Here is a 144,179-nt window from a genome sequence, read left to right as displayed (position 1 = left end):
ATTCTTCTGCCGGATCGTAATTCCTTTTATCTGTCATAATTAGAAAAAAAGTAACTTGCATGACATGTTACAAACTATATAGCTGTGCCACCACCACCAATACTATTCATCTTCCTCCTCTTCCTACTACTAATACCAAGGGCGCCGGAAGCGGGGGGCAGGGGGGGCACTTGCCCCTCCAAATAAAATTTTTGGGGGGCAAAACGAGATTTTGCCCCCCCAATGTGCCCCCCTGAAAGTAGAAAAATGATAAATTATTTAAGGACAAAAGTAAACGAAGGCACTTTTCTGCCTGATAATTGTCATTTCCATTGTAAAAAATGAAAAAATTTGCCCCTGACGGGGCAAATACATTATCATAATAAGCCTCGCGTCTTTTGACGAACAGTGTTCCTCTGTGAAACATACCTTTGATAAGCCCCTTTTCCATCTTATTACAGTGTGATAACGTTCAACCTTTTAATGAATACATTTCAGACAAGAAGTGAATGGCAAATTGATAGTGGTCCACCAATGATTAGGTTTATAACTCTATGATGCTGGCTGTGTCGTCTAACAAACGCGCGGTCGCCCAGAAACGCTCAGACCGGACCCGATATCACTAACGCGCGTGAACACTAGTTACTCGAGCAACATAATGGAATCTATGTCCCGGGGGGGGGGGGGCAACGAATTTTCTGTGGGGGGGCACTTCATTGACGAGTGGATACCATGCGCGACCACAAAAAAACACGTAGAAAGGATGTCTTTTTCACGATATGGCACGTTACGTACGTAACGTGATAAGGGTGTCAAAAACACAAAAAATAATGAAAAAAGGGTATCTATTTCGCTGGAAAATTACGTGTTTTGGGTCGAATTTGGGGGGATGATAAAACAAAATTAAAATGTTTTATAAAGGATGTCTTTTTGCCCCAACACTTCGTGTTTAGAGTCCGATTTGCGCAAGGTTTAGAAGGTGGGGGTCGTACTAAACCAAATAAGGTAAAGCAGACGACCGAAGGACCCGTAACAATAAAACATTCCTGTACTTGTTTATGGGTTCATTCCAGGGAATATTTACTAAGAGTATCGTTTTGTTTCCAATACTTGTTAAGAGGAGGGTTTCACATGCCAATACTTGTTAAGGGGTGCATTTTCAGAATATGGAAATTACGTGTTAAGGGTGCTTTTCGAGACCCCATGGTCGCGCAAGGTATCCACTCGTGAATGGAAGTGCCCCCCCCCCGAGATCTATGTCATAGCTGTCAAGCCCAGAAACCATAACATCTCGAGAAACTTGTTTCAATTATTTCATTTTCAACTAAATATAAATTGATAACAAGACAGTGCCCTAAAGAAAATACCAAGGTCATTTCAACTCAATATAGACATGTTATCAGAAAATTATACACAGAATAATCATGTGTAGAGGATTATAATTCATATTGTGAAAATGGTGAATCCCACTCGAAAGCAACTTAGAGATAATGTTTAGACATGAAAAAAATAAAATCATCTGTGAAAGTGTCTTCTTAACCGGACTCATATTATCCGAGATATGAATAAAAATGTAAATAAAGAATATAAAAGAAAAAACATAAGCGTTACAGTACTGCTCAACTATGAAAAAAAATCTTAAGATATTTTCACAGCCCCGTATTTTCCTCTATTCCTTTTCATTGGCATGATTGAAAAGCGTTTTGTCTGATACTATTTCAGCTCATATGATATAGCACTTATGTATTTTAGATTCCAAAACTTCTTCCTATTACCTGTTAATAATCAGATCGAGATGGCAGCTAGCTCTGGTTCATCCCAGCTTTTGTTATTCATGGACGTTTGCAAAAAAAAACAATCCGGGAGTGGGTGGGGCTGCAAGACCTAAATTTTCGAAGAAACTTAAGAGCGAGGGGCTTGTGATGGGGGAGCTTTTTACATTTTCTAGAATAAAATTGAAGGATTTCGTGCACAATTTTGGTGAATTTTGCCCTCTCGATCGGCGGTCCCCGGCTGCGTACGGTCAAAGGCCTATATTACATTGGTTTGAAACAATTTCGTTTGCAATAAGGCTCGTAATTTGCTGGAACTGCGACCCTGATCATGAAGAAACACCAGTCTGGGTCAGAAGAGGGGGAAACAGAAGGAGCAAAAGGAACTCCAATACTGTTTAATTCTCAAGAAATTCATTTTTGAATGCTCTTAGAAACGCAACTTTTATACTCCATTTTTACACAAAGTCCTTACCGTGGGGGGGGTCCCACAGCCTCTCCCGCTCGATCGCTTCGGTATCTCACGCTGTCAAAAATATTGTGCCCCCTTCGGGATTTTGCCCCCCCAAATCTGAAAGTGTTCCGGCGCACCTGACTACTACTACTACTACTACTACTACTACTACTACTACTACTACTACTACTACTACTACTACTACTACTACTACTACTTCTACTACAACTACTACTACTACTACTATTACTACTATTACTACTTACTACTGCTACTACTACTACTTATGCTACTATATTTCTACTACTACTACTACTACTACTACTACTGCTACTACTACTACTACTACTATTACTACTGTTACTACTACTTCTATTACTACTTCTACCACCACCACCACTAGTACTACCACCATTACTATTGCTATCATTCTGTGTGATGGAAATAATGAATAAACAAAACTATACAAGGTGATGACCATTTTCAGCGAAGGTATTAAAAACTGTATTTCATTAGTGCCGAAATAACCAAACAACAAACATGACGAAAATTATGACGTAAACTACAGATAGAAAAGTAGTAGATGACGTTGATGAGAAGATAATGATGAATCGGAAGAAGTTCTGAGGGCGCTTCCGGTCGCTTTGCTCCGTCTACATACAGCATAGCGACTCAGACGCGCCTTCAGAATTTCACCTCGGCCGTCCATATCACACGAAATGCCAGTTTTATTTGATAAAATATACATGGAATAAATGTAATTCAGTTAAATAATCTAAACGTACATTTAGTTTGTTTAGTCAAACATTTAATTTCATTTCCCTTGATTGTAACTTTCATGCTGCCGAAGATACACTTCTCTACTTTCATGAGTATTTTTTTTATATCTTTATCGGGAATTCTGTATAATGCAATTTCGGGTGTACAAGAAACTAGAACCCCATAATAAACCGATAGTGCGAATTGTTTATGGACTACGCCATAGGGTATAATTACCTGAATCATGGTCATGATTGTGGCAGCAAGCTAAATCTAATAATCATCTTTGTGTCGGGATATGCCGGGATGAAAATTATTTGGATACTTCGGTATTGGAGTGCATCCTAATTATTATGTTCAGAATCGTTAAAAACCCAACCTATATTTATTCTTGATGTTCGAAGATTCCAAGGTGCATTCTTAATAGTAAAACTTTCAAAGATATGGGTATGACACTCTACGTGTATTCTTTTTTAATGGATTATATTCATTCTTCATCATAACACAATTCAAAACGTTTTAATTGCATTTTGGGTTACTCAAGAATATGGCTCTTGGTAGCGGGGTTGCTTGATATTTTTTCTGGGGGTGCTGTGTATGTTATACACTATAGACATCACCCCCTGGAAATCAGATTGGTATGCCTAATGTAGAAATTTGACTAAATTCAACTACATTTTTCAATAAAATCCTTGCAATTTGAAATTTCCCCTCAAATTTACAGAAATTTGAAATTATCTTCATTCCGGCCTATTCAGCTCGAATGTCACGAGATCAGTCCTCAATACAAACTTATAGACTAAAAAACATTATCTTGCTCATAATTTTGTTCATCATTCGAGAAACAATTGAGGATGAATAAACCACGATTTTTCGTGGTTTATTCAAAGCTATCAAAATTCTGCATACGACTGTTAAAACCACACCAATTTCATTATATTTAACTAACAAATAACTATCACTTTATAAAAAGTCACAAATTTGATTATTAAAAAAAAGAGCATTGTATTTATGGTCTGAATATTTTTAATAGACTTACAGCAGATTTATGGTTTCAATTTTTCAGTCACGATATCCCACATATATTTTCTAATTAATACCACTGTGCAGAACATAGATGATTATGTTGCTTATCCCTTACTTTGACCAGTGTAAGCTTGCTATTAAATGCGTTGGAATTCATGCGTTTCATTCTCAAACTTGACGCCCCCAATGGATCCTAATCGACTGATGAATGCTGTTATACGCCCTCAAGTGTCTTCATTATCATTGAGAATCCAAAGACGTTCTCCCTCCGGAATGTCTTAATTACAATGTCATTGGCAGAAAGAAGAATCCCACAGGGGTTTTCTAATCCTTCATTCTCTGTTAAAGCCATTCCCCCACTCATCTAACTTCTTATTGGAGACTGATACCCCAAATGGAATCGGGCAACTTTTAATCTCTTTAAGTGTAAATGCTTTCCGTTATCCATCAAAATGGTCACTCACAGTCAAAGGTAATTAGATTAGGCATGCATATACTCCGTTGAAAACAAATTGTACTTCTCAACAACTGATAGCAAAGCTTACTTAAACATTTCTTAACGATGCCAATTCCACCTTAAAATGTACCCTCCTTGACCATTCATTACAATACAAATCTTCTTTTCTTTTTGTTATTTTGTTACAAAACACTTTGGATGGTATTTAATTAATCAAACCCGGGTTTAACTCTTGACTATAACAGAATGCTAGACTTCGTCTTTCTTGATCAATATTCATAACAGAGAAAATCTACCAAAATGAAATATATTGTATCTTCATCAGTATTTATCAATATTTTGAGCAAATTTTGATAGAATTCTATTTTAGTGATCTTTATTCCCGATTCTTATTCCAGACTCGTTCATAAAGACGTCGAAGAGAAGAAAACCATACCGGCTTATTGTCAATGCTCAAGAAATCTCTACAGTGCGTATCAAAAAAAAGTTTACACTTTGAAAAAATCCTGTAAAATTATACATATGTAATTTCCTGAAGATTTTTCCACACTTTAACATTGGTACAGATCCATTTAAGCAAATGACGATATAACTGTCGAAAAATATTTCCGCTTGAGTGAGCACCACTCACTTTTGAAAAGTTAGTGAAAAATGATTTGCGCAGAACTTTAAAATAGTTATGCGGATAAAAATAGACCTTAATCATGAAGAACATGTGTAATTTAGATAGGAAAATTGATTTGAAGATATCTTTTACCTTTTTAAACTTGTTTCCTTGCCAAAAACACTTCGAAGAGTGCATTTCACCCCACCCCACTTCCCCACATACTGAGGCCATCGTGACGGTATTTGCTTTACACTGAGCTGTAATTTACATGAAATGGCTAAGGCATGATTTTCATTTTGATAATCATTGTCAAGCTTGGGAAAAGTGTGGAGAAACAAGTATTAAATGAAATATAAAAAGTAAACCCACTTTAAATGATAAAAACTTAGTGAAAATGTCTAAAGATGTCTGAAATAAACTTTTGTTTAGATTCAGTTATGTCCTAAGATCCAGCTGGCACAAAAAGGTTAAAGGTTATGCTTACTCAGTGTTAAAATGTCAATTTGGGCGGCAAAATTGTTACAAGATGCTTGAATGTATCCGTTTTATTTCAATTGACTAAAAGTGCAAGGGAAATGTATGAGAAATGTGTCGGAGAGTAAGTTTAATTTCGCCCTTTCCACTTGACACAGCGTGAAAACGAGCATTTCTGCGCAAACAGATTTCTGCGAGCTTTACAAAAATGGACAGTGCTCACTCAAGTGTAACATTCTGTCAAAACTTTTACTTTAATTGGATAGATGAGACCCAAATGTTGGCGGAGTACAGCAAGTCTGCATATGCCGACTTAACCCAAGACAAATCTAAGATAATATGTAAAAAAAAAACCCACATGTTGTATATTTTTTAATTCCCAGGTCTTTTTCAAAGTGTAAACTTTTTTTTGATACGCACTGTAGTATTTACGGATAACTCTTCATTACCCTCAGTCCATCAACTCATAGTTCATTCTTTGGAACAAGAATGACCTGATTATTTGAAATCATCAACATAATGATCCACTCGTAGTGTCAAATATCGATCAAATGAAATCTTCTCGTTGTCGGGTCATACCCGAACGCCCTTTCTAGCGATAATGTTAGCATTTACCCACTATACCAGTTGTGCTGATATCTTAATGATCTCAGTTAATTTGAACGATAAAAGCGAAAAGGTTAAAATGAAATCAATTTTTATTCATTTTATTCATTTATTTCGGCATAAAAAAACATTGCACATAGCAACCTTACGGCTGAATTCCGTACAATTTACAAATATACACATACGATAGTTGTTAAAAATGTAAGATATTGAAACAAGACATAAATAATTAAACTTTGATCTACAGTGCGTATCATAAAAAGGTTTACACTTTGAAAAAGACCTGGGAATTAAAAAATATACAACATATGGGTAAGTTTTTCACATGTATTCTTGGGTTTGGGTCTCATCTATCCATTGGAAGTAAAAGTTTTGACAGAATGTTACACTTGAGTGAGCACTGTCCATTTTTGTAAAGCTCGCATAAATCTGTTTGCGCAGAAATGCTCGTTTTCACGCTGTGTCAAGGGGAAAGGGCGAATCTCTTGCCCTTTTAGTCAATTGAAATAAAAACGAATACATTCAAGCATTTTATAACAATTTTGCCACCCAAAGTTTCAACACTTAGCACGCACAACCTTTACCCTTTTTGTGCCAGCTGGATCTGAGGACAACTGAATTTGAAGAAAAGTTTATATCAGACATCTCATGCATTTTTTACTAAGTTTTTGTCTCACCTGCATAGCAGAGTGAGACTATAGGCGCCGCTTTTCCGACGGCGGCGTCAACATCAAATCTTAACCTGAGGTTAAGTTTTTGAAATGACATCATAACTTAGAAAGTATATGGACCTAGTTCATGAAACTTGGCCATAAGGTTAATCAAGTATTACTGAACATCCTATTAGAGTTTCATGTCACATGACCAAGATCAAAGGTCATTTAGGGTCAATGAACTTAGACCATGTTGGAGGAATCAACATCAAAATCTTAACCTGAGGTTAAGTTTTTGAAATGTCATCATAACTTAAAAAATATATGGACCTAGTTCATGAAACTTGGACATGAGGTTAATCAAGTATCACTGAACATTCTGCATGAGTTTCACGTCACATGACCAAGGTCAAAGGTCATTTAGGGTCAATGAACTTTGGCCGAATTGGGGGTATCTGTTGAATTCCCATCATAACTTTGAAAGTTTATGGATCTGATTCATGAAACTTGGACATATTGTAATCAAGCATCACTGAACATTTTGTGCAAGTTTCAGGTCTCATGATTAAGGTCAAAGGTCATTTAGGGTCAATGAACTTTGGCCATGTTGGGGTTTTTTGTTGAATAACCATCATATCTCTGTAAGTTTATTGGTCTAGTTCATAAAAAGTGGACATAAGAGTAACCATGTATCACTGAACATCTTTTGCGAGTTTTCAAAGTCAGCACTGCTGCTATATTGAACCGCGTGATGCAGGTGAGACCGCCAGAGGCATTCCACTTGTTATCATTTAAAGTGGGTTTACATTTCATTTTTCATATAATACTTGTTTCTCTACACTTTTCCCAAGCTTGACAATGATTAACAAAATGAAAATCAAGCCTAAGCCACTTCATGTAAATCACAGCTCAGTGTAAAGCAAATATCGTCATGATGGCATTGGTGTGTAGGGGAGCGGGGTGGGGCGCAATGAACTCTTCGAAGTGTTTTGAGCAAGGAAAGAAGTTAAATAGGTAAAAGATATCTTCCAATCAATTGTACTAGATAAATCCCACGTGTTCTTTATGATTAAGGTTTACTTTTATTCGCATAACTATTTCAAAGTTCTGGGCAAATCATTTTTCACTAACTTATCAAAAGTAAGTGGTGCTCACTCTAGCGGATTTTTTTTCGACAGTTATGTCATCATTTGCTGAAATGGATCTCTACCATTCAATGTTAAAATATCGAGAAATAACCAGAATATTACCAATGTATAATTTTACGGGAATTTTTCTAAGTGTAAACTTTTTTATACGCACTGTAGAATCAATGAATCTTTGTAATAGGATTTAACAGATAAATTTACTAATGAATATTTTATGATATATTTCAAAACGGTTGGTTTGGGATGTATATATCAAATAAATATGTCATCTTTCATATAATTCATGTACCCAATGCAAACCAATCACCTCTGCTGCAATAATTATATACGATCATAGCTAACTTCGTTGATACTTACCCATACAGAGCATAACACAGTTAAAATTTCCGCAATTCAAACATCGATTGGAATTTCGTTTTTCAATCATATTGGGTGTCCTACCCTGTAGTAAGTTTTCTGGAAAAAGAAATTAAAAGAACAATGAAACAAAAAAAATGTAAAAAACAAATTAAGGTGTACTTTAAAAACTGTGCGAAAACGGACACCAGTTGGTGTTAATAGAGGACCACACCCTGAGGTGTTAAAATTACACCCTATAGATTTACCATAACACCAAAGGGTATAAATGTAACAACCCATGATGCTGTAATAACACTTATAGGTGTTAATCTAACACTGTTAATTTAACACCAGTGTAAAATACATGATGTGGTCCTCTATGTACTCCGGTTAACAACACATTTTTTGCTGAGTAGGTATCTCGCATCAAATTGATCAATCCATCAATTCATGTAATATATTTCAACTTATTCGTCAGTGTAGTTTTAAATGAAAAAAAAATGCAAGAGAAAATTATCTGTACTTGCTTAGACCTAAATGAGATCATTAATTGTTTGATAACAAATCACAGAATTTCACTAAAATTATCAGAAATATTATCAAATACCATCAACTTATTTAACTTAATAAACATAATTTTACAGAATTGTCTTGAATTTTTGACTTTTTTATGGTACTCATAGGGAGATATCAACATACGAAGCTAAAGTAAAGTATGGGATATTTCGATATAAATGAGAATTCTGCTCGACTATACAAACACATAGGAAAGATTACATTCATGATTCAGGTATAGGAAAAGTCTAATTATGATTGTAACAAAAAGTGATGTCTAATGTTATCAAAATAATTTCATTGTAATCATTATTGCCATTTCATAATGAAGATGATGATAAAGGTAATTATAATCGTTGTTATAATTATTGATATTATAATTTTTTTTAGTTTTAAATCATTGTTAGACTGTTTATTAATATGATGATTATTTATGTTATTATAATTAGTTTCATCATTATTATAACCGCGTTGATAAAATTCTTTGGCATTTCAAAATGCAAAAGAGGCATTTGAAAAATTACTGCTTTACAGGAAATTTACTTATAATGGAACATGATAAATTTTCTCATAGCTTATACGATACGAAATATAATTGCCTTTGAAGTTGCGGCATATCATGTACGGAACCACTGACATAATATCGATGAATTTTAATGACCCTTATTCTAGTGCCAGAATCCCTTTTATTAAGCCCCATGAAATCCAGTTAGAAAACCAATTACTCTTAGTAATCCAGGTCGATTCCTGAGTATCATCTAAATTATGATGTGAATTTTTAAGAAGTGAATTGTGCGGGTGTGTATTGTTTTACATTAATCTTAATTGATAGGATATACAAACATTGCTGTCAGTAACTATCCTCTAATGGAAGATATTGATATGTAATAAAAGCGGAAAATACAATCATCTTGATATTCATTGGGAAGATTATTCACCAGTAATCAGAAATCCGAACTGATGAATGATGGAATCATAGAAACATGATAGAATTTTGAACGCCTCAAAGTAATCTATACATTGGAATCATTAATGATGATAATAATAGCAATAACAATGATGATAATATCAATGATTATAGTAATCATAATAATAATACTGATAACAATGATAATGATTATAATAACAATAATGATACGAATGATGATAAAAATAGAATGAAAGATAAACTGCATACTTTCAAATTTTTTATCCAAGTGTATTTTGACCGAAAGATTAAAATTCTTTCGATAAATAGCAATAATACAGTGATTATAGACGTAATTATAATAATTATTATTATATTAATAGTAGCAAAGATAATGGTAATAACATTACTAACAGTGATAATAATAATAATGATAATACAAATTCTTATTTACCAATAGCTCTTATGAATAAATCTACCTTGGTTCCTGCCTACCATATTATGTTATCTTTACTCTTCTCCATTCTTATACTTTGAGTGCCTGACAATGGTGCCAGGTAAAAATGTCAGAGGTAATAATGGCAGAGGTAAACAGGGTAGAGGTAAAAAGGGCAGAGGTAAAAATGGCAGGGGCAAAAATGGCAGTGGTAAAAATGGCAGAGGAAATCCCCGGGAGATGGCCAGTCATGCGTGACCCCCAAAAATGCGTTTAAAGGGGTGGGGTTTGTTTTTAGTTTCAGACGCGCGGGCTGCGCAAGCACTCGTTAAGGGTATCAAAAACACCGATTTTATACAAAAAGGGTGGTTTGAAAGACTGGTCAATCACGGGGTCAAATAAGGTATCACGGGGTCAAATAAGGTATTTTTTAATTGATTTTCTTGATTATGACCAAACGTGTGTAGGATATGTTTTCTCCCCAAGCTTTTTCCTTGTCGTTTCTGACTGAGAAGTGTTCGGGTTCTTCCCGATGGTCAGCAACGGGCTAGAGAAACGGGAGAACAGATCGTCAATTTTTTTTAGGGGTCATATTCAGGCGAAAACTTGTTTAGAGGTTATCTTGCACACAGAAAAAAACTTTTGTAGGGAGTGTCTGGAAATAATTTGGTCACGCATGTGTACAGAGGTACATATGACTGCCCCTCGGGAAGGTAATAATGGTAGAGGTAAAAATGACGGAGTTAAAACGTGCAGAGGTAAAGATGGCAGAGGTAAAAATGACAGAGGTAAAGATCATGACATGCTACATCAACAAGAAAAGACAGAGCCTCTTCAGTTGATATCAGTCATTGTTGACCTTGAATGGACTCCGGACTCCTGTCGACGAAATGAGTATTATGAGCTAATTAGATATTATTTGGATTTCTTCATCATTTTAGGTCTATACTTTATAGTTGATATGATTTAACTAAATGCCAAAATGATTTCAATTGGTGAGTGATTTATCTTGGCCAGTTCGTAAAGTAGAACATCACTTCATCACATACCAAACGAATTTGAATGTAAACTCCAATGTGCGTTACCAATTACACACTTAAATAAACAATTTCGGGATTTTTCGAACCACTTGCATCACTTGGATAACAGAAAATCGTAAAACGTTCTGTATAATAAAAATAATATTTCATATTTCAACATCATAATGGATCCTTATAGACATTAATATGATACGTATATAGTTAACTGTATATGATATGATAATAGCGACTAGTGTTCAGATTTTCAGAGCAATACCTCATTGCAGCTAGTCCAAGTGGATGTCAGCTTCCTAAACTAGTTTCTATGGTAATGGTTACCGCATGAATTTGGAAATGTGTGGCTAATCGGGGATTTAAATTTATAGACGTTTCTTAGGTACCATTTATCGACGTGTTTAGAAGGGGAAGTTCACCCTGACAAATGGGTTATTGTAAAAATAGCAGAAAAATGAAGTTAAGGTGTCAGGAAAGAAATTTAATTACAGATGTGTCTCGGTTATAGTTTATAACATGTGTTAAACATTTCATCCAGGTTAGGGTTGTCTTGTAGACCATTAGGTACACGTGTTTGGAATACTTTAAAGCAAGCATTGGAAACGCTTGATACCCCCCCCTTAAGAGTACAAGTGTACCAGGTTTATGTCATATTTTATACAGGTGTTAGAAATATTTCGTATTATGTAAGCATTTTCATACAGGTGTCATACATAACCAAAAGTGATCTAGCATTGATGAGTGTATAGATGTATAGATACACAGGAAGTGTCTTTTATTAATAAGAATGTGTTGCTTTATGCACTCATCTGTTATTGAAATCCTTTGAATTACTTTATAGAAATTTTACAGTCAGACCTAGTAACGGTAGTGTATATTAGGAGGTTAATTTCGGTAATTCAGGGAGAACCACCTAAGCCAGAATAGACTACAGATGTTCGTGTAGGCAGTCTTAGTTAAAACTGTAGGACTACGTCGGTGACGAGATAACGACCCCAGCTGCCGCCGGTTCTCCACCGACATGACTGGTCAAAAATTCATGTCATCATTGGGGGCTCGATCTCGTCCACTAATTTGTTGAAGCCACATCTCTCTTATCTGGGGGCTACTCATCGAGGGGTAACACAGTCTGCGGAGGCCGAGTGGAAGAGACATCGCAACCTGCGGAGGCCAGGAACTGGACCGACCACCAGGGCCAAGTGGGGCGTGTCAGACCAGACCAGACAGGATGCTGGGGGCTCACATCAACGATTACCGTTAAGTTAAGTTATATTTTGTTATCCATAATCCACATCTATGTATATTTTTTTGTACAATCATTGTCAAAGAAATCAAAAGAAATATAGAAAAGGTTTGATTAAATCGTTCATAACTGTAATCCTCAGTTTTTACGTATTCCTTATTTGGTGTCAACAGCAGTAGATAAATAATTTAAAAAAGTCACTTCCCACGTGACAGAAGGTTTGCGGAAACCCCATCAAAGAAGAAAGAAATTTATTTTAAGTTTGAGTTTTTGATCTGTTACGTCATATACGAGTCAAAGGAGCAGCTACCCCGTATGTTTATACACCAAAATGTATACTTTTCATTTTTTTAATCAGTGCATTTGCTAAAAAAAATCATTCAGGAGCGGATTTTAAATGATTTGTATGTTGATACACTTATGGTAAAATAAACACCATTTTCCTTTTTTCTTTTAAGAAAATGACATTTCATTGATATTTTTTATTACACCATATAGCGGAAAAATTTCCTCGCAAATGACGTCATCACTAAAATATAAAATTCTAATAGCTTTTTGAATCTTTGATGGATTCCCTAAAACCATCACCAATATAATTTTAATTATTTTCTGCAATTTTACAATAAACTTTATGTCAGGGTGAATTTCCCCTTTAATGAATAAAGTACAATATTGGGATCCAAAGTGTGCTTCAAAATTGAATATTAGAAGAGCGATTTGGCATGAGAAGGCCGTTCATGTAAGTCCAGGGAAAAAAAGGAATACCAACTCAAGTATTATCAATTTGGTGCAGAAGATCTAAAGTATGATTTGAAGTGTTACCCTTTCCATACAGTCCGACATCAAAATTCTCATTTTCTACTCAGAACCTTTATTATCTAATCTACTATACATGGAGACATGGAGAGGCTTTTGGATTTTGGGGGCATAGCCGGGGTTTAAGACTAGCCATTTATTTACCTCTGTGTCATATTTACCTCTGCCATTCGCTCTGCCATTTTTTACCGCTGCCATTTATACCTTTGCCATTTGAACCTCTGAATCATGATATTCTGAATCATCTCTATCCCACACAGGTAAGCTTAACCAAAGCAGGTAAAAAAATCTGAATTCTTTCATCATCTAAACAAGAAACCAATTAGATTGGATTAGGTAAACAGCATATTGCCCAGAGTGAAGATTTGATGAGCGCTAAAATTATCTTCAAAAGTGGTAAATATCACGCTAATCACACAAGAAACGTGGTTAAAAACTAAAAATTACGTTTAAAGGTAGAGACGGACATTGCATTACTGATGAGTTGATAAAATTATTACAACGTGATACGAGATAAAAGTTTTGTCGGATTTGATTTTATTCAAATGAACATAGATGTGATTCCAAGGCCGTGATTTTAAAAAGGAGGTTATGTAATAAGAACAACACTATATTTTTTTAAGTTATGCAGTACCTCCCTAAATCTTCTTGTAAATCGTATTTGTTTAACATAAAACATACAAAAATTCCTAAAAACGAGCACAATATCATGTATTCAACAAAATTTTGTACCTTGAAAATAAATAATCACTGTATAAAAGGCCAGTAGAATAACAACAGCCACACATTTATTATTATTAATATACGATTCCAAACAAATTTTACAATACATGCAATAATGAAAGTAAAGAAGCAAATTCGAGAGAAACAGAAGGAGTTTTAAAAAGTAAAAGTAGATTGGTATTTTAGGATTGATAAGACTATATGATTTTCCTCCTTAGATTCTAATAAAAAAAATCACGAAAGAGGGGACAGGTTATACAATATTATTCTTGGAGCTAAGTAGTCGTAATGGCAACCTCCTGTAATTGCATTTTTTATGTTTTTTGTTTGTTTTATTGTACCCTCTAGGTCTACCGCCTACAATAATCATTCGGTTCTTTTCAGAAGCGTAGATTGTCGGTTATCACCTTGTTTCTTTAATTATGTGTAGCTTTCAAACAAGGGATGTCAGATGGGTAATTCCTGCTCGGATGGGATGTAATGTTAGGATATATACTACTTTTACAATCATCATCATTGGACTTTTTCTCGGTATAGTAATGTCATTTTTGTGTGTGGCTCATTATCCATTTCAATTTTTTAAGGATTTTCTTCATGTGGAAAATGCTACTCTAAAAATCCCAAATAATACCAAATCCGATTTGAAAAATTAACTGAATTCCTACAATAACCGTAATATAATGGAAATAGGAAGTCATACCATATAAACGTTATACTTTTCCTTTCTGTATAATGAGAATCGCCATGGCGTAGAGAAACTGAGCACAAGAATCAGCACTAAACAATAACATTGGCACTTCGCTGAAATGATAAGGTTTCTCAACATGTTTAATTTGAATTCAGTCATTTCAAACACATAAAAACACGGAACCCATGTCTTTTTTCTGTTTTTGTTATATAGAAGCTCGGACGGACAACTTTTTGCTGGTATAAATTAGCCAAGCTGGTACAGGAAACATTTTACGTTAATCAGGCATAGTGGATGACCTTATGGACGACGGAAATAACTCTCTAGTCTTTTTATCAGAGCGGAATTCGAACTCATAAGCTTACGATAACGAGACCACACGGCCAATGACATCGTTTCGATCTACATGCATAATTTTAGTAGGCGCGCACGCGCACACTCCCTCACCACCCCCACCCACACTTACCCACAAACGAAAAGGCTCGTACACCCACAAACACATACACGTCTCACCACCCTCTATAATACACACACCCATACACTGTAAAAACTGTGGTGTTAAAACTGACACCAATTGGTGTTAATAGAGGACCACACCCTGGGGTGTTAAAATAACACCTTAGAGATTGAACATAACACCAAAGAGTGTAAATAGGTGTAAAAATAACACCATCAATTTAACACCGGTGTAAAATAACTGGTGTGGTCCTCTATGTACACCGGTTAACACCACAGTTTTTGCTGTGTATCCACACACAATAAGGCACACCCATAAACATAACCACGTCTCACCACCCACACATACACGCACTTACCCACAACGATAAGGCACACCCACAAACACATACACGTCTCACCACCCCCAACACACACCCACACACACACTTACCCACAAACAACAATGCACACCCACAAACACATACACGTCTCACCACCCACACACACACTTACCCACAAACGACAAGGCACACCCACAAACACACACAGGTCTCACCACCCACACATACACACACCCACAAACGACAAGGCACACACACATACACATCTCACCACCCACACATACACACACACTTACCCACAAACGATAAGGCACACCCTGACATATATAAGATATGCCTTCTATGTAATGTGTTCATAGATGTATTACTCCTCTCTACATATTAAATGAGTGAGAATGACACTCAGAAACGAGTAAAATCTCATCAAGGTGTCAGGAATTTCAGGAAATGTCAGGAGTGAGAAAGACACTCCTGAATAATAAAATGCAAATAAAAATATAAAGAGTGGGTTTTTCCTACAGTTCCAAAATAAAATGCAAAAAAATTGAAATTGAAATCAATGAACGTCCATTAAAAATACAAATTGAATGATAGAATCATTTAATCATATAAAAATGAAATAATCTCATCTTTCATGAAAAGGAGGATGTCTATACCCCTAAATGAATGATCATAAATACCAAGAATAAATACATAATGAAAATACTATTGTAAACAAAGATTTTTCATGACTTGAATAATCGGGGGAAGAACATGAAAAAAAAGTACTGACAAATATTATAATTATAAAGGCAATGTATGCCATTTGAACAAGAAAGAGAGGAACAGGATAAAGTAGGATGGAATAGAAGTAGATCTAATATGGGGAGAAGACAAACGAAAATTAATTATACAAGCCACTAAAATGAAAATAGCAATAACGTGAACAACTGTGGTAATAGCAAAGACAACAGTCGATCATTTTAATGATTTGAATGAGAGGACAGCATGAAAATAATACTGATATTGACACGAAAAGTTTCCTTAAGTTATTATTTTTATTATGGTTTTGAATTAAAAAGAAGGTTAACCTGAATTCGTCATACGCACATGCAGGCAAATTAAAAGTGCGACAATTAAAGTTGTATGTTGTTGTAATATTAGCCTATTATCTAGGCGGAGGCTGCAGTTATATTGTCTTTGCTGCTATGGTGAACACAAACGATAGTCTGAAGTGGCAAAGACTACGAATTGTGGATGCCAAGCATCCACAATTCGTAGTCTTTGCCACGTCAGACGTATCGGATGTATGTGCATAATATATACATTTGAATTTTAATTTCATATTTCGTGTAGGGGGCAATTTATTCACATCGTCTCAGCGTTAGAAATAACAAACGACATTTCAGGCATGTGCTTCTATATAATTTTTTACAGAATTGTGTTGATTTATTGGCTTATACATTTTTTAATCAATTTCAGACAATATACAAAAAAGGAAGAGAATCAAGAATCTAGAAATTGAATGGAGTAAAGGTAACATAAAAAAGTAAAGAGAGAGGGAAAAGTAGGATTTTTCTTAATGACAGAAATACAACAAATTGAGTTGCATTTTGTGTATGATATATCTTTAAATTGCAACCTAATTATTAACTAAGACTCTGAGAGTGATTGAAATAGTTTAAGAGGGTAAAGGATTTCGTCTGTATAATTGAGATAAATTGGGTAGAGTAGAAAGGATGAGGTATTGATACTATCTTTGAATTGAACTCGTTTATTAAATGTACATGCAAGATGACTTGAGTATAAAAAAATCCTAACAAAGGAGTTAAGTAACAGCATCAATCTTATTTACATTTCTTTTAGTATGGGGACCCAAAGTGATGGGCCGATTCTGAACAAGCTTTTTGTAGAGTTACTCAGTTTTATTTTTTAATATGTTCATCATGTTCAGTATAGATTAATGATATCTATATCTCTCTTGCAGTGAACTCTCGCGATACTGCGATAAGAACACACAAATATATTTGATACCATCTCCACCAGCCTCAGAATATGAATAGTTAATTGATGTTTTCAGAAGCTATGTACAAGGATGAACTAAAATACTGTCCCATTGCATCGATGTCAACTCAGTGTTCGCCCAAATACTATATTCTTCATTGAAACTGTTGGATTAAGACAATGTCGTCAATATTTGTATCCGGTTTAAGTCATATTTTCACATACATAATCATAAAATACAAACAAAATATACCAAATTATCATGTTGTTTAATAATTTACCACACATAAGGGGATAGTGAAATAACAATCAACTTTTTAATTGAAAATTTGACACGTAGATATTCAAAGAAAGTCTGACCTTATACCTAACCCATAATGCAATATTCTGAAAAGTGTGTTAAGTCTTGTAATATAGGCCCCATTGAATGATAACACCCTTATTCGCTACTCACTACATTTTACCAATTAGATATTTTACTCCCAAAACATTAGTTTTTTTTCTATACAAATACACTTATGGGCTAATTAATTTTGTCGCATGGTTAGTTTTCTAAAAAAGAAAAATTTTTAAACTAGCCATTTATAACACACAGTTTGATGAACCATTGTTGATAAGTTCGCTCACCCTTTACAGGTATGAATAAGAACTTAAACTTAACAAACATCTAAGCAGCTTTAACACAGATTGTTAAAGAGCAATACAGTCCACAATTTGGATTTATACCTGTTGTAGAAGCTCTGGTACTTATTTATGTCTCTAAGAATTTCAAATAGTTATAATTCTAGCATTGTTATCCATGAAAGTGAAGCAAATTCTTTAATATTTTGAACGCAGGTCATGTTGCTGTAATTCTTTTTTTTTCAGCTTGTGTGATAGGTTCCATATAAGACACCGAATATCTACTATGTTATTGTTTTATGTGTGTTCACATCATTCAGATCAAGCATATGCAAAAAAAATAGAGTGATACATGATTGAGTAAATGTTACATGTGAAGACAAAATTGCCTAATAGAAGAACACACAAAGTTCTCGCACCATTTAAGCTTGAAGCACTAAAAAAGTCTTAAGCAAAGAAGAAATATGTCAGTCGTGTCAATTACACGTTTGCTGTCTCTCAAAATTAGTTAAAACTGAAAAAAAAACATACGCGAAACATTAATTTTTGCTTTTGCAAGTTGTTTTAACATTAGATGTTTTTGGTGGTAATTATTATGATAATGATAAAAGGCATTTATATAGGTCCATATCTAGAAATAATCTATTCCGAGGCACGTTGTTGTCATTATTTTCACCCTAGCTTTAGCTCCAGCTGCCTTTGAACGATCAGCGAATTCAAGGAATTCATTCTGCCGGGTACTCATTCACCTCACCTGTGTTGAGTGCAGCACAATGTGGATAAATTTCTTGCTGAAGGAAAACACGTCATGGCTGCGATTCTAACCCCAAAATACGCATGTGGAATATAATACGTATATCACTCCTAACGGACATCTAATAAAAGTATTTTGATAATTTTAATAATACTGCAATTGACTTCTTCCGCATGTACCTCATTGGTGCTGGCTGACATTATACTTAAAATCGTGACCTCGTTTATCAGCGAAATTGGCAGACTTTTAAGATGACAATCTCTTTGCTGCCGGTTATAACAGCATCCATTTTCTGTAAACGTTTTAATGTAGATGGTATTTAACGAAATTAGTTGATCTAAATTTGTCAAATTTGAGGCATAAGCTTTGATCACACCCATTTTAATTCCATCTATAGTATAACGAAAAAGCAGATCAGGCGGCACTAAATACTCTTATTATTGTAATGTCATTCTAGAAATTGATCTTTACTAAATGCACATCGGAACTCCCGTGAAAAGGCTGAAAACTGAATAGAAATACAATATATTTCATCGTCGCTGAAATATATTTTACTACAAGAGAAATCTTGGCTAAAAAGAGAGAAGAAAATAAATTAAAGCTTATACACACCTGCGTTCTATAAGGGTTTAACATCACAGGGTGGATGATGCTGCATAAAGAGACATCCGTACTATACCAATAATAGGCTCCAAAAGACATTGCCCAAAGGAAATCTAATCTATTTTATTTTGTCTGATGCAGCTACCACGTATTTCATTTATAAGAGGATGAAACTGAACTCCTGCATACGACATTACTTTAGACTTATTGAGATAGTCCGGAAAGGTTGAGCAGGCTGTTAAATATCATTGAACTTTGGGAATGTGTAAAACAAATAAGTTTATTACGCATTTTTTTTCTTTGTTATTGCTTTTCATTTCAGTTTTTCGTCATTCATTTACTGAGGATGCTTTGTTTATATCATAAACAGCGTGTTAATAATCTACTTTTCGAATAAGAGCCAAAATTTATAAACTTCAACTAAATTTGCATTGTAAAATATTATACAAAATCATTTTTCGACAAATTTTTCGTTATGAAATCATGCTTAAATATTGAAACAGTCTCCCCTGATTTTGATTTTGAGTTGAAAGCAAAGGGATATATTTCAAGAACTAAAATGCGAAAGTGAAAAATAGTCGATGAGGAAAAAAAGGACAAAACTAACACAACAAATCCCTGTGATCGCAACATAGAAACAAGAAAGCTGGAGTGTGTGTGGTAAAAGCTCAGACGCATGTTATAAGATGCTCCTGTTCCTGATGTCACCAATGCCATAATAATTTATATGGGACTGTAGCTGGTGAAATCTGATGCCTTTCGTAAAGTGATGAGAGGTTTGTTTCTCGGAAGATTCGTGAAAATTTTGTCACTTAAAAAAAAAGCTTCATCTTCGAATCACATGTGATTAAATCCAGCAATCCAAACGTTATAATTCTAGCATTGATATCCATGAAAGTGAAGCATTTTTTTAATATTTTGAACGCAAGCCATGTTGCTGTAATTCTCTTTTTCAGCTTGTGTGATAGGTTCCATAAGACACCGAACATCTACTCTTTTATTTATGCAATGTTACCAGGTCATTTTAGTGTCGATTGTAAGGTTTATATCCAATGCTAATTCGTTCATTTGCCAACTCGTCTACTATCATTTGGTCTACCATCAGTTCGTCCACCCACCACATAGTCTACTTTCATTTAGTCTAATGTCATTCCGTCTAATAACCAGTTGGCAAAATAGCCATTTAGTCCATATACCATTTGGTCTAATTGGACAAACTAGACCATAATGTTGATGGGCGGAATGGCAGAAGACTAAAAAGTAGACCATGTGGTGAGTGGACGAGTTTGAAATAGGCGAATTGGTAATTTACCAATTATAACTCTCTAGCTCACCCTCCTAGCTCTGCCAAATCTATGCTATCATACCGCGATGGTCAAGCCTGGTTGGATTCGTCTTCCTGGATATTGTCATCGCCTTGGTTTAAGAGTGAGGTTGGGGGTTGGCTGAGATATCAGTTATGTAATGAGTTCTGAACGCTATAAGTGGCAGTGTGTCCAAGGATGTTCTTGTGTTGTACACTAACTACCACTTTTTGCTGTGCTACGCGGACGGACTTTACAACTGTATACTGATTTTGGAAGAGACTTTGGGGCCCGTCGTAAAACACTGTCCTGCAATACAAGTTGTGTGACATGATATTTTTTTTACGTTTCGCATCCGCAACGGAAACATTCAATCTGCGTTTCGTGTGCAAAATTCTAGTTGCTACCATGGTAACAGCAATATATCCGGATTAAGGACGCGTTGAGGAGCAACCCGGGGGCCACTTCCATTGACGAGTGAATACCAGGTGCAGAAAATTGGATTTCCTTTTCAAGAGAGGGCATGTACCGTTATAAGGGTGTCAAAAACAATATTTAATATACTAATATATTAATATAATAAAAAAATGAAATATTTCCTCTTTTCTGTCAAATTTCCACTTTTTTGGGTAGGGTTTCACACGCCAAATGCATTTTCATACTCTGGAAAAGACTTACTTCCTTTGCTTTTCAAAATCCCATGGTCACGCCTGGTATCCACTGGTCAATGAAAGTGGTCCTCCTGGGAATTTGAATCTAATCACCCATTTCGGGGGAAAGTAAAACATAATGCCCATCATAGTAGACTTGTTAACTGCAAAAAAGGGTGAACGCTTCATTTTTTTAGTACAAATGTCCCACTTGGCACAAATGTTCCTTGAGTCAAAACAAAAAGATTCATCCAAAGAGACACGCTGTATCTCTGCAAATAAGCAAGTAATTTGCATAAATTTGCATATTATTTCGATATGTAAAAACAAGTAATTCAGAATATATATTTCACCAGGACTGCCCTAAAATTGGAAATAAAGACTTAGGGTAAGACAGGGAAGAAAATTGTCATAAAATAATTGGGATATCCTTTTTTATTATTACCTAATATACATAAATTATGCAAATTATAATTTAAAACAGAGTATTTTTTCAAGAATCCTGAACTGTTTTATAAATAACAGCAATTAATAATACAAAATGTCAACATTCTACATGAAAGAGACTATATTAGCGAAAACATCGATATGTTTCATGACAGTATTAGTGTCTTAATTTGCTTAGAAAGAGGGAAAATATGTCAAAATGTATGAAGTGATATTGCTCTAAAACGAGACCAAACAACCTCTATGTCACAGTCACACTCACGAATCGGACAATGAAGCGATCAATGGTATGTCATTCGAGATAACACAATCTCAACACAATAGCTTCCATCGGCTTCTCGTATCGCTTTTGTTGGTGTGTCTGCCACTCCGTAATCTGTGCTATATACGGGCAAAATGCATTTCGGTATCGGTAAAACACTATTAAGTTTGTTTTATTTGTTTCTAATCTGTTTCTCTTGGAAAATTTACAGGAGACATTGCTTTGCTGGTTACTGCTTAAATGAAGCTCTGGCACATGAAACATGACGAATGTACCCCAACTCAATCCATATTTTAACTTTGTTAAAATATGTGTCTTTTGGAGACCCCGAAGTGGCAAAACTGCATTCCCCCGCGGCATTCCCACTACTTTACAAAACCAGTTTGACTTGTATTATCGACTTGGAAAAGACAGATGTATGAGACATCACTTAACACGTTTCCTGAAGATAGTTTTTTGTTTATTTAAGCCTACGTCCACGGGAGCCCACCGATTTACTCCATCCCCTCTATGTATTTCGACACTAAATAAACAAATATCGTGTTTAAAAGCCACCGGTAACGCAAATTGCGTTTTTGGTATAATAAAGCAACTTTTATATCTATATTTCATATTTATCTTTATCTTTATTAATATCATTATTAATGTTATTATTATCATTATTATTATTATTATTGTTCTGCAGTTTGTAATAATGCTCTAGCACAGTAAAGGCTATAACCCAACAGGAGCATGCCTAGGATACCCTTTTCCCTTTTGGTTTTATGTATTCAAAAATAGTTTATTGTCTTTAGAACTCTTAAAAGATTACTTTTGTTTGTATTGATATCTTGGAATAGATTGAGAAGAAAATACTCTACAATTGACATGCAGAAGAGCTGTAGTACATTGAAAAAAGAAGCCACACTTAAGCTCTATAATACTCAAACCCCGTTATTGCTTCCACTCTATTTTAAATTTAAATATTTTCAGAGCCCATTCGGAAGAAAGATACATTTCTACTAACAGAGTAAAAGCCTCTTTACTTTTGTCCTCTTGAAAAAAACATAGAAGGCATTGTTTTATATCGCATAAAATAAGTTCGTGTACATGACGGTGGCCTGTCGAAGTTGCCCAACCCTTTATTTTGTTTTGACAATATCGTCTAAATGAAGCCCTCATCTGGAAAAGGGCACTTATTAAAGGCAGCATCTACATTATAGGCCCTGGTACTTGGAAGCGGGGGCTGAAGCACCCGCAAGATTTTCCGGAAGAGGGGGGGGGGGGGGGTGCTGCGTGTATTATTCTCGATAGACAGCACCCCCTGGAATTCTGGCAGATGTGACAAAAAAAAAGAAACGTTACCAAAAAAACTTCATTTTGTAGTGCAATCCTTTTTGTTTATTTGCCTGTAAAATTAATTGATGTAAATTTGAAAATCAAAAAAGGTTCAATGTAAAATTTTGGTCTCAAGAAATTAAACAAGCTTCAGCCCCCTCCTCCCAGTGCCAAGGCCTCCTCTATATAATGTAGATGCTGCCTTTAATAAGTGCCCTTTTCCAGATGAGGGCTTCATTTAGACGATATTCCAAATATATATTTTAAAAACAAAATAAACGGTTTTGGCAACTTCGACAGGCCACCGTCACGTACACGAACTTATTTTATAAGATATAAAACAATGCCTTCTATGTTTGTTTTTTCAAGAGGAAAACGTAAAGAGGCTTCAATGTGTGTAGTAGAAATGTATCTTTCTTCCGATTGGGCTCTCAAAATATCTAAATTCAACATAGAGTGGAATCAATAAAGGGCCGTGTGGCTGTTTTTCAATTTACCACAGCTCCTCTACATGTCAGTTGAAGAGTATTTTCTCCTCAATCTATTCCAAGGTATCAACACAAACAAAAATAATCTTTTAAGAGTTCTAAAGACAATAAACTATTTTTTAAATACGTAAAACCAAAAAGGGAAAGGGTATCCTAGGCATGCTCCTGTTGGGTTATAGCCTTTACTGTGCTAGAGCACTATTACAAACGGCAGAACAATAATAGTAATAATAATAGTAATAATAATAATATTAATGATAATTATAATAATATCAAAAATGATGAATGTAAATATAAAAATATAGATATAAAATTTGCTTTATTATACCAAAAACCGCAATTTGCCTTGCCGATGGCTTTAAAACGTGATATATTTTTTTAATCTAAAGTCGAAATACGGAGAGGGGATGGGGTAAATTCGGAGGGCTCCCGTGGGCTTAAATAAACAAAAATAAAAAACTTTTTTTCATGCCGGGGAGATGCAGTTTTGCCACTTTGTGGTCACCAAAAGATATATATTTTAACAAAGTTAATATATGGATTGAGGTGGGGTACATTCGTCATGATTCATGTGCCAGAGCTTCATTAAAGCAGTAACCAGCAAAGCAATGTCTCCTGTAAATTTTCCAAGAGAAACAAATTATAGACAAATAAAACAAAATTAATAGTGTTTTACCGATACCGAAATGCATTTTGCCCGTATGTATCATAGATTACGGTGTGGCAGACACACCAACAAAAGCGATACGAGAAGCCGATGGAAGCTATTGTGTTGAGATTGTGTTATGTCGAATGACATACCATTGATCGCTTTATTGTCCGATTCGTGAGTGTGACTGTGACATAGAGGTTGTTTGGTCTCGTTTTAGCGCAATATCACGTCATACATTTTGACATATTTCCCCTCTTTCAAAGCAAATTAAGACACTAATTTTCGCTAATATAGTCTCTTTCATGTAGAATGTTGACATTTTGTATTATTCTGAATTACTTGTTTTTACATATCGACATAATATGCAAATTTATGCAAATTACTTGCTTATTTGCAGAGATACAGCGTGTCTCTTTGGATGAATCTTTTTCTTTTGACTCAAGGAACATTTTGTGCCAAGTGGGATATTTGTACTCAAAAATGCAGCGTTCAACCTCTTAACAAGTCTACTATCACAATGTATGCTAGATGGCTTACCGTTTGTGTATGAGGAGCGGGCAAAAGAAAAAAAATAAAACCCTGTACATTCGGATGGTTTTCAGACGGATATGCATATTGCATATGCTGTGTACATATCAACGCATGCGGAATGGTTTAGCTTGAGAGGTGATCTGACCCATGGAATAAATTGCCAGGGATCCTCCAATAATCCACATTAGATGCAATATTGATTTAATGGACTGTAATGATTTATATCTAAGCCTGAATTCAGTAAGTTTTTCCTCACTAAATATGTAGTCGATTTGTTTGAAAAAAACAATTTCTTATCCATGTCATAATCTACCATGTACACCTAGCGTTTCGCATATCTTCAGCCAGCTGCCAGAGTACAGCCCCGCCGCTGGTTCAGGCTGGCATATGCTATGATGACCAGTCGTACATGCATGAAAGCGGGATTTAATCTCACAACTTGGAATGGCATGCATGGTGTCGCATGAAAGAATTTTGCACATGAACAGCAAATCTATATGGCCTATATAACACAAAGCTTAGCAATGAATGTAGAACACCTTTCTACGTTTGATTCTATTGACTATAATGTACAATCAATCTTAAAAATCAAGTGTATGATTAATCGTTAACTTTTGTTAAACTCTTTGAATGAACAGTTGTCGAGCGGTCATCGGTCGGGCGCTGGCCGATGTCCGGTCAGAGATCGGTCGATGAAAAAAAAATCTTTCTGTCACTATATAAAATTTTTGCTTGTGCTTCGCGCCAGAATTACCTGTTCGATGAGATTCATATCTTGCTCAATAGGCTGATATGGAGCAAGTTTTGAAGTCAATATACGTCGAGCTTTCATTATTTTTTTCATTTACAAATTTAAGTGTTCTGTAAAATGTCCGTTTAATGGTCTACATATCAACATTTTAAGCTCTCGCTGCGTGGTCACATTGTTTGATTTGCCAAGTTCCTATTGTCTTCCTTGTATTCCATAATGTTCCATTAAACAAATGTACTCAGAATGCCCAGGTTCCAGGTCTAAATCTAAAACATGCACGGTAGCCTACATGTTCTTTATTCAAAATGTACTTAAATCATCCAGTTTCAGATCAGAATATCAATAATTGTCTCCTCACGCTTCTGGATGGCATTATTAATGATACCCAATTAACTATATCTTATTCATGATTTACAAAATATGAATAGAGTGTCCGCTTTTAGGTCTAAAATATCAAGTTTCTTCCTCTCGCGCTTCGCGCTCGCATCAATTCTTTAGTTACATACCTATCACATTTTTTAATACAAAAAATGCTTAGAATGACAATTTTTTAGGTCGGAATGTCAAAAAAAAATATTGCTCGCGTATCACGCTCCTATTATTGAAATATCTCCCACAGATGCATCTAAAAAAGTTCCACAATGACAATAAAAAATGACCGAAGGCATAAGATGTTGTAGTGTTAAATATTGATGTTCACTAGGCCTATACCCAAGTGCGTTTCACGTAGCTGTCGCCCAGACGTTTTTCAAAGAGAAAATAAAACATTATCGTTTGCATTTGGATTTGAGGACATATTTCTTAAAGAAGTGAAAAAGTTAATTGTAAATCGTTTCAGTTTTCAATTTTCCACTCTGTTCGGACAGAGTGTGAGGCTCAGTGGTAGAGTGCCCGCCTCTTGACAGGAAGAACGTCGTCCGAGTAATACCAGACTTTAAAAATTGGACCATCTTGTCAGGCGCTCGACATTTAGAATGGAGAAGGGAAATACTGAAAATGTCATACATTATAAAGAGCCCGTTATAAGTGATTACCCTGGGTAGATAATAACAATAACAAAACATTATGATTATGTTTTTATCATTATTATTATTACTATTATTATTATCATTATTGTTATTACCATTATTAGTATCATTATTATTATTATTATTAGTAGTAGTAGTAGTAGTAGTAATAGTAGTAGTAGTAGTAGTTATAGTAGTAGTAGCAGTAGTAGTAATAGCAGTACTAGTAGTAGTATAGTAGTAGTAGTGATAGTAGTAGTAATAGTAGTAGTTGTAGTAGTAGTAGTAATAGTAGTAGTAGTAGTAGTAGTAGTAGTAGTAGTAGTAGTAATAGTAGTAGTAAAAGTAGTAGTACTAGTAGTAGTAGTAATAGCGGTAGTAGTAGTAGTATAGTAATAGTAATAGCAGTAGTAGTAGGAGGAGGAGAAGTAGAATTAGTATCATTAGTAATTGCATTAGCATTATCAGTATTATTTAATAGCATTACTCGAACGTCTGTAGGTGTGCTATACAAATAATTAATAAGAAGAGAGAGAGATAGAGAGAGCGAAAACCAACGCGTCAACATGTCAGCATGTAGTACTCACGTGGAGGTCGTGTAATACTCTTTATCATTATACACTTTTTTTAACACTAAATTCCAATAATAAAAAATACAAAATCGAACTCAAAATCAGACCGCTGGATATTTCCATCAACCTGTAATATAAGATTACAATAAAGATTCAATAATAGATACTGGATATTGTCTACAAAAAAAATAATTGAAAAAAACAAATAAAATAAAAAGCGGATCCGCAATCCGTTGAGCTGAAAGAGTTGATAGTGAATTTATCAAAATTAATGATACTCTCATATAAGTTCAAGCAAATGTTCCCTTAGCATGCATAATGTGGAATATCAATCGTGCTTAAAGGGAAATAAAAAAATAAACAGGTAGAATTGACCTTCACCCTGTCAACTTAACCGTCTCAAACTTTAGATTAGCAACTATTTCTGATGTGCCATTTCTCATCTACAATCAACTCTTTTATATCGCCTTGCTGTATAGATAATCAAAGGATGATATGATTCCACTTATTGTGTTATATATGTCAAAAGTGTTTTTCGATGTCTTTAGGGCGATTCTTTTGGAAATCTGAATAGGTACGATTCATTAGGATAATTCGAGCGCTCTTAAGGAACCTTGAGGGGTAAAAATAACGTGAATTGCATATTCACAAATAGTATCATGAGACAAACATTCATGAAAGGAGGTATACAACTCATCAATCGTTATATTTTGACAAACGACGTTTGAAATGTCATCACATTAAACAGACATAATATACGCATGACTATGAGAAAAGTGGGAATTCTACCTCTCTCGTTGGCCATTGATAAAGAAGAAACCAGAAAACACATAAATCTGAATAATTCATAAATATGTTAAAAGCGCATACGGTTAATGTTCGTTCTTCAATATCTTGAGGATATTGTACACAAGGGCTGATTTACTTTGATCAGTTTTTATAAAGAAATTAATTTAGAATCGCTTGGTACCAAAATTATGTGAATTTGTTTGCTGGAGAATATATATATATATATATATATATATATATATATATATATTGTTGGGGTAGCAAGAAAATTGCCGAGGCCAAATACTAAAATGATGATATTCATCTTACGTGTGCCACCCACATGTGCAACACCACTTGCTAATAGAACTGGGTAATCAGCTTTACATCAACATTGATTTTTATGGTGGGAAAGACTTCTGGGGACTTGGTAAATACATTAATTCCAATTTCAAAGTATAAATCCACCCCTACCCAAAGTTTATTTAAATAAAAAGATAAAAATCAAACAAGCATCACACTGAAAATTTCATCAAAAATGGGATGTAAAATAAAAAAATTATTTATGACATTTCAAAGTTTAGTTTAATTCCACGAAGTAGTTGTATGTACATCATGGTTGGTATGCAAATGAGGGGACTGATGACGTCATCCACTCAATATTTCCTTTATTTTATTAGTTTTATTCCTGCCTGAATATTTAGATGTACCATTATTTTGATATTTTATGTTTTAGTCAAGTTGGTCTTTATATGGTCAAATTTGTAAAAAAAATGAAATAATGTTTAAGTCGAACAATAAATAATAAAAGAAATAGTAAGTTAAGGACATAATCGAATCTCATTTGCATATCACTGAGTTGTGAATATAACTGTTTTGTGTGAAAAATGAGCGAAACTTTATAATGGCATAATTTTCTTATATTACATCCGATTCTGATGAAATTTCTTCAGAATTGCGAATGTATACGAGCAACGTTATGTATGTGTATGGTCAATGCATAGAGAGTTTTATAGGGTATGTCTGTGTAAAACAAAGGAAGATAAAGTGAAGGGTAAATGAAGAAGATAGATATTTAATCGTGAGAAGGAGAGAGGGAGACAGGGGAGAATAAAAAGGGGAAGAGACAGTGAGAGAGAGGGGGCGACAGAGAGGGGAGGAGAGAGAGGGGGGGGGGGGGTAGAGCTGGGGTGGAGGATTGATGGGGGGGTATGGAGATAGATAATGTCACTTGAACGCTATGACGAGTCAGACAAGTATAACCTGATTATCATATTGGTCAAATTACAATTACGTGTGGTAGAATAAAAGGGCAAAATTAAGAACCCATGAGATCAAAATGAAGTAATTTGAGCCATTTCGCTGGTGAGAGAAATGTAACCAAATTAATTCCAGCACTGTGCCATTTATATTTGTTGCAATAACATTCAAATGATGTGGCTTTCGCTTTGAATTGGATATGTAGTAATGCTTTCATAGTTGACCCCTTTCAGGTGCTCTTATTTTTAATCGCACTAATTATTGACTCGTGAATCAATGTTGGATTTCTTTTTAATCGGTAATAGCTTGATTTGAGAAATAGTTTTGAAATTGGAGCGTGGTAATGATACTTTTCTAACAGTTTGCCTCATATTGCATCGGAAGTATTTTTGTCGTAAAATTGTCATATTAACTGAGTGTTGTTCCACTCATATTGTTTGATGACTGTCGATAGTGGAAAATGAGTAAACAAGGATATTGTGATGATTTTTGGGAGGGGATATTTTGGAGGATGATAATGTTTTCATCAGAGTTACAGAGATGATTGTGAGTGGATGTGATGAAGTGTGTCAATCGTCTTCCCAACAGGAATGTGTGAGGACCCTTTCAATAATTCGACACTTTAAATCATATCAGTTCTCATAAAACATTAAGGCATTTGAACACACAAACTAATTTTTAGTATCAAAGTCAGTGATGTGTGACTCGATCGAGACCGGTCTCGGACTCGAGTCCGATTTTGCCGGACTCGGTCTCGAGGGCCGGTACGAGACCTGGGGCCGTTTCATAAAGCTGTTCGTAAGTTAAGAGCGACTTTAAAGAACGACTGTTGGACTCGAAAGGCATGACTCGGACTGACTGGACTCGGACACTTCACTGATATAATAAGGTGATGTTATTATATTTTAGTTTTCACATTAGAACAATATGCATTGTTTTTATAAAATGTAAACAAAATAAATGCAATATCAGTATGTCAATAAGGCCTCATATCAAATATTAATGATTTTTTTCTTTTGATGTTATATAGTTTTTCTTAGCATTACAGCTTAGAGTGTACTGTTTGAAATTAATTTTTATCAAAATATTTGTTACACATTTGGTATACGGTCACGTTCAATATCGGGAATTATTTCCCGTAGAGAATGGAGGGGGGGGGGGGTAGTAATAGATCGTAAGTGTCATTAGTTTTTAGGGATTTTTGTTTACAGTACATACCATTTCTGTAGAAGTTAAAATATTTCATACATTTGACATATTTTGCTTGACTTGATTATAAGATTTGTCATTTTCAATTGATTGATTGATTGAATGATTGATAACGAATTTATTCATTCCAAAAATTTTAACAAAGTTACAAAGTAAAGCAAAATATAATATAACATTATGAAATGAAATAGGAACCTTCTGGAAAGCAAAGCTTGTTTTCGAAGGTTTCCTTCAATAAATAAGACATATTAATGCAAAAAAACGCAATATATATCTATAATATACAAATCATATCGTTCTTGTTGAAGTTCAAAATATATATAATATACAAGTCATCATATCTTTCTTATAAAAATTATATGTAAATCCTCGTTAAATACGTATACTTTTTACATATTCTCCCAAGTAAAAGATAAACAAGGCTGGATTATATCACAAGATATGAAGAAAAGTGGAAAGGACACACAAGACAAAACGTTACGAAACAGGACGTGACAGAACGGTACAAGAACAAGACATGACAAAAAGTTATACCAAAACAAACAGACGAAATATTACAAGAACAGACAAATCAAAAAAAGAAAGACAACAACAACAACAACAAAACAAAGGACAAAAACGGGTAAAAAAAAAATCTGCACAGGTAGAGCGAATGAAAGGAGACGGGAAAAGAAGCAAAATAAAGGCAGGGGGTGGGGGAAGAACAGAAGATCCACAAGATATCCTAAGTATGATGAATAATGTGAGTGTTATAGTTATTGGTTAGATTTTTTTCTAAGTGCTCTATTGAAGCTATGAATAATTGGCTTATTTCGTAAAGTTTGCGGAAGTGAATTCCAAAGTTTGATTCCAGAAGATATGAACAGTTTGTTAGTTAATAATGTCCTCGCTCTAGGTAAATGGAAAAGTCCAGCAGATCTTGTAGGGTAGTGATGTACATTGATATTTCGTGTAAACATAGAATAAAATACGTCTGGTAGTTCATCTTTACTAAGGTTGAACATAAAAGAACCAAGATTATAATAGTAAAGATCGTGTATCTTAAGAATTCCATGAGTTTTGAAAAGAACATTCGTATGTGCCCGATAATGAGAATGGCAAATAACGCGCAAAGCTTTTTTCTGAAGTAGTAAAAGTCTATTCAAATGAAAATCAGCACAACTCCCCTATGCAATAACACAAAAGTTCAAATGCGGGAGTATCAGCGAAGAGTATAAGTTTAATAATATACGAGTCGGGAAATAGAATTTAACTTTATTTACAATTCCAATATTCCTTAAAATTATTTTGCATGTGTTATCTATATGTTCTTTCCATGACAGTCTGTCGTCGATAGTTACTCCTAGAAATTTCGTACTTAATACTCTTTGAATATTAATGTTATCAAAAGTAATTTTACCTGGGAGTTCATCGATGAGATTGCTGAAGAGCATGTAATTTGATTTAGTGAGATTAAACGATAATTTGTTGGCTTTGATCCACTCTGAGACTAGTTTTAATTCTTTACTGAGTGTGTCAAGTAAATGTTTTGGGTCCTTATGCATGGGAAAAATATATTTGAGTCGTCGGCAAAAAGAATGAATGATAAAGTACTTGATGATTTATAAAAATCATTAATGTAGACCAAAAAAGAAGCGGACCCAAGATAGAGCCTTGAGGGACTCCACATGAAATAGATTTGGGAGGGGAATTTACATTTGCTATGGAAACATATTGCTGCCTACTGCTGAGGTAGTAATTCTGAATGAGTTTGCTGTCTATTTTTCACCATTTGGCAATTAATACCTAATTGTTCTGAAACTAAAATAAGATTCAGTAAGAGCCTTCTCTACAACCTTCAAATTGACTCATTACCGAACATTCAAAATGCAGCCACATGCACTGTTTTTGTATTCTACAAATTTCTCCTGTACTTAATATATCAGTGCCCACCGACTTTCAAACACCCGTTTCCAACGTTCTAAAAGATAACGTGAAAGCATTAATTGGCGTAACTATATACGGGGAAGGATTAGGTGCACGAGGCTGAGGAGAAGAAGGTTGCTCGTCAGATGCGTAACATTTTTCCACAATGAAGTTGCATCACGTCCCTGCGAATACCTTCTTAGTTTTGGGATTATACTCTTTTTTTTTATTAGAAAAATTATCACCTATATACTTGGTGCCATGGAGCAGAAATAGGGTGCAGGTTGCCCCAACCTTCATTTTTGTTACAGAAACTTGTAAAAAGAAATTCACAAAAAAATGTGCACTTTTCATTTAGATTCATTTTTAATGAAAAGGCGCCCTTTTGACGAGCTTGGTCCATGCTTTTGCATTTCCCCCGCTTTTTTTTCCAATGCATTTGTATTTCCGAATTTCTCAGAAATGTACCAACTGCCCATCCCCACCTATGGGTAATTTCTACTTACATCCATGATGAGTGTGCCCCACTGGGACGATCCATTGTACCCCACTGCTTGGGAGAAAGTCTTTATGCATGCCGGACCAACCTCGTGGAGAATGACGCAATAATGGAAAATTGCTAAAATTGCGCCCTTTCTACACACTTTCTCTAAAAATGTCGGAAGATGTTTTCCTTGCCCCTTCCAACTTTTGAACTGATAGTTGCTTTGGTTGTTCTTGACATTTTTTCTTTATTTCCTTAAAAGTCATTTTCGCCCCTGAGCGAAAGGGCATGTGACCCCTATATAGTTTCCGTAGATGCACCCCTGTCTGTGGGACCTGCTTCCTCAACACCAAAAATAAGGGCAACGTTATAATCTCTGTTTATTCTAAAGGGTATTTTGAACGACATACATGTACATTTTTTCTTTACACTGTCGTATTCTCACGCACATACTTTCTCTCTCTTTATGTCTATTCATCTCTCAGTTTCCTATCTCCATTCCTTTCTAATAAAATCTTCATGACTCAGGAGCCGCGGAAGCTTTTTTCCAAAACTGTCTACAATAACGAAAAAAACATATGATAGTGAGTTTTTGCGTGGTTAGCCCCCCCCCCCCCCCACTTTGAAAAGTGTGACTCGTCACTCTCGTAAGAGCAACGAAACTTGTTGGAAACTTTCAGAGCAATAAAGATAATAATAAAATTTAAAAGTATGTTCATGAAATCAAAGTGGGAGAGGTTCTTTTAAAAAATACCTTAGTAATATTATTGTAACTGCTAATTGCATAATATTCGTCTGCATATGCAATTATAACACTTAACATATTATTAAAAAAATAATAATTTGAAAAGAAATTAAACACATATAATAAATAACCCTTTTTTTCAATTTAAATGCTCTTGTTGGCGAACTGAATTAATTCAACCGACTGAAGAAATTCCCAATAATACCAGTGTATCCATGTATTCCATTGGGCAGCTCTACAGCAGCAGGTGCATTTTGACAATGATAGGTGACTACTCTCTACGAAGTAGAATGATAAGTGAACATGTATAAGTCATAAGAAAGTAATTAGTTTAGTTGGTCTCAAACGTATCAGTATTTCAAAGTCACACTTTGTTGGTAAAGGGTGCATACACGTATGCGTATATGAAAATGGGGGTAAAATATAGCTATCCATACGATATTGATATCCACACGGTCTTCAAATAGAAAGGAAAGACTATTTTGGAATATAGATGAAAGAATGCAGCGGAGGATGACATCATTTTATCACTTACTATGCAGAATCTATGCAGGATCGGCTTTTTTTATACGTGTAAACAGAATCAGCAATTGGCGCGCATTTCATTTACTTTACCATTATATGACGAAGATGTAAAATGGTGCAAAATTTATACCATGGGTGATAAGTTTGCGTTCCGAAGAAAAACAATATTTTTGTCGCTTCGGTCGCTCGTATGATTTCGGTCGGAGAAAAGGTGACCAAAAAGATATGCAATGGATTAAAAAGTGAGGAAAATAATTATATACTTCGTTGGCTGCGCTCATTCGAATAACATGAAATACACTAAACATCCCATTTCAGAATGCAAGCAATTGAACTTGAAAGAAATTCCATTAAACAAATTCTGCGGTAGATCACAAAGCCTAAAAAACAAAAGATAACAATAATGTTAACTAATGCCATGATAGATAGATATGAATTTATCCCTAGCTTCCTCCTTCTTTTAGAGGAAGTAGATATAGGTAGACAAATAGAAATATGATAGTGATAACTTGACACGTATCAATTGCACAAATCAATCAGAAATTGGGCAACAGGATAGCAACTGAAACTAAAAGTTTATTAGGGACAGAGTTAAAACAAAATTGAAAGTACCTGTAATGTAAACTTTTCAGATATAAGTAAATAGTGCAAAAGAATTAGGGGCAAGAGAGAGAGAGAGAGAGAGAGAGAGACTGGGAGGGAAAGAAAAAACTGAAGCAGTTGGAATACTAATTTCATAATCAACTTCATGGTACAAGTTTAAGTCGCTTTTGTAGTAGTTTTGGGTATTAAAAGTAAAAACAGAGTGGCTTCAAAAGTTGGTCTGTAGGTTATTCCTATAAGTTTATAGTTACGAAAACTAGACAAATATAGAAAAACCAAACATAAAAAAGTGAGAAGAGACATATAAATTCAATTGAATAAAAATATGAAATAAAAACATATTATAATTTCAAATCGATCGATAGGCTTATATACTTACCTAAGACTGTGGCACTGGTTGTGATAAGGCACATTGATAATACGATGCACACCATCAATACCCAACACTGTTTTCTTGCCTCCATGGCGGGGAAAATAAGTTCGTTGAAAATTCAAACAAGAATAAAAATGCCTGTAGCCACTTGGAAGACTACGAATAAATTAGTTTATCTTCCAGCGCTGGTAAATACACAAAAGTAATAAAGGGAAACGATCCAAATAATGATGTACTTTTCCAACACAATATTGTCCCAAATACCTGATTATGTCCACCGATTATTGGTCAAATTGTATTACAACAATTATGAGAAAGCTGGAAGAATGGATTGTGAAGAAGTATTCAACAGGTGATGTTTATTAGAGGTTTATGCGCTGCTAGCTCGGCATTGATGGCAATTACAACGATGACTTCTGTCTCCTTATTAAAGTAACCGCAGGATATTACTGCGCATGGCGTTTTACATATTTGCTCAGAGTTAAAACAGTACGATGAGCGGGTCAGGACGTCTTCTTAATCAAGTAATTCACTGTATGATCATGGGAGTTGGGGGCGAGACTAGATGAAAGAAAGGCAAGTTTAGCTCTCATGAATAAGATCTCCCTGGTTGATATAAATGGCGTTTTGTGACACAATTCTGTGAACGATCCTTCACTCGGTTACTTGCGCTTTCTCATCCTATTAGTGAAAATATCTTGTTAATAAGTACTTCACTCTAATCATTCTCTTGCTCTTTTTCTAAATTCTCCTGGAGTGCATCTGATGTAAACACGTTGTTCTGTTTATCTGTATTGACAGCAGCAGCGTAAGCGACACGTCTTTCTTTAATGTGCGTAAAAATCGCAATTAAACGCGTGGTTGCCTTTCGTAATTTTTTGAAGTTTGACTTTTCTCAACCGCCCCAATGTGCTATTGGGTGATATGATAAACCAATTGGGTAATTATTTACTTCCGTTGCGATATATTGCCATTACTAATCATACGACAGCCGGATATATAGATACTATACAAAGACGACTGGTATACGTATCTTCCGGAAATTAAAAAGCACCACTCCCACTGAAAAAATGGGGGAAAAAGAGTGCCAATTTTTAGACTATGCAAGTAAACATTCTCCGAAGGAAGAAACAACCTGATGAATGTTTGACTGTGCGCAGATTATACTACATCCATCAGGTCCATTACCAGTATAGAAATAAATTGCACAACTAGCATCGAAACTTTAAATAAGTGACCTCACGATCACGAACTTTGACAGCATGACCCCCAAATGAGATCATCGTCATTCTCATATACGCATACACAATGCATACATGCAAATACCGAATAAAATCATTATTATCATGATATGCATAATTTCAAACCAAATTTTCAAATTCATCACCATGTCTTGATCACTTTTGTTTTACTTCACGCTATAAGATATTTCAATATATGCATTACCGTGTGACCTCTAAATTTGAATCGAATAAGATCATCGTCACTAATGCAATGAGTCAACTTTGAAGTTGAATCTTGAGAACGGTATTTGAAGACACAACCTGTTATAGTTAAAATCTACCACTTCTGTCATATCTCATTCTATCGCTTCAACCAGAAATTTCAGCTATTATACTGCAACAAATTTTAATGTAGAAAATTATTGTTAAACAAATTGACCTTCAAAACTGATGATTTGGACTATCAAAAATGAACACTTAATTGAATTATTTTTCCTCGTTCGCTTCATTTGCTTGTACCATCTGCACAACAGAAAAGAAATCTTGCGTACACTGAAATGCATGGACAAATTATTGCTAGTTGGATCCTGTGTGGTTGTAGGATGATTCTTTGTTCATATCTACTCAAGATAGCTCAGTCGGGCGAGTGGGAATTTCGGATTGGCACGGTAGTGCCCTTTGGTGAGGCATTTATCCTCAATACCAGGTCCCTCGGAGAGGACCTAAAGCCGTCGGTCCTCTGGTTGCTTGCTTGTATTCATGCTTTCTTAACAATCAGGTAAAAACAATCACCATCACCAATATTTATATATTATGAACAGAAACGTTACAACTACAATAGATAACTAACAAAAAATCTTTGATTACATTGAATTAATGTTACCTTTATTGTTTTTTTTTTATTGGCAAAATTTAATTACAAGACAAATAAACAAAGAAAACATAAAAATATAGACCAACGAATGTTGCAAATTGTCAATTTGATAAGTTGCAAGATGAGAAATGGAAGGTTGTGGCTATGAAGATGAGCCTCATGACAGAAAAAGAACAATGATATCATATAATAAATTTCTAATCAGTAACGATTTAAGGCTGGTTTAGTCTTTGAAAATATTCACGTAATACAATATTCAACCTCAAATAAATTCTCTTTTACTTGCTCAAACTTCATCATCGATGAAATAGCATTTTGTTCTAAAATCTGGTCGCAGTCAAATTGTGTATTAGGTTCTAGAATACCCTGGACGCTTTTTTTTCTTATACCGGAGGAGTAGCAAGTGTGAATGAGGTCGCATCTCCTTTCTGTTGTAAAATGATCACAGGTAATCTTTTACTCAAGTCAGATCAGAAGGCGTGTAGTAGGCCAAGTGTTGATGATTATGTTTAGTACATGTTTAATGCTTTCTCATCGCTGCTTAGATAATGATCCTATACAATTATTGCATTTCAATCTGTAGGATGAATCTTTTTCTTTTGACTCAAGGAACTTTCGTGCCAAGTGGGACATTTGTACTAAAAATGAAGGGTTCAACCTCTCAACAAGTCTACTATATAGCTGCTTTGCTGCAGAGCCAAGTAGCTAACTCCCATACAACAACCAGAGTGTAATGGCTGAGTGCTATTACACAAATAAACACAACAAATACAATGTACAATGCAATTCAGTTTCAATGGCAACAATCTGATATACCTAGGTCACATTTTGTTCTACGGCGGCCGTACGGCGAGTTGAAAACAGCCGTTTTATTAATTTTCATTCAAACCACCTATATTTAGCTGGTACAAAAAATGTTAAAATTGCTGTTTTCTACTCGCCGTACGGCCGCCGTAGAGCAAATGTGACCGAGGAATAAACTAGACACACACAGATTCTATACAACATGGCCCAGTACCTGAAAGGAAAAGAGTAGATGAACTGAAAATCACTTCACTTAAAAACACAAGAAAAGTACTTTGTAAAAATCCACAAAAATTTGTCCTGCAGGTGCTTGATGACAGACAATTACAGATAAGACATAAATCACAATCAAGGGAAAGTTGTAAACATGAAAAATATACCCCAAAGTAAGAGCTCTGTGGGGGGGGGGGCGACCATCAGGCGCGCAGCCACCCCCCCCCAAAAAAAAAAATATGCAAACACATCAGAATGTTCTTTGTCCTGAAGTGAAGAAAATCAAAATTGGGCGAAATCTTACAATTTAATTTGTAGAAAGAGTCATAACAGAAGGTCGTTATTTTAACGTTTAAAATTTTCCTTCACATAGAACAAATAAAAACATACTTTAAGCCTTATCTTCGTAAAGGACATTTACACACGTCACATTTTACAGTAACTTATCAACATACATAATCTGTTGTAGGCCTACATATTTTGTCTATTCTTGAATTACTTTACGATCTGCTGGAGATGTTATAATTTGAAAACATTAACAAGTTTTTATAAGCCTATGGACTAGATTCTTGATGGAACGGATTTGAATTTTAAACCAAAAATTAATTTTCATTGTATACGAACAAGTGGTAGTTAAAGTGCCACCCATCTTATATATTAAGTATATAAATCAAATTGCATTGTATTAAATATATAAACTGAACGGAGTATGTCAGATGATAGTATATTGTAAACTGCGCACGAGCAGAAAAAGGTCATTTGATATAAACATGAAAGGTGGCTTTCAAATTCACTGACATATAGGTATTTGTGATTTGATGATTATTCATGTATTCCTTTCAAAATATTCATTTTATCACATCAAAGCTGAAGAGTAATAAATAGAGCCTTCATAATCACTGGTATTTGACAGTAGCCTAAACAATAGTCAAATGTCCCAAAGGCATACAATAAAACAGATTTCCAAACTTAATCCCTGATGTACTATTCTAGTCCCGGTCTATACAATGCCTTTTGTTCTTAGAATTTGAATACTCTACCGGTAACGCTTACGCAACATCTACATTTGAAAATGATAGTGCTCATCCTATTGAAAAATCACAAAGGTCATTTGAGAAAAGTTGATCATGAGCTAACCGTGAACTAGCTTATTGCATTGATTGAGCTCAGTGGCGTACAGATGGGGGGTCTTTGGGCTCCCCCATTTTTCAAGACCAAGAAAAAAAATAGAAAAGGAAAGAGGAAAGGGTAAAATATGATATCTTTTTCTGAATATTAATAAAGATATCGAAATTTGTAGTCAGTCCCTTTGCTCGTTCGCAACCTCTTTCAAACGCGATACGCCTTTTTTACGCGATACGCCATAATGTAGCCCACTCAATATTTTATTGGCTTATTACCCCACTGGATCAGCTGATATCACGTGATGATCACAATTACACCAACAATGTTCTTTCTCGGGGAGCATTCTATCAACATTTTCCGTCCGACATGTTGTCAGATCTGAAAACTTTTCTTGACTTTGATTGACCAAGAAGCAATGTTACGATGGTAACTGTCTGATAAACCAGAACTTTTCGGATAAAACGACCGACAAGTCCTTTCATGAGACGCTCCTCCGGTCATCAATAAACTTCAAATTGATTGTAGATAATTTGAGTCAGTTTGTGAAGCCTTGTGTTAAAGATGCACAAGGAATAACGATCGAAGAATAAAAGAGCAATGCAAAAAGTTGTTGTTTATTCTTCGAAATTGAGCAAAATGGATAATACAATATTTGCGACATATTCCTCTAAAGATATTAGCAAGCAGATGGTACACATATTGTATCATAAAAACTATCGATAAATCAATCAAGTGCTATTTCAATCACCTGTCAAAGATATTTCATGGATTATACTGTTTTCTTTTTCGAATCTATATGAAAAGGAAATGTGCCCTTCTCTGTTTGGCTCCTGCCAAGAAATTAAACTTGTATTTCCACACTAGGTCAATAATAGAGAGATTTCGATTGTCTGCGACTGCAACGTATTCCTAGTTCACCGGAAGTGGTGACACCGCTCGTTCAGTATCACGTTCGTACATTGATGAAAACAGTTTCGATTTAAGTCGACGTACCCGTACCACGCCACAGCATATACCAGCGTGATAGCGAGCGGGCCGTGGGCCGATGCTTGGCCGGAGAATCAGGCGTAGCATCACGCTACGAACCAGTGGGGCGACTGTGGGTGCAACATTTGCACTCTTGCGCAAAAAGCCGAAAAACACGGTTGTTTGGAAATAAAACATCAATATACCTATCGGATATATGTAGTGTCTGAAAACAGGACACGCTAAATGTAATGGAAAAGCTGGTAACAAGCAGTAATTTGCAGTTTACCAGCCCTGCTGAATCAACGAAACTCGAGTGTTGATGCGGCTTCATTCATTTTTGCCAAGCTGGGATGACGTCATCATGTACGAACTAGCGCTCGTTCGAGCACTATGACACCGAACGTCAAAACCCTCAAATACGAGTCACAGATTTGGTCAGTGGACGAGAAGGCTCGTCACAGATTACTTCGCGCATGCGCATTCCTCCCAAAATTCCTTAATCTCGTACGTCCACATGGCACGTCACAGAAAACGAAAGGTCTCAATTACCCGCAAAGCCTGGCGTAGCATTTTTTTAATTCGTCCGATTTTTAGTGTAATACCCACATAATAATTCTCGTTTGGTTTTCATAATATATAAAAAAATGAAAACAGATATTCTTCCTGAATAATGTAATATAAGGTTATGAATATTTAAACAGTTCGTCGTGTACCAAGTTTCCCAAAAAAAAGAGATCACCATCATGATGAATAATGTAATAATTATTATTAATGATAGAAATCATAACATATGAAGTTTATTATAGGCCTACATTTCATATTATCGCAAATTAGAGCACAATAAAATAATGTATTAATATTTAATCGTATCATAATCGCAACGGATATGTATTAATTATTGTTTTATTCATTTTAGAATCAGCAGAACTCATCATTAGAAGTATTTGACATTACTCATTTACTCAGATTGCTCTACTCGAAACGACAAAATCACATTTTGATTATCCTTTCCTTAAATCAAATTCATTAATGCTTCTTTCACTATAAAACATAGGGTTATATACTTAAGATTATGTGAAAATCGATATTCATTTCGATATATATTTTGTATAAACTCTATATCATAGCAACTATGTCTTGTATCTGTTTAAAATTGTTGACTGAAAATGTCTTGCATCTGCATCTGTTTGTCTGTTTCATCATGTCTTTTTAAAGCCGTTGACTGAAACTGTCTTGCATCTGATTGTCTGTTTCAGCATGTCTTTTTTTATAGTCATTTACTGAAACTTCAGTCCTAAGCTTTGGATTCTGTTCAGAATTAATACTTCGGTTTTCTCTCTTGAGAGAATGTATTCGGAAAAGTGCAGATTTCACTCTTCAAATCACCTAAACCATTACAAGTTCACGTGAAAATAATCATACGTTATACTGCATGGTGTCAACAAGTGATTTCGTTAAGGATCAGATCAAAGAAGGAAGATCAAAGAAGTTTCATGATGTGCATCTCTCCCGGAAGGACCGGATGTAAGTGAATAGATACAGCTCCGTTGGATGCGCCCTTGACCCATTCCTAATGCATGCCGCATACCATCAAAGAATGCAAGAAAATGATGCCACAAAAACAACCACAGCGTCATCATAATCATTATAGCTTTGTAATATACCATTACTTACCCCCAGCGTTCTAAAATCGCTTTCACTTCAGTCGAGTCATGGTCTATTGAATTTTGATGGAATTTCGCTACATGGATTTATCAACCTAAAATTATGTTTACAATGTTATTGTTGGAATTATGATATTTACCATAGTCCCAAATTTGACTGTTGTCTACATATTGAAGATTTCTTTACAAACAGGAAATCTTGACAATTATTATGGACATGTAGGGTATGTCATAAAAAAATCAAACGCGTTAACAAATATTCACTCAATTCAAAATGACATCTTTTTTTTTGTTAGTAACGGATTTATACCTTATTATTTCGAGGTTCTTTAACAATCATGCGCTTCTTTGGCAGTTGTATTTACAAATTAATATTGTATGACCTGAAAACTATCCTGTTCCTCTGTGATATAACCTTCATCTTCATACTCGGGTTTCAAAGCTCTATTACATGATTAATTCTGACAAGTTTCAAAGGCGTTCCACAAGACGAAGCGTCGAAATTTCTTTTTAAGATACAGAAAATAAAATTCGAGTAACGGATTCCAAGGGAGGTGGAGGAGGCAGTCAGCTACTGCATCTTATCTAATCTTCTTTGTCATGTTCTTATTGTTGTTTTCTTCAATCTCTTTCTTGTTATTCGCAAGTTCTTCCCTTGCCTTCTTTTCTTCTTATTATTATTTATCTTAATTTCCTTTTCCTTCTTCTTTTTTTTAATTTTCTTTTCTTCTATTTACTTTTCATTTCCTTCTATCTTTCTTTCTTTCTCTTTTTCTTCATCTACTTCTTCTTTATTTGTTACTTTCTCCTGTCTTTTGAAAAGTTCTTGTAAATGTACAGATGGTATTGGGTTACTTGTCCTGTGATAATGGATTCAACTACCTAACCCGATTGATACTTCTTTATGACAGTGTTCAGTCACGAGTCCGTCTACTGCTCGGATTCTGATCCGGTAGAACCAGAGGGCGGCTCTTTAAAAAGTGGAATGACTGGATAAATTTATACCAATCATTTTGTCGGGTACAAAATCGATTATTATTGAATGTATCTGTGTTTGCTATTGATTAAATACTGTTTGTAATACGGTCGCCGAGACCGGTCTTAAAGAGGCCTTAAAAGTTAACAAGACATATCCCCTTTAGCTTGACTTGCTACCGAAAATCCTTGATCTGCCCGCTGGTTTCTGTGACAGAATTTGCATTCTCTGAGTAACTGATGCCAAGGAATATATCCTTCTCAACAAGGGAATAAAAACTCCCCGGGCCTTCTATTTTCTTTTTTCCATATTTGAATTTTGTTTTCATCAACCTACAAAAAGTTCTCACGGGATAATAAAGAAACAAGGTCAGAAACCTTTCAGCGTTCGTGTATTATAGTCGTATACCTTGGAAAAAACATATTCATAAAAGATAACCAAAATGCATCAACGAATAAAGAAGTTTATAGCCAACCCACGTACCCAAGTCTATGGAACCTCGAAATGTACGTGTTTCTTTTTCTATATAAGTTTTCTCATTCCAAGATCCCATCCTCTCAATTCGGAGCATACAAATGATTTAAGAAATTAATTCAGAAAAACAAATAAGCAATCAATGACTTTGAAATACGATTACTGTAAGCCTAGTTCATCGAGATATCTTTTATCCCATTACATGTTCATGTATATAGTGTTACTTTGGTTCAAATGATAAGATGTGTGATGGAAATGACGAGGGCGACTGTAAGGGATGAGATGATCTAACATTATATAAGAAAGCATTTAGCTAGATTTACTTCCTAGATAAAAAAACCCCTGATAAGTCAATATTCATTTAATCTGAAATATATCCCCACCACTTCTAGACATTTCAAAGTACTGCACAGGTCCGATGAAAGTCCGTGCCTTCTCTTTCAAATTAAAAAAATAGAGAGACCCAGAGAAAACAAATAGGGAAGAAAGGAGAAGGGCTATATAGAGGGAGAGACATAGAGGGGTAGCGGGAGAGAATTGGCAAAGAGGGAGAGGGGGCTTCGAAAAAGAGGGGGAGAGTGAGTGAGAGGAGGGGGGGGGGTGGAGACGGCGGGAGAGAAGGAGGAGATAATAATTTTTAAAAATACGATATATATATATATATATATATACATATATATATATATATTTCCAAAGGGTAGATAGCTCTGGGGAACCTTGATTTAAGCTACGCCTACCATTGTTCTCTTCATCCATTTCTTTACAATATTTAAATAAAAAGAGTTACCAAAAACTGTTGTACATGTATAACTTTACACATATATATATATATCGTATTTTTAAAAATTATTTTCAAAAATCGGCCTGACGAAGGCCGATGATGGCCGAAAGCTCGTAAATAAAAGGAAATAAGAGAGCTACGTCTCACTCGTCTATTTATTTGTCTTCGAAGTATATATATATATATATATATATATATATATATATATATATATATCACATTATCCTAAAACAATTTATTTTATTCCAGACTGCGCCCACTTTGTACTTTAGCGGACGTTCACGTCATGGCTCTGATAATTATTTAACCATCACTTTCCATGCTTGTGTCCGATGACTTCTATCGGGTTACAACGAAATGAGCTTATTTTTATGTTCATGGATCACGACAGACAGATAATCAACACCACTTAAATCACCATCTATATTCTATTAGTCGTTTCCATTGAAGTGTATGATTGTATAATTTTCTATTTGCCATAAAAACCACATTCATTAAAAAGGGGGAAAGTTTTTAAGTATATCGGTTTATCCATTGAAAGCAGTCCCATCGTTATAACTCAAAAACAATATACCGCAGGTGAATTAATCCTCTAATATACTGGTAATTCAAGACAGGTCCATGAACCTGAATAGCAGGAAAGTGAGATATATTGATTGCATTGTGGGAATTGATGTGACAGAGCAAAGGGAATTGGTGGTCTTGGAAAAGGGTGATCTTTTATCATGTTTATAGACACTTCATCACCTCATCTTCATCTGTGAATATCAACCCTTACACGGGTTTGAACATTATCCGATCATTATATTCGTTTCCATAAAAGAATATAGTCCACTCCATCAAAGAGATATAATTTGAATAATGTCAAATAAGCATAACACTGTCCAGAAAAATCATCTTAATCTGATGTAAAATAAGAAGGTTATGACATCTCAAAGTTTTTTTTTAGTCACAGATAGATAGATAGATAGATAAATTTTATTTTCACACGGTAAAAAACCCAAACAGATACAAAGTCTGATTTACATTGGGGCCGTGCCATTAATAAAATGTACAAAGTAAAAGGCACTTAAACTTACATGAATAAATACATAAAACATGATAATCCTAATTATTACCAGGTGATAATACAAAAAGTTAAGTTTATGAAAATAATAACGAATTGTAATCAAATGATAAGTTGATGATATACAGAAATATCTTCAATATGAATACATAATACAGAACAAAATTATTAAAGGGTGAAATATTACTCAGATACATGATTATAAATGGGTTAATTTGAATTATTGAGAAAAAAACTCTAACAACACTACACACTCACACATACTCACAAACAGATACACACCATACACCCTTCCAAACACCAGTCATCATTAAGTTTCATCCATATGATATAATGCATACAGGCAAAGTGGATAAACATCATGCAAAACATAAAAAAGATGACATACCCCACCCCCACCAACCCATCCCTTTGTGATTCATTTCCTTGAACTAGCTAAAGCCTTTTTGAAACTGGAAATGGTATTAGATTGTTGCATTTGAATTGGTAGTGAGTTCCAGCATTGAGCCCCCCTGAACGTAAATGTTTTCTTACCAGATTCGGTTTTTGCTTGGGGGATATTTAAAGTTAGTGGACCTGACCGTGTATTATATGTATGTGTATAAAATGAAAATCTTTCAATTAAATATGTCGGTGCCTGTCCTGTCATTATCTTAAACATCATTACAGCAATGTTGTCACTTCTGTTTTCTTGTAGCGTTACCCATTTTAATTTATTTAAATTTTCTTTGGAAGATGAATACCATGGAGATCGATTTATTATTCGGGCAGCCCTATTTTGTAGCTTTTGAAGAACTTTCTGATTAATCAACCCGCAGTTACCCCATACACCATCACAATAGTTAAAATGTGACATTATCAGGGAATTATAAACAATAATCAGTTCATTTTCGTCGACGAAGTTCTTTATAGACTTTAACATAAATAAACCACCATTTACTTTCTTCTGAATATAATTAATATAGTTTTGCCATGTTAAATTAGAATCAAGAATAACACCTAAATATTTACATTCATTTACCTTACGTAATGGAGTATTATCAATATGTATCTGTAACATAGCATTTTCAATTTTGCAAAGCCTTTGTTTGGTACCTAGTACAATGTACTCGGTTTTATCGATATTTAAATGTAGTTTATTTTTAATCAGCCATTTTCTTATGTTTTCTAGGTCTTCATTAATCTTACAACATATTTCAGTGGGGCTTTTGCCTGAGCAGTAAATCATCGTATCATCTGCATACAAGCTACCTCTACAATGTTTTAAAATGGATGGTAGATCATTAATAAATATGATGAAAAGTAGGGGTCCCAATATTGACCCTTGGGGAATGCCACCCAGGATAGGGCGATTTTGTGATATATGGCCACTGACCCTAGTAACCTGCCCTCTTCCTTTTAAATAACTCGTGAACCAGTTTATTGACACTCTATCCAAACCATACTGACATAATTTATCGATTAACAATTTGTGATTTACAGTGTCAAACGCTTTACGCAGATCAAGCATTACAGCACATACAATATTCCCGTTATCAAATTCATTAAACCAATCATCGGTGATTGAAAGCAGTGTTGTCATGGTTGAATGAAGGGGCCTAAAGCCTGATTGGGAAGCATTCAAGAGATGATTAGAATTAAAGTAATTGTACAATTGGTTAAAAACTATTCTTTCTAAGATCTTTGATAAGATCGGTAAAATAGAAATCGGTCTGAAATTATTAAGTTCATTAGAGCCTCCTTTGTGTAATGCAGTCACGATGGCATTTTTCCACTTTTCAGGAACTTCACCGAATATAAGAGACAAGTTTATTATGTGTGTTAAGGGCTGAGTGATATATTCGGCAACGAATTTGATCAATTTAGCGGGTAAAAAATCGCACCCCATAGCCTTATCATTTGGTAAATTCAGGATATGCCTATACACCTCACTTTCATTTACTAGTGTGAAATGAAACTGTGTATTTTGAGGCAAATAATCGAAAGAATACGTAAGATCGGAATTAACTGTGGGCTCTATAATTGAATTTGCTAACTGGGGTCCTATATTAACAAAATATTCGTTTAATTTTTCGGCAATCAGAATAGGATCATAAATATCAATATCATCACATTTTATAAACGGTATTTCATTTGATTTATTGTTTCTATTCAATATCATATTCAGATTTTGCCATGTTTCTTTTACATTGCCTTTCGAAGACTCGATTTTTGTTTGAAAGTAAATCTTTTTCTTGTACTTCAATTTTGTTGTTACAAAATTCCTCATTTTCTTATATGCTTTCCAATCTTCATCCTGATTATCTTTAACTGCTTTTCTTTTCATGATGTCTCTTTTACGAATCATTGCCAGAATATCTGCATCAATCCATGGAAGGCTGTCCTTTTTTATCTTCTTTTTTCTTAATGGGGCAAATTTATCACATGATAATGAAAAAGAATTTATAAAAGCATTGGCAGACTCATCAACCGTTGAAGAAGTGTACACATCGTTGTAATTAGTATTACCTACTTCTTCACGAAATGCGTCGCCATTGAATCTTTTATAATTTCTGTACACCTTGTACGCATGATGACATTTATCAAACCGCCTTTTACCAAATAAGGCAAAAACAAGTGAATGGTCACTAATCCCGGTGTGTATAACGCCACTCTCTTCTATTTTAGAAGTATTGGAAGTATAAATAACATCAATGAGAGTTTGAGACTTTTGATCAACCCTGGTTGGTGTATCAATTATTTGACGTAAGGAATAACAATTCGACAATTCAATTAGTCTCTTTGAATAGCAGCTGGGAGGGAGAGCTAATAGATCACAATTTAAGTCTCCTATTAAGATAATATCCTTAGATTCATCATCCAACTTGGATAACACATTTTCAATAACATCAAACAAATACATGCTGGAGCCAGGTGGGCGATACCAGGCTAGTATAATCATCGCAGCAGACTTTGGTTGTCTCACTTCAACAGCAACCATTTCAAGTTCTTCTGACATTAAATCAGATCTTAATGTATGTTCGAGGCGTTTTTCATTTATATATACAAGTACGCCTCCACCCTGCCTATTTCTGTCTTTTCTATATACCACATGATCATTAATATGTATTTGTCTGTTTTCAATCATGTCACACAACCGGGTCTCATTCAGTCCTAAGACATCGAAGTTATGTTCATTTACTAAAATTTTCACTTGATCTAAGTTTGGATATAGAGTCCTGACATTAAGATGACTTTGCGATTAGCAAACGGGGAGCTATGATTTAATTCAATTCAAGTTGCATTCATGTTTATTTCATCCTCGATTCAATTATAATCACTGTAACCCCTTTTCATCAATATAATAAGATGATTTATGGAAAAGAATACAAAATATATCAAAAATCTAACAAGCAAAAATACATTGATAGGAAAGGATAAGATAAAAAAAACAAGGCATATCAACTGAAAAAGGACAATTTCAATATTTTCAAGAAATAAATGACTTTACATATTTGAGATAAAGAAACTGATTCAATCCGTTCGAACGAATTCGCCAACTTACTTCTAGTTAAATATTTAGGAGTGGAATTTCAATAGAAATTGTGTCGTACAGAAAGAGACAGTGTAGAAAATGAACTGAAAAGCATCACTGTTACACAATAGTTTCTTTTCAAAACCGCCAAAGCGAGACCAATGAAATTTTTACAGGAATCAGAATGTGAAATGAGCTTTCTAGTTCCTCACATTTAATCGAGAATGATAATTCAGGAATGAGACCAGTCGTATGTTAGAGGGATATTTCGGGGACGCCGTACATCTGCCAACATAAAGGATTTCATGTATATTAAGAGAGCAGATATACATACAGGAAAACGATGATAATTATATGAGATAATGTGTGATTGATTTTGTTTTAATATTAAGACAATTCCACTGCATCTGTCAGAAATAAATGAAAAGAGTAGAAAATAAATGACTAGAATAATTATAGAAAACAAACAGTTCAGCTCCGTTGTTGTAAAGAATCAATATTGTTTACATATCAAATGGAGGTCAAATATATTTGATATACTTCAACACATGTTATTGATAAAGATAAACAAAAAAAAGATATGCATTATCATCATCATCATCATCACCATGAGAAGACAGAAATATCCACATGAAGATATAAATATAATACGTTATGAATAATGTAAAGTATTGTTTGTCCCCTATTCTGCACTTACATGAACATTATTACATTTTGTTTTTAATCGTAATTAATTGCCAGTATATATATTAAAGGGTTATGTAACAAATTGCATTACATTAGAAAGGCGTACGGTAAAAATATTAATGTAAGCAAATAATATAAGAAAGTATGATTATATAAGAGTGTAAAGAAATAATCACAGATTTCCTATCAATCTTATTTTTCTCACTCTTAATAATCTGCGAGATTATGAAATCAATTAAAGCAATGTAGTGTGAGAATGAAGTGCAAGCGGATCTTTATTTTGATACATTTTGTAAGAATTTGATAAATATTCCCTTCCCTTCTTCTTGTCTTACTCCTCTTATATTTCCTTTTTCATTTCTTTCTCCTCTCCTTCACTCTAAAAAATGTTGGGCAAAAGTGTTCCATGAGGATAATTATGTGTCTAACCAACATGGGGCATTTATTTTGGGCATTTTATTTAATCCAGTGTGATGAAAATGTTGCCCATTCTAAAGAAACTGCTGCTTATTTTTTAACCTTACAAAAAAGGGACAATATGCTTCCCGCATACTGGCCCAAATTGGTTGGACAATTATTACCCTCGTGGTGGTAAAAAAATTACCTAATAGTTTTTACAATGTTGTTCTAAGCTTCTTTCTCTTTATTCTTCTTCTAATCTATTCTCACACTTTTTTTTTCTTTCTGCACTGCCACCAAGACGGGGGGGGGGGGGGGCTGACCGCTTCGACGCCATAGGGCTTATACGCAAATATACACTGCAAAGCGCCGGTGTTGATTGAACATCATCCCGGTATCTGTAAAGGTCCACACAGGAGAAGCATTGAAACACGCGAGTTAAGAATCAAACCAATATTGGTTTAACACTAATTGGTGTTACATGCAGGCGCGGAACCAGGAGGGGGCCGAGCCGGCCCCGGCCCCCCTATTTTTTGACAACCTGCAGAAAAAAGTGTACTCTTTACCTTGATAGAAACTACAAAAAACAGAAAGAAAAGTAAGAAAGAGGTAATTTGCCCATGATGTGTAATTTACAGCCTCGTAACGACCGGCCCGACCCCGAAAGGATAAAAAAAGGTGAGGGGAAGAATTGGAAAATAGACTTTATATAAAATTTTTCGCTCGCGCTCGCATTGCCTGTGTAATGAATCCCATTCGAGAGGGTTAAATGACACTATATAACCAATATATATATAATATATCCAGTTCTGATATCAATTTGCACACAATTTTTTAGCTCGCACATCAAGCTTTCATTATTTTGTTTGATTACACACATTGTTAATGTGTATCAAAATGTCCAGCTCGCGCTGCGCGCTCGCATTGTTTGATTTGTGAGAAACCTATGCTCTTTGAAAATTCTTACCAAAATTTGTCAAAATGCTTCTTTATCATGTCAGTATATCAAAAAATTAAGCTCATGCTTCGCGCTCGCATTTAATTGTTTGAGACACACAGCTTGTTTATTTAAATAAAAACGCGCTTAGACTGTTCATTTTTTCAGGTCGGAATATCAGAAATTTTGAACTCGCGCTTCGCACTCTCAATATTTGATTGGTGATACTTGTATCCTCTTCATTAATCACTAAAAACAGTCCTAATTGAGTCACTTTTCACGTTACTATATGACAAAATTTCGGCTCGCGCCTCGCGCTCGTATTATTTAGTCGGATACTTATGTTTGTTCATGCATGATTATAAAAACTGCTCTGAATCTTCAGTTCTAAGGACATAAAATATCAAAGATTTTTAGCTCGCGCTTCGCGCTCGCATTATATATTAAGACCACATGAGATACCTTATATTGTTTATAGCAATAAAAATACTTAAATGGGAATGAAACCTTTGGAACAAATAGGCTTGTGTAGAAACAAAAAAAATCAAAGAATAAGAATAAAGAAAGTTTGAGAAAAATCGGACAAAATAATGAGAAAGTTATGAGCATTTGAATATTGCAATCACTAATCCTCCCATTGGCAATGCGACAAGGATGTGTGATGTCACTGATGAACAACTTTCCCTTTGGTGGACTATAAAATACCCTCAAAATGTCTCTTTTTGCTTTTTCTTACGATGATACAAACTCTTTATCCATTATGTATTCCTAAAAATATGTATTACATGCCCTCATGTAGAAAGAAAACATGATCTATGGATAGATGTGATAAAAGAGGCAATTCAAGTGAAATATATACTAAAGTAATGGGGAGAGTTGTTCATCAGTGACATCACACATCTTTGTAGCATTGCCAATTTGCTATCTCCATAGCAATAGTGATCGCAATATTCAAATGCCCATAACTTTCTCATTATTTGTCCGATTTTTCTCAAACTTTTGTTGATCTGTTTCTTTGATTTTTCTGTTTTCACACAAGCTATCTTGTTCCAATAGTTTCATTCTCCTTTAAAACTTCAGTCTTTAGTTAGGACTACCCCCTGAAACCCCCCCCCAAAAAAAAAAGCCAGATTGTAGCGGCCAATCGAGAAAAATGTTGATCAAAATATTTTTCGGCCCCCCCCCCCTATTGCCGAAAGCTGGATCCGCCCCTGACATGTACCTTAAATGCCAAATTGGTGTTATAGCCTATAACGCCATTGTTTCAACACCTCTCTGGTGTGGACCGACATAAATACCAGGCTGATGTTAAATTAACACCGGCGTCTTTGCTGTGTAATAGATGTATAGATTATTGAGATTATAAAGGCTGTATAGTCATTTATATAGAATTGTGAAAATTCGGAACATAATTAATGGACATCTAAAGCAGGGAGATTATTTTCGTGGACGGGTTGTAAAAAAAAACATGTTCTCAAATTCAATATCCTTATTTTCTGAAACTGTATGTCTTACGTGGTTGTATTTTTTTATATTAATAAATATGACATTTATTTTTTGTCAGCCATCGCATTTACTTTAGAATACATCAACAGATGATCAACAAGGTTTAGGCGATCAAAACATAAATGAAAAATGCAACAGCACGATTAAGCTTATTTTTATATTGAAACGGAAATTAGCTTTGCCCTCTTATTATTTCATTATTGAATATTTAATATACTTATTGAATATTTAACATACTTTACAAATCCAATTTTTGTTGAGAAGCAGGAACTTTAATTTGTATGATTGAAAAGATGGACATTTTTTTTTAATCGATTGCGACTTTCTAATATCAATTTCCGTATTTATGAGTTCAAGGACATCCAAACTCGCCGTCATAAAAAACTGCACTAAAAGTAACTAAAAAAAATCAACTCAAAAATTTGGATTGATTTTTACTTAAAGGACAAGACCACCACAACAAGAAGTTAATTTCAATAAAAAGAAAAAAAATCGAATAAGCATAACACTGAAAATTACATCAAAATCAAATCTAAAATAAGAAAGTAATGAGATTTTAAATTTTCGCTAATAATTTCACAGCTATGAGACTGATGGCATCATGCACTCATTATTTCTGTCGTATTTTCTTACACGAAATATTCTTAATTTTCTCCTCATTGTTCTGTGGTACAAAGTTTTTTATTCCTCCCTGGACATGTGCATTTACCATTTCTAAAAACATTTTAAGTTTCAGTCGAGTTGATCTTTCTAATTTAGATCCGATTTTGATGAAATTTTCAGCGTGATGCTGGTATGATTTTTCTCTGTTGATTCAAATCAACATTTTCCTGGGATGGACTTGACCTAATAACAAAATTACATATGGACATGCCTTTCGAATTCGCCCTATATAAAGGAAAAGGTGGTTTTGTAACTCTTTTATCAAATTCGGTTTAACAAACGACATCTCTGTCTAACTGAAAGGCAAGCATTGCCATGAAATTGTGTCATTTTTGTCTCGCCCAACCAGAGATGAAGGCGAGACTTTAAGATCAAAATGTCGTCCGTCACAAATCTTATGACACATAACTCCGCAACCACAAGTCACTTTCAACCAAACTTGGATGATAGACGTACTTTGGGGACCTGCATGTCATGCTGCAGTCGGAGGTCACATGGTAAGGTCAAAGGTCATTTTCGGGTCAACGTTAAAGTTTACCTGCAAGACTCTTAAGAACAATGTTGTTCCATCCCAGTCATGTCAAAGTGAAGTTTTGGTACACTTTCTGTAGCGTGCCCTCGCAAACCACGATATTTTTTGTTTATTTTCATAAGTGGGCGAGACACAAAATCGCTTCTTCTTTGTTAAGCTTAATATATAGGCCTACTATAATATTATGAGCGCATTGGCGCGTCAATTTACGACGCCACGAATGATGAAAAATGGCAGGCGGACGGGGGGGGGGGGGTAAACAAAAGTTTATTGGGGAGACACATTTCATACATGAATAATTTTGGTAAACAGGGGGCTAGAGATTTAATTTTGTTCTCATTTCAATGTTTCATGTGAATATTACTATATAATCCTAAAAAAGAAGAACATTCTTTTTGCAGTATTTGGAATCCTCGGGAAATTTCATTTGAGAAAAAGTATACTTTTGTTTGCATAGAGTAAATATATTTAACGTTAAGACAACTTTTATAATATAATAGGGGCACTATCATTAGGTTTACTATATTCATTTCACTGTTAAAAATAATTTAAAGAACGCTGTTTACCATTTGAATCGCACAGTAGTTTTTTTTTAATATTTTAAACAATGTTTAAAATCTTAAAGAACAAAATTTAAATTCAAGTATTTAATTATCAATAATTTAAGCATGGTTGTTTAAGATTTCAAGCAGTTGATTAAACTGTTTAAACAACTACTGTGCGATTCACATAGTAAACATAAATGTTTAAATTATTTTTAACAGTGTTCATTCAAGTATATCAGGAATCTAATGTGATTACTTATTGAAATCACTAAGGCATAATTTTACTTGACAATTCAACAAATGGTCAGCAATTAGCAAATTAGACATTATTTCCGCTCATGATTTCCGGTAAATATTCCTACGCATCATGATATTTCTGTTATATTTTCTTCCCGTTTAGTGTGCCTTGTTATAGGTCGTAGCAAATAATCCCAATCGTACGTCCGACAAAGATGCAATTTCAAACGGTCTTATGATGTTATTGGTTTATATATAATTATTATCTTCATTAACCTCTTTCCATAATCCGTACTCATAATTACCTCATCATATCAAACATCTTTATGATATCAATGAATAATTTAAAACAAATTCTGAATGATTTAGGTTGAACTGACATAATTCTGACATTTCAAAAGCAGGTTTCTGTAACGAAAAAGATTGCATGTCACGTCTCTTTTTATTTAATCTTTAACCGATATTCAATGAAGATACCAAATGTCGTATCTGGAAAAGATTAACCGAGCATAAATTTCATTATCCACTGAGATTATTTTATTACATTGTTACGATACTGCAACAAATAACAATTAAAAAAAATTCGATTTAAATTTGATTTCCTGTTGAAATGTCCGTCATGACGATGTTGATTAACAGTCATTTTCTGCAATCCATGGGTTGAAAAGCGTTCATTAAAACAGGTTGTTGATCTCAATGAGAACTGAGAATTCCTCTCTCAAAATAACTGCAAACATTTCATTGATGGCGTGCAAATTATTCCACAGAAGATAAATGTAGTATTCCAGTTGGAAATAATCTATGCTCTGACATACAGTCTGGCGTGAAACTCTGATTTCTGATCTGATATGATGATGTCCTTGAAGAAACTGCCAGCTTATAAATACAAATTTCAACTATTCTGGAAGTTTCTAGTATTATCATTTCATTATCTATTTTCATCAATATCACGAATAATTTCTTTATCACATCCATCCACTGCTAGTTCGGGCTGCTAGCATTCCTTTTTTTTTTAAATCAAAATCACGAATAATTTCTTTATCACATCCATCCACTGCTAGTTCGGGCTGCTAGCATTACAATTTTTTTATCAAAATCACGAATAATTTCTTTATCACATCCATCCACTGCTAGTTCGGGCTGCTAGCATTCTTTTTTTTTAAAATCAAAATCACGAATAATTTCTTTATCACATCCATCCACTGCTAGTTCGGGCTGCTAGCATTACAATTTTTCATCAAAATCACGAATAATTTCTTTATCACATCCATCCACTGCTAGTTCGGGCTGCTAGCATTCCTTTTTTTTTTTATCAAAATCACGAATAATTTCTTTATCACATCCATCCACTGCTAGTCCGGGCTACTGGCATTCCTTTTTTTTAAAAATCAAAATCACGAATAATTTCTTTATCACATCCATCCACTGCTAGCATTACGATTTCTTATCTGCCAACTGGAGAGCCATGAATAAAGAATAAATTTCTAAGTTTGGGAGAAAAAGAACACAAGAGAAATTCCAATACATGAATACACAAATAAAATCTGTGGAAGAAATTGGTTGATGACTCTTTTCCTCAAATAGGATAGTTGACAGATACAGATTCAGTTACTATTACCAATCACTCATCAGTAGCCATTACTTTCCCATTAATCACTACAACAAAATTAAACACATCTAATACAAAATATAATTAATTTTGAAAGTGTGATTATTCATACTGAATACATGTACATAGTGGAGAAATGCAATATAATATGAATAATAGGTAGACAAGTACCCTGAAACCTCAGTGGCATACTATTTACAAATATTTTTGTAAGGGTAACAATATTCAGAAAGTAACCCTACATTTTATCAATTATCAAAAAACAAAATATAACTTTCAGTTCAAGTGACAAAAATTGTCAAAGCATTATTAAAATCATAATACTGCTATTTTGGTCATTTGTGTGTTGTTATGGATTAACCACTCTCAATTGGCTTTGTACACTGATTTACATATTTCTTTTAAAAAATCCTTTCTAATCTTTCTCTGGAATAATAAGTTCACGAATAAGACATCCAACTCCTTCTAGGAAACATGCCAATAACCTTGTCAAAATTACAATTACAAATAAGACAGCATTTTGAGAAATCAACTTTTTTTTGGGTAGATTTTTGTTGATAAACGAACATTCCCACAGACATCATCGATTGTTTTCTACTCTTGAGAGGGCAGCATAATAATTCAATGAAATGAAAACATTGAAAATCATATCTCTTGAAATGACAAGTCAATTTTGTTCACATTATTACTGACTGGTATATTTCTAATACATTCTTTATGTAATAAACTTAGTGTCTATCAAGAAGTATTTTTACCACTTAAAACACGAAGGCCCAACATAACAATGGAGATTTGGATCCCTGTTGAAATATTAAGGCATATATAAACTTTCTGTAGGTGCTATCATGGGCAATGTACAATAATTTTCTGATTACTGTATATGACTGAACTTAAAACTCCCACTTTGTGAATTGGGTCACTGTGATATTACATATACTGATGAAAACTAGCAATGAACTAAGCTAAAGTATGTTTCAATAAATGTAGTTAATAACATAATATTAACCTGAGATATTATGTTCCGGTCATATTGTGTACTGGTACTAAAACAGCAGGACTACTTCACAAAACATATGAGAGCCATTCATAAAAAATAACCTAAGTTGTGGCGTGCGCCCGTAATCCAAGCTATGTGGGGAAGTTACAAATTGATGCAGAGGTTTGATTCCTGGTCACGTCTTTGGGATGTTGACGTTAAAGGTCGGTCCCAGACGTAAATAATCATAACTTATTGAAACATGTCTGACAAAACTCCAATACACACATAACATTTTTACATCATATATATTGACGTACCCGCTTCTCTTACCTAATAGGTTAATTGTACTTTATATTACATTGTACATTAAAATTTTAACCTTCTAATAACTTTTTGTTTGCTACCATCTCTTAGCTCCATAGTGTTATGTCACTTATGTGTAACTCTATGCCTTCTTTCGTTGATTTTGAGTTTAATCAAATGTTTTATTTAGTTATTTACTATTTACCTTTTTTACCAAATTGATTAGGCTATATATATATATATATATATATATATATATATATACAGTGTGTCCCACAAAAACAAAACCGAGGTTAAGTGACGATTTATATTAAGTTTTTCACAAATACAATAGCCAAATGATCTATCAATATAAAAGCTTAGAATCTCCTCTTTCAACTGGTATAACAAACAAGATTTCTTATCCATGCCTGGGTGAGTAAAAACAATATGAAGGATAAGAAAAGTCATTTGGCGGGGGGTATCAAAATTTCAAAAAGAAAATCACATGCCTAAAGAGTTCAATATCTTCACAGAACTAAACTAAAAAAAGGTTTGGAAATCTGAATTTGATCAATAATCCCTCTTCAGTTTTAGTAAATATCAATGTGTAATTAATATCAATGTATAGAGCATTTAATTTTCTTTAAAATGATAGCCTACATGATATGATTATGGTTCACATGGAGGTGCAGTGCATTGAAATGTGGGGCAAGGCCAAAATTCAAAAGTTGCAAAATGACACAATATTGAAAGTCACTGTTCTTTTTTTCAGGCATGATGAGTGGGTTTCTCAGCAGTTTCTTTTAATTATTTTCATGCATTATTTTCAACATTAACATGGAATCACACACACCTATGCACACGCACACACATAAACAAACAAAAATGCATGGGTATTTCAAACCACTACTCAAACCATGTTGTCTCACAGAACCATCTCTACAGAAGCAGGGCTTGATTTGAATTGATTTTCATCTCTATTGAGACAGACAAAGGAATCATGTTAGGTATTGACCCTTCATGAATATTTCTGCTCGTTTTGCAGCTTTTCAATTCAGACCTCATCCAACATTTTTTTAATCCTGCTCTTTTCGTGATGAATTGATCATAAAAAGCATATTATCATTTGAAAGAGAATTAAATGATCTTTTGAATGATGTAAAATATGCATTGTGTAAAATTGGGAGTTGGGAGAAATTAATGGCCATATACAGATTTCCAAACTTTTGTAAGGGGTTTATGTTATTTGTTGAACGTTTTCTGTAATTTAGGTATCAAATTAAAGAGCAGATATTGAACTATTCAAAATTGTGATTTTCTTTTTGAAACTCAGATACCGCCAGCAAAAAGACTTTGGTTTTCTTTCTTCAATTTTTTTTGCTCAATCATGCATGAATGAGGAATAATCCAAGTTATTTCAAATGAAAGAGGAGACTACGCTTTCCAATGATTGATAAATTATCTTGGTTTCGTTTTTTGTGGGACGCATTGTATATATATTCATATATAGATATAGATACATATGTATATAAAATTCAACATGACTTTTGTCCTCACATTCTCTAATTCATGACATGTGGCAATAGTGGATAAATTACACCAACCAAGATTCATTGTTTTTAAGAGTCCCTGTATTCAAGCCTCATGAAGTCATAAATATAGTTATTACAAAAATAAACATAACCCCTAACCAAAAATCTTATCTGATCAGTCACTTTCATACACCTACAAATCCAATCCTATGAATGCTACATAGTTCATAGAATATAAACAAGTGGAATGCCTCTGGCCGTCTCACCTGCATCACGCGGTTCAATATAGCAGCAGTGCTGACTTTGAATACTACTCTAACTCGCACAAGATGTTCAGTGATACATGGTTACTCTTATGTCCACTTTTTATGAACTAGACCAATAAACTTACAGAGATATGATGGTTATTCAACAAAAAACCCAACATGGCCAAAGTTCATTGACCTTACATGACCTTTGACCTTGTGACCTGAAACTCGCACAGGATGTTCAGTGATACTTGATTACTCTAATGTACAAGTTTCATGAACCAGATCCATAAACTTTCAAAGTTATGATGGTAATTCAACAGATACACCCAATTCGGCCAAAGTTCATTGACCTTTGACCTTGGTCATGTGACCTGAAACGCGCACAGGATGTTCAGTGATACTTAATTACTCTAATGTCCAAGTTTAATGAACTAGACCAATAAACTTTCAAAGTTATGATGGTAATTCAACAGATACCCCCGATTCGGCCAAAGTTCATTGACCCTAAATGACCTTTGACCTTAATCATGAGACCTGAAACTTGCACAAAATGTTCAGCGATGCTTGATTACTATTATGTCCAAGTTTAATGAATCAGATCCATAAACTTTTAAAGTTATGATGGGAATTCAACAGATATCCCAAATTCGGCCAAAGTTCATTGACCTAAATGACCTTTGACCTTGGTCATGTGACGTGAAACTCATGCAGGATGTTCAGTGATACTTTATTAACCTTATGTCCAAGTTTCATGAACTAGGTCCATATATTTTCTAAGTTATGATGACATTTCAAAAACTTAACCTCAGGTTAAGATTTCGATGTTGATTCCTCCAACATGGTCTAAGTTCATTGACCCTAAATGACCTTTGACCTTGGTCATGTGACATGAAACTCTAATAGGATGTTCAGTAATACTTGATTAACCTTATGGCCAAGTTTTATTAACTAGGTCCATATACTTTCTAAGTTATGACGTCATTTCAAAAACTTAACCTCAGGTTAAGATTTGATGTTGACGCCGCCGCCGCCGCCGTCGGAAAAGCGGCGCCTATAGTCTCACTTTGCTTCGCAGGTGAGACAAAAAACTGAGGACAAGTGATAACTGGGGTAAAATCAACAATGACTGAAGTTTAGTTTGGGTGGTAAATCCAGCATTCTCAAAGAGTTCAGTAGTAGGCTTTCTTAGAAGTACTTACGCATTAAAAACATTATATTGGCATCTACCTTCTAGTTTGATAGAGTAATTGTGAAAATATGAAACAGTGAAAAATATTTCATTATAGTAAAATTATGGTTTATAATCAAATGAGTTGAGTTTAGAAGGATTTTTCTTCCATAAAATGGACAAAGAAATTTTCTTTGCTTTATACATATCGAACAATTTTTTTTCCCTCAGTTTGATAAATTGTTGTCAATACAAATCTAAACTATCTACAATGTATGGAATTACTTAACTGAATTGGGCTGTGTTTTCTGCATATTTCAGATTTCATGATCTTAGAACATCAATTTAGAAGTTTTTTTACTATAAATTTGACACTTCAAGAGTGGAATCTCTTCAATATGAATATTGAGGCATATCAAAGACAATTTGTGCAGAAACTTGCACTTGAATCTAAAATCATTCTCATTATAGAGATGAGTGACTGAAACTATAAAAGAAATGCTAATGAGCCAACGGTTGAATAAACAGTCATCGCATCGTTAAACAATCATCGCATCGTTAAACAAATCTAGTCCAATTTTTCTGCTCTGCGCAACCTGATTTGACATTAAAATTACAAACTCTTGTTGTTCATTGATGTGTAAAGAGTTTGTCTCATATCAGCTATCAAAATATAGAGGAATAATTGAATTGTATGCTGATGTAAATGAAATACCATAATTCATTTGCCTTTGAAGAAAAAAAAAACATGGGAATCCCAGGTTTGTTTGTTTTTTCTTGGACACACTATAGGTAAGCTATTATTTCATAGGTTGCTTGCCCCTAATATCAGGACTGCAAGTTTTCTGGTAAAAAAGAAGTACCCATAGCATGATTCAACATTATGTGAAATCAGTAGCCCCCCCCCAAAAAAAAAAATGGGAAAAGCTTGTAAAATTCTACTTGTACAGCACTGTCCAATGTTACAGACCGCATTCTAGATTTCCTACTAGTTACTTTGTCCCTGTAGATCCAAAGCCCCCTTCTCCTCGTGAAGTCTCATCTAATGTCTGTAAAAAAATCAGAAGAAATAAGACAGTAATCAGATTGGAGAGATTAACTCTTAAACTACATGGAATATTTTCATTGTTTTGGCATTTGATTATTATATGTTCCTGGGATTCAAGGAAGGTAGTGCTTTTGGATGGATTTTTTTTTACATGCTATACTTGCCGCCATCTTCATTCAAAGAGTGATGTTATTTGCATTCAGTTGTCAGTTATCAGCCAGTTGGAAAGCACATACACACATGGACAGTACACACTTGCTGTGCTGCTTTTGGCTACATTGTCACTGGCTCAAACATCTGCTGATGTCACTTCACACAGCAGAAAGAGGCGGAGTCAGCTTGCCAAGATCTTTAAAAAGCAGCCAAACTAAGAATTGTCAAAGTTCAAGCAATCAGAACATAGCATCTGCATACACGTCTGGCATCGTCCATAGCACATACAGTCGTCCTCAAAATTATTCATACCCTTGTTGATATTTGTGATTTTTCATGTTTGTGATGAAATTAATTCATTTTATCAAGTTTCTCTAAGATTTATGTGTGACCTACTAGTGAAAGAATAACAACAATGCACAATTCAAGAAATTTCTCTTTTCAGGGGTATTTTATTCATAGATATTCAAACAATGTCATGTTCAAAATTATTCATACCCTAGGTTTTCTGAGTCCAATGTCTTTCATTAATAGTCAATAGCATAGCCTTTGTTCTTTACAACTGCTTCTAGGCGATTCCTGTAAGTGTCCACAAGCTTCCTGCACGTCTCCTGCGGGATGTTGGCCCATTCTTCCTTGGCGTAGGCCTCAAGCTGGGTCAGGTTGGTCGGGTTCCTAGCCATCACTCTGACTTTCAGGTCTCGCCACAAGTTCTCGATCGGATTCAGGTCAGGACTCTGACTTGGCCATTCTAGGACGTTGACATCATGGTCCTTGAACCATTTCTTCACCAGCTTGGCGGTATGCTTTGGGTCATTGTCTTGTTGGTACTTCCAGTTGGGGCCAAGCTGGAGTTTTTTGGCAGATTCCTTCAAGTTCTCATCAAGGATCTGGATGTAATCCTCCTTTTTCATGATTCCTTTGACTCTAACGAGGTTCCCTGTGCCACTGGAAGAGAAACATCCCCATAGCATTATGTGCCCACCACCATGCTTGACGGTTGGCACAGTGTTCTTTGGATTGTATGCTTCCCCTTTCTTCCTCCAGACGTATTCAACATCCATATGGCCAAATAACTCCAACTTTGTCTCATCAGACCACAGGATGGTTGACCAAAAGCTTGGATTTTGCTTCAGATGACCTCTAGCAAAGGCCAGTCGAGCCTTCAGGTGTTTCTTCCTGAGCAACGGTGTCTTCCGAGGCCTGCGTCCATGGAGACCTCCTTTGTGCAAGACTCACTCGATGGTGGACCGGACACCTTTGTCCCTGACCGGTCAAGCGTTTCAAGTAGGGTCTGGTTGTGGTCCGGGGGTTGTTGTTGACCTCTCTGGAGATTTTCCTGGCAAGTTTAGGGGACACCTTGCACTTCCTGCCACGCCCACTAAGGTTCTTCACAGTGTTGTACCTCTTGTGCTTCTTGATTATGCTCTGGACTGTTGCCACAGGGACGTCATACTGCTTTGAAATGGCCTTGTAACCTTTTCCCTCAATGTGGGCATTCACAAGACGTTGCCGTAGGTCCTCACTGAGCTCCTTCTTCTTGGCCATGATTATCAGAGACTGAGAATAACCAGAATGCTTTCCTCTATTTATACCCTTTTAGAAAGATGCTATTTTCCATCATTGTTTAATGGTTTGTTTAACAAAGAGGGTATTTAATTCATTGGAACATTGGAACATCTTGAAATAATAATAATAATAATAATAATAATATAGGATATTTATATTGCGCACATTTCCACCTTGTTAGGTGCTCAAGGCGCTCCTATATTACCCTATAACTATAGAACAAAGAATAGCACATTCCCAGACAGTGAAAATAATGCGCATTGTCATAAAAGGACATTTTTGTTGAGGTATTGGCAAGGGTATGAATAATTCTGAACAAGTGCAAAAAATAACTTTTGACCCTATCTATTATTATGCTAATGAAGACTTGCCAGCTCATATGTCAAATCATGCATAGCAACAAGTAGACAAAAGATACAAAGAAAGTTACATCATAATAGCTTTTACAAGAAAAGAATCTACCAAAGAATGTTTTTCCACAAGGGGTATGAATAATTTTGAGGACAACTGTATATATGTCCAACAGCATTTTCTTGATTCCCAGGAACATATTCCTTCAATACTCCTGAATATCACTAAGAATATCATAAAAGATTTATCAGAAAAATTCGAGTTCAACTAAAAATAAGAGAAATAAAACATAAGTGGAGGTAAAGAAGAATAATTATTCAAGTTACCAAGGCATCAATGTAAACTGCATCATTAAAAGAATCAAATTTGTTCAGATAAACATAGACTTGGATGGATCATCCAATGTGCGAGTATCTGGGAAATCTGTCTTAACCCTAGAAGAGTTGGGTTATTTGGACCCCTCTCACAGGGGGAGGGGGGCACCCCCACTGAGACCTCGGCCTTTGATCACATGAGCGCCACAAAAATTTGCACACTGGCAGTGTGTGATAAAATCTACAAGGCTGTATGGTTAATTTTTTTAATGAGATTTTTTAAAATTGATTATGGTACATTATGCATGAAATAAGACAATTGCTCTAATCAACTATCAAACAATTTTTTATTCACTAAGTCTTTGTAGGATCCTGATCAAATGTGCTTAAAAAAATTTGGTTTTGCAATTTTTCTTACGTATTTTATTGCTTTTTAATTTCTTATGTACTTCTTTGTTTTTTACTTTTGTTTTTTTTGTATTCTTTTTTTCCATGGAAATTGTTGCAGACTTAATTTTGATCATTAAAAAAAACAAAATTAAGTTTAATCAGTAAAAGTAGAAATCATGATACATTTATGAATTTTTGCTAAATACACAATTAGCGTTGGATTTGTACATGAAGTTTTTGAGCAGTTTTGGGTCTGACATACATTTTCATGTGTTATTGCATAACCGCGTACCTGGGCATCGCAAATTTGGTCTAAAAAGTTGTGCGAGATTTAGGCTGCGTTTATGCGACCTCAACCCAGAATCATGATTGGAATCACGATTTGAATCATGATTCAAAACAGCAACATGAATCACGATCCGACAGAATCAGCGTTTATACGACCATCTTTCTAACGCTGTTTCTCCCTGAATTCGGGCCGATCCAGTGCGCATCACAGTGCGCAGTTTGACCCAGGAAGTATAGGTCAACATTTTCGCGCGTGTTTCTAACTTCACGTCGGCTGCTAGATTTTAGCTGCCACCGGAGCTAACGCGCGATCGTTTGTGCAAGTGCAACTCGGCTTCCGAAAAATAAATCTTTTACTTCCAGAATTCCGTGTATTGTACCTCGTATTGTTTTTGTTTACTTGTATTCAGTCTTGTCGGTTCATCAAAAATGGTGTTCGGTAGCCGTAGTACTGGGCACGAATTCTGTTAATTTTGTCTCGACAGGCGGTGCCACATCTCCGTTGAAATCCCTCCCTTGCAAGCGCCGCTGAAAGGGACTCGTAGATCGTCTTATATTTCTGTGAATCCCGGTAAGGGATGCTTGTGCTTCAGGCTGAGCTCAAAGCACAAGCAGAGCCCTGAGTTCGTCGTCAGTCCAATTTGTGCCTTTGGAACTTGAAGACATGATTGATGAAAACAGTGAAATCAGGGTGACCAGACGTCCCATATTTCCCGGGATTGTCCCGTATTTCAGAATATTGAACAAAATGTAGTTAATACATTTGAAAGTGACGAATTTTCATTAAATAACCAACAGCTGACGAAGCAGGGACAACAAATCGATAACTGTAAACTTTTGCAAGTTCTGCGATGATTTCTTGCTAATACATTGCAAACGAACTGGCCTCCTGCCTGTGTGTGGCAGGCTACTAGCTTGGCATGGAGGATCGAAGCAAATTCTCAATGGTGCAAACACCTCACATGATAAACAGTTTTTCTACCAAAATAATCACAAAATCGGCGGGAAATTCTTATAATTATACTATGGATTCTCAGTTTAATGATTTGGAGATGTAATCGGAGGAAAATGTTATTGACTTTTCATAGATCTAGTTTCAGCTTTCGTTTTGAGTCTTGGTGTGCACGATGCCGCGATGTTTCATCTAATTTTTAAGTTTGACAATATGTTTCACTTTGAAATTTTATTCATTTCTAAAACATTTTATGTTTAAAATTTTAAAAATACATTTAATAAATAAAAATTATTTTTATTAGATGATTGGATTTTTTTGTTTACTTGAAGTTTGAACTTTTCCCTTTTCTTTATTTTATATATACCCTATCCTTTCTGCTTGCCCTTTTTTGTTCCATCTATCTTTATTTCCTATCTTTCTTTCCTCGACATTTTCTTTTCTCTCTCTCTCTTTCTCTGTTCATTTTTCTTTCTTTCCTTTATCCAATATACTTTTTTATTTCCTTCATTCTTTCTTTCCTTATAATTACCTTGGCTTCCTTCTCTCTTCGTCTCCTGTTTCTTTTCGTTCTTTCTCTCCTTCCATTATTTTCTATTTTTCGTTCTCTTCCCCTTCATTCTTCCCTTCCATTCTTTATTCCTTTCTTCATTTTTCCCTTCTCATTCTTTTCCCTTATTTTTACTTCCTTTCTTTTGTTTCTTTCTTTCAAAGAATGAAGGAAACATGTTTATTTCCTTCATTCTTTCTTTCCTCCTACTTTTTCTCACCTTTCCCCCTTTAATTGTCTCCTTTATTTTGCGAGACATTTATTAATCTTCCCTTCCTTCCTTTCTTTCTTTCTATATTCATTTCAAAGAATGACGGAAACCTTTTTTATCTCTTATTATTTCTTTCATCCTTTTATTCTAACTTTCTGTTATTTTTTCTGTTTTCTTTCCTTCCCAATCATCTCTTTTCTTTCTCTCCTTCATTCTTTCGTTCACCTTCCCTTCTAATTCTTTATATTTTTTTCAAAAGTCTTATTATTATACTATGGATTCTCAGAAGCCCACACTTTGTTGATCTTCGTTTGTCAATTGTCCCGTATTTCATTTTGTGAAATCTGGTCACCCTGAGTGAAATATACAAATGACGCTACAGTACAACCCCGGGGTACAATACACAGAATGATAATTCCTAAATGCACATGACAATTGGCATATACTGGTACTAGTACACTGGCAATCTGCTACACGAAAATTAACCTGCACGAAACACAGCGCGCGCCTTTGAGTCGAACCCGGAAGAAGCACGACACAATGACGTCATAGAATCATGATTCAAATCACGATATCGTTTATACGACCCTTTTCGTTCGTGATTCTACAGAAACGTCTTTCCAAACGCCCCTTTTTCCGTGTTTCATGTTTGTGATTTGAAAGACGTTTATTTCCAATTTCGACTAAACGCAATCGTGATTCTGCAGAATCGTGATTTGAATCATGATTCTAATCATGATTCTAGGGTAAAAAAGTGTCGAATAAACGCACCCCTAAAAGTAATGTCAGTGAGCGGTGCAGTTGAAAAATTTTGCACGGCAGATTTATCATGAAAAAAAATGTGAGGGGGTGGGAATCCTCCTCCCCCCCCCCCGAGCCTTTTTATTTCTTACATTAAACAAGTGGAGCGCCTCTGGTAGTCTCACCTGCATTACGCGATTCAATAATGCAGCAGTGCTGACTTTGAAAACTAATGTAAAATATTTATTTAAAAAAAACATTCATATGATACAATACTACATACATTGACCCTTAATTCAGTGGCACTAAATGACCTTTGACCTTGGTCATATGCCTTGAAACTCAGGCACGATGTTCATTAATATTTTATTACCATTACAGTCAGGTTTCATGAACTCCACATACTTTCAAAGTTATGACATTAAAAAAAAATTAACCTTAGGCTAAGATTTTGATGTTGATTCCCCCAATGTGGTCTAAGTTCATCGACCCTAAATGACCTTTGACCTTGGTCATGTTAACTGAAACTCAGACAGGACATTTTAATAAAAATACTTGATTAACCTTATGTCCAAGTTTCATGAACTAAGTCTACATAGTTATGTTGTCATTTAAAAAACTCAATCTTCGGTTAAGATTTGGTGTTGACGCTGTCGCTGCTGCCGCCTTCGCCAAAGCGGCGCCTGTAGTCTTACTCTGCTATGCAGGTGAGACAAAAACACTTTGCATTGAATTTAATTGCAAATAATGGGGGCTATTAATCAACTCTACAAAGGCTAGTTTTTTATTGTACAGGTAAAATTGCCATTTCCCCTAATGGTTGTTGTGTATAACATATTTCTTTCTGTGGAATAAGTCCTGTAGCTGCTATTGAACAGTTATTTTATGATAAATGGCTCATGCACTCACAGCATATCACTGTCAAATTAAAAGGTGTCAGCATCAAATACTAAAAAGACCCCAAAACTAATCATAATATATTAGATCTCAAAATCCTTTCTTTCATTATAAAAGATGAGGTATGAGATATTGATAAATACTAGGTGATTAAAACACCTGTTAATAAAATCAAGTGTTTAAACTTACTTGCGTTTCAACTAATGTCGGCATGAGAATACGCTCACAAATCAACTGTGCTATCCTTACTCCTTTCTTCACTGTAGAAATAATAAATTGTGATAAATTACTGCATGGCAATATCTTATAAAGGAATTCAATATTTAGAGTTAGAGGGCTAGCATTTGAAATTAATGAATATACACAAATTTATTTACTCTGCTATGCAGGCGAGACAGACGTATTACTTGCATTATATTTTTCTTTTATGTTGCTGTAACATATCAAACATACTCTCACAAAGAAATCTATCAATGAGTGTATTAACGCTCCCCCCAAATAATATTACGCAAAAATTATTTCGTAAAATGTTTGGTTACTTTATGATACAAGTAATTTCTCTTGTTTATGTTTATTATTAACAAAATAATATAAACACTATTAAGTAGATACCTTGATCTCCAAGCAGCAAGTAGGATTTTTCTTTGTATTCAAATTAGCATTGGTCCTACAAAAGACAAATCTTTGAAACTATACTGTAAAAATATGAACTCAATCCTTAAGACACACCTTCAAAGTCAGCATTGGAGAAATTGAATAGAAGTACATAGACATCCCCTCTGTAGTCTCTGTCAATTACACCAGCTGTAAAAGACAAGCAAAGAATTGATGATGTCATTAACAAAACTGCTATAATTCTTAAAACACATTCATTCAGTTTTTCACAAAACTTATAATATATTTTTACCCCCCCCTTCCCTCCTACCCCAAAATAACTCAAAATGTATTCTTTTTGCTTTGTTTTTCTTCAAACAGCAAGACCATTATTTTGTTCATTTAATGCCTCAAATAAAGTACCGGTAATGTGGTACAAATAGTAAAATACCAGTGGCGGATCCAGATTTTTGTTATGGGGTCTACAATGGGACCCAGAAAAACACCTATCAACAATGACGGGCAGGTAGAATAGGTTGAAACTCTCCTCTAAAAATAATCTGACAGATAAAAATACGAGATGTCATATCACAGTTCTAGGAGAAAGGTCCAGTCTCTACACATGAACAGTTATCAATTGGCAGTGTCACTTTGAATTATTAAAACTGGCACTGTGAATCATTTTGTTTCTATCACATTTTCCATTACTGTGAAAAGTATTATGTCTGGTTCTTTGGAACATGAAACAAATATTCAATATAAATTCTACTTAAAACTTTTGAATATCACGCAATGGGTAAAATTTTAACCCCCCCCCAAAAAAAAAAATAAATATGAGCACGGATCATTACATTAGCATAAAAATATGCACAGATCCCCAAAGATCCATTTAGTGATTCAAGTAAAACATTTAAAAGACAAAGTGAAAAGAATGTGCTTGAAAATATGTATTACCTCCAACATCAATGAAATGCTTTGATGCCAATCCTGATCTTGGAGCAATCCTTCCATAGCAGCCTTCAGGCAGAGCAATTTGGAGACCAGTTGGAATTAAAGCTTTATCCTTGGCTTTTACAACCTTACTCTCACAACTACCAAGGATACAAAGAGATTAACAATTACAAAATAACTTTTTTGTGAAAGAAACAATAAAAAAAGCATGTCACTTCATGGAGGGAGAGGGAGAAAGGAAGAAAAACATAGTGGGGAAAGAAGAAATTACCAGGTATGTTCATTATAAATGTTATATTATATCATAATTAATTCAAAATCACATAAAAAGCACTTTTTCATAACTTTTTATCAAACATTATTTGCTCAGGGCCTATGTCTTTATTGTTCCTGGTGCTCGCATAGACTGTTTAACAAGACATTTAATCCTGTTGTACTAAAACCTCCTGTTTTCAAATCAATATACTGTACACCAAATATATTTCCTCACAATTCAAGTTATTATTTCATGTAGTGACATTTGCTTCTTTTTAATGACTAAAGTGATTGCCCTATTTAAGGTCTTAATATAAAACATTTCCTGTCCATGCTAACGTTCGCATTAGGTGATTGGTGAGATGTCTGCTCTTCATGAATACCTAAAACCAGTCCTTAAAATGTCAATTTTTCTGATCTCAATATAAAAAATTTTCAATTTGGTTAGTGAAATACGTACGGTCTTAGTGAATTCCTGCAAACAAGCCTTAGAATAACCCCTCTTCAGATCTGAATATCCTAAATTTTCAGCTCGTGCTTCGCGCTCGCAGTAGTTGATTAGTGAGAAGTGTACGATAATCATGATTACCATGTCTACAAAAAAGTCCTTAATGTAATTTTAACAAAATCAGCAAAGATGGTACTAGCATTAGATGACTATGCTGAGATATATATACTCCTAAAGGATTCCTAAAATATATTCCGTTTGGGGTCAATATATACAAAAAATATATACGCTCGCATTGTTTGTTAAGCAAGGCAGGTAAGGTATGTATCATGATTACAAAAAATGTGCTTATAATGTTCCTTCTTAGGTGTGACTTTTTCAGCTCGCGCTTTGCGCTTGCATTATTTAATCAGTGAGATACATATCCGTTTAATGGCACTGCATGTCCTTAAAATTCTCTATTAGGTCAGAATACCTGGCAACTGAGCGCGCTTTGCGCGGTCCCTAAGTGACTCAAAATTTTTGCTGGTGCCCCCCCCAATGCCGTGACCCACGGAACGCCACTGATTGGTACTCTCTCCCAGCTGAGGTAGTTGGAAGTTCCCACATGCACAGTAGACACCTTCAAAATCAGGCTAGACTGACACTGGAAAGATAGGCATTATGATTCCCACTAATCTTACTTGGATATAAGTAAATTTTCACCAATTGCCCCACTGCCTTCTCAAACTTATTACAGCATGAAGGAAGCTAACAAGAAGATACATGTACACCTGGAAGCTCGACTGCTGATTCAGCATCATTCCAGTATTTGCGATAAGGTAAGGTATGGTAATTATTAGGAAAAATCTAAACGATTTAATCCAGGTGTTTTGATCTGGATTCGTCAAAGTTTAAAGCATGACGACAACTTATTTCAACACACTATTGGCATTGCTGATGTTACTAACTGCAACTTTGTTGCATATATTAAATATAACATTGATAGAGACAAACATCCCGACACTTCTTGACAAAAGAAAATGATCTGAGAAAATGTGACTTGTGTTTGTAAAAAGACCTCAATTTATACAAAAAATAACACAATTTTATAGTTTGGGGCCTTGTGCTTAATTTTTTAAACTTTCCATGGAACTTTTCTAAAATTTCGGTGAAGTTTCATGTCCTATTGCAACACCACAGTAACACTAACTCTCGTAACAGTAACACTAAACAGACACAAAGGCCAAATCGTGGTTTTTGAACTTTTGGGAACCACTCGTAGATTTAAGTGCACTTGTGTACAAAGTGAATGGAGGTGGAAATAGGGAACCATGCGTGTGACTGAATAAAGCGCTGCTGTATGAAGTGAACGGTGGTTCCCAATATCACGATAATGCCCACAATAAATAGGTAAACGTTAGCCTAGCCCTAGGGCTAGGCCAAGCCCGAGTGCTCTTTTAATTTTTATCCCACAAAATTGAAATGCAAATTGCAATAGCATAGGATCTAACTTTACATTTTGTATATCTAAGTGTAGATCTAACATTAGTAGAGGGTAGGCCAGTAGCTACTAGGCCTCAGTTAAAGATTACCTATACAGATCGAAACCAGCAGCATGCTCGGAACCTCGAACGGGAGCGATTGCATCTGGAGATACTCTCTTGAATCGCAAAACAGAAACGTCCATTGGCATGGGGTCCTCAGCACTATCTACCTCCATTTTCTGCTTCTTAGCAGGTGACTCAACACCAGGAGACATATCACAAAAAGAATTACAAACAGAAAGGTGTGAAAGTAAGCTGTGTCGTCTGAATATGGACGTTGTAATTCTTAGCATAGCAAACTTTCGCTCCAGTGTACCCGTATACACCATACACCCACGTACGTTGGCTCTTAATTTTTTGTTTGCAGTCGAGTCGTCGAATCGGCTATAATTGTCAACGATTTCAACCAAGCGCGCGTAAAACATCGATGAAGCCCGGAGACGCGGGAAAATGTATATCCGGTGTGCTGCATTCTCGGGGATTTCCCTCAGCACTATCCGTGTTTAAGCCCCGCCCCTATCTGTATACCTTCCCTCCTCCCTCTCTCTCTCCTCCGATATCACAGGCCAGCCTATAATAGACAGGAGGGGGGGGGGGGGGATGCGGAACGTCGCCCTTCTTCGCCAACAGCACCAAAAAGAGGAAGAGGGAAAAAATAGAAGGGAAGGAGAGGGGGAAAGGAAGAGATAGGATAGGAAGAAGAAAAGGTGAATAAAACAAAATGGGGGGGGGGGGGATCAGCTCATTATATAAAACGACAACATAAATCACTCGAGCTCACGTTTCTTTGAGTGATATTTCCATTTATTTGATTTTCAACAAGATATAAACCAAGTACAATATCATGACAAGTCGATGTCGATCCTAAACAATGTACTTAAAACGTAATTTTATCAAAAATTACAGATTAAAAATGTGCCAGGATTATGGTTAATAATGCGTGAAAATGGAAGATCCCACTCGAAAACAAAGCTTGAAGGCCTATAATTTGGCTCTTCATTGGCTTGCTCAATATAATATGGGACTTAAAATATTCTGTTTTTAAGTCAATGTATACAAATCACTCTACTCACAATGCGAGTTTTATTATTTTGTTTCTTTGAGATACATGGCAGATATCCTATTAAATATAACATAAAAGTGCTGAATACAAAAAAAAATTGGCATGCTACATTGTTTGATTAATGTCATGAGATATCTATATCATCTTTAGAATTTAATCCCAACAATCTTTGAAATTCCCCCTTTTCACTTCAGTATAGGCCAGTATCCTACTTTCAGCACTTTTCTTTCGCATTGATCATGCTCGTATTTTATTTATGCATTCTGAGATACCTATTATACCTTTTTGTTCGTATATAAGAAAAATGTTAATATGTATTTCAGACTTCAGCATTTAGTTAGCTTTTAGCAGCTGATCAGTAAATATGTGGTTTAAAATATTTCATTTCATTTATTTCCATTTCCAACATTTTTCTTCATACAGTAATCATCATATTAAATGCAAACATAAGCAATGAAACAGCATGCATTTTTACATACTAAATTATAATTACAATTATTATATTATCAGGTTGGAAATAAAGGAGGCTGCTAAAAAGTGAAGCTTGTAGGGTGCAGCCTTCTACTAAAAATGTTCTTGTAAATAGCAGTGTTGTAGTCAAGGCTCAAACCTCCAAGGCTAAGGCCAAGGCCAAGGCTTTAATACCCAAGGCCAAGGCTTCAATAACCAAGGCTGAGGCCAAGGCATGGAAACCCAAGGCCAAGGCCAAGGCCTGAAAACCTCAAGGCCAAGGCCAAGGCCAAGGCATTTCAATTGTACAATATATGGAAAAAAAAGACAACAATGCTTAGGCGGCATACATGACACACAGGACCAAATGTATAAAAGGTGTGAGCGAGCAAAAATTTTTACCCTTGTACATTTAAAACGAAAATAATTTTATGATAGATCATGTAGATTTAGACATCAAATTAAAATAAACATATCAGCATATAGTTACATTTGTACAATTCATTATTGTTCTAGGCGATTCACATTGCAATAATTATTATTACCAAGGTGATCTGATCATGGCATGCCCATTCTCAACATGTCTTTCTCCTCTACCTGGGACAGGGGAGGCAGAATGTATTTTTTTTGGGGGGAGGTCAAAGCCAAAAATGCACTTACAGTATAAGTCAAAATGAGAATTTTGGTGCAGTTCAGCAAAGCTTTTTTAAGTGATTTCTAATTGATAAGACAGATATTTTGATTTAGGCTTTAATTTCCCGCTATAGAAAGCATAGCGAGCAAGTGGTTTTGAAAAAAAAATCAATTTTGAAGTTGTAAAACTCGATTTTGGGTCAATTTAATGGTGCCAATCACTGTTAAAAGGGCATCCTTGCGAGATGTTGTAATAAGAAATGAAATTTAAATATTTTGAGCTGTTTTTGTAATCATGAAAAAGGTGTGCATCTTACTAAACAAATTAACGCGAGCACAAAACACAAGCAGAAATTTTTAGTGACCAGAAAAGGAAGCTGTTCTGGACTGCATTTAGTGACTCATAAATAGGATACATAACTCATCAATCAAAAAAATGCGAGCGCAAAGCGCGAGCTCAAAAATTTGTAATATTCCGATCTAAAAACTAGACATTCTAAGCATTTTTTTGTGTAAATTGAATGCGAACCTTACTTAATAATAATTTATGCAAGCACAATCCAAAATTTGTTGATTTTGAAACCTAAAATTTTGCTCTGTATGCCATGCTTGGCCCCTCAAAATTTTTGGCTCATCTTGCCATTGATGCCATAGCCCATTTGGAAATGACGAAATTGAAGTTTGTGTTCAAGTTTACCGAATCTTTTCAGAATATCATTAAGACTTAAAACATTCTTGTTGGTCAAAGAAAATAATAGAAGGAAAACCTAATGGAATAGAAATCAACCTTGTTATCATTCTTTAGAGTAAGCTATTTTTAGAGTATGAAAATTGTTGTCAAAATTGTAGTCAGATCTGTCAGAATTATTCCTGTCATAAAATCACTATAATCAGTGGCGTACCGTGGGTCACGGCATTGGGGGGCACCAGCAAAAACTTGGAATTGCCTAGTGAGCGCGCAAAGCGCTCCCAGTTGCCAGGTATTCTGAACTAATATAGATATTTTTATAAGGACAGTGCCAATAAACGGACATGTATCTCACTAGTCAAATAATGCGAGCGCGAAGCGCGAGCTTAAAATTTTTGATATTCAAACCTAAAAAGGGACATTACAATCAATCTTTTGTAATCATGATACGTACCTGTCTCGTTAAATAATGCGAGCGCGAAGCGCGAACTGAAATTTTTGTAGATATTGACCCCAAACAGGAAGATTTTAAGGACTATATTTTAGGAATCTTTTATCTATTAAGATTATACACATCTCACCATAGTCATCTAATGGGAGTGCCAATAAGCGCTTGCTGATTTTGTTAGAATTACATCTAAACATGCACATAAAGCACTTTTAATCATGATTAACAATTAACATACCCATCTCACTAATCAAATCTTGCGAGCGTGAAGCGCGAGCTGAAAATTTAGGAAATTCAGACCTGAAGAGGGGCATTTTAAGGCTTGTTTGTAGGAATTCAAGAAGGACTTACATAGTTCACTAACCAAATGATGTGAGCGCGAAGCGCGAGCTGAAAATTTTTGATATTCAGATCAGAAAACAGAAAAAGGAAGATTTTAAGGACTCATTCTAGGAATTGATGGAGAGCAGACATCTTTCACCAATCCACTACTGCGAACGTAAGCACGGACAGGAAATGTTTTATATTAAGACCTTAAAATGGGACAATCACTTACAGTATTCATGAAAAAGAAGCATACTTTTGTACATGTAAAAGAATAACTCGAAGTGCGAGGAAATATATTTGGTAGTTTGGTGTATATTGACTTGAAAACGGGAGGTTTTAGTATAACAGGATTATATATCTCGGTAAACAGACAATGGGAGCACCAGGAACAATGAAGACATATGCCCTGAGCAAATTATGTTTCATTTATATGAAAAAAATGTTTCTTATGTAATGTAACATAACATAATTATAACATTATAATGAACATTGTCTTCTTTCCCACTACGTTTCTCTTCCTTTCTCCCTCTTTTCCTCCTATTTTTAGTCAGCCGATGGGGGGGGGGCACGTGCCCCCATGCCCCCCTGTAGTTACGCCATTGACTATAATCCTAATCGTAATTATTATCATTATTATTGATATTGTCATTATCCTTATTAGTCATGATTACGTCATATTACCAATAAATAATATTAATTTTCATCACTTCTCTTTGTTACATAATTATGTGATGATAATTGCAATTGATGGCACTGCTAGGTACACATACTGCTTCTGCTGCTGCTGACGGGTAGTATTTAGTGTCATTAGATGTACAGAACAATTGAAACATTTATAATTACTTGTATAAAACAAATGAAAAGTACAAAATACAAAATGCCTTGAAAAAGCCTTGAAAATGCCTTGAAATTTCAAGGCTCAAAATCCTCAAGGCCAAGGCCAAGGCCCTCTCAAGGCCAAGGCCTGAATGTTCAAGGCCAAGGCTTTGAAAAAATAGGCCTTAAGGCGCCTTAAGGCCAAGGCCGAGCATCAAGGCACTACAACACTGGTAAATAGTATAACCCCCCCCCCCAAAAAAAAAAAAAAAACATACAAAATGATAACTTGAGCATATACCAGTAAGAAATAGGAGCCGGGGAGATTGAAATAGAAAATGGTAAATAAATTTCGTTGTTCTGCTCTGAAGTGCAAGCGCCTTAAGTAGGTATGTTATCAAGATAGAAAGTGTGCTATACAAATCTCATATATTATTATTATGGTAGCTGCTCGCATATGATGTCACGAAGTTCGACTTTGTCTTGGACCATGCATGAAGTACGTACCTTATAAACTGGGGAATTTCCCTGACAGGGTACGCACGCGCACATGAAATAAGCCGGCCCGAGATAATTATTAGATTTAATTGGCGTGAGTAGTGCTATGTCCAGCTAATGCAGCTATGCCGTTGGTAATTATGTGTGGATATCCGAGTAGCGGCAAAAGTGATCGAACTGTTCAGTTAGAGTCATTTTTTCAATCTTCCACCGATAAAAAGTGTCTTGTGATTGGCGAAAGCAGTGCTGGAATAGACAAGAACGATGTTTATGCTGGTAAGTGCATTTGTTAACTATGTCAGTATGTGACGTCCCACGCACTGACATTTATGTAGAGTCAATGAGTGTGTAGAGTATACTGTAGACAGTGCAGTGTTGACTGTAGTGTTAATAAAGATCACTCATTCAATGAACAAGGTTATGATATAACCTTGTTCTCAGTTACGTCTCCATGTGTGGCAAAATAAGGGTGGTCAATGTTTGGCTTATTTTCTCTTTTTCTTTTGGAAAAGTGCTTGATTTTTTTACACTGTTAGTTTCCATTATTTACAGCTTTTCATAACTTTGCTCTTTTTAGTTTTAAGTAAATTTGATTCTTTAAAATATTTTTTCTTTATCAAAAAAAATAGAGCTTGAAAAATGAAAATTTTCGTGCCTTATATATACAAAAATATGCCCAAAATTCAAGTTTTTGAGCGCTCTTGTCAATACAAAAATTATTCTAAGTTACCTAATGAAAATTGAATTGCAACTTTATGGAAATTAATAATAATGAATCACATGTCATTAGTTCCCACTCAAGGGTTCATTCACTCATTCAATGAACAAGGTTATGGGTTCATTAGCATCCTGCCTGTGGGGAATCTACAGGTAGGACCATGGTATGACAATGCTAAGCACAGCACACACTTTAAAAAATGATTAAAATATCATTTTTGTGACCCAAAATAGTGATTTCCATTAGTCTTGAGGACTCTATGATGATGTTTTTTTATATTTTGACATATATTTCTTCTTCATGGAGTCTTGACCCCAGGCCACATATGTATAAGAGACACATGTACACAAACATAGATTTCCCTAGGAAATCCTTAGTCTTAGACTAGAGGGTGAAATAAGTTAGGATCGAATTTTATATATGTATGAACCTTCAGGCGCCTAATGCGCAGGGGCGTCGATCCATTTTTCAGATGGGGGGGGGGCAAAATCATGATTCAAGGTTTCAAAGGTGCTCGATCACACAAAACAAACACACACACACCCTTACACACACACTCAAATAACAATAGATGCGAGCGCGAAGTGCGAGCTGATTTTGATATTTCGATCTCAAACAAATTGACATTTTACTTTAATGGACGTTTTAATAAAGAACAAGATATATAATATATCCAAGAGAAGATTATTGCAAATCGAAGCGGGAGTTCTTTTGAGGTTTAGAACTGAAAATGGGACATTCTATTTACCTATTTAATCATGAAAAGTATAGGTTTCTGCTTCAGAAATGATGCAAACACAAACGAGCTGAAAATTTTTATATTCCAATCTGAAAAGAGGACATTTTGAGCATTATTTAAAATAAAGATCGAGTTGTGTATGTATATCAATCACACTTGCTGATTTCTGTGTAACATTACAATCTTATTTTATTTTTGCACACATTTGGAATTATTTTGGGGGCAAAACGACATGTTTGCCCCCCCCAATATTTGCATTGGTGGGGCAATCGCCCCCCCTGCCCCCCAGGATCAATGCCTCTGCTAATGCGTATAAAGGGATAAAAATAAATGGTAAAAATGAGACGTTCCTTACCACACCCGATCTCCTGTAGATCTAACCCAGGAACTCACCGTGCATTTACTCAAACTCATGGGACTAGGGTAGATTGTGGTCACAATAACTTGGAAATAAAATTGTGAAAACAGAAATTATGCACTTACCACGATTATATGGATGAAGGTCTATCGTGTGGCAGTATCCTGACATCGAGGCACAGACTGGACCCTCAAAAAAACAAAAAGTTCTCTCGCGATACCTAATTCTTTCAAAATTCATAACAAAATGGCCGATCGAGACTGGGGTAGAAGGATAGAACTTTTCATTTTTTTTTGAGGTTCCATTCTGTGCCTCAATATCAGGATACTGCCTCATGATAGACCTTCATCCATATAATTGTGGTAAGTTCATAATTTCTGTTTTCACTATTTTATTAATTGTGACCACAATCTAGTGAATCTACCCTAGTCCTGCCTGCCCGTGAGCATGAGTAAATGTACAAATAATAAGCTTCTGGGCTCCCGCCGCTTCGCGGGTGGGAGCTCCCTGGGTTACCGTAGATAGATCCCTCGATCCGTTTGTCAACAAAGCAAAGACAATAGGCCTGACCCTTGAACCGCTTCGTGATGACGTACATCCGACTAGCGATGCCGTTTTGAAGAACAATTTATATATAAAAATTATTATTTCACAAATACTAAAATTTAATATGTGATTTTAAATAATTAGTAGTATATACTGATGATTTATAATCATGTATTAAATTTTAGTATTTCACAAATATAATAATTGGCATTTATATATAGCGCTTTATCAATCTATGACTGTTCAAAGCGCTTCACTCGGTCACTGGATTCATAGCAGTTCATGCAGCCTGTTAAGCGCTTACTTGCTAGACCAACCACAATGACAATTGTTTCCTACCGGTACCCAATTAGCACCTGGGTGAGAGTGGCAACGTGTGAATTAACGCCTTGCCAAAGGGGGATAGGCCATGGTGGGATTCAAACACACGACCCTCTGATTACAAGGCGAGAGTCAGAACCGCTACACCACAGCGCTTCCACACAAATTGAACTGGAATTGAACCGGAAACACATAGTTTTCCTTGCAAAATGTATACCCTTTTTTCATCCATTATTGCGTAACATATGTAACCTGCCCTATCTTGAAAAAGATATCCTTTTTACATATTTTTTTTGGTCACGCATGGTATCCACTTGTCAATGGAAGTGGCTCCCCTGGGACTTGTTCACTGCAACCACCCAACCTGTGGGGAATCTACTACATGCAACATGCAGTATAAAACACACATTAACAAAAATCATTAAAATATCACTGTTGTAACCAAAATATTTTCCATACAGTTGCAATTTAAAATTGATAGTAGTATAAATTATAATCTTAGACTGATATATCTGTTGTTTCGGAAGAGTTTTCTTTTAACATTTTCAGATTTTTTTCGTCTTCCTTCTACACAGACGGATGTCTGCCATTGGGCTTGTATTGGTGGAGCTTTGGCCGATGCTCAACTACAGAGTCTACAGAGGAAAGGGTGCGCTAGCTCACCCCTCCTTGATTTCTGCTTAATTCCCCCAGTCGATGGGCAAAAAGAGGCGCAATATTAAAGAGCAAATAATATTGAATATCAGCTTACCACCTTTCAAAATATATGATGGAAAATACTGATTTTTATGACAAACATGCAGGATCAGCCAGGTTTTCCTTAGGTCATTCGCTATCATTTGTGTTTGTATACAGCTGAGCGTACAAACGTGATTGGCTGGCGCTTCTGTATGCTTAGCTGCATTACAAACATGACAGCGAAAGATCAAAGGTGAACCAGATTCTGAATGTTTGTCATAAGAATTTTGTATTTTCCAGCTTATATTTTGTAAAGATGGTAAGCTTATTTATATTCACTATTATTTTCTCTTTATTATTGTGCTCTTGCCGCCCATCATAAATTGGAATTACACAGTAATCGAGGAGGGTGTGCTAGCGCATCCTTTCCCCATAGACGCTGCAATTACATGCAAGTGTCAGTCAAACCTCTACCATTTAGAGCCCAATGGCCGTCATCGGTCTATTGACAGAGGGGATACTAAATGGAGCCAGACAAAGTCTCGGCGGAGCATATCCTTGACTGAGAATTGAATTTATACTTACCTTCGCAAGAAGTAAAAATTAGTCAGACTGATAAACCTTGGATAACACCTTTTATCAAATCACTTATACGTGACTGACAAAAGGCTTTCAAAAAACAAAATGACACTCTTTGGAGACATTTAAGAAATAAAATTGCTCAAGCTATCTCCGTTGCAAAAACTAATTATTACAATACTCGTATAAAAAAAGAAAAATTAAATAATCCTTCAGCCTGGTATAGACATATTAAAATACTTACGAATGGTAATCAAGACATTATACCAATCACGATTCCTAATGTTGACATTGAAGATGATCTATATTGTAAACAAGCAGCTAACGCAATCAACAATTTTTTTGTGTCAATCGCTTCTGATCTTTCTCCTCTAAATAGAGGATCACTACCAGCTTTTTTACCTTCTCAGTTTGAAAGTCCTGAGATCAGTTGTTGGCAAGTCTACTGCAAACTGCGTAAATTACAATTACATAAATCATCAATCAGAGATGATCTCCCCATTCGTGTTATTAGAGAATTTGCATGTGAATTGAGTGTACCGGTTACTAGGATACTCAATATATCTTTTAGACAAGGAATAGTACCTTCACAGTGGAAATTCGGTCAAGTAACTCCCATTCCAAAATCTCATCCACCGTGCATTAATAATTTACGTCCTATATCTTTAACTTCACATTTTGCTAAGCTCGCCGAATCTTTTATGGCTCAATGGTTATTGAAAGACATTGAGAAACAAATTGATATGCATCAGTTCGGTAACAGACCAGGATTGTCTACATCACATTATCTTGTTGGTCTATTACATCATCTCTATGACAATGCAGAAAACAAAAAATCTGTGTCCACTGTTGTATGTACAGATTTTAAAAAGTCGTTTGATCGCCTGGATCACAATATTCTAATTAAAAAAATGATTAATATGCACATAAAACCATGGATCATAAATTGGATTGTAAGTTTTTTGGAACACCGTAAGCAATGTACGTTATATCATGGAATCTTTTCTGATATCAAAGTTAATCATGCCGGTGTGCCCCAAGGGACATGACTTGGCCCGATCCTTTTTTTAATTATGGTAAATGATTTATGTGAAAATATTCCTATACGTAATTTTAAATATGTTGATGATTTGTCTTTAGTACAATGTCGTAAATCAACCGACAATTCGCAATTACAGTCAGTACTCAATTCAGTGCAATCCTGGTCACAATCAAATAATATGTCACTCAATCCCTCAGTGTTTTACTTTACATATTACTTTTATGAAAAACCCCATCACTCCTGAGGTTCTTGCCATTAATAACTCTGCCTTATGTAATGTAGAAAGTATCAAAATTCTTGGAGTTATTATACAATCTGATTTGAAATGGAATTTACATGTCGATGACTTTGTTAAGAGGTGCAATAGAAAATTATATATGTTAAGGAAACTGAAAAAGTTCAATTTACCTTTGAAGGATTTAGTGACAATATATATGGGTTATATACGACCAATTTTAGAATATTGTGCTCCAGTTTTCCACAGCAGTCTTACAGCAAAACAAAATAATACTATTGAAAGAATACAACGGAGAGTATGTAAAATTATCTTAGGACATAATTACATTACATACTCAAATGCATGTCAGGTATGTAATTTACCAACACTTGAGGAGAGAAGACTGACACTAAGTAAAAAATTTGCAAAATCTCTTTCAACTCATCCATTGTGTAAGACATGGCTACCTCAAAAAAAACATACAAACATATCTCTTCGTCGTAAAAACAACTATCAACAGTTTCCAAGAAGAACAACAAGATTTAAAAACAGTCCATTGCCTTTTTTGGTAGACATACTCAACAAAAGATGAGTGTGTAGACTAAGAAAGGCAATGCAAATGGTCATCCTCACCCCATTATAAAATTATTTTTGTCATTTAAATAAGTGTCAGTCTCCTCTCCTTCAAGTCTGCCATTATCATATTACATTCACTCGTTCATCATGTTCATTGTCTTTTATGCCTTATTTAAAATGTATTTACTTTTAAATGTATAACCGTTTTTAATGCATTTTATTATGTATTCAATAATGTGCCAAAACCAACTTGTAAGCATGATCTTTCCAGCTTTTGCTGTTTTTTCATGTATGATTGTTAACATGTTTGATTATCAATAAAGACCATTTTTGAATTGAATTGAATTGAATTGAAGGTTTTATTATTTCATTGCATACAGTGGCTGATTTGAGAAAGATTCAGAGAGTAAAAGACATAATATATTAAACATTAAACAATGAAATATGTAATGAAAGTAACTACAACAGATATTTTTATATAGAACTGTCCAATAACAAATTAATATTCTAGTAAACTATGAAAACATAAAATTATTAAACCAGATTCATCATAAAAAATGCTACCAATGAGTATATCATGCACCGCAGAAAAGGTAGATTACTATTTATATAGGGATAATTAATTACTTCAAATTTAAAAATCAGTACAGAAAAGGAGATTAGGCCCTCTATTAGTGGAAAGTAAAGTTGCAAGAAAATTGTCATTCAACAATCTTTATTTTTTATTTAGGAAAATAAAAGAATTTACTTAAGAGCCAAGTTACATCAAAAATAGTTGTAGTGAAAATCGATAATATAAATAAAATAAACATTTGTTTCCAAGAACAGGAGAAAATAAGTCAAACATTTCCAACCTTATTTCATCACAGAGGGCGGAGTAACAGAGAACAAGGTTATATCATATTCTTGTTCACTGAATGAGTGCCTGCAGACAGTCACAGTGAAGTCATTTACAACACTTTCCGTCCACTTCTCACTGAAATTCCTTATGACACTCCTTCTCTGACTGACCACTATATTATATTCCTGCATAACCTTTGTGTTAATTTCAGAAGCAAGTGGAGAAAGAACAAGTTAGTCTTGTCTGATCTTTCCCTCTCATTAAATGAAGGTTATGATATTACTCTCATCTTCTGTTGGGACCCCCTGTGTGATGAAATAAAGATGGCAATGTTCGGCTTATTTTCTCTTGTTCTTGGCCTGGGGATACATGCTTTTTTAAGCTGTCATTTTGTAACGTAGTTCTAGTCTATTGAATTATTTTATTTTTCATACGCCCGTCTCGACGGGACGTATTATGGTATCATGCTCGGTGTCCGTCGGCCCTTCTGTTAACTTTTCCTTGTAAACGCAATAACTTCAATTTAACCGAGGCTCATATAATTTGGTATGTATGATACTAGCATGGATCCCAGAATATCTATTGATTTTGAGGTAAAAGGTCAAGGTCACAGTGACATATTTTCATCGTACCCTTCTGCAGTCCTTGTACATGTAAATGCGATAACTTCAGTTTAACTCAACCTTTAGGCTCATATAATTTGGTTTGTATGATACTAGCATAGATCTCAAAAATTCTATAGATATTGAGGTCAAAAGGTCAAGGTCACAGTGACATATTTTCATTGTACCCTCCTGCAGTCTTTGTAAACACAATAACTTCAGTTTAACTTAATCTACATGTAGGCTCATATAATTTGGTGTGTATTATTATTATTATTACTTATTATTTGTACTGCGCTTTTCCCATTAGGCCCAAAGCGTTTACAATGAATTAATAAGATGTAATATTTAAAAAACTACAAAGTATGAAAGAGATAAGTTTTTGATGACTTTTTGAAGATTGCTAATGATGGAAACTGTCTAATTATTAGTGGCAGGTGCATGATACTTCATGCAGCATGGATCCCAGGAAGCCTATCTATTTTGAGGTCAAAAGGTCAAAAGTCAAGGTCACAGTGACATATTTTCAGCGTTTACCTTCTGCAGTCCTTGTAAACATGATAACTTTAGTTTATTAAACTTAACCTAGGCTCACATAATTTTGTGTGTATGATACTACATGTACATGTAGCATAGATTCCAGGAAGCCTATTGATTTTGAGATCCAAAGGTCAAGGTCACAGTGACGTATTTTCATTGTAACCTTCTGCAGTCCTTGTAAACGCAATAACTTCAGTTTAACTTAACCTACATGTAGGCTCATATAATTTGGTGTGTATGATACTAGCATGGATCCCAGGGGCCGATTGCACGAAAGGGTCTTTCCAAGGACCGTCCTTCGTGTCGCCCATCTTTTATGATACGCTATAAGCGGGGTGTTTCTGAAATTTATATTAAAGAATAAGATTCGTTAGCTTGCTCTCAAATCAAATTTTATACAATTTCATGATATATCATATCATTTTATAAACAAATATTTTGTTAATTTTAACGGACGAATGAAATATATTTGCAGATGATTTATTTAAAATGCGTTTCACATGGCGCATCATAAAAGATGGGCGACATGAAAGACCGTCCTTGCAAAGACCCTTTCGTGCAATCAGCCCCAGGAAGCCTATTGATTTTGAGGTAAAAAGTCAAGGTCACAGTGACATGTTTCCACCTTACCCTGCTGCAGTCCTTGTAAACGCGATAACTTCAGTTTAACTTAACCTTTAGGCTCATATAATTTGGTTTTTATGATAAGAGATTGTTTTGTGACAATTCAGACCAACTTTTCTTTCCACCATTACAGTAGAGGGCCCACAAAAATATGTTCAAAATCATATTTAATTTTGTTCTCAGGTGAATAAAAAAAATGATCTCCAAGTTGATATTGAAAAATTAGATATATGAAACCCATTTTTGGGGGGGCTACAAAAGTGATATTTTAAAGAATTTTAAAACTGTGTGTTGTAATTGCATCTAGATTCATCACAGAAAGGGTGTTTGTAGTGAGCAGGTGATCTTTCCATAGACAAAAAAATCAGTCTATTTTGATCAGGATATATGCTCTGCTAAGATTTTGTCTGGCTTCGCGGCATCCTCTCCCTCGAATACCCTTTTCATAAACCTATCCTCCAATTAGCCGCCTAAGAGTAATGCGGATAATTCAATTAAAATTGCGTTCACAAACTCCGAAAATAAGCCGCATTATTTTTACGAGCGCCCGTCCTGAAAAAGGCGGATAATCATCATGACAACTGGACACGCCCCCTCCGATGCGGTTTTGTTGGAAAAGGGTGACCTTGTGACCGCACCATGGCAATTATCCGCATTATTTGGAAATGCGTTCATAAACTCAAAATCTTGTCCCGATGCTGCTATTATGCGGATAATAGCAGCATCAAAATAATGCGGATAACTCTGGTCCTCCTCCAATTTTACGACCAAATTATGCTGCTATTAGCCGCATAATTGGGTTTATGAAAGGGATATAAGTGTAGGAATAGGACTGAAAAAATCATAAAACATTTCTCCAAAACAACAGATTTTTCAGTCTACATGTAGTTTTATGTATTAATGTCAACAACCACTATAGTTTTTTCCCAGGGGGGGGGGGCACTCGACCAAAAAAGTGGTGGGGGTGTGCCGCGGGCGTGACAAAAAACGGGGGCCTTGGAGGTGGCTTATTGTAAAAAGGAGGGTCCTCGGAACGGGCTTCGGAACTACAAATGTTTGTGAAAACGGGGTCCTTGGAACGGATCGCCAGCGTGTGAGTGGGTATGCATCCCTATGGAACGGGTATGCGTGTATGATGCAGAGGCGATGGTTGGACAGTGCTCTGCGGACGCTTTTCACCAAAATTGCAGCTCACTGTAGCAGATCAATACGATCGGAACGGCGTAACAAAAATATGCGATGCTTTGGAGCGAATTTCTTTCTTCTCTTTTCTCGATAAGAGGAAAATGCTATGCCTTGGAGCAGCTTTCTTTGTTCTTTTTCTCAATAAGACAAAAATGCTATGCCTTGGAACGGAAATTTGAGTGTAAAAATGGGGGTCCCCTCCGCGGGAGCCCAGGACCTTACGTGTAATTGACCATACTCACCTGACTAGCGTGAAGTATGGTCAAAATAATTCTCCGAATAAATAGTTAAAACAGAAATCAAGCACTTACCACGATTATATGGATGAAGGTCTAACGAGTGGCGCGCAGTTTCCTGACATCTGGGCACAAACTGGAACCTCAAAAAAACGAAAAGTTCTCTCCTTCTACCCCGTCTCGATCGGCCATTTTTGTTATGAATCGTAACAAAATGGCCAATCGAGACTGGGGTAGGAGACAACTTTTCTTTTTTTTCTCTCTGTACCGGCAGGTGCAGTACATGGTATGAATACGCTACTCTTTGATGAATAGTTTATTGGTTTTAACAGGTTGTGACTCTCCTACAAGAGACTAACATTTGTGCCCTTTCCGATTGACAGAGTGTTTTCCAAAGTTTTGCATTCATATAATATACAGTCATGAGGCACGCTTCTGCACCCGATAACAAAGAAGGCCTTTTGCATCATCTTGATCATAAAGTATTTACGCACTTTGAATTGTAAATATATAGTAAAGCCTGAAGATTTTTTTCTGTCCCTGTCCCTGTCTGTGTATGTTTTGCCCCTCTGAAGTTATTGGTTAAGTTGAGATATATCATGGAAATTAGAATTAACAGTGTGGTGAATGTAAGAATGTAATGAAGTTTTTCATAATGTTCATTATGATCCATTCTTGTCATAAATTTTTGTTTTTGTTTTTCATTCATAGATTCCAAGAAAGAAAAGGAAGCCAGAGGAAAGCTTAAATCAGCAGCTCAAAGGTAATGCTCCTCATTGTTAGGTTCGAAGTCTAAGGTGATATGAGCAGTAGTCTAATCTACTGGTCTGTATTCTAATAAATGTGATTATTTACTAGTTGGTAAGAAAGCCATTAGAACTAAAAGCCCCCCCCCCCATTATCAATGACCAGATGTAGTACGGTAATAAAGTAGTAAGTAGGAGTGATGATAGTAGAGCCTAGTAGGTAATATTTTTGGTAGTGGTGGTGATTATGATGGTAGTGGTAGTAGTGCAATAGCAGCAGTAATAGGTTGTGGTGATTGTGGGGAAGGTCAAGTACAGTAGTAGTGGTGGTGGTGGTGGTACATGTAGTAGTAGTTGTTGTTGTATACAGTGCGTATCAAAAAAAAGTTTACACTTAGAATAATAACTGTAAAATTATACATTTGCAATATCCTGAAGATTTTTGCACATTTTAACATTGGATCATATCCATTTAAGCAAATGAGGATATAACTGACAAAAAATATTTCCGCTTGAGTGAGCACCACTTACTTTTGAAAAGTTAGTGAAAAATGATTTGCGCAGAACTTTGAAATTCATTCAGCTAGTAAAATTGATTTGAAGATATCTTTTATCTTTTTGACTTGTTTCCTTGCCCAAAACACTTTGAAGAGTGCATTGCACCCGACCCTATTCCCCCACATAATGAGGCCAGCAATAGTCACAGGGCAACAATTGCATATGTGTACATTGTTATCAAGTTTTGTTTCTGAAAATATTTCCATGCTGGAGGCAAGATATAACTTAAATCTTATAACCCTTTTTTATACTGTAGAGTATATTTGTACATATATGTGTACATATATGTGCATGGTGTTACATACATTTCACAATATTTATTTCTTTCAGACTCCTTTCTAAAGATGATGTTATTATTTTAGACTCACTGAATTACATCAAAGGTAAGTTTATGATGATAAACCATGCATACATGTATTGGTCAACATCACTGCTTTTACAATCTTATTGTGGCTCTATGCATTTTGAATTCTCATTGTTTTTACACGCCCACCCTTAGGACGGGACGTATTATGGTATCACGTTCGGTGTCCGTCCATCTGTTAACTTTTCTTTGTAAATGCGATAACTTCAGTTTAACTTAATCTAGGCTCATATTATTTGGTGTGTATAATACTAGCATAGATCCCAGAAAGCCTAATGATTTTGAGGTCAAAAGGTCAAAGGTCACAGTGACATGTTTTCAACTTATCCTTCTGGAGTCCTTGTTAACAAGATAACTAGTTTAACGTAACCTAGGCTCATACGATTTGGTGTGTATGATACCATGGACCTATAGGTCCATGATGATACTAGCATTGATCCCAGGAATTATATTGATTTTGAGTTCAAAAGGACAAAGGTCAAGATCACAGTGACATGTTTTCATCTTACCCTTCTGAATTTGATAACTCTAGTTTAACTTAACCTAGATTCATATAATGTGGTGTGTATGATACTAGCATAGATCCCAGGAATTCTATTGATTTTGAGGTCAAAAGGTCAAAGGTGAATTTGCCACCTTCTACTTTTCTTGCTTGACCAATAACTCCGTTTTCCACATTGCAGGCGGACGTAGTACGTGCTTGCCTTAGCAACACTCTTGTTAGAGTAATTGGTTGGTATGATTTTACATGGAATGTATTTTATAAGATAGAATTTTAGTTATTCAAATTTTATGTTTTGTATCAATGTAAAAAAATATTTTTGAAGTTGAATATCTTCCTGTTCCATAATTATTTGATAAAATTTAATGTGACATGTATTAGATCATCTATTGGGTCATGGGTTTCAAGGACATATCTGTATGGAAACAATCACAGAATTGTAGTACTGTATCCCAAAAAATTTGAGGGGGCACAACTGGGCATTTTTATGAAAATATTCTTTAAAAGTCCCAAGCGAGTGAGTAATAGTGTTGTTGTTGTTAAGATAAAAATCTATTGTTTGGGGGTAGATTTTAGCAATATTTAGAAGATAACATTGTACTTGGCCTCTTTCTTTCTTGTTAGTCATCATATTTTTTTTTTTTGGGGGGGAGGGAGGGAGCATGGCCTCCAGCCCCCCCCCCACTTTTGTACACAAGTTGCAGAGACAGTAAAGTTGTCTGGAAAATAATTGGTTTCAATCTAAAGATGTCATTGCAAGAGATCCGATTTGAATGTTGAGCTAGCTCTCAATAGTATTATGCATTTTGTAGAATCTTTGATTATTCACAATAGTACATACCTTCAGAGTTCATGAACTTATTTTTAAGCTCTCATAATTAGGCTGATTGCTTGAAGGTTGAATCAAATAGGGGGAGGGGAGCAAAATCCTCAATTTCTTTTCAGTTGTACGCTCACGTAGGCAAGAAATATGAAAAGTCCATCATGAAGCAGTGGTACAAATAGAAATGGTTTAATGAAGTCTCATGCCTCAGATAGCAAGACCACTGTAAGTCCTCTGAAAGCCTATTGAAATCTTTTCAAATGGCTTCATGAGCTCCATAACTTGTTTGAAATGGTTCACAATAGTCATTCAGTGGTTTCTCAATGAACTTTCAACTTTCCGCGGTCTTCAAGGCAAGCAGTGGTCTTTGTTTTGTGGATTGGGGCATTATACCAAGGTTCCCTTTTTTCTGTCAGAAAATATTTGTATAGGTAAACTTGCTGTTGTATCATTTTCAGACCTTGGCTCGAGAATTATGATTGAAAATAAATAGAATTTGACTGGATGCAAACCTAATGGGACTCATGGCACTTTGTGATATCACATAATCAGTGATTGTGTGTTTGTGGAAATGTTATTTATGTTGTTCCTCCATTTGAAATGATTTTATTTTAAATTGGTTCCAGTAATATATTTTCTCTTATTTTTCCCAAGGTTTTAGATATGAGCTGTATTGTGCAGTTAAATCATCTCAAACTCCACATTGTGTTGTGAGTATTACTCTAGATAGATTCATTGCATAAGAAATTTTGATATGGGGGGGAGGGGAATATGTAATAACACCCCAAAATGCAAGACTTTGATGAACCAATGAAACTAAAGTACAATGATCGATTTGAGAATTTAGGAATAATTATATAATTGTTTAGATTCACTGTTTTGATGTGTTGTGTATTTTTAAAACGATACTGCACATTTATAAGCTGGAGACTAACTTCATACAAGTCTGCACTTGTTCAGTTAGCATTAACAACCATGTTGATTTTAAAGCACTTTTTATTCTAAAAGAAAGGATGATTGTTTTGTGATTATGGGGGGCTGGGAGGTTTAAATATAATAATCACATATATTTGGACAATTTGATTTTGATTAACTACATGTACATATCATATGCTGTTATTGAAGTTGTCTTGTTCAATATATTCGTGTATATTATTTTCATTTCAAATTTTTTTTTATTTTACTGTCACTTCCACACTCGTTCTCTCTTTCCTATTTCTTTCTTGAAACAAACAAAAAAGATTTTCTGTGATACTCCTGTTAATTTGGCAGAAACATGGAATTCAGGAAGGGAGGAACATGACAGATATACAAAGGAAATGTAAGATTTTCAATTTCATGATTCATATAATTTTTATATAAGAATAATTAATTTGTTCCAGCTCATAATATATTATTTTTTTCAGTTAAATAGAGATTGGTAACAAATTTCTTTTAAAAATACTTCGAATCATCATGTATTTAGCTTGTAGCTTTTAAGCTTTTAGCTTGACTAAAGTTGATATTGAAAATAAATTCATACCCATTTAGTATATGGCATCATTAACAACTGAATTTCCAATTCTCATTTATATTATTTACAGATTCATAATGCATGTATAATTTATATATTTGTATTCTTAACATCTACATTATTGGTTAAATTTATGATGGAACACAAAGCATAACAATGCATTTTGCTTTTCATGTAAACAAGAAATAAGATCAATTTTGATATTACTGTGGTAACAATGCAAACAAGGATATTGTAGCAGTCTTTGATCTTTTTTTTAGTGTAGCAATGTTTGAGGTCAGTGTGACGGGTACAATTGAAATATGATATCCCATATCAACCATCACTTTCTATGCAACTCTAAGACATCCTACATAAGCAGTTGATCGATGTCTTTAATAGAATAGAACATGCTCATGGGGAATTTTTTATTATCAATTTAGGTTGGCAGAAATTTGCAAGCAGTTCTGGTAATTTTTGTAAAGACAGATTAAAGGGGAAAAACCCTTGTACTCCTGATGTATTTTTGTTGTTTGGATTAAGTTGTTTTATAAATCTCTTTTTGTATTTAGATTTGATGGTTTGGTGATGAGATTTGAAGCTCCAATTTCCAAAAACAGATGGGATTCTCCTTTGTTTTCAGTTGGTCCAGATGATGACCTGCCATGTCAGGAAATATATGATGCTCTGTTCCTCAGGAAAGCTCCTCCACCTAATCTGTCAACAGTGTCTGTAAGTAATGTCACAGTACCAGGGAGTAGAATGAAGAATGCATGGAATAATATTGTCATATCTGACTAAAAGAACCAAATGACATGCTAGATAAAATTGATTTTTAATTTGCTCATATATTTACAAATTGGTTTCTTCTGCCAAATTTTGTGGATAAACACTGATCCTGCTAGGAGAGATTGTCAATTAACCACCATTCACTGCCATATTTAAAATGACAGACATATTTTGCGCTTTTACACATTTATTTGCTTCCTTTTATAGCAATAAAGAATATGTATCATAGTTCAGGTCCTTTGCAGCAATGTGGTTTGCTGGACTGTTATACTTTTAGGTCTTGTGGACTGCATCTTAAATTTGTGGTTTGGATGAATGTGATCTATTAATCTGAATGATTCAAACAAATAAATGCATCAAATGTGTTCATGGACAGTATCCGAAGTATGAAGACAGTTATTGTAGCTTGTTATTGTTTGTAATACAACTTAATATTTTAATAACATTCCTGTCTTACATTCAGTTTGAATAATTTTGTTTTAATGTGTTAGTTAAATTTTTCACTTTTTATTTAAATCATATGGGGGAGCTTGGTTTGACCTCTAATCTTTTACTTGTTATTAAACAATCTTTACATTTTTTCTAAATCTTTTGCAGCAACCACTTTCAGCTACTAACTTTCTGTACGAGCTAGACAAGAGAACGCAAGAAGCAGTAACGGTAATTGTTCCTACCACTTAATAATACTAAACATGAAATTCAAATTAGATTGCTTGCATTTTTTGTCCTGCTAATATATTTATGATTTGTGTATCAAGCATACAAAGTTTAAGTGCAGTGAAATTAAAGGCTTGATGAAAGTGAAAGAATAAATATATAACTGTAGTTTAGATTTAATAAATATGAAGAAATCTCATTTCCAGAGTTTAAATGCATTGTTACATTGACAAAGCTGATCATTCTGAGGTGTTAAATGAGGCCTATTGTTTGTGGCTCAAACATGTAGTAGTGTGTGTGCACCACTTTGTAATCGACAGGACAAGGCTCATTGTCAAATGACTATTGGATTGGATTGGAAGATTAGATAATGGGTTGTGAGATACACAGTAACAACATCTAAAACCTGATATAACTGGGTATATTTGATTTTTGAACTGTAGTGAACAAAATAAGCATTTTCTTGATAATTTTTATTTCTTTTTGGAATAAAACTACATTGCAAGTATGGGATGGGTTGAACATTTTAGAATGCAATCTTTATAACTACAAAGTCAGATTAGCTCAGATAGAGTACTTGTCTTCATTTCATTCTCAGCCAAGTCACATGAAAGATATTGAGCTAGGAACACAGCATTTAGAGCAGAGGGATTATATTATGCATGTATTATATTTTATGCATGGTCCTGCCAGATCAGTTCCATAATTGAAGTGGTTACCTATGTATATACTAGTACCACATCATTACTATTATTATATATATAGCTACAGTGGTGCTAGGAAGTTAATGAACCCCACCATAAAATGCACTCCTTCATGCTGAGTGTTGAATGGAAACAACAACAATGTTCGGTGAGCCCAGAAAAACAAACTTTATTGAATGTGATATTTTATCACCTGACTTCACAAATTAATATCTAAAACATGGCAGAACTTGAAATATGTTCATTTTCTGGTGGGGTTCACTAACTTCTTAGCTCCACTTTATCTGACTTACACAACTTAGTGTTGATACAAACTTATATAAAAAGTATCATTACTCTCTGAATTAACTGACAACTCTTCTTATTTTGGCAACGATATATGAATATATTGCCTTCTGTTAACGGGGCCTTCCTTAAGTGATTCATCTCTGTTTTGTGCTTTATTTCCGTTTTATGCTTCTTATGAAAAGGTATATTTCATTTTATTTATTCAGGCTTGAGTAGTTCCATGAAGTGAAGTATAAATGGGGTCAGACATAGGGATTGTGATTATTTTTTGGAATTGCTAGTTTGTCATTTCCTGGGACAATAAAGTGGTATTTCTTCCAAAGCATACCTATCTTGATTCAGTTGTGATTGTGAATAGACAGTATGTTAGAAGGTAGTGTTATGGTTCCATGACATTTGCTCTGGGGACAATTGCTCTACTCTCAATTCCAGACACTAATCGAATGACCAACTTCCACTCTGGGTTATAACATTATACCCGATCCTAAACCTAACATAAACCCTATTGCAACATTAACCCTGTATCTCAGACTGTGTATAAATATGTATTTCATTATATTCTCTGACAGACTCTTATTAATGCACAGAAGACCAGTATACCAGGAGATGACATTTCAATACCAGGAGCCAAGGACAAAATATCCTTTCCAAATTGAAGTGGATTGATAAATATATTGAACTAGACTTTTGAGTGTATGTAATGTCACAGATATTCAGTCTTAAAATATTTCACTTGAGTCTTATTATATTGTACTATCATGGTATAAAAATCAAATTCAGTCATTGTATTAGCCCTTAAAAATAGACATAAAACAAAAGTTAAGCTTTAAACTTGATAAGATGATATTTTGTTCTGTCCGTTGAAGACCTCTTGGGACAGTTTGTGAATATGTTGACAATTTCTAGGGTGGAGTATTTATTATTAATTTAATTCTCTTGCAAGATTCATGCATTTCATAATGCATGCGCCCGAGTTGCACCCTTACTGATGTCACTCATTCAAGTTAAACAAGAGATTGGTCAACTAGTGTAAGACACTGTGCATTAATTTTTTTTTCTATCTAAGTGATTTCAACCTAATTTAAACACTAAGGCCTGAATTCACAAAGTTGGTTTCGAAAACCCACGGTTGAGTCCATGGTTTATGCAGATTTCCTATATAAAATACGCTTAATTTTCTGCGTATACTGAAGTGTCCAATGCTGCGCGCTTATGTCAAAGTGTGTCAAATTGACACCTGTTGCCGTGGTTGTCCACACTGTTTTATTCACGAGTCCACTGTTTTTATTCATGAGTCCACTCTTCAAACAGTGGACTCGTGAATAAAATAGCGTATCTAACCATGGTAACAGGCATTGATTTGGTGCTCTGTGACAAAAGCACGCATCAGCATTGAAAATTTTTATACACGCGCCCAATATGTGCAAAATTAAGTGTAATTTATACAAGAAATCTGCATAAACCATGGATTCAACCGTGGGTTTTCAAAACCACCCTTGTGAATTCTGGCCTAAGATTTTCTCAGATCTCACATTCTGCTGATTACTCCTCTTTCATCCTAGATTAATTTATCTTTAATTTATCAATTCCGACTTGCAATGCATGCTTGACACTAATAGGGAAAAGTGTTATTGTCATACAAGGCCTCTCATTTGAATGTTAGTGGCGCATGTAATATGAAATGCACAAATTATAGAACTGAATCAATGATACAGTGATCTTATATAGAGATAGCAGCCCCACTTACTATGTTATTATCCTTAACCACCGTATACGTTCATCTTGCAAGATCTATCAACAATGCTGAATTACAGAGGATAAGAAGGCAATTTATTACCTACACCAAGCTACATCCTATAGAAGATATCTCAATGCTCGCAAACATGTTTGTCCAGTATATTAATAACAGTATTAAATGATGATGGTGCATGTGGACTGAACTCTGAACTAAACTCATATTTGCAATGTTTTCTTGAGCGAGAAATGTAATGGATTCTTCAGTCTGCCTCTACGAGCTTCTCCCGTCTTCATGTGCTAATAATCAGGATAATTGATTCCTTCACAAATAACTTTATTTAGAAATTTTTCTCGGCTTAAAGCCCTTTGCTAATGGAGGGTATTTGTAATGATTAAATGCTCAGGGGATCTTTAGAATAGTTCTAATACACCAAGGGCATTTGGACTGTTTCAAATGTAACCAGTTTGTATACTTACTCTAATGCCTGAGCATTTTGATGTGTATTATATAAAATGTGGATACTTGATATATCATCCTCTCATAACCATGCCAAGTCAAGAGTCATTAGTACCTGTCAGACAAATTTTCTGAACTGTCACTTGATGGTTCTTGGCCAATTATTTAATTAGGATCCATCACTATGTTATAATATATGTTTTGTTCCTTATACTCAGAATCTTTTATACTATTGGTCAAAAGCAAATCATGATTCTTTAATTGTATCCTAAGATGATGATATGGCTCTCAATCAGCAGTTCAAGTGTTACAAGTTCTATTGACCACACAAGGCAAAGGTGCAAACCGTAACCAGGGAAACTGGCTTGTCCTTTTCAAATATGCATTCATAGCACTTGTTTGTACTAATGAGAGTTTACTAATGAGAGTTAATTTCACTCATTTGTAGTCTCTTGGATTTTTGAAGACCAATAGGTCAAGTTTTATTTCTTCAACAATTTCCCCTAATACAAGTGGAGTTTCCTGAATCAGTATACATGTATAAATATGTTTTAAAATAGATGGGAATAGAGAACAGCAGGAGATGTAGCTTTAATCAAGGTTCCCCAGACCTATACTCCTTTTTGAAAAGCCAAAAAACTCTGAAGGGAATTGAATCCCGGCCCCTAGCTTTGAAAAGTGTAAGTATATAACAATATACAGTTTGTTCCAGAAAAAAACGAAACTGACAACTGTGATTTATTATAATTAACAAACAGATAAATGACCTATCATTGTAAAGCTTATTCTCTTTCATCTGGTATAACTTGGATGATTCCTAATTGACACATTTGTGAGCAATAACAATTTAAATAAAGGTTCCAAAAAAGTCGCATGGCAGGCGGGTATCTGAATTTTAAGAAGAATATCACGTTTGAAAAGTTCATTATGCTCTTTGATTTGATACCTCAATCACAGATAATGGTCAAGAATTAACAAAGATCTGTTTATATAAAATAAGGCATGAATTCCTATAATTTTATAAAATGAAGAGGTTTTATAGGCCATAAGTCAGACTTACTCGACACTGTTTTGTTGACAATCATCTATGTAACAAAAAAATTGTTAACCGTTTGATAGCTAGTGGAAATCTGTGAAAAATTATGAAAACAAAAATCCATTTATTTCAAAGAGAGGCACACTTTGTTACTTATTGACCATTTTCTTTGATTTACGACTTTGAGGTATCTAATGAAAGAGCAGATATTGGACGTTTTAGACATGTAATTTTCTCTTTGAAACTCGATACCGCCCACCAAGTGACTTTTTGATATGCTTTTATCAAATTGTTCTTACTAATGCGTGAATGAGGAATCATCTAAATTATACCACATTAAAGCTTATAATGTTACTTGTATCTAAAATGTTATAATTTTTTTATAAATACATGTAGTTTTAAAATATAGTTGTTTTATTTTTTTTTTCTTTTTCATAAATGCATGCACATGAGATATGTCGATAGAGGGAGAGAAAGCAAAAAAGATAAACAGATAAAGGGACAGACAGATCTTTTGCAACACAAGTAAAATGTATTCAGATTACTAAAATGAGAGCATTACAAAAAAAAATCCCACAATTTGATGTTATTTACAAGATTTAATTATCTGTTTGCATTTCATACATGTACCTTTACAAAGTATACATAATACAGTATATACATGTACCAATACAAAAAAAAATATGCAACAATTGCTGCGGAATTACTCTTATAAATATTTGAGCTTCATTATCAATGACAAGGCAGATAAGCAATGTGTCTCGCCCATTTGTGAAAATGACCAGAAACATCGCGATTTGCAAGGACACGCAACAGAATTGTATCAAAAGTTCATTGTGAAATAACTTGAATGGAATAACATTTGTCTTGCATGCAAACTTTAATGTTGACCTTACCATGTGACCTCTGAACACAATGCAAGTTTCATAAGTACAGCAACAACCCAAGTTTGATTTTAAAATGACTTATGGACCGGGGGGGGGGGCACTTCCATTCACAAGTGGATAGCATGCGCGACCATGGGGTCTCGAAAAGCACCCTAAACACGTAATTTCCATATTCTGAAAATGCACCCCTTAACAAGTATTGGCGTGTGAAACCCTACCCTTAACAAGTATAGGAAACAAATCGATACTCTTGGCAAATATTCCTGAAATGAACCCCTTAACAAGTACAGGAATGTTTTATTGTTACGGGTGTTTTGGTCGTCGGCTTTACCTTATTTGGTTTAGTACGACCCCACCTTCTACACCTCGCACAAATCGGACTCTAAACATGAAGTGTTGGGGCAAAAAGGACATCCTTTATGAAATATTTTAATATTTATTTATCATCCCCGCAAATTCGACCCTAAACACGTAATTTTCCTAGCGAAATAGATACCCTTTTTTCATAATTTTCGTGTTTTTGACACCCTAATCGAGTTACGTACGTAACGTGCCCTATCGTGAAAAAGACATCCTTTTTAAGTGTTTTTTGATCGCGCATGGTATCCACTCGTCAATGTAAGTGGCCCCCCCGGGCTTATGGATATGGAGTTATGTGTCATAAGAGTCTTGCATGTACACTTTACATTGATCTCGAAATGACCTTTGACCTTACCATGTGACCTCCGACTGCAGCATAACATGCAGGTCCCCTCAGTACATCAACAACCCAAGTTTGGGTGAAAAGTGACTTTTGGTTGCAGAGTTGTAGGTCATAAAAGAGTCTTGCATGTAAACTTTAATGTTACCTGAAAATGACCTTTGACCTTACCATGTGACCTCCAACTGCGGCATAACATGCAGGTCCCCTAATTACATCTACCATCTAAGTTTGGTTGAAAAGTCATAAGAGAGTCTTGCATGTAAACTTTGTTGATCTGAAAATGACCTTGACGTGACCTCGGACTGCAGTATAACATGCAGGACCCCTAAGTAACTCTACAATCAAAGGTTGGTTGAAAAGTGACTTACGGTTGAGTTATGTGTCATAATGTTTGTGACGGATGGACAAACGACATTTGGATCCCTAAGTCTTGCCTTCACCTCTGGTGGGCGAGACAAATAGGATATTTATAACTGAACTAAACTTCAAATCTAAACTATAAGATGTAATAATCAACAGCTTCGAAGTGCTTTGTATCATCAGATAAAAATGCATGTAAGCTAGATGAAATTGGATGTTTTCATTCTTTTTAACTTCAAAATAGATCTGTAAACATGTCCTAAAAATATCAATATGTTTCCTGCAATATTTTTCATATTCAACTGTTCCTCTGCAATTATTACATCATAAAGAATGTCTGAGAAATAACCAGTTCCTTTTCTAGAATAGTCAAATTACAAACTACACTTGCTATTCCAATACAGTATAGAAACAGTCTCTGAAGACAAACCCTGACAAACTGACCATTGCTCTGCATATCAAGCATATAAAAAAGACAACAACTGATATTAGGCATGTTTGTGAACTCATTAAAGATAATGCTTCCTTTTAAAAATCAGAATATCTGCTGAAATAAGAGGTATTCACTGCAATTAGAAGGAAGTACATGTATATCACAATAAAAAGTCTATTTAATTAATAAGATCAATGAAAGTAACAAATAAAAATTATTTTGCAAAATAAAATAATTGTCAGTTTCTTGGTAATAAATGCATATTGGATAGAGGAGGTAAGCTTCATACATTCATTAACTATTTCTTTAAAACACAATTTGTGGAAAATAAGTTCATGCCTCTTAATTTGAATTTTCTTAAATTCAAAGCTTTTTTGTACTTCCAGTCAACTATCTATAAATGTGTTTTCACAGGTCCATTGACATTTGATTTTGAGAACAATACAAGTTTCAAAACATGGTAAAATCCTGCATTATAATTTTGGATGCCTTTAAACTTCATCTGAGGTTTGATAATGGTATTTTACAAACCACATAGCTGGTGTTCTTAGTTATAGCTCTCTTGGATTTTGTTTATAACAACATCCCCTGTGCTGAATACACTTAGGAAGAGTTGACTCCGGGGGGGGGGGGGGGGGGGGCACTCAGTATATAATGCATAGTGGGTATGTGCCGCGGAGGGGACCCCCATTTTCACACTCAAATTTTCCATTCCAAGGCATAGCATTTTTGCCTTGTTGAGAAAAAGAACAAAGAAAGCCGCTCCAAGGCATACCATTTTCTTATCAAGAAAAAAGAAGAGGGAAAAAGCTTCCCATATTTTTTGTTACGCCGCTCCGATCGCATTGAATGAGCTGCAATTTTGGTGAAAAGCGGCCGCAGAGTTCCCACGGCGGAGGCCGCGCTAGCTGCATCTTGCACGTAAATGCATGACCGTTCCATAGGGATGCATACGCACTCACACGCTGGCGATCCGTTCCAAGGACCCCCGTTTTCACAAACATTTGTCGTTCCGAGGACCCTCCTTTTTACAATAAGCCCGCTCCAAGGCCCCCGTTTTCTGTCTCGCCCGCGGCACACCCCCACCACTTTTTTGGTCGAGTGCCCCCCCCCCCCCCGGGAGTTGACTTTACCAATCAAATTATGTCAAATAGTGCTACATGTAAATACAACAGTATGCATACATGGTACAAGAATACATCCAACATCCTCATTATTTTTTCACTATCAACACATCTTTTTTTTATTCAATGTGATAATGATGATACCTACCTTTAATATGTTTGATGTATTGATGGGTTGAGTTAGGATGAGAACATTTGATTCCAACTGGAGAATAAAAATCAAACAAAAAAAATCAAAGCATACCTGATATCTATTATGTCATGTACATTGCTGTAAAAATCATGGCAAGAACCAAGTTTACTAACAAATTTCATCGACAATGTAGTCCATTCAGTTTTGTGATGTTAGCTAGCTTTGTTTTGTCTAGACCACCTGCATGAGCAGGGGCAAGTTTACAAAATCATTGTGAAGTGTTACACTTTGTGACAGAATTATGCTCTTTGCTTTTAATAATTCATTTGTTGATGTATGATTCCAAGCTTGAATTGGTTTAGGATAACATTATTCAAAAAAGCTAAAAATTCAATGAAAGTTTTGAGTGATATACAATCTCGTTACATATTTTCATTATATGTAGGAGCTCCTTTTTACGTTATCTTGCCACAATTCAAAAGCAATATACAATCTTACCTTGCCCTACATTTTTATGATCTTAAGTGAAATAGATACTTATATTTATACCCCCACTCTCAAATGCTGGGGCATAACTGAAATGTTTTTTATCATTCCTGCTCAAATAAATAAAAGAACTGAATATTGACAACCAAAAAAACAAATTTTAGATCAAAATAGAGATAAAGATATATTATACAAATGCTAGTTATAGTCCTACAAGGAATATTTAAAAAAAAAAAGAGACATAAAGATATTTCAAAATTGAAGAATAAAAGATTCACTGTGCATATCTTATAGCTTTCATCAATAAAGGTGTAATAGAAATGAAATAAGGTAGGATTTACTGGAGTACTCAATCATGATATCAGGCTCTTCCCTCAAATACTGGCGGTGTAACTTTCATTTTTCAAAAGTATATGCAAATACAAAATCTTTACTTCAGAACCATGCACTTGGGCATCATTAAAATTGTCTCAATAGATGCACCAGACAAAAGAAATAAGTCATGAAACATTGTGGCAAGAGCTTTTCACCTCACAAAAAATGTCCAGGTGAATCAACCATACCCTTTTCTTTATATGGGTAACTGCAAGAAGAAAGCAAGGTTATAACCTACAGGACACTTCCGAGGTCTTGTTTCAATTGATTGGTTTCATTCACGATTTGCTTTCAAAAGAGCAAAATAATACTTTGGGTGGTCAATCCAGGCCCTAAGTCAAGATAAAACTTTTTTGGAATGCTGGGATTCATCAATAACCTCCCAATATTCATTAACAATATATTACCTAGCAAAAACTTTACTGTATATTCAGTTTATACATATTTTTTTACTTATGCAAAATTAATTTCAATTAACACTTTTCACTGCAGAGTTTACCAATCTGTATAGGGTAAATGAGTTTGCAATCACAGATGCTCAAGAAAACTGGACTGAATTATTAAAGCTATACTGAACTTGGTATCAAAATACTATACCCTTGATATCAAATGAACACATGCATACTATACAACAGCATCTCCATTGACAGAGTAATAATGTTCAAACAGAGAAATAGATAACATACTTAGATGTGACTTAAAAGACTCGTTACCAGAACAGTGTTGATATTATCCTGTGGCCAGTCTCAACTGCTGTATCTCCATTAGCTTGAGAGATAGAAACAGAAAGAGCAATAAAGCATAAAAGTACCTTTGCTTTTCATTACACACAATCTCAAAATGGGATCACATCATCTTCAATGAATCACTCATTCTTTCACAAAAGAAACCAAAATACTTTTATACCTATATGCTTAAAAAGAATTTGACTCGAGTTCAATATAAGAAGCTTTATCGATTATGATTAATACTGAAAAAGTATTTACAAGTTGGCATGAAAATTGATGAGGTTTTGGTAGGCTTTCACCAAAAAGTCATTCAGCCTTGCTATACATTAGAGACTGATAAAGTTCATGTGATCTGACATTTTGAAAAAGTGTACTCCTTCTAAAGTCTATCTTTTTTATTTTTATAAACTTTTGGTGTATTCTTTTGTTTAAGGTAAAACCTATTTCAAAGATATGAGTATATTTACCAAGGATCACAATAACCTTGGGGGAATGAAATTAAGCAATACCAGTGTCAACAAATATTTTTGTTTTGTTTCAATAAGAAATATCTTTTTAATCTGATTTGCTGTTATCCTGTCTGAGCCTCATAAGAGTGATAACCCCTCCCCCCCAAAAAAAAAAACCAGCCCACCTTCAGAAACAGATCTAGAACATCAGAAGATGGAAGGCAAGACAAAAAAGCAATCCCTTTAGATCAAGCCCAAATAACACAAATTTGCATCAATAACTCGCATTCAATTGTGCAAATCAACTTTAATATCACATTTTAAGTTCTGTGTTACAGGGACCATGTTGTAAAAAAAGAGTTGCAAACAAACGCATATCATAAAATCAAACACAACTTGATTTTCAACCAATCAAACATGTGTATTAAGGAGTTGCTTTTGAATGCAACTCTTACTGAAAAGTGCCTCAGATCTCTTTTGGCCATGACTTCACTGTGCATGTTAAGTAATAAATGTCAAGTTTCTTTTTGGTTTATTGGGAGATTCTTCAAAATGTCCTAAATGAAACATGCTTTAAGAAAAAAAAAATTAAAATAATATTCACTTCTGAAAAAGACAAAGATACCGACATTTTGCTTTGATGATTGATTTGTACAAACTGTTTATCCATCATGAATCTGTAGATTCCAGAACACTTTGACTGTGAACAAGGTCCCAATACTGCTCCACATTGTGCTTCTTAAATTGTTCTCTAGCCATAGCTTCTGTTGGACACATCTTGAAATGAAGCTCACTGAAATTACGTTGTTTGATCATTCCAGTCCACATCAGCTGACAATGATTGGATTTATCGGATTCATCTCCAGAGTCATCATCTGAAATAAAAATTTTCATGTATTTTACATTATCAAAACACTAGTTAATACATTAAAAATTACTCTGAAACTATAATCATTTGAACCAGATTGAATAGTGATGAAAAACTGATTAACATTTCATGAATTGAATTTTACATTCATAAATGCTAATATTTGTCTTTAAGTATATGGAAAAATTACATCATAAAATGTGAGACAAGGAAAAGAATAGTTATAGCCATTTTTTTTAAAATCAGAATGGACTACTTATATTCTGAATTGTCCTTAGATTTAATTTTATTGCTAAATATTCAAAACATAGAGAATTGGCCTCCACTAGCAGTACACAAATGAATAGAATGTAGTTCAAGAAAGAACATTGTAGTAAGAAGATTGTGACAGATGGTTCTCCCATTCATCATCTTTTACTAGGAATAGATATTTTTCTCCCCTATATGTTTACCCTCCGGGTGGTAAACTAAACATGAAAAATATAAAATATTGCTATTTCCTCATAAAATGAAATCAAAATTTTAGTTGTCAATGATTTGTGCATTGGAGGTTAACCCTAAAAGAGCCGGGTTATTTGGACCTCTCTCCCGAGATCTCGGCCTTCAAGCTGCGAAAATTTGCACAGTGGTAGTGTGCGATAAAATCTACAAGGCTGTATGGTTAATTTTTGTGAAATAAGATTTTTTCATGAATCCTATCTTAACTGGGCTATTTCAGACCAAAATAATTGGGGGGGGGGTCAATTTGAAACCCCCTCAAACCTTAATCTTTGATTGCATGATCGGCTTGAAACTTTACACGCCCGTAGAGCCAGATGTGAACTACAAGACTGTATAATAAAATTTTCAAAAAATTAATTGCTTATATATTTTGCGATCATGAATAACATAAAATAAATCCATCTAAGCCAACAAAAGTAAAAATAATCATACATTTATGATTTTTGGTTGAAAAATGCAATTTGCTTTGACTTTGTACACGCAATCATGTTTTTGAGCAATATCGGGACCGACATACGCTTACAAAATATTGCATAATTTCGTAACCGCATACCCGGGTGTTGCAAAAGATGCACAAGACTGGAAAGTAAAAAGTCAGCGAGCGGCGCGGTAATAAAATTTTGCACGGCGGCATAGTGGCGAAATTTTTTGAGGGAAGGGTTAAAATTGCCCCCCCCCCCCGTTTAATAAGGGTTAATGAATTAATTATGCTAATTTATGCATGAAATAAAACATTTGCTCTGATCAACTATCATACAGCCCCAAAACTGCTAAATTTTTCATTCACAGACTCTTCGTAGGATCTGATCAATTGTACTCACTGTTTATTTTTTTATTTCTTATGTATTTCTGTTTTTGAACTTTTTGTTTTTTATTGTTTTTTGATGAAAATTGTTGCAGACTTAATTCTGATCATAAACAAGACAAAATTATCTAAGTCTAATCAGTAAAAGTAGAAATAATGATACCTTTATGAATTTTGGCTAAATACACAATTTGCATTTGATTTATCCATGAATTCACGTTTTTGAGCAGTTTTGGGTCTGACATGCACTTCAATAATTTCGTGACCGCGTACCCGGGCTTCGCAATTTTGGTCTCATGCCCCTCTGATTTTTTTTCTTCAAATTTCCATTTTACTTTAGACTTCCCTTCAGGCTGTACTCCTTTCTTTACAGTCTTATTAACTTTCAAAATATGTCCCATGCCCACATAAACAATCTCAAAAAATTGAAAAAAATACTAAAAGAGCTCAATATTTATTACTTCAATGACTAAAGGAAGATATTTTCAATTGTTTATAAAGCAATGGTCAAGAGGTAAACCCTGGAACATGCTTCTGAAACTTACCATTGTGTTTGCTCCTTTTATCCTCACCCCATTTGATCCTATGTAACATCAATTGCTGGAATTTTTTCTGTTGCTTTGGTCCTGAAAAAATAAAAAATAACAATAAGAATTTAACAAGTGGAACACCTCTGGCAGTCTCGCCTGGCATTATGCGATTCAATATAGCAGCAGTGCTGACTTTGACAACTACTATAAAATAATTATTCACAAAAAACACTATTCATATAATGATATACTACTACATTAATTGACCCTAAATGATATTTGACCTTGATCACATGACCTAAGACTTTGTCAGTGATACTTCATGGTTTATGAACTAAATCCATAAAATTTCAAAGTTATGATGGTAATTCAACAAATAACATACCCCTAACTTGGCCAAAGTTCATTGACCCTAAATGACCTTTGACCTTGGTCAAGTGACCATAAACTCAGGCAAGATATTAAGTAATACTTCATTACTCTTATGTCCAAATTTCATGAACTAGGTTCATATACTTTCTAAGTTATGATGTCATTTCACAAAAACTTAACCAACCATTGGTTAAGATTTCAATGTTGATGCCATCACCGTCAGGAGGTTCAGTGAAAGTCTCGCTCTGCTATGAAGGCCAGACAAAAATTCAGTTCTTTTTAAATCATGACATCAGAAGCATGTTTTAGAAAGAGAGATGCATTTTAATGCAACTTTAACAAATGAATTGCAAGTCACATATTGAACTTGTATTTGATTGTTTTGTAATGAGTCTTCAAAGTAAATTGTTTGGGCTTAAATAGAAGCACCAAAACATTTTCAAATGAAACCAATCCTCTAAAACACCTTTAACAAGTACCTGTGAGCAATATAAGAATAATTTTGATCTTTAATTTTTATTAGCCAACAAGCCCTCCTTTACCATTCAAATACAATTAAAAGTCAAGTCCACCCCAGAAAAATGTTGATTGGAATAAATGGAGAAAAATCAGACTAGCAGAATGCTGAACATTTCATCAAACTTGGATATAAAATAACGAAGTAATGATATTTTAAAATTTTGCTTATTTTTCACAAAAGAGTGATGTGCATAACTCAGTGACATGCATATGAAGGTCGATGATGTCACTCACTCGCTATTTCTTTTGTTTGCTATTGTTTGAATTATATAATATTTCATTTCTTACAGATTTGACAATAAGGACCAACTTGACTGAACCATTTAGTATTAAACGAATGCTAATTTCACATATTCAGGGAGGAATTGATTGTTGTTTCACTTGACAATGAGGAGAAAATGAGAATGAGTGGATGACGTCACCAGTCTCCTCGTTTGCATACTAACCAGGATGTGCATATAACTGTTTTGTGATATCAAGCAAAACTTTTAAATGTCATAACTTTCTTATTTTCCATCCAATTCTGATAAAATTTTCAGTGTTTTGCTTGAACTTTTCTCTTTTTAGTCAAATCAACTTTCTGTTGGGGTGGACTTGTCCTTTAAAGATCTAGATATGAAAGTGTCATTCTTATATCACTGCATAGATTGGTTATAACTTCTTTGCAAGAAATTGGTGACTTACCCCCTTCTACCACTACACAGTTCATATCTTTATGTACCACTGCTATCCCTGTCATCTGAAGCTGCTGGGCATTAGCTTCAACCTTGAAACGTTTAGCTGGATTATTCAAGTTCAACACCCGGTACACACTAACATTGACACCTGATGAAGTGTCTTCTCTTATCTTGCGTTCCTTCTTCTCTTTCCGTTGTTCTGCAGTGAGCTTCCTTGCTGCATTGGTTTCCTCATGTGTCCTAGCAAAGAAAATTTGGGTTAATAAAAGATAGCTCCTAACATATTTATTAAAGAGTATTGCAAGATGATATCAAACAAAGGTCTTGTCACATTATCCAATCTTTGTATTTCAAGATGGATATTTTATTTCCTGGAATAAATGATTTCATATAGATGATTGCTTCACTAGGATTATCAATTTTAGTAGTGTATTAGTAGCTTAATTTAGCTGATTGCTTTATGCTTGAAAGAAGTTAACAGAGAACTGATGACTTTAAGATCTCTCCGAGGGTCCTTGTAATAGCGATTCATGTAAATGTCTGATCAATAGATGTAGGACATCAGAAGAACTCTACCAATTCAGCTATTATACCTTCTATAATAGTCATATTGGATGGCTCAAAATGATTAGACAATTATATTTCTGGTATCCCATAAAGAAAGTCCATTTAATATCATTATCATATTTTGTAATGGTCATTAAAATTCATTAGATCGTGCAATACAGCATGATATTGTGCAGCTAGGTTTGTACATAAGAGTATATGGAATTCATCAGCTTTTCACACATTTGCAATATGCTCTGATAATGCACAGGTAAATAATTGGTGATATACCTTTGTCTCTTCTCCATCTGAGCTCTGACATGTGCTTCTACTTTAGTAGGATCCTGTACAGCTTCTGTACCCAAAACTCTCATTAGGTTTGCCATCCGTACTATGAGTAGTTAAAAGAGTAAATATTATCAAAAAATTATTAACAGAAAAGAATGAGAGGACTGAATGAAATCATAGTAAATAGAAAATTGATATCGGTAATTTTACAATCAGGGTAACCCAACTGTCTCATTTGATAAAAAAGGTGCTTTGCTTTGCTTCAATTTGTGTATGTGTTGTAAACAAGTGAAATGATACAATATTTGAGGCATAAGGTGGACCACTTTTGACAGTTTCAGGGTTTCAATCTTGCCATTACATTTGCTGTCAATTGCTTGATTTCCCAGATAGGACACTTATGGACAGAAATGGATTCAACAAAATGGAACGTGTACTTTCTGAGAAACAAGTGGATGCTGGCAAGTGTACATTCTGAGTTGTTGTATAAATACCAGTGTTCTTATAGATGAAAAATATTTATCAAGTAAAACATCATATTTGTTAGTACAGAAAACTACATACCATCAGCCAGGGCCAGGCCGGGTACCAGCAGAGTAAGGTGCAGCTAGCATGGCTGGGCTCGAATCATGAGAACAGGAGATCATTTATTTCAAATGTTACATATTTCTTCATTTTGCCGATAAGCTTTATATCTGCAAATAATTTAGGGTGAGGGTCACAACCGTCCCAAAGAATTCAGGGATCAAAGGATTAAAGTAAAAAAAAAGAGTGATAATATTGAGTTTTACCTTTTGGTTCTGGTGGTGGTTCAAGTCCCATTCTGATCTTTTCTTGCATTTCTTTTAATCCTTCTCTCCTCCTCTGTCTCCTCAGCTTCTTCATCTCTTTCTTTGTCAGATAAATAGGAAGCTCAACATCTTTCTTCTCAGCTGCATATCATGAAAACAAACAGAATTTAATGTCAATAAGTCATATTTTTAAAAATGTTATGACTTAATTTTTACCATTCTGTATTTCGATTATATCTTTTCCTTCATATATAAATATACAGATCTGAATTCTTTCATTTTTAAAGAACATGTCTTCAAATTAGACTAATTGATTATTGAATATATCAGCAATGAGTGTGAAATCATAAGTGATAACTCACCTGGTGGTTCAATCTGGATAGGATGTTCTACCAAATTAGTAATGCCTACAAACTTTCCACTCCCTTGAGATGTGTCTGTAATCACATCTGAATATGACTCTGTGGGGAGGATGAAACTATCCCACCATTCAACAATTGGTACTTCATTCTCTTTCTAAATGAGGAAGAACATAAATAAAGACAACATGATAATAAAGGCATCATTGTAAGTTAGTAATACAGCATGCTTAGCATTGAAAAAAAATGATTTGCACTACAAACCTCCTATATATCAACAAACATAAGCTTCTATGGCCATTCTACAAAGCTGAAGCTACCCCTGAGTGCACTTACAGAGGAATTAAAGTAAAAAGGCTCACATCTACTCAACCCTTAGGGACTCCAGCGACCAGTTTGTTAAGGGGACAGTGACAGACATTCGCACAAGACACAAATGGAATACCAAGCAAGAGGTTGAGGAAATGGAATCTCAGCTGAGGCACAAGGATATGGTTGGGCCTGCACAAACCAATAGAGCAGGGCTAGGCATGAATCCAACCCAATAGTTCTTTAAGGCAAGCACGAAAATAAAGCGGAAGATGGAGTTTCTGACTCCATCACTTCTGACTTTGTCACAAAGAAGAGGAACAACATATAGCTTAAGCAGTTGGCATCATGCAGCAGGGTGCTTGGTGTCGATGGGAGTGTGTAAAACCAAGGTCCCTATCCTAGAGAGACATATGGAAAATGGAAACAGGCACACTTAAATACTTGCTATGAGCAACCTGCGATGTTCTTCCTTCTCACAACCTGAAGAAATGGGCCAGGACCGAGAACCAAAATTGCCATAGATGTGGAAGGAAGGGTTCACCCAGGCACATTCTATCAAATTGTCAGTTATCTCTGATAAAGGGATCACTATTGAGAAAGCAAACTAGACAAAAGCACTAAATGCTCCAGCGATGATTTCATTTGTGAAGGCTGGAACAAGTACTGGAGCCTTCAAGGATAGCTAGACTACACACAAGTAGGCGTAAATATTCATATCTGAATGACACGCACCTTAAAACCCAAGATAACAACAACAGGCTCCTTTGTCTAGCAAGAGACTGGCAGTTGGTCTCAGATGAGCAAATGACCTTTCCCAGTGAGATTGCCACTACCAACATGCAACCAGCTATGGTAGTCTGGTCGAAGCAGTCCAAGTCGGTCATCGTCTGTGAACTGACTGTGTCATTGGAGGAAAACACTGAGACAGCCAATGAGTACAAGACGTTAAAATATGCTGGATTTATCTCAGAATGTAAGGGAAAAGATGGAAGGTAGACTACTACCCAGTGGAGATCGGCTGCAGAGGATATGCGACAAAGTCTCTCCATTTCTTCCTCTCAAGGATGGGAATAACCAACAGAAGGAAGCCGATATTGCTACAAGGTCCTCAGCCTGGATTTGGAACAGATATAAAGCCAACTTACCAAATGAGCAGATGGGAGGTGGCAACTCATCTTGATGCTGCTGGCCCACCTCCTGCCACATAGCCATATCGAGGATAATGGGCCGAAATGGCTGGCAGGTGGAAGTCGACTGAGGAACAAGCTGTTCTAGAGGACGTTTCTCTGCACAAGGTGAGTTTTGATTATCCTAGAGTAATGACATTTTGTTACAATGGAACTTCATGTGTTGGATATCTACAAGTACAAGAACTATTGCAGTATTTTATGTGTTCTTACCACTTCTCTCTTCGGTGTAATCAATGCTAGTTTGGTTGCTGATGTAATTCCAGTCTTTTTAGCTGCCTGAGAAATCTCATTCTGAAGCTTCTCTAGTTGTGACTGAAAAAGATTCAAATGGGATAAATGATACACAAGAAGCATAAATCAATATTAAACAGGACACATTTAAGAGTGACTTATAGTGATAAAAGTAATAAACTTTAATGATGAGAGGACCTAAAGCTATCCATTTTGTTTACACAATAAAAACTATTTTTACTGTATGAACAAATTGTCTTTAGTACTATAATTTTATTTTCTTAAACTCTATTGTTGCTCTATTTCAAAATAGTTTCAACCAAATTCAATTCATTTGTTCATATAATCAAATTTGGGGATTTGTTCCTAATACTAATTCTTATTCATACAATGTTTGATATACCGGTATCTTTAGTGACCTTGATGCCAAACAAAACAAACTCACCTTGGCCCTTATCCTCTGTGCAACCTGTTCAAACTTGCCCTTTTCATGAAACTTGAATGTCTTTCTGCTTGCTCTACCAACTGCTGGTGCTACCCTTGGATCAAAGAATTGGTTGGAGTCAGAAGAGAAGTCCTGTGGTTTTTCCTGCTGATTGGCCTTAAATTCTTCTCTCCGTTTGGCTCTGATGTTAGCCTTCACATAAACAGTATAAATGGTACATGAAAAGTAATATAATCTTATTTTAAGAATGCACAAAAAAACTTCTATTCACATTCACAATTTCACAGTCTAAAACATTTTAATCCTTTAAAACATGCAACTGTCTGTTTGAATGATATTTAGAGGTATAGAGACAGTGATTTTCCGTTTAAAAAAAATGGTCTTTTCCGTTTCTGAAAATCTGTATTTCTGTTTGAACTTGATCTAAAAATGGAAATTCTGTTTTGTCACTGAAAATGTACACAGCAAAAACCTGAATTCCGTTTTGCAAAGGTGAATACCATGAATTTTTACATGAAGGGTGTAAGAACCAAACAGAATTTCCTTTTTATTTACCGGTAAAATGGAAAATGACTGTCCTTGCAGGTACCCAAACTCTAAAGTAATATTTATCCTATGTTGAAAGTGGAAAAATACAAAAATCATTTACCTCTTCTTCTGATTATGAGTAGTAAAATCATCATTGTTCTAAACATGATTTCCTTCAGAAGAAAATCAAAATAATCAAGCATACATGTATTACATTCCCCCTTTTCAATTACACTTATTAGATTAAATTTCATTCAATTGAATAGACTGAAATATATATGACATATCTTCACATATCTTCAAAACACTCTCTGCACGATGATTCATTTCACTTGACAAGCCCGCCACATACATGTACATAAAATAAAAACAACATTACCCTTCTCATCAAGTTATACATTCTATGTATCAAAGACAAAATGTAAACTGTGTAAGCTTTACCTTAATTGTTGGTCTGTGTTGCGGTAGTATGATGACACGTCCTGATTTATCAATTGTCCTACCTTGATCATCAAGAATCAATGGTGCTGGTCTAAGCACAAAAAAAGAAGTTTAATATGAATAACCAGAATCTCTTTGAGAACATAAGAAAATGTTTTATCACTTTGTGCTTATCATCATTCAAGGGGGGAGGGGCATGGCCCTGAGAAACAGGTTTGCTGAAGCACCCCAAAAAATTTCCTTGGGGGTGCTGTGTGTATTATTCTCCATAGGCAGTACCCCCCAGGTATTCTGAGAGATGTGTAAAAATTTAATAACCCAAGTTAACTTCATTTTTTGTGACTTCCATTTTGTAGAAAAACTTTTTGTTTTGCATTTTGGTTTTTCTTAAACAGATTATTTTCTGCTAAATATCATTAAAGGACATATCAATTTGAGGATATTACAACGTTATTATACTGGTTCACAATATCTCATGGTATATATATTCTTCCACTAACAGGAAATATTCTGTAATTCCAGTTGTTTTTTGCGAATAGGTCCTTTCCATTTTTCACATAAAAAGAACTCTCATAACCTTAGCATATTGATTTATATGAATATCCTTACTTGAGTTTTTTAATTCTTGGTCATTCACATATATTTGAAATGAAGAAGAAAAAAATATTTCATGCTGAGTTTGTGGTGTTTATTTGCATTTCAAATATATATCATAATGAGTGCTACTTTTCACACTGATGTTTTTGCCCTCATGTGTTTTCTTTTCCTTAAAAGCATTTGAGGATCAGATTTGACTATTATATTTAAGACCATGAAACTGCATTTAATCAATCAATTCATTTTATATCACTAAAAATCAACCTCAAGGAGAAACTCGGTTTTCCTTTCAGTCTTCAATTTTCTGTTATATGACATTCAAAGAAGTTTTTTAACTGGAGATGCACGACAGCTTGATATTTCATTTTTTGTCAGCCTTGCTCGGCCAATTTTCACTGTTGAATCCAAAACTAAGCCAAGATAGAAGTATCATTATTTATAACATAATGATGGTTTCGATTTACAATGACTGGGTTTCCTTGGAAATTGTATGTAATTTGCTTGGAATTATTGCTCTATGGTTTTCACAGTATTTTTCTGCATTTCATACTCCTTTACCATTTTGCTCACATGCATTCTCAGGTTAAATTGAAGGTACTGTTGCCATAGTATGCAAAAGTAGTTATCTCATTTTGTTGACCTGAATATTTCCAATGATTGTTATGCAATTCTTTTAATTACCTCATCGTAATGACTTATCTCTTTATACTTTGGTGGTTGCAAATAGCCAATGATTATAGAAGCAAATCGTTTATGTTTGCTTGGTTACTTTTTGTGATATTCGAATATCACCTTACTTTAATTAATTCTGTAATTGACTCGTTTTACATTCTTGTACATCATTTGCCACCCTATAATTTGCTCAGCCAGTGCGTTTTATCAATAGTAAGCAATGCATCCTTTTCTACTTTTATACATAACAGGAATCCTCGCTCTATTTTCTACAGTTATCTCGTAATTCCTTATGGATGAACATAATATTGATTTAAATGATAATGGCCACTTCCAGCGTTACTTAAACCTGGAAATGCCAGAACTCCAATTTGATTTCCATCCTGAAGATCGTTCTATGCACTCCATATGTACCAAATACTTCTCTGAGTACGATACTGTTGTAAATTCCCGCAATTCAAAAAATAAACTCTTTCTCCTCCATCATAATATAAGAAGCATTAATAAAAACATCGACCAATTTCAGACATTCATTGATTAACTTTGTTATGGATATTACGTTATCGGATTTTCTGAAACGTGGTTGAATGACCAACAACGATCCTTCGTAACCATTGACGGCTTTACTTTTTATACAAACAATCGGGAACACAAAAGAGGAGGCGGGGTTGGGTTTTATGTATCAAATAACTTGAAAGTCAATGAACTTACCGAGCTTTATGTGATGTCTGAGGTTATTGAATGCATATTTATCCAAATAGAATTACCTGATAATAAACAAATAGTTGTTGGAGAAATATACAGACCCCCTAAAGGTAGTGTCCATGATTTTTTACATCGTGCTCAAAGTCTTTTGTCAATGCATGTTTTGAATAATAAAAAGGTTTTTATAATGGGAGATTTTAATTTGAACTTGTTAGATCGTAATACCCCCTGTAATCAAGAATTTATAGATATGATGTTATCCAACTTTTTCATTCCATTAGTAACAAAACCCACACGGATTACAGATACGTCGTCAACCTTAATTGATAATATTTTTGTTAACGATTTTTCCCATATATCATCTGGCATCTTGGTATCGGATATATCTGACCATTTCCCAATATTTGTTGAAATTGTATTTGATAGAGTCTCTAAAGATAACAATATTAAACATACATTTCGTGACTTATCGGATAACAATATTATTAGATTTCGGGAGAGACTAGCATTGGTTGACTGGAGTGAAATATACAATATTCACGACGTTAATGTTTGTTTTGACAAGTTTATGGACATATTTATGTCGATTTATCAAGAAACTATACCACTAAGAAAATTTTCCCGATCTAATTATAAAAAATACCCAGACTTCCGTGGGTTTCTAAATCGCTCCTGAAGTCAATAAATCGTAAAAACAATTTATATTGTAAATACAAAAAGAATCCTGAAAATAGTCATTTAAAACGAAAATATATTCGTTATCGGAACGTTCTTACATCCCTGTTACGTTTAGCTAAAAAACAGTATTTTGCTAATCAATTTAATAAGTATAAAAATGATGCATCGAGTACATGGAAGGTGATAAATAATGTTTTACAAACAAAGAAATCGAAGGAATTCACTAAAGAAATTATAAATAATAATGTAACGGTTGTAAATCCTGCAGATATGGCTGACGTGTTTAACAACTATTTTGTCGATATTGGTGCGACTCTTTGCCATAATATTCCTGAACCTGACAAAAGATTCCAATACTTTCTAAAAAATCCCAACCCTAAAACCATTTTCCTTACTCCGATCACTGAATTTGAAATTAAAGATATTGTAAATAATTTAAAACCTAAAAAAAGTCCTGGATGCGACGAACTTACAAATTGTGTCATAAAACGTGTCATTAATGAAATTTTAACTCCCTTGACTTTTATATTCAACCAATCTTTGGTAACTGGTCTGGTTCCTCAAAATATGAAAGTAGCCAAGGTTGTTCCAGTGTTTAAAAAAGGCGATAAACGGATTGTCAGCAACTATCGTCCAATTTCACTCCTTACTTCCCTGTCTAAAATTCTTGAAAGATTAATATATTCTCGTTTGATAAATTTCTTATCTGATAATCATATATTATGCGATTCCCAATTCGGTTTTAGAAAAAAACATTCCACTGTACACGCCTTACTTTCTTTTATTCACAAAGTGGCAAATGCTATTGATAATTCTCTGCACACAGTTGGTGTATTCCTGGACCTTTCCAAGGCCTTTGACACGATTAATCATGATATTTTGCTTTACAAGTTATCACATTATGGTGTGCGTGGAAAGGCCTTGGAATGGTTCACGAGTTACCTAACTAACAGAAAACAATTTGTTTCAATAGAAGGCCATAAATCTCAAATGAAAACTATTTCTTGCGGTGTACCGCAAGGATCACTCCTAGGCCCACTGCTTTTCTTGTTGTATATTAATGATTTTAATAATTCATCAAATGACCTATCATTTATTCTTTTCGCGGATGACTCGAACCTTTTTTTGTCACACCGTAACCCTAATTTACTACTTACCATTTTGAATAGGGAATTGCGGTCTGTTCAGACATGGATTCAAGCAAATAAGTTGTCACTCAATGTAAACAAAACAAATTTTATGCTTTTCAGTAACTCTTTGAATTCTTTGCCGGACCATGTAATTATAAACAATGTTAATTTGCAACAAGTTAATTCCACCAAATTTCTCGGTCTTTACATTGATCATGAATTATCATGGAAATGTCAAATTGATTATATATGTAAGTTATCTTCTCGTAACACTGGCATTTTGAATAAACTAAAATATTTTTTCCTGATCACATTTTAAAAACATTATATTCTACACTTGTTCTATCCCATATGAATTATGGAATATTGGCCTGGGGTAATTGCAATACAACCTTAATTGATAAAATATTCACGATACAAAAACGAGCAATTAGAGTGGTTAATCAAGTTGGTTTTTATTCCCATACAAACCCATTATTTTTCCAAAATAAAGTACTCAAAATTTCTGATATATATGCATTTCAAGTTGGTATATTTATGTTTCAGCTTTCAAGAGGTGAATTGCCTGATACATTTGTTTCTATGTTTCAAAGGAACAACCTAATCCACACATATCCCACCCGGCTAAGTGACTCCTATCACCTTCCGCGTACTCGCACTCTCCTCGCTCAAAGAACAATCGCATTTGAAGGGCCCAGGTTTTGGAACGATCTTCCCCATGATATGGTACAGAGTACCTCACTTAATATATTCAAACGTAAATTGAAAGCGATGCTTATCAATTCTTATAATTTCCCTTTGTAAACTTTTGTATTCATGTACTTTGTTAATATGCTCTGGCTGAGTAATGAGTAATAAATAATAGTGATAGAGTGGCGGACTCTTTTTTACTTATTTATTTTATTACTTTTTTGTATTCCTTACACAATCGTCACATTTTGGCATTACTTTGTTATAATCAATTTCTTACCTGTCCTCTCCTCATTAAGACCGAATTTTTTTCTGGATCCTGCAGACTTAACATGCCTTGCTTTTTTATGCAGGTTCCCTCATATTTCACTCCTTTTATTTGTCTTTAATTCCAAATCGCTATTCTCTTTAATTTGAATTCATTGTTATGCCTTGTCTGATTTGTATTCTCATGAGTTTTCTGATATTGTTTTCAAATTTTGTTTGTACTTGTGAAATATGTAAAATAAAGTCAAATCAAATCAAATTTACATCAGCACCTCCACTTACAAAATCGTTAATAGGGCCCTGGGAGGAGGTGTAAAGACAGGTTCGTTTGAGATATTCGGAAATGTTTTATTTTGAATCTACAACATAAAAATACAGAATCATTCAATATGAGAGAAAGTTGAAAGTATTGAGAATTATTGTTTGCTCACTTAGTAAGAACAGCTGGTGGTGGTTTACTCTGACTGGTATCTTCTTTAGGAGCTGGTACTTTAGGTATTGCAGGTGCTTGTGGTATTCCAGGCATAGGTGGTAGTTTCAAACCACCTAACCCAGCACTCATCATAGTTGCCTGTATGCGTGCTTGTATCTCAGCAGCTTTCTTGGCTTTCTCTAGAGCATCATTTCTCAGAGCCTCGGGCTGACTCTTTGAAAACTGTGTAAGGGGAAATACATTCATTCAATTAGTTCCAAGTACTTTCCTTACTTTAGTAATAAAGCAGGACTTAAGTCTATTAGTCCCAGGTTATTTTGAGTCCTTATTATGCCCCCTAAGATCTTGGTCTCATATCATGTGACCATGACAAAAAAAATTGCACAATGGTAAAATATGATGTGATCTTATGTTGCATAGCTAAGCTGTATTTATTGCTAAAAATGGTACAAAATGGCTTGAGTATTGATGTGAAGTGAAGACTCCTGAAGATGGATAGTCAACCTGCCCGAAACATCGAGTAACCTCTCTTCACTTCAACCTGCTACTACTCAAACTATCGCTACTCAAGCCATATTCCGTTCATCTCATCTGGTTTACAGTCCTATTCAGGACTTCACTCACTTTCAATAAAAAATACCTCTAATTTTCTCATTTTATCCTTTCTCGTCTTTCCATTTCAATTTTCTGCCTGTATTTCCTCTCCCTTCTTCATGTTACACATAATGAACCGTATATCTTCTCCACATTATAAGTAGGTAGTGATTGAATACAAAAATCTGCAATATTGTGCATCCTAATAAAAGACTTGAAATAGGATTTTGAATAGAATGTTAAAAAGTCCCCCAGTAACATACATGTAAAATATGGTAATCACATACCGGTAACAAAAATTATAAGGCAAATTTAAGTATGTATTGTTTCCCCACAGCTTATTGTTACCTTGACTCCATTCTCGTCTTCACCGGGAAAGTGAGAGAATTTAGAACGCTTCTTGTGTCCCTCATATCCATCATCATCTTTACTGGTTCTCTTTGAAGCTTTACTTCCACCTTGAAAACCTGCTACATCTGCAAATAGGGTCTCCACAAACCTCTCAGCAGAGTCTTCTAGCAAGGGCTTTAACATATCTGAATAAAAAAAGGGATAGATTTTTTTTTCTAATCAGACACGTAATGACCAAAGACTTTACATCTGCAATAGGTTAAAATAGTGAAAAACTTAAAAAAGGCATAATTTCAGAAACATGTAAACTTGTAAAGGCATCCATTACAGACTCCCTCATCAAATCCTCTGATTCAGTGGCATACCTAGGATTTTCCACGGGGGGGGGGGGGCAAAAACGTCCCGCCAATAAATTTGACAAGCAAAAAAAAAAGGTCTTCAATCACAAATAAAGGATTTCGTACCAAAAAAGGTACGCTAGTGCTCTGAATTGTATATAAAATGAATGGTTGAGCAGATATGGGGCTTCAATGTTTTTCGATTTAAAAATATGAGAGACTTCAATTTCAGATTTTCAAAAGAAATTTATTTATTTTATTTGAGCTATAGACTTCATCTTTGACAATTTTTTTGCCACACTTACATGTACTCTTGAGCTGTTGAAATCATAAGGAATGTCAGAATATTAGCCATAAAGGCTGCTTGATGATGAAAGACCAAATTGCAACAAAAAAGGCATTCCCAGATTGTCTGGGAAAATCAAGTTGTGTTTCACAAAGATTTTAAAACTCGAATGATGAAAAATAGGAAGACATTTCACAAATATTTTATATAGACTCTAGACTAGAGCTCATAATGTATAAAAATAATAAAAGGATGACATTGCTGGGTGCTTCATTGCATGATGACTAGTATATGCATCACTCAAGGGTTAATTGCATTACATGCCGCCGCGCAGAGAAAAATCAAGCCATAGAAGTTGTGTGTAGTGCACGCCAGAAGTGACGTCGCAGCATGCATGACCAACTAGTTAGAAATCCATTGCCAAACATGGTTCTTTGTGCAAGGTTAGACTAGTAACTAATCTCGCACTAGTGTGAGTGGATATGCTTAGACTTTACTGTAGTACAACTGTTTCGTGATATTGAAGTGAAACTTCAAGTGAAATCTAAAATCATCAAAACATTCTTATTGTACATTCGATTTTGATGAAATATACAGGGGTTTTACTTTTGCAAACAGAAGTTGTTGATCTAACTTTTAGATCTAGTCACATATCCACACAAAGCAATACTGCCATTATACTCTTGATCCCCCACCCCCAGCCAGGAGGCTCCTGGAGATTGAAGTCATACCACTGACATGCTTAATCTCCATGAAGCCATGGACGGGATGCCATTGCACTACACGCACCGAGTATTTTTCAACCAATAATGCTAAAATATTCTGCACACTAGACCAGCTGAAGTGGGATCTAGGACTGAGGTAAGATTTATGATATTTATCGGCTGATGCAAGTATTTTACTCGGTGTGTGTAGTGCAATGGTATCCTAGCCCAAGAGCTTCTGACTCTGTTTTATTGGTTGTTCTGCTGAACTTTGTTGGCTCCACTCACCAATTACAGAGACTACTTAACTTGATCTGTACAGGAACTCAATGGCCATATGTTTATGTATAAAGTTCGGATAAACCAGGGAAGGGGGAGTTGCGCGACAGCTGAAGTAGGTCACTGTTTTTTCCTTTTACGTTTATTTTTTTCCGTTTTGGTGCATTTAAGGCCAAAATGGAATATTAATCTTTATTTTGGTCCAGTTCGCATGCCAGCTGGCTCCGTGGAGATTAAAGGAGACACTCGAAGAATCCAAAGTATTTTATAATGCCTTTTTGTGGTCATCATTGTAAAGGGGAAGTATTACTAATCAGATATATAACTTCACTTTTCAAAATAGTCATTAGAGTTTGCAGAAATCAGCTCTCAAAAATGATTTATTTTCATGCCATATTTCTGCCTTCCATCGGTCCTCTTGCGAGCTCCAGCTGAGTGACGTCACACAATGAGCGTGAGCAGCTGAGCTGACAGCAGCCCATTGAAGACGATCTTTCCAATCAGCGTTTTTTTGCTCTTAGAATTGTTTATTCCTCACAAGATTGGTCTTGTTATATAGATAAAAGTTTGAATTTACTGAACAGTGAAATAAAGTGCACATTTAACGTATTTTGGTAACCGATATTTAGCTTAGAAAAAATGATTTTTTTTCAAGAAATATATTTGAATAAACAAAGCATATTTTCACTTAGAAATCACACTTGCGACAAATTGATATTATAATCAATATAAAGCATAGACATTCTTCGTCACGACTGAAAAAAAATTATGAAATTTCATTACGTAACAAAGTCAGGAACCACAAAATAACATGGCAATATCCATCGCGAAATGATTGAAATTGCAGTTGAATTGCCGAAACATGATGATTAGCCCACAGCGGCGAGCGGACTTTGTTTGATATATCTTAAAAGCACACCACAATGTAGGGAGTGGTCTGTGGCCAAACGTGTTGGCCATCGTTTTGTCGTGTGCGAGGACCCTGGTTCAAAACTCGGATTAACTTGGTTATTTTTTTTTATTCCTTCTCGTCCCTACCCAGCTTTTTTTTCTTGTGAAATCCCATTCAGACCTGTATTTATCAAATCTTATTTAATTGCTGCTTTTGATTTTCAAGTTCTTGATTAGATTCTACTCTTATTTGGGATGGGAGGGGTACAGGATGAGTTAAAAGTCAAGTCCACATCAACTAAAAATTATTTGAATAGAGTAATTTCCCTTGCTGTTTTTACTCAAAACAGTCACAAAACAATGATATGCAAATTAGTGTTGTCACATCACATTCGTTTCTAATTTTTTTGTGGCATTTTGTTTTTTAATTCTTTGCAGATTTGAGTATAGGAATTTCTTCATCCGAACACAATAGGTTACATTTACGGAACTGTAACTCTAAATGTTATTTGGAGGAATTAAAATCCCTCTGAAAATTTTTCAGAAAATAAATAGAAAATTAAATATCAAATCTACATGTCATGTAAATATATCAAACAACAAAATACAAAAGAACTTAGTGCGTGTGACATAACGGTTAGTGTAATTTGCACATCGACACAGATGAGCATATCGTTTTATAAATTAGGCAAAATTTCTCAATGTTAGAGTAGTAATTATATTAATTTGAATCAAAGTTTTTATGAAATTTCCTGCAATATCTTATTTTTCTTTAAATTCAAATGAATTTTTGATTGTGTGGACTTCTCCTTTACTCTTAATGTAGGGAATGCATAGCAATATTTATCCAGAAACAAAATTGTCTTAGAATATGCAAATCTGTAATTGGGCACATGTTCACTTTTCTTTCATCCAGGCCACTTCCTCACACCCACCAGGCTTACAGTCTTAGAACAAAAAAAAATGATGAACCATCACACAACAGCACACAACATTCAGTGCTTCACAATAAATATTTCACTTCTGTTCATACATGTACATGCAATAAATATTGTGGAAAACAAATAAAAGGCGTACCCATATTCAAATACCGTTTAAAAGGACAAATATATTATACCTTTCGAGAAAAATCAGCACGTTAGATATCTGATAACAAAACACAAATATGGGGCACTGCAAGAAACTTATGTTCCATTGCAAATCAAGCGTAAGTCTTAAATTCAAATTCAAGCGTAATAAGGTTGAGTTGCAATAGCAGTTCAACTACATGTACATGTTTGTCTTTAATCAAAGGACTTACCCTTGATTTGGGACGTGTGATTGATTAGAAAATTTCTTGCAAAATGCCCTAATAACATTAAAATTGTTTTTTCGTTTTAAGTTGTGTGTTCTTATTTTCGACAAGCTGTATTCCTGTCCAAGTCAATTTTTTTAGTTCTCTCCAAAACTGTGCTCAAAATCGTTTCCAAGATCGATAAAGATAAATTTTCTGTTGCATCATTATCAGTCCAAAACTTGCATCGTAGCTCCTGGAAAGAGTGAAAAAAAAATGGCTATATCCAAATCAGTAAGAAGACATGATGGAATCTCCCAGATTGAAGTAGCGAGCAGAGACCAGAAGTCACCAGAGTCAGCAAGTGTGCAGATCTGTGTGTAGAAGAGAGAAAAAATAAAGAAATAATTTAAATAATCAAATCAAAGTATGAATTTCATTATCTTGATGATTGACGACGTGCGGTGGCATGTAATTCCCGGTCAACAACAAATAATAGTAGGTTTAGACACCTGAAAAATTCCACTCAGAACACTGGTGCTCTACCTCAACGCTCAAGTGATGTTTGTGTAGGCCCCACTCTACTTACCACTTAGCGGTAGTGAATCACTTGAGGTACGGTACTCTGTGTCATTACAAAGAGTGCATTTATCTTCATTGTTTTATGTTGAAGGCACTACGCATTCATATGTAGAAGCACTCTAATCAGAAAGAAACACCAGACTCTAGTTTTGGCCAGGAATCAGCATGATCAGGGTAACCACTGCTGAAAATTTGTCTTGCTTCATGACATCGGCATTATGGTGATATAATTCTGTGTATCTGGATGTATACGATACAGGGCCCTCCTGAGCATAAACGCATTGGGTACTAGACCTGTGTATAATAAAAACTTAAACATTTGGCCTTATCGTGAAAACATTCGGCCTTATCGTGAAATTTGGTGTTTGTGCGCTCGTTGTGTACAAAGTCAATGGGAGTGGATCACCGCCGTTGACGAAATAAACGGCAGTGAATGGACTGGGGACAAAAACTACGATAATGCCAAACATTCCTCTGAAACAGCATATTTTCAGCCATGGTCCATGCCAGTGCTCCTAAATAATTTAATCGCCTGAGTCCTGACCAGTTTATTTAGAAATCTGACTGAAGTCTTTGTGAAGAAAAATCTGCTGGAATTGTGCAAAAACATTATTTCTAAAATAAAGACTTTTTAATTTTAATAGTAGTCATGCCAAAATGCATGATTCTAAAATTATATCAGATCTGTATCTGTCATCTGACCTGAATGCATCGTCAGAACAAGTACAGACTACAGTTTCCAAACATGCTTACCTTGACTTTTGACTGGATCAAACAGCGTAACCTGCATCGGCAGCAAGTGAATGGGACCGTACAGCTTGGAATCAGAGCAACACAACGAAGACTGTCGAGTGGACAAAATCGGTCTTTCCAGTTCATAATTCAATAAAAATGGACAAAGTAACACAGTTCTGGTTCTCTTATAGTCTGAAGATGTCGAAATCGGATATCACAACACATGAAGAAAACGGTAAATTCGAAGAAAAATAGAGACCAGGAAGGTGTATCAGTGTATTATGCACAGAGAGATAGTGTGTAGTCGATCATGTGACGTCATTATTCTCGACTGTTTTCGATCGCGTGAATGTCTGCCTGGGGGCGGCTGGGGGGCTGAGAAGGGTCTCTATTAATGTCATTTCTTGCATTTCCACAACATCTGTAAGACTTTTTAGTGACATATTTGTGTATAAAAAGACAAGACCTTTCCATTCATATATAATTTGTCTATAATCATCACTTTCGTGAATTTTCTTTGTGTGTATCCTTTAAGCACATCAGTGGTGAGACAGGAATAAGCGTCGTTTCTGGGGATTTATTTCACAATTTCTGACATTTTACTATCATCCCCATTCACCGACGGTAGTACGTTAGTGTGAGCCCTCATGTGTAATCCTGAGCTTCAAAGTCTCCAGGATCCTGCGGGAGAATACTGGATTGCCATCCAATCTCCCATTCTCCCGACCCAATGCCAAAATCTCTGGGATAATCAGGATGTTTATCTGTCGATCTATAAGGACTTTTAGCTGTTAAATTGTAAAATTCATACAAACAACTGTTTTACGAGTCTAGCATGTTCAACTCCTTACACCCACGTGGAACCTCCTTATCACATTTTCATTTTACCCAGTAACTTTTACCAGTTTTTGTATAATCGTACATTGATTTCGATTGGTGAATTAGTCTAACAAGCCATTTTTTTTCTGGTTCTGCAATATGTGTGATGAAAACACTTCAGCAGCACTCCATGCACATGCCCCCGATGCGCCCCAGTGTGGCCCTGCTTGGTCTCCAGCCGGCCGTGCTGCGCCAGGAGGCTATGAGAAGGGAAGTCCACGAGCACTGTAGGCATTTTTCGTAAGCATATGTGCGCTTAATTCGAGCTGAAACTGGATCAACGATGGGATTTACAAGTGGATTACTATTATAATTACACCCTGACTTTCAGGAATAACTTTATTGACAATCCTGAAGAACAGAAGCAAAGTGGAGAATTTTTCCCCTACTTTTACTTGGGTTGATCGGATTCGATCATTTTCTCTTTCGCGAGTGAGCTGGCCTGGTGCTGGCTGGCTGTGCGAAGCACACCCGGCGCAATTCATCCACACTACAATCGCATCGTCAGTGACCATGGAGTCATCCAAGACCAAGAAGACAAAATACTTTTTGAAGTATAAAGATAATTCTCAAAGGGAATGGGACTGTGTGACAAGATCAAAGAAAGGAGAGTATCCTTTTTGCTCAGTTTGCTCGGTCGATGTATCTATAAAGTTTGAAGAAATGACATGCCTTCACCATTTCTTCTGATAAGCACAAGGAGATGGTTAAAGTGAGGTCATCAAGGGCATCCAGAGCTTTTTCTGGTCGGTTAATTTTCTTGTAGATTTTAGAACTGATTACGAGCACTTATCCCATGTACATGTACAAGGTTATAATATAACCTTGTCCTCAGTGAGAAGCCACTGTGTGGTGAAATTACATGGATAAGATTGACAATGTTTGGCTTTTTTATCTCTTGATCTGGAATGAATAAATGCTTGATTTTTTGGTACAGATTTTACTAACAGTACATGTAATTCATCATAAAAAAATATGCTTTGGCCTAAAACTCAATTGAATTCTTGAAATTATTTTTTTCTAATTAAAAAAGAGACTATGGAGATAAAGATCTGCATCAATTTCAGTTTTTCACCAAAAGAGGTTGTCACAAAAATATACTCAAAATGAAAGTTTTTGAGCACTCTGGTGAATAAAAAAAATGATTCCTAAGTCTATAATGAAAACAAATCATAACTGAATGGAACTGGGTGTTGTTGTTTTTTACAAAAGTGATATTTTAAAGACTTTTTTAGTGTGTTTGTATGTTGCATAGACTCACCAAAGACAGGGTGGTTGCAGAGTGCAAGTGGTCTGAAGAACAAAGGTTGGAAAATAAGTATGAGGCACTAAAATAATTTTTAAGCCTCTACTTTCCGTTAAAGGGATGGTCCGGGCTGAAAATATTTATATCTTAACACATAGAGTAGAATTCACTGAGCAAAATGTTGAAAACTTCATCAAAATCGGATACGAAATGATAAAGTTATTGAAGTTTAAAGTTTAGCAAAATTTTATGAAAACAGTCGTCATGAATATTCATTAGGTGGGCTGATGATGTCACATCCTCACTTTCCGTTTTCCTATGTTATTACATAAAATCATATTTTTTCATTATTTCATACATGTGTACTTGTGTGAATATTATGTTTCCCTTATAATGAAGTACATGTAAGTTGCAGCAATAAATATCAAATGCACTAAATCAGTTGTCAATCCAATTTTTCTAGTTCATGGAGGAAAAATTTTGAATAAACCTAATTTCATGTACATTGTAATAAAATACAAAAGAACAAGTGGGGATGTGACATCATCAGTCCGCCTAATGAATATTCATGACAACTGTTTTCACAAAATATTGCTAAACTTGAAAATTCAATAACTTTGTTATTTGTTATCCGATTTTGGCAATACTGGGGGCAGGGGTATTATTATTAATCACCTTCAGTGATATTACAAGATTATATACTGAATAGGTCATCACACAACGATGGTGATATTACTAATGCTGAGGCTCTCTTCGCAGCATTTTGGTGGAGCATAATTTACCTTTAGCGTCATCAGATCATGCAGGTTCACTTTTTCGTAAAATGTTTCTGACTCACATATAGCTACAAAGCATGCATGTGCTATGACTAAGACAACAGAAATTATTCATGCCATGAGCAAGAAGACAGCATCAGACATTACAGAGCATGCACATAATTTACCATTTAGTTTGGCTACAGATGGCTCCAATGATTGTGGGTCTGATCAGCTTTATTCAGTGTTGCTAACTTACTTTGATAATACAACAGGAAAAGTCAAAGAGGCATTGTTGAGCTTGCCTGCTTTTACAGAAGGTTATTTTACTGGTGAAAACATTTTCAAACAGCTTGATAGAGAACTGTCAAAAGAGAGAGTTCCATGGAGCAACTGCATAACATTCCTTGCTTCAGTCATGCTTGGGAGATACAAAGGTGTTGCAACTTTCAAGGAGCATGCAGACTGCTACATGTATGTTGTTGGGTGCCCATATCACATGGCGCGGAACACCGCAGTAAAGGCATCAAAATCACTGCCAATAGCTATTGATGAGCTACTTATCGATATTTACTACTACCTTGACAAGAGTAGTAAGCGTCAAAAAACATTGAAGGCTTTACAGACTTTATGAGACACAGGAGCTAGAAAGATTTTGAAACATGGTGCGACCCGATGGTTATCTCTTGGAATCTGCATTGACCAACTTCTATCACGGTGGGAGCCTTTACTACTATTCTTTAAAGAGGAAGTGAAATTTAACACTAGGACAATATCAAAAATCCTGAAAAAGGGTTCAACAAGTGAGAAAAATGCTATGGAGGCTTCTACAAGAAAACAAACTTTAACAGCAACCATGAAACTGAGCTCAGCAACATCTGCAGGAAAGCAAACTTCAACAGCGACCCTCAAACAAGGCTCTTCAACATCTGCAGGTAAGCAAACTTCAACAGCGAGCCTCAAATAAGGGTCTCCTACATCTGCAGGAAAGCAAACTTCAATAGCGAGCCTCAAACAAGGGTCTTCTACATCTACAGGAACGCAAACTTCAACAGTGAACCTCAAACAAGGCTCATCCACATCTGCAACTTCACAAGGCAAGTCTGGTCAAAATACATGTATGTAAATTGAAAAGGAGAGCAAGTGGACCTCAGAGTGCAGATACATTACCATCCAAAAGTCCTCGTCTAAAAGCAAAAGCTGGAACCAAAGATAGACCATGTATCCAAGTGTCACGTCTTGCCAGAGTCAACAGATTGATTTCACCACAAACAAAACTGTATTGCCATTTCCTACAATACAGCAACAAGATTTTTGACAGTAGGCCTATCAATCTTTTATTGCAACAAGATTCCCACTTCTCTGTAGTCTGTAGAGTGATTAAAGCACTTCTTGTAGTTTCCCACTCAAATGCTGCATGCGAGCTGGTTGTGAGAAAAAATAAGACAGACTTCAGAGGCTCAATGACTCTTGACACTCTAGTCTCTTCTCACAGAGAAGATCGGGAATGCTGTGCCTTGCAATATTCACAGGAACCCCTCAGAGACTTTAAACAGGCCACATATAAGTATTTACAGGGCCAGGCAAGCTCATCTACAATGTACCACTACTGCAGCCCCTTCCCCCTCTGGACAATAAAGGTATTTTCATGTTGAATGCATTCTTTTATGAATTATTTCAAAAAATCATTTTCTTTTAACATAAATCTACTGTACTGCCTGAAGTATATTTTCAGTCAATGACAATTCATGAAATCTCTCTTATGTGCATTTAAATCTATCTGCCAAAAATTTTGATTGTTTAGACAACTGTCAGTTACTATCATCAAATGTTGTTTCTTAATGTGTTTTGCTACCCAAAACTCCCATCCGCTCCCTAACAAAATCATACCTCCGTGAAATCTCCTGGATTCTATCAATCCCATGTTGGCAACTCTGGTAAATATTTCTCCCAATTCGGGCAGATAGTGTTTTGTCTAAATTTGATTTTTTTTCTTAAGGTCTAACCGTCTAAATGACATATCTTGAACGATGGCCGACTATTTTCGTTATACATGTACTCTAATTTTTCTTTTGATACAACCCATTTACAAATAAGATTTCGAAACTGGGATCGAAGATGGCGCCCTACTAAGTCAAATCGTATTATTTCTCATCGTGGAAAACTTCTGTAAAATCATTTAAAAATGAGTGGAAAGAAAAGACAGATGGACAAAATGGACATTTCACCAAGGATTTCCCAATACTTCACCCCTTCTGGCTCAATTTCAGACAGAACAGAGATGGATATCGATGAAAACTCGGATATGCCACTTGAAAATCTCACTCGGCAGTCAGTGCTTACTGGAATCGGCGAAGCGGGCCAGGACTCGCAGGAGTCGCTCCCGCAAGCTGCTGGGGGAAAGGAGAGGGAAAAAGACGAAGACGAACCTCGGGCAGAGAAGAAGCGAAAGATCAATGGAGATCAAAAGGTGCAGGCAAGTACTACCACAGAAGATATACTAGCAAAGCTTCTTGACAGAATGGATCAAATGAACTCAAAGTTCAACGACATAGTGGCAAGATTAGACTTATCCCTTACTCAAATTGATAACAATAAGAGAGAGATAGAAGAAGTGAAGGAAAAACAAGAAGGGATTGAGTTTGACATTGGTTCAATCAAAGAGAAATTGCATGCACAAGAAAAGGAGAATAAGTTGCGCGAACGTATGACTGACCTATCCGCCAGGGGAATGAGAAACACACTTGTGTTCCAAGGATTTCCAGAGGGTGCTGAGAACAAGAATTGTGAAAATTTGATCCAGTCATTTGCCAAGTCGCATTTGCAGATTGAAGCTGAAGTAATCATCGAAAGAGCACATCGCAGCGGAAGCACCTCATCACCTCGACCAAGGCCAATTATTGCAGCTTTTAATCGGTACTCGACCAAAAACATGATCCTGGTAAATGCACGTCGCTTCTTGAAGGAGAAACCCTTTGAGCACAATGGAAAGCATCCTATTTACGTGGATGAAATGTTGCCCAAGGAAATTCGTGAACGGAAGAAGCTGATTCACATCAAGAAGAAGCTGAAAGAGGAAAATACAAGGAGAGTGGTGTACTTCAAGTATCCTGCTCGCATCTTCTACAAAGAAGGAAAAGACGGGAAGGAGAGAGAATACAAGATGAAATAACTCAAAACGTCAAAGGAAAGAAAATGTTATCATTCCACATCGAAATGCCGGAAACATTGAAATAAAAAACACAAAAACATGAATAATGTTATAGAGTTGGACTTACCTCATCTACTTAAAAACAATAAGAAAAGTAAAAAAGGAATACTTAGATTAGGATAATGACAAGAGCTTAAACTTTTATTCTTAAAAAAAGTATTTTTCATGAACTGATTCCAAGAGTGACCTTTTATAGGTGAATATGTGGAAAAAGCACTCAAAGGAGAAAAGGAAAGACCACGATGTAGAGCGCCACCTTGATCTCCCTAAGGCATACAGAAGAACTAGCCTTCGTTATGATTTGTTTTCTGTGTTTTTTGTTTGTTGAACCTGATTGTTTAATATATGTTGAACCTGATCATATGATGGTGGTACTTTTAAGTAATTCATATCTCAACTATGGACTTGAAGTTGATGACACATAATGTTAACGGACTGGGGGACTTTAAAGCAAGGAAACGTTATTTCAATTATATGCTTAAACAGAACAAAGATGTTATCCTTTTACAGGAAACTCATTCTGTAGAAAAGGAAGAATCATTATGGAGAAATCAAGTTAGATCTGATATTATTTTCAGTCATGGAACTTCTAAGAGCAGAGGAGTATGCATTATATTAAGAAAGACACCTGATTTTAAAGTGTTAGACTCCATTAAAGATATAATGGGACGATTTTTATTGGTTAAAGTTGTAATTCAGAAGAAAGTTTATGTGATATGCAACATATATGCACCAAATAATGAGACAGATCAGGTTGAATTTTTTAAGAAGGTAGAATTGACCATACAAGATAATGTTAAATATGGGGAAATTCTTATAATTGGTGGGGACTTTAATTTAATTCAAAACCTTGATCTGGACAGGGCAGGTGGCTCAATGAAAAGCATTTGGAAGCACTCTGTGAATCTTATAGAAAATATGAAAATATATTTTGGTCTGGTTGATGTATGGAGAATCAGAAACCCTTGCAAAAAAGGATTTACTTGGAGAAGGTATAACCCAATGGTGCAATCTAGATTGGATTTTTGGTTGATCCATGAATCATTACAGAATACAATTAGTGAAAATGATATTATACCGTGCGTTTTGTCTGATCATGATCATGTTAGTTTACACATGAAAATTAAAACAAAAAAATCTGGTCCGTCCTACTGGAAATTTAACAATAGTCTATTGAATGATGTGGAGTATGTTAATGCTTTAACTAATAAATACTCAAAATGGATTGATGAGTTTACAGATAGTAATGATAAAGGAGGACTATGGGATTGGTTAAAGTTTAAAATTAGAGAATTTACTGTACCATTTTCTAAGAAGAAGAAATGTGAAAGGGAGGAGAAAAGAAAGGATTTTGAAAAAGAATTGAAGAAAATAGATGACATGATGGCAGCAGAAGATATAGATGAAGAATTAATGAAAAAGAAAAGGGAGATAGAACAGGAGTTGTTTAAAATATATGACTATTTTGCAGATGGGGCAATTTTGAGGTCAAGGTGTACATGGTACGAGAAAGGGGAAAAGAGTACTAAATATTTTTTGTCATTGGAAAAAGGTCAAGCAGCAAATTGTAATATTGATGTTTTGATTTCAGATGTGGGACGTATTGATAAACAGTCTGAATTACAGGATTTCATTAAGAATTCATATAAAACTTTGTTTGAGAACAAAGATAAGGTGGAAGATGAGGTGAGTAAAGATTACATAAGTCAGAGTAACATCAAGCAACTCACAGATGAAGAAAGAAAGTCATGTGAAGGAAACATCACTTGCTCTGAAGCTAGGGCAGAATTGTTAAAAATGGCTAGAAATAAAACACCTGGGAACGATGGGTTAACTGTGGAATTTTATGAGATGTTTTGGCCTTTGATATCAAAAGAAATTATTGATTCTTTCAATTTTGCATATGAAAATAGTGTAATGTCTGTGTCACAAAGACAAGGTACAATTAAACTCATCCCTAAGCCTGGTAGAGATAAACACACACTGAGTAATTGGCGTCCCATAACTCTTTTAAATGTAGATGTTAAAATACTTTCTAAATGCTTGGTGAAGAGAGTTGCTAAGGTGATAGGAAAGTTAGTAGATAGTCAACAAACTGCCTTTATCAAAGGCAGATACATAGGAGAAGGAATAAGATTAATATCAGACCTTTTACAATATACTGAGGAGGAGAATCTGAGAGGTATTATGCTAGCCCTTGATCTGACAAAAGCATTTGATTCAATAAGCCACAGGTTCATGCTAAATTGCTTAGAAGTGTTCAATTTTGGACAATCCTTCATACAATGGGTTAGAACATTGCACACTAATATAAGTAGTTGCGTTTTGGTGAATGGATTTACCACTGGATATTTTCCAGTGTCTAGAGGAGTCAGACAAGGTGATCCTCTGGCTCCTTTACTGTTTATACTGAGCTTGGAAGTTGTTCTTACAAGACTTAATAATAATGATAATATTCAGGCTTTTGAACTTAGTGGAAAACAAATAAAGTATACAGCATATGCTGACGACATAACTTGTTTTTGTAGGAATGTACAATCAATGAAGATGGTTTTCAAAGTTTTTGAAGAATTCTCAATCATATCAGGTCTTTATTTGAATAAAACAAAAACGGAAGGAATATGGATTGGGAAAGATAGGCACAATGGAGAAAAAGCAAATGATATACACTGGGCAGACGAAAGCATAAGAGTTTTAGGCATTCATTTCTCATATGATCAGGAAATAGTCAGGAAACTGAACTTTGATAAGAGACTGGATGAAATAAAATGTACTTTCTTAAGATGGAAGAATCGGGGGTTAACTTTATTAGGAAAAATTCAACTGTTGAAAACATTTGTTATGTCTAAGATTATGTATATAGTTTCCAATATTGAAATACCAGATGATTTTGTTAAGGAGGTTGAAAAGTTGATGTTTCAGTTTATGTGGAAAGGTCCAGATAAGATATCACGGGCAACAATGATTGCAGATTATACCGAAGGTGGTCTTAAATTCCCGAAACTAAAATGCATGATAGAGACACAGCTGGTTAAGTGGATTCAGAGATACTATACAGAATCAGATCATCATTGGAAATTGTTCTTTGACCATTATTGTAAACGATTTGGTGGAAAATTGATTTTTATGAGTAATTATTCTGTGAGCCAGTTGAATTCTCTTGGAATTCCCATATTTTATCATAACTTGTTGTTAGCATGGTCCAAGACAAAGGAGTATAATCAATTTGTTGATGATCAAGGAAACCAAGCAAGTGTACTTAGTCAAATTGTTTGGAACAATCAATATATTCTTATTGATAATAAATCAGTTTACTGTAAGGCCTTTCATGAGGCAGGTCTATGTTATGTATATCAACTTTTTGATCTATGTGGAAACATAGTGCAATTTAATCTTTGGAAAGCAAGAGGAGTACCACATAAATATTACATGATATATTTGGCAATAGTATCACTAGTCAGGAAGAAATGGGGAAGTTCATTTAATCAATTATTGATACAAATGTTCTTGGAGAAAATAGATTATGAACATGATCAGTTCGTCCTTTTGACAGTAGAAATCCAAAAACTAAAAACTAGAAATATTTATGTTGATTTAGTGAGTAAATTAACACATAGACCTGTCTGCGAGCTGCTATTTTCCATTAAATATGGGATAGAGGAGAAAGAATGGCCACAAATGTATCTACTCCCATTTAAATGCACAATAGAAGTTAAAATGAGAGTCTTCCAGTTTAAAATTTTGCATAATATTCTATACACCAATGAGAGACTATTTAAAATGAAGCAAGTTCAGACAGAACTTTGCACATTGTGCGAGACCTCTGTTGAAACTCCTTTACATCTTTTTTATGAGTGTAAGGTTGCTGAAGATTTAAGACGTACTTTTGTTGATAAAATTGGTTGGAAGCTATCTGTCAGATATGAGGATCTATCTAGGAAAAGAATGATGTTTGGATTCATAAAGGATTGGAAGGGACCACATAAAATATTACTGAATCACTTAATTATCTTATTGAAGAGATATATTTATATTCAGAAATGCAGGAATTTAGTAGTAAGTTTCATAGGTTTTGAAGAGTTCATTTGCAAAATTAGACATATAGAATTGGTAATTGCTAAACAAAAGCACAAAGAAAACATGCACTATAGAAAATGGTCCCCTATTGAGAATTTATTTTAATTATCCATAATTATATTTTGATAATGAGACAATCCAAGCCACCAGAGACTGATATTTTAGCTTTTACATCAGGTCTGTTTGTTTGTTTGTTTTTTTTTTTTTTTTTGGTAATTGTCACAGTGATTCATATTTGATTATTGTTTTTTTAATGTTATACAATTATGTAATTCCTGTATGATTGTTGTTTTTGTAGTGTTACAAAAAATCTTGAAAATCAATAAAATTTGGAAAATGTTCGTTGAATTCTAGGCTTTTATCAAGGCTTTCTGATTAGAATTTTCGATATCCTGGTCAATCAATGCGAGCGACAAGTTCTGAACGCACGCACATATTACCAATCACAGCATAATTGGTAAAGACGTCTGTCAGGATGACATCAGATAGCAACTTACATGTACGATGACAAATGAAAGGGTCGAGGATGACTATGTTTTGATCATCACTTGAAAGGAATTACATAGTGGTAACGGCGGTCTAAGGTGAGATATTTCTGAATTTTAAATATTTCATTGTCAAGTTGGATGTAATGTTTTTTCTAATGCGGCATTTTTATGTACAAAAAAAAATGATAAAAAATTTCCGCCGAATGGCAGATCTAACGTTACTGCTAATACGTTGTTTTTAGACTTTCCGTACGGGCCAACAGTCAACACTTCAGTTTAGATAGATCTTAATCCAGGGAGCCCAGGATTGTCCGTGTAATATTACGCAGAGGGTACTCTCCAAAATGGGGTAGAATGGGGTCGCAATAGCACCCCAAATAAAAGGGGAAAATAAATTATGCGCTTACCGCAATTATAATTTTATATGGATGAAGGTCTATGATGACACAGAATCCTAAAACATTGAGGCACAAACTGGACCCTCAAAAAAAAAAAAGTTCTGTCTTGTTCATTCCCCTTCTTTCAAAATAATAAAAAATAGCTGATCGATACCGAGGACAAAGCGTTCCAACTCTTCCTTTTTTTTAGTTATGACTTAGATACATGTAGATCTATATATATATGTATTGCACTGGTTCACTGCAACCATCCTGCCTGTGGGGTATTTACAGATAGGATTATGGTATGCCAATGCTGTAAATAGCAAACACTTTAAAAATCATTAAAATATCATTTTTGTGACCAAAATTACTAATTTCCATACAATTGCAATTTATTTTTCATTAGTAACTTGGGAATAATTTTTGCATGTATTCACCAGAGCGCTCAAAAACTTGAATTTTAGCAGTGAACAAGTGTTTGATATGAAGATAAATTGCGCGCCCTCTTTAGCTAATTAGATGAATAATTTGTGATTTCAATGGAAGCAAGGTCCGTATTTTGTCAACGAGAAGAAAAATCAACCTATTTGAGGGATATTCATCATATCAGAATCAGGGGGAATTGACGTCTCATCGCATCGTTGAGTAAGTTTCGTAGAGCACTTGCATGATCACCCATGGTTTCAAATCATCTCGCGTGTGAAGGATTCATATGCACCTGGTACACACGAAACTTTCACACTTTTTAGCTCAAATAACTATGACTTTACATCATAGCTACGAATTCTAATTGTGCTATGACACTTACCGAACCATATGGATCGTTTGTTGACTTCCCTTTGCTTTTTTTTTTTTTAAATAAAAGCATTTTTTCGTGATCTTCACGTAGATGCCTCTTGATCAGCGTGGATATCAATTTTTGCCTAAAGAGGGCGTGCGATACTATTCACAAGCCGGTTTGTTTACGGTTCTGCAGCTTGTATTGCTAGCTGCATTCTAGGCGATCAGCATTATTTTCTTGCTCGTTCAATCCACTTTCATCATTATCTTGTCAAAAGATGGCATACTTTACCTATAAGTATATACATGAGATGCAACCTGTTGATTTGTGGTACAATTTCCTATTATCTTGATTATGCGCCGACGACTTGAATCGAGAATGTTCGATAGGCAAAATTGAATTTCGATTGTTGTTTGCGTAATTTCCACCGCAGTATTAAGGATAACTAAGGACGGATTGAACGGTTGATATTTGGAGGTAAGCGATAAAAACACTTTTATAAATAATTCCTTTTTAAAATGAACTTAAAATACAAATGTACAATTACAAGATTAACATAGTGGAGAAATATTGAAAGGTTTGGCTTGTTTTATTCCCTCACATTCATGTGATGAAAACGTCAAAGTCCACTATGAAATCACATGCGTTGTGCGAGGTTAGTATTACTAACCTCGCATGTTGTGTGAGTGTTGCATGACTTGATTTTATTAAACCTCGCCTGAAATTCGCGGGAGTTTGTTGCAATTTTCATTTTGCATGCACCGTGCCATCAATTTTCCTGTACACAGCGGCAGTAATGCACCCATGGTATGCACTCAGTGGTATGAATTTAATCTCCAGGAGCCTCCTGGCTACCCCCCCCCCCCCCCGAAAAAAAAGGACCCTAGCTCAGTAGCTGCAAATATCAATACAGTAACTTACCAACGGTTTTTGTTTTGGACATCCTCTGGTCAATACAATTAACAGCAGCAATAACCACACTCGGCTCACTGATTCCAAGGACTTTCAAAACCGAAGCCTGAACAACTGGTCGCAACTCCTCTATGTCTCTTTTAGACAACGCCATTATTGAAACGATTGTTTTAATTCGACAATTGACAATTCACGACACGTGCCTTCTTCTTCCTTCGTTGATTTTGTTCTAACAATATAGACGATTAGTGGGACCGAAGAAAAAGTGAAAAGTTCATCAGTAGCATTTGCCTTTGGCGAAATGTATTCTTTGTGACTATGAATATCCAATCAAGATTCATTTAACTACATCCAACTTATTGTACGTGAGAAGTCGAAAAACTGCATCCTACATTCAAAGTTCTTCAGAAGTATCCTGTATAGAAATAAGAGTTCAAAACGAGTTCAAGTGGAAACGCAATGAAATCGTGAAGATTTTATACACAACGCCAGTACCAACAGAGGGCAGCAGCAAAAACAAAAAGAAATAAAAAAAAAACATTGCCATATCCCACATGCCCATATAGGCCTACTCTAAATTTACAGAAGACAATAAATGTTCTAATTTAATGTAGTTTAGCAATGGGTCAGGAGCGGAGGGAAGCCAAGAAAGAACACTTATGTCAAAATTGGTATTGGGTGCAAAATGATATAATAATAATAAAAGTATATTCATATACCCAGGGTACATATAGCCCCTAGCCACTTCAATTCCGAAAACTGTTCTCCAGCGGGCCCTGCTACCCGGCTAAGCTAGGCTACCTATTTGATGCCAGTGTTGTAGTCAAGGCTCAAACCTCCAAGGCCAAGGCCAAGGCTTTAATATCCAAGGCCAAGGCTTCAATAACCAAGGCTGAGGCCAAGGCATGGAAACCCAAGGCCAAGGCCAAGGCCTGAAAACCTCAAGGCCAAGGCCAAGGCATTTCAATTGTACAATATATGGAAAAAAAAATTAGACAACAATGCTTAGGCGGCATACATGACACACAGGACCAAATGTATAAAAGGTGTGAGCGAGCAAAATTTTTGACCCTTGTACATTTAATACGAAAATAATTTCATTATAGATCATGTAGATTTAGACATAAAATTAAGATAAATATACAGTAATACATTTGTTCATTTAATTATTGTTCTAGGCGATTCACATTGCAATAATTATACCAAGGTGATCTGATCCTGGCATGCCCATTCTCAACATATGTCTTTCTCCTCTACCTGGGACAGGGGAGGCGGAATGAATTTTTTTTGAGGGGGGAGGTCAAAGCCGAAAATGCACTTACAGTATAAGTCAAAATGAGAATTTTGGTGCAGTTCAGCAAAGCTTTTTTAAGTGATTTCTAATTGATAAGACAGATATTTTGATTTAGGCTTTAATTTCCCGCTATAGAAAGCATAGCGAGCAAGTGGTTTTCGGAAAAAAAAAATCAATTTTGAAGTTGTAAAACTTGATTTTGGGTCAATTATGGTGCTAATCACTGTTAAAAGGGCATCCTTGCGAGATGTTGTAATAAGATGTAATAAGAAATGAAATTTAAATATTTCGAGCTGTTTTTGTAATCATGAAAAAGGTGTGCATCTTACTAAACAAATTAACGCGAGCACAAAACACAAGCTGAAATTTTTACTGACCAGAAAAGGAAGCTGTTCTGGACTGCATTTAGTGACTCATAAATAGGATACATAACTCACCAATCAAATAATGCGAGCGCAAAGCGCGACCTCAAAAATTTGTAATATTCCGACCTAAAAACTAGACATTCTAAGCATTTTTTTGTGTAAATTGAATTCGAACCTTAATTAACAATAATTTATGCAAGCACAATCCAAAATTTGTTGATTTTGAAACCTAAAATTTTGCTCTGTATGCCATGCTTGGCCCCTCAAAATTTTGGCTCATCATGCCATTGATGCCATAGCCCATTTGGAATTGACGAAATTTAAGTTTGTGTTCAAATTTACCGAATCTTTTCAAAATATCATTAAGACTTAAAACATTCTTGTTGGTCAAATAAAATAATACAAGGAATACCTACATGTAATGGAATAGAAATCAACCTTGTTATCATTCTTTAGAGTAAGCTATTTTTAAAGTATGAAAATTGTTGTCAAAATTGCAGTCAGATCTGTCAGAATTATTCCTGTCATAAAATCACTACAATCAGTGGCGTACCGTGGGTCACGGCATTGGGGGCACCAGCAAAAACTTGGAATTGCCTAGAGAGCGCGCAAAGCGCGCCCAGTTGCCAGGTATACTGACCTAATAGAGATATTTTTATAAGGACAGTGCCAATAAACGGACATGTATCTCACTAGTCAAATAATGCGAGCGCGAAGCGCGAGCTTAAAATTTTTGATATTCAAACCTAAAAAGGGACATTACAATCAACCTTTTGTAATCACGATACGTACCTGTCTCGCTAAATAATGCGAGCGCGAAGCGCGAACTGAAATTTTTGTAAATATTGACCCCAAACAGGAAGATTTTAGGAATCTTTTATCTATTAAGATTATACACATCTCACCATAGTCATCTAATGGGAGTGCCAATAAGCGCTTGCTGATTTTGTTAGAATTACATCTAAACATGCACATAAAGCACTTGTAATTATGATTAACATACCCATCTCACTAATCAAATCTTGCGAGCGCGAAGCCCGAGCTGAAAATTTGGGAAATTCAGACCTGAAGAGGGGCATTTTAAGGCTTGTTTGTAGGAATTCAAGAAGACCTTACGTAGTTCACTAACCAAATGATGCGAGCGCGAAGCGCGAGCTGAAAATTTTTGATATTCAGATCAGAAAACAGAAAAAGGGACATTTTAAGGACTCATTCTAGGAATCGATGGAGAGCAGACATCTTTCACCAATCCACTACTGCAAATGTAAGCACGGACAGGAAATGTTTTATATTAAGACCTTAAAATGGGACAATCACTTAAAGTATTCATGAAAAAGAAGCATACTATTGTACATGTAAAAGAATAACTTGAAGTGCGAGGAAATATATTTGGTAGTTTGGTGTATATTGACTTGAAAACGGGAGGTTTTAGTATAACAGGATTATATATCTCGGTAAACAGACAATGAGAGAGACCACCAGGAACAATGAAGATATATGCCCTGAGCAAATTATGTTTCATTTATATGAAAAAAATGTTTCTTATGTAATGTAACATAACATAATTATAACATTATAATGAACATTCATGCCTTCTTTCCCAATACGTTTCTCTTCCTTTCTCCCTCTTTTCCTCCTTTTTTTTTAGTCAGCCGATGGGGGGGGCACGTGCCCCCATCCCCCCTGTAGTTACGCCACTGACTATAATCCTAATCATAATTATTATCATTATTGATATTGTCATTATCCTTATTAGTCATGATTACATCATATTACCAATAAATAATATTAATTTTTATCACTTCTCTTTGTTACATAATTATGTGATGATAATTGCAATTGATGGCACTGCTTCTGCTGCTGCTGACTGGTAGTATTTAGTGTCATTAGATGTACAGAACAATTGAAACATTTATAATTACTTGTATAAAACAAATGAAAGTACAAAATACAAAATGCCTTGAAAAAGCCTTGAAAATGCCTTGAAAATGCCTTGAAATTTCAAGGCTCAAAATCCTCAAGGCCAAGGCCAAGGCCCTCTCAAGGCCAAGGCTTGAATGTTCAAGGCCAAGGCTTGAATGTTCAAGGCCAAGGCTTTGAAAAAATAGGCCTTAAGGCGCCTTAAGGCCAAGGCCGAGCATCAAGGCACTACAACACTGTTTGATGCACACAGCTTTGTGAGGAATCACTTCCTGCCGGTACCCATTCACCTCACCTGGGTCATTCACCTCTGGCTGGGTCGAGTGCAGCACACTGTGGATGAATTCCTTGCTGAAGGAAATTACGCCATGGCTGGGATTTGAACCCACGACCCTCTGTTTCAAAGTCAGGAGACTAATCCACTGGGCCAAGACGCTCCAATATATCCATTCCTGAAGTGGTTGTGCATTTGGTGTAAGTTGTGAGCAATACTTTTTTTTAGTTCATAAACTTTATTTCCACAAAAAAGGGTTTCACAACAAAATGAAAGAAATTTCGCTACTCACAAATTTGACACACCAAAAAAACGAAAAAAAGGTCTTCATAGGCCTACAAAATGTTGGTCATTTTGGTTACATTTCTCCAAGAATTCCAGGGTTGCTACCTATGGAGAATACACTCAGCACCCCCAGGAATATCTTGGGGTGCTTCACCCCCAGCATCACCGCTTCCCAGGGCCATTACATACACGGACCCCCCCCTTTTTTTTTTAAACAGGCACTGTGAATGCGATCGGCCCTTTGCATTACCATTTTGGTACACTGTTAAAAACAAACGTGATTTTACGGGGGAAAAGGAAGATTTTGCAAAAAGCAATAACAGAATCATTCTGTAAATTCATAAAACAAAAAAATTTCTGCAATTTAACAGAACAGGTCTGTTTAAAAAGGGGACAAGGTGGTTTTATTTAAGGAAATTTGTAAGGTTACATACACCAAATACCAATTTTCTGTAAGATTACGCAATCTGGTAAGATTAAGTATTCTCGAGACTCGGCTGCAGGAACTTTTATCATTTAAAGGATACATTTTCTAACAGTAACTTTGCCATCAAATGGTAATTACTTGCATAGAATCCTTGATTCTGATTGGCTGTTCATCATCGTTAACTATGGTGATAGGAAAAGAGCGCCGCTGATTGCACGTTTTTGAAGTATGTATTTTTTTATTGTACAAATATTTAGCACAATGACACCATGTAGTATTACAATGAGTATAATGTTCGATCGGTAATACTTGCACTGGCGGATCCGGGGGAGGGGGGGGGGTGCAAAGCCAGCCCGTGACCCCTCTTATGGAGAAAGAATTTGGAACGAATACAGTCATAATATGGCTTCGTTCAGTATACTCCCCATAAGTAAGTAAAATATATATATATAAAAAACTGTAAAAATGCTGTTAATACAGAAGTGTGCCCCATTTTGCCTGTCATTTTTTTTTCGTGGACGAAATATCCTTATTGTTTTGATGAAAACTTTTTTTTTGGATTGTCAAATTTTATCATTCCGTTGTAACTCGGTAATGTCGGTTTCATCAAAGTATACTTTTTTTAATATGAAAATTTTGTTGGGATTGCTGTAAGATTACTGTTACTAAACTTTGCAATGTTATATAACCAATAAAAGTCATTCAATTACCCCTCATCACCGTGTTGTATCTGGGTAAACTGTCGGTTTCATATCAGTAACGGGTAGTAACAGGATGTGTAGTTTCGTTAAAAGCATGTTAATAAAGGTAATATTTGGTCTATATAGTCAAAGTTTGGGGTGATGTTACCGGTAATATCTGGTAAAATTAATAATCGGTAACAAAATTAATTGCTTAATGGGTATATGTACAACATTCAATTATACAGTGCGTATCAAAAAAAAAAGTTTACACTTTGAAAAAAACCCTGGGAATTAAAAAATATACAGCATGTGGGTAATTTTTTCACATATGATCTTGGGTTTGGGTCTCATCTATCCAATGAAATTAAAAGTTTTGACAGAATGTTACACTTGAGTGAGCACTGTCCATTTTTTAAAAGCTCACAGAAATCTGCGCAGAAATGCTTGTTTTCAGGCTGTGTCAAGGGGAAAGGACGATATCAAACTTATCCTGCACAAAATTTCTCATACTATTCCTTTGCTCTTTTAGTCAATTGAATTAAAACGGATACATTCAAGCATTTAGTAATAATTTTGCCACCCAAATTGAAATTTCAACACTTAGGAAGCACAAACTTAACCCTTTTTGTCCCAGCTGGATCCGAGGACATAACTGAATGTGAACAAAAGTTTATATCTGACATCTCCAGCATTTTTCACTAAAATTTTATCATTTAAAGTAGGTTTACATTTCATTTTTCATTTGATAGTTGTATCTCCACACTTTTCCGAAGCTTGGCAATGAATAAGAAAATGGAAATCAAGCCTGAGCCATTTCATGTAAATCACAGCTCATAGTGTAAAGCAAATATCGTCACGATGGCCTCAGTGTGTGGGGAAATGGGGTGGGGCGCAATCTACTCTTCGAAGTGTTTTGGGCAAGGAAACAAGTTAAAAAAGGTAAAATATATCTTAAAATCAATGTTACGAGCTAAATTCCACTTTTTCTTCATGATTAAGGTCTACCTTTATTCGTATAACTATTTCAAAGTTCTGCGCAAATCATTTTTCACTAACTTTTCAAAAGTGAGTGGTGCTCACTCAAGCGGAAATATTTTTCGACAGTTATATCGTCATTTGCTTGAGTGGATGTTAAAATGTGGAAAAATCTTCAGAATATTACAAAATAAAATTTTACAGGATTTTTTCTAAGTGTAAACTTTTTTTGATACGCACTGTATAGGCCTATATAGTGTGCAAAAATTTTCACAACAAATCAGGCCTTATTATCTGTAGGCCTGTTCTCCAAGAATGATTGATCATGAATTAAAACAAAATCACAATCAATGACGAGTGTGCATTACATGAAGAGCTCAGTTGCAAGAGGGGCTAGGGCCATTTTTCATCAGATTTGATTATTTTGTGTCTCAATATAAGATGATACCAAAAAAGTTGAAATTCCTATTAAAAAGTAAAAAAAAAAATGGCAAAGAAAAATTACCTTTTTTAGAAGGGGTTAGGTCCATTTCACTTTGGTTGCAAAAGGGGTTATATAGGTCTACAATTTTTTTTAGAAAAGAATATTTAAAAAAATATGCCGACCGGTAGATTTTTTTTATAGCCAATATGTTCACATGGTAAGGAATCATGAAAATTCAGTTTGGCATCAAGAATATTGCAATATGGGAGAATAAAAAAAAAGATTTTCTTGGAGTGGACCTAAACCCTTTTGCACACAAACCTGAAGCGCTCATTATTTATTATTTTCTTTTTCAAAACCTTTAGATTTTTAGTCGCTCAGTTTTTCCAGTTTTGGACGCGGGCCGCGCGTGCACTCGTTAAGGGTATAAAAAAACGATTTTTTTTTAAGGGTAGTTTTGAAAGACTGGTCAGTGGTCAATCGCAGGGTCACGCGTATTTAGGGTGTTTTTTCAAAAGCTTTCTTTTTAGACTATACAGCCAGACGTGTTTAGGGCATGTTTTTTTTCTTCTAAATTTACCCGTGACTTTTGAGTCCGCTTCCTCATTTCTGAACAATGTTCAAGTTCTTCTTTCTGATTGTAAAAACTTGTTTAGGGGTCATATTCTGGCGGCAACTTATTTTGTGGCCAAACTGTGTAAATGAAGCCCACGAAAAACTCGAGGATTTAGGAGGTTATTTACATAGGCGGCGGAAGGGGGGGGGGGGGACGGGAGGGACGTGTCCCCCCCTAAATTTTAGGTGGGGGGGACGGTCCCCCCCTAATTTTTTTTTTGATAACTTTTTTTTTTTGCTTGTCAATTTTTTTCCTGCGTCCCCCCTAACTTCACGTGGACTCCCCCTGAAACGTGTGTTGTCCCCCCTGAAATTTAGGTCGATGACCTTTTTTTTTTGGGGGGGGCACTTGTCCAATTTTTTACATGTGTCCAACCCAAAATTTTAGGTGGACACCCCCTAAATTTTTTGGCTTCCGCCGCCAATGGTTATTTAGGAAAAACTCGTTTTTAGGGGGTTATTTTGCACACAGAGAAAAACTCGTGCAGTAGCAAGGGCGCCGGAAGCGGGGGGGGGGGGGGTTGGCAGGGGGGCACTTGCCCCCCCAAATAAAATTTTTGGGGGGCAAAACGAGATTTTGCCCCCCCGACGTGCCCCCCTGAAAGATGAAAAATGATAAATTATGTAAGGACAAAAGTAAATGAAGGCACTTCCATTCCATTTCCATTGTCAAAAATGAAAAAATTTTGCCCCTGACGGGGCAAATACATTATCATAGTAAGCCTCGCGTCTTTTGACGAACAGTTCCTCTGATCTGTGAAACATACCTTTGATAAGCCCATTTTCCATCTTATTACAGTGTGATAACGTTTAACCTTTTAATGAATACATTTCAGACTAAAAGCGAATGGCAAATTGATAGTGGTCCACCAATGATTAGGTTTATAATTCTATGATGCTGGCTGTGTCGTCTAACAAACGCGCGGTCGCCCAGAAACGCTCAGACCGGACCAGATATAACTAACGCGCGTGAACACTAGTTACTCGAGCAAGATATGGAATCTATGTCATAGCTGTCAAGCCCAGAAACCATAACATCTCGAGAATCTTGTTTCAATTATTTCATTTTCAACTAAATATAAATTGAGTTAATACAGTGATAACAAGAGAGTGGTGTTGGCTCAGTCGGTAACGCGTCTGCCCGTCGAAGTCGAACCAAAGATCGTAGGTTCGAGTCCACCCTGGGCGGATGACTGAAGTCAGTGCGTTGTGTGTAAAAGTCTCTCCCATGTTTCATAGATGCAGGCTATGTTACAATGGAAAACACTCCGTCCCTCGGATAGGACGTTAAATGGAGGCCCCGTGTAGAGGAGAGTCACCACCTTTGCACGTTAAGAACCTACTGCACTATTCGTATAAGAGTAGGGGGAAACCCCGGTGTCGAGGTCCACCTGCATCCCCCCAATCAGTTATATATCGGGAGGAGAGACCTGTGGATCATAGTGATTCAGTTCGCTTTTCGCCTCCCAGGCACAGGTGACGCCAAACAAATAATAATAACAAT

General features: G+C 35.2%; 4 protein-coding genes across 5 annotated transcripts in view; 1 reads left to right on the top strand and 3 right to left on the bottom strand.

The window, feature by feature from the left end:
• The window catches only part of LOC121410242, a 44,801-nt gene extending 8,841 nt beyond the window's left edge, over nucleotides 1-35,960 (bottom strand). Inside the window, exons 1-3 of the mRNA XM_041602182.1 lie at nucleotides 35,276-35,960; nucleotides 8,293-8,391; nucleotides 1-30 (exon numbers count right to left, since the gene is read on the bottom strand). The exon at nucleotides 1-30 is cut by the window's left edge and continues 32 nt beyond it. Of these exons, the coding sequence (XP_041458116.1) occupies nucleotides 1-30; nucleotides 8,293-8,391; nucleotides 35,276-35,360 (214 nt within the window). The 5' untranslated portion in view covers nucleotides 35,361-35,960. The remainder of the gene's footprint in view (nucleotides 31-8,292; nucleotides 8,392-35,275) is intronic.
• Nucleotides 35,961-60,455: 24,495 nt separating this feature from the next.
• LOC121410241 (probable deoxyuridine 5'-triphosphate nucleotidohydrolase) lies at nucleotides 60,456-71,933 on the bottom strand. The gene is made up of 5 exons (XM_041602181.1): nucleotides 71,569-71,933; nucleotides 69,295-69,431; nucleotides 68,476-68,550; nucleotides 67,936-68,006; nucleotides 60,456-61,331 (listed from the first exon to the last, which is right to left on the bottom strand). Exons 1-5 carry the CDS (start codon nucleotides 71,847-71,849, stop codon nucleotides 61,275-61,277), a joined length of 621 nt encoding a protein of 206 aa, XP_041458115.1. The 5' UTR covers nucleotides 71,850-71,933; the 3' UTR covers nucleotides 60,456-61,274.
• Nucleotides 71,934-76,497: 4,564 nt separating this feature from the next.
• On the top strand, nucleotides 76,498-96,806 carry LOC121410238 (protein KTI12 homolog). The gene is made up of 9 exons (XM_041602180.1): nucleotides 76,498-76,719; nucleotides 86,957-87,008; nucleotides 87,880-87,932; nucleotides 89,893-89,948; nucleotides 90,480-90,559; nucleotides 91,303-91,462; nucleotides 92,117-92,179; nucleotides 93,738-93,806; nucleotides 94,944-96,806. The coding sequence occupies exons 1-9, from the start codon at nucleotides 76,569-76,571 to the stop codon at nucleotides 95,085-95,087; spliced, it is 828 nt and encodes a 275-aa protein (XP_041458114.1). The 5' UTR covers nucleotides 76,498-76,568; the 3' UTR covers nucleotides 95,088-96,806.
• Nucleotides 96,807-100,028: 3,222 nt separating this feature from the next.
• On the bottom strand, nucleotides 100,029-135,923 carry LOC121410237 (U4/U6 small nuclear ribonucleoprotein Prp3-like). Of its 2 annotated transcripts, XR_005969299.1 has the most exons (13): nucleotides 135,423-135,923; nucleotides 117,594-117,781; nucleotides 116,650-116,873; nucleotides 111,480-111,570; nucleotides 110,511-110,702; nucleotides 110,045-110,146; nucleotides 108,336-108,489; nucleotides 107,974-108,114; nucleotides 107,186-107,285; nucleotides 106,356-106,588; nucleotides 104,796-104,876; nucleotides 101,613-102,951; nucleotides 100,029-100,110 (listed from the first exon to the last, which is right to left on the bottom strand). XR_005969299.1 is itself a non-coding variant. In XM_041602179.1 (12 exons), the coding sequence occupies exons 1-12, from the start codon at nucleotides 135,565-135,567 to the stop codon at nucleotides 102,746-102,748; spliced, it is 1,857 nt and encodes a 618-aa protein (XP_041458113.1). In that variant the 5' UTR covers nucleotides 135,568-135,923; the 3' UTR covers nucleotides 100,029-102,745. The 2 variants fall into 2 exon arrangements, 1 of the variants encoding a protein (XP_041458113.1); XM_041602179.1 differs by having other exon boundaries at nucleotides 100,029-102,951.
• Nucleotides 135,924-144,179: the final 8,256 nt, after the last annotated feature.

The sequence above is a fragment of the Lytechinus variegatus genome, chromosome 3 (assembly GCF_018143015.1).
Source record: "Lytechinus variegatus isolate NC3 chromosome 3, Lvar_3.0, whole genome shotgun sequence".
Classification (NCBI taxonomy): domain Eukaryota; kingdom Metazoa; phylum Echinodermata; class Echinoidea; order Temnopleuroida; family Toxopneustidae; genus Lytechinus; species Lytechinus variegatus.
The sequence above is the reverse complement of the archived record's forward strand: the minus strand, read 5'-3'. Positions and strand labels throughout refer to the sequence as shown.

Bases quoted from the DNA above. Each gene is read 5' to 3' on its own strand.
- LOC121410241 (XM_041602181.1), bottom strand. From the start codon at position 71,849: ATGGTGTATACGGGTACACTGGAGCGAAAGTTTGCTATGCTAAGAATT. The intron at 68,007-68,475 runs GTGTGTCTTAAG...TTATTTCTACAG, and splicing joins CTCCAATGCTGACTTTGAAG to TGAAGAAAGGAGTAAGGATA. The intron at 61,332-67,935 runs GTAAGTTTAAAC...ATTTTTTTACAG, and splicing joins CGACATTAGTTGAAACGCAA to ACATTAGATGAGACTTCACG.
- LOC121410238 (XM_041602180.1), top strand. From the start codon at position 76,569: ATGCCGTTGGTAATTATGTGTGGATATCCGAGTAGCGGCAAAAGTGAT. The intron at 87,009-87,879 runs GTAATGCTCCTC...TATTTCTTTCAG, and splicing joins CTTAAATCAGCAGCTCAAAG to ACTCCTTTCTAAAGATGATG. The intron at 89,949-90,479 runs GTGAGTATTACT...CAAACAAAAAAG, and splicing joins CTCAAACTCCACATTGTGTT to ATTTTCTGTGATACTCCTGT.
- LOC121410237 (XM_041602179.1), bottom strand. From the start codon at position 135,567: ATGGCGTTGTCTAAAAGAGACATAGAGGAGTTGCGACCAGTTGTTCAG. The intron at 116,874-117,593 runs GTAACAATAAGC...CCCCTTACACAG, and splicing joins AAGACGAGAATGGAGTCAAG to TTTTCAAAGAGTCAGCCCGA. The intron at 108,115-108,335 runs GTGAGTTATCAC...CATGATATGCAG, and splicing joins TATCCAGATTGAACCACCAG to CTGAGAAGAAAGATGTTGAG.